The sequence below is a fragment of the Ornithorhynchus anatinus genome, chromosome 2, assembly GCF_004115215.2.
Source record: "Ornithorhynchus anatinus isolate Pmale09 chromosome 2, mOrnAna1.pri.v4, whole genome shotgun sequence".
In the NCBI taxonomy this organism is placed as follows: Eukaryota; Metazoa; Chordata; class Mammalia; order Monotremata; family Ornithorhynchidae; genus Ornithorhynchus; species Ornithorhynchus anatinus.
Window position 1 is genome coordinate 141,695,750 of NC_041729.1, and position 142,977 is coordinate 141,838,726.

Sequence of the window (142,977 nt, forward strand, 5' to 3'; positions counted from 1 at the left end):
CTCGGAGAAGAGGCAGGGACGAGGAGTGAGATGGGAAGACGCCCGCGCGGAGACCGACGGGGGCAGAGAGAGGAGCTCGCTGTGGGCCGCGGATGTGTCTCTGACCTCTCCCAACCGCTTAGTGCGGTGCTTCGCACACAGTAAGCGCTCAATAGATACGACTAAATGAGTAGTAACCGTGGCATTCACTATGTCCTAAGCACTGCTGGCGATACGAGATAATCAGGGTCCACCTGGGGCTCATGGGCTAAGTTGAGGGGAGAACGGGGATCGATCGATCGAGTCGGTAGACACGTTCCCTACCGGAATGAGCTTCCACTCAATCGGTGGTATTTACCGAGGGCTTACTGCGGGCAGAGCACCGTGCTAAGTGCTTGGGAGCGTACGGTACAAGAGAGTCGATGGACCTGTTCCCAGCCCTACTGGGCAGCTCTGTGTCCCGGGCCGACCATGGAAAGATGGAGCTGAGGGACCCGAAAGCGCAGGAGACAAGGAAGCAGCGTGGCCTAGTGGCTGGACCCCAGGCCTGGGAGCCAGAAGGACCCGGGTTCTAATCCCCCCTCCGCCTCTCATCCACTGCGTGACCTTGAGCAAGTCCACTTCCCTGGACCTCAGTTCCCTCAACTGCAAAATGGGGATTAAGTCTATGAGCCCCATGGTAGGGACAGTGTCCAGCCTGATTACCTTGTAATAATAATAATAATACTGTTGGTATTGGTTAAGCGCTTACTCTGTGCAGAGCACTGTTCTAAGCGCTGGGGTAGATAAAGGGTAATCAGATCGTCCCACTTGAGGCTCACAGTTAATCCCCATTTTACAGATGAGGGAACTGAGGCCCAGGGAAGTTAAGTGACTTGCCCACGGTCACACAGCTGACGAGTGGCAGAGCCAGGATTCGAACCCATGACCTCTGGCTCCCAAGCCCGGGCTCTTTCTAATGAGCCACGCTGCCACCTCAGTCAGCCGATCATATCTGTTGATGGCTTTGGAGAATACGCCATAACAAGACACACATTCCCTTCCTACACTGGGCTTACCCTAGCGTTTTGTACAGTGCCTGGCACTTAGTGAGCACTATACAAACACCATCCAACAAAGGGCAGGGATCTTGGAAAGGCAGACCCAAGTTGTCTCCTTGGCCTAGAATCTGTCAGGTTTCAGGAGACCTGAGTTAGTTGGAATGCAAGTCGGAGGTGGGGCATCTCAATTCCATTCATTCGATTCATTCGTATTTACCAAGCACTTACTGTGTGCAGGGCACTGTACTCAACGCTTAGCACTGCACTTCACAGATGTCACAACTTCTCCGATGTCAGAGCCGACCCTCCGCCGAGCCGGCATGGTCTAGTGGATAGAGCCTGGGCCTGGGAGCCGGAAGGACCTGGGTTCTAATCCCGGCTCTGCCACTTGTCTTCTCCATGACCTTGGGCCAGTCACTTCACTTTTCTGGGCCTCGTTCATTCATTCACTCAATTCAATCGTATTTATTGAGCACCTACTATGTGCAGAGCACTGCCTCAGTTCTCTCATCTGTAAAATGGGGGTGAAGAGTGAGAGCTCCAATGTAGGACAGGGACTGTTTCCAACCCGATTAGCTTGTTTCTACCCCAGCGCTCAGAACAGTGCTTGATACATAGTAAGCGTTTAACAAATACCATTATCACGATCTTTCGCTCAACCTCCAACACGCGTCTTTCCCTTAGTTTCCAGCACTCTTGGTCTCTTCTCCAGTAGTCTGTCTGTGAGGGTGGAAGAGGGAAGGGGGTGTTGGCATCTTCCCATCGGATACTCACAGTCATACATCTCCACCCCTAAGGATCAATCAATAATCAATCGACGATATTTACTGAGTGTTTACTGTGCATAGAGCACTTTATTAAGCGCTTGGGAGAGTAGGGTACAACAGAGTTTGGAAGACACGTCCCCTGCCCACAACAACTTTCCAGCCTAGAAGGGGAGATTCATTCGTTCATTTAATCGTGCTTATTGAGCGCTTACTGCGTGCAGAGCGCTGTACTGAGCACTTGGGAGAGTACAACGTGACGATCATCAGACACATTCTCTGCCCACAGTGAGCTTACCGTCTAGAGGGGGAGGCAGACAACATAAGTAGATAAATTACAGATATAGACATAAATGATGTGGGGCTGGGAGGGGGGAATGAATAAAAAGGGCAGACATCAATCTAAATAAATCATTTTTATACGCCATGGCATCAATCCGTCCAGTCTTGTCTTTCCTCATGTGGACCTCCTGACAGGGCTCCTCAACCTCTCAGCTGCCTTCGACACGGTGGACCACCCGCTTCTCCGGGAAATACTACCTAAAGTTGGCTGCCTTGACCCTGTCCTCTCCGGGTTCTCCCCATCTCTCTGGCCGCTCCTTCTCGCTCTCCTTCACCGGCTCTTCCTCTGCCTCCCACCCCTTAACTCTGGGGGGGGGGGGAGGCGGTCCCCGCTTAAGGTTCAGCATTGGGTCTCCTTCTATTCTCTTTCTACACCTGCTCCCTTGGAGAACTCATTCGCTCCCACGGCTTCAAATCTGCTTCTCCAGCTCCGACCTCTCTCCTTCTCCGCGTTTCCTCTTGCCTTCAGGACGTCACTACTTGGATGCCCCGCAGACACCTCAGATTTAACATGTCCAAAACAGAACTCCTCATTCTCCCACCCAAACCCTGTCCTCCCCTTGGCTGTTGAAAACACCACCATCCTCCCTGTCTCAGAACCCCATACTCTCGGCATGATCCTCGAAACATCTCTCTCACTCTGCCACCAAATCTGTCCGTTCTACCTTCACGACGTCTCTAAAATCCAACCCTTCCTCTCCATCCGAACTGCTACCGGGCTGATCCAAACATTTATCCCTCTCCACCTTGATTCCTTCATCAGTCTCCTTGCTAACCTCCCTCCTTCTTGTCTCAACCTACTGTGGTCCATACTTCACTCCGCTGCCCAGATCGGTTTTCTATCATTTCACGTCTTCCCACTCCTCAAAAACCTCTATAGCTTGTCCATCCACCTCTGAATCAAACAGAAACATCATTTGCTTTAAGGCACTTGATCAGTTCGTCCCCTTCCACCTTACCTCGCTGAGGTACTACATCTCAGCCCAAATGTTTCACTCCTCTAATGCCAACCTATTTAATGTACCTCAGTCTCATCTATCTCACCACCGACCCTTAGCCCACATCCTCCCTCTGGCCTGGAACTCCCTCCCCTCCATATCCGAAAAACCACACGTTTCCCGCCTTCAAAATCTCATTAAAATCAAATCTTCAGGAGGTCTTCCCGGATTAAGCCTTTAGTTCCCATATTTATGCACCCTTCTGCATCGACTATGAACTTGGGTCTGTATCCCTCAATCTATCAATCAACGGTATTTATTAAGCGTTTACTGTGTGCGCAGCACTGTACAAAGCATTAGGTAAAGTACAATATAACAGAGTTGGTAGACATGTTCTCCGCCCATAATGAGCTTACAGTCTAGAGATGGGAGCGCTTAAGCATTGTGATTTTCACCCTACAGCACTTTTGTACATATTCATGTGCAATTCATTTTTATGTCCGTCTCCCCTTCAATTCTACAAGCTCCTTGTGGGCTGAGGTCGTGCCTTCCTATTCTATTCTATTTGTAATCTCTCAAGTGCCTAGCACAATGCTCTGCACACAGTAAGCACTCGATGACTGACTGAAGGCAGGGATTGTGTCTACCTGCTCTGTCGTACTCTTCCAAGTGCTTAGCACAGCGCTCTGCGCACAGTAAGCGCTTCCTAAGTAGGATCGAATGAATGACTCAAAGTCAAGGCCACGCAAGGGAGCTGGGATTGACCCATTTCCCAGAGTTCCCCCGGACGAGGGAGGGTGCCGGGCGAGCCGACCGCGGCCGAACGACTGGACCACTCCCTATCCGCCCCTGGAAGCGTAGCGCTCCAAGGAGAACAGGGATCGTTTCCCCCATCTCTCATTTATTGTCATGTCTGTCTCCCTTCCTAGTAGTCAATCGGCCACTTGCATCGATTGAGCACTTACTGTGTGCAGAGCACTGGACTAAGCACTTGGAGAGTACAATAGAAGAGTTGGTAGAAACCAACCCCGTCCACGGAAACTCACAGTCTAGAGTGTCTACCGACTCTGGGGTATTGAACTTTCCCAAGAGTTTAGTCCAGTGCTCTGCACACAGTAAGCGCTCAATAAATACCACTGTTTGATCGATCGATTGATGGAGCGCTCTGGTCGGCAAAAAGTCGGGAGAGGTTTCTCAGTCCATTGTTTTCTTCCTCAGGCTCTTCCTACCTCCATCCTTGGCAGATTCATTCATTCAATCGTATTTATCGAGTGCTTACTATGTGCAGAGCACTGTACTAAGCGCTTGGAATGTACAATTCGGCAACAGCTAGAGACAATCCCTGCCCATCGACGGGCTTACAGTGTAATCGGGGGAGACAGATGGACAAAAACAAGACAACTTAATCACGATAAATAGAATCTGGGGCAGATGACACGCCAGACTCACTGCTTGGGAGCCCATTGTTAGGTAGGGATTGTCTCTGTTGACATATTGTACTTTCCAAGCGCTTAGTACAGTGCTTTGCACACAGTAAGCCCTCGATAAATATGACTGAATGAATGCCTGTTGAAGATCCCGTTGTCTCCTAGGCCTATTCTGGTGGCCCCGGGTTCTAAAATCCATCAGCATAGAGCTAACGCGCTCTTCACTGAGGGAAGGTTAGCTTTCGGTCAAGGATTTTAAGCAGGCTAAGGATTGTGTCTAATCACTCTGTTCTATTGTCCTCTCCCACGTTCTTAACCCAGGGCTCTGCACACAGTAAGCGCTTACAAATACTATTGATTATCGATCAGACTATCAATCCATCCCAAGGCAGACTGGAACCATAGAAAATGGGAATTAAATTGCAATGAGAAAGGTGGTAATAAACATGAAGAAGGATTTTCTGGTGCTGAGAATTAGGAGGCTCTAGAACAGCTTCCTGTAGAGTCTTGTGCTTGGAAATCATTAGCTGTTAGACAGAGGTTCACAATCTGATGTCCGAGGGGCAGGGGGATGGATGGCTGACCCATCGCCCTTGATGCACATATCTTTAAATTATATTATTTAAATTATTTACATTAATGTTGATCTCCCTCCTTAGACTGTAAGCTCACTGTAGGCAGGGAACACGGCTACCAACTCTGTTGTACTGTAGTCTCCAGGTTGCTTCCAATCCTTACGAGGTGGGAAGCGGCATGGTTTAGTGGATAAACTAGACTTCTGGGAGTCAGAAGGTCAAGGGTACTAATCGCAGCTCTGCCAGTTGTCTGCTGCGTGGCCTTGGACAAGCCACTTCCCTGGGCCGCGGTTCCCTCATCTGTAAAATGAGGATTAAGAGTATGAGCCGCTTGTGGGACAGGGAATGTGTCCAACCTGATCAACGTACCTATCCCGGCACTTACAGCAGCGTTCGGTACATAGTGAGGCCTTAACAAGTACCATCATTATTATTAAGACTGGCTTGGATGCCACTGTGAAGTCCATGAAAACAATCAAAATAACACACTTGTATTTATTCCACACTTACAGCGTGCCAAGCTCGGTTTTTAAGTGTTGGGGCAGATGCAATACAGTCAGATCAGACGGTCCCTGTCCCACATGGAGTTCACAGTGAGGGAGAACAGGTATTGAATCCCCATTTTACAGGTGAGGAAACTGATGCCTGAAGAAGTTAAGTGACTTGCCCAGACAAGTGGCGGAAGCGGAATTAGAACCCAGGCCTCCTGACTCCCAGGCCTGTGCTCTTTCCACTAAGCCACACTGCTTCCCTTGTTCCCGAATGGTTGGGTGGCCTCAAATAGTTGAGAGGAGGAGGTGGGAAATGTCCTCCTGTCCCTTTTGGATCTTGGGCACCGAACCGAGATTGACTCAGAGACAGAGAGGCAGAATCAGTTACTGAAAGTATCAAGAATGAAGGATTGGATTCTAGTTCTGCTTCTGTTACCGCATAAAAATAATAATAATAATAAGAGTGGCATTTCATTCATTCATTCATTCATATTTATTGAGCGTTTACTGTGTGCTAAGCACTTGGAAAGTACAATTCAGCAACAGACACAATCCCTACCAAGCGCTTACTACGGGCCAGGCACTGAATTAAATGCTGGGGTAGATACTAGCATCGGGTTGGACACGGTCCCTGTTCAACTTGATGCTCGCAATCTCGGTCCCCGTTTTCCAGATGAGGTCACTGAGGCACAGAGAAGTGAAGTGATTTGCTCAAGGTCACACAGCAGACAAGTGGTGGATCCGGAATTAGAACCCATGACCTTCTGACTCCCAGGCCTGGGCTCTGGCCACTAAGCCACGCTGCCTCTCACCTGTCCGTCGTGTGACCCAAGACAAAAGGCTTTATCGCTCTGAATTTCTTTTTCCATCTCATTCGTTCATTCATTCAATCGTATTTATCGAGCGCTTACTGTGTGCAGAGCGCTGTACTAAGCACTTGGAAAGCACAATTCAGCAGGAAAGAGAGACAATCCCTGCCCACACTGGGCTCACAGTCTAGAAGGGGGAAGACAGACATCGAAACGAGTAAGCAGGCATCAATATAAATAGAATTATAGATATATACACATATACATAAGTGCTGTGGGGTGGGGGGAGGGCAAATGGAGCCAGTCGAGGTGACGAGGAAGGGAGGGGGAGCTGAGGAAAAGGGAGGCTTAGTCTGGGAAGGCCTCTTGGAAGAGGTGAGCCCTCGGTAGGGCTCTGAAGGGGGGAAGAGTGCTTGTTTGGTGGATGTGAGGAGGGAGAGGCCAGAGGTAGGATGTGGGCCGGGATCGGTGTCGAGACAGTCGAGAGCGAGGCCCAGTGAGAAGATTAACACCAAAGGAGCGGAGTGTGCGGGCTGGGCTGGAGAAGGAGAGAAGGGAGCCGAGGTAGGAGGGGGCAAGGGGATGGACAGCTTTGAAGCCGAGTGGGGAGGTTTTTTTTTTTGACACAGAGGTTGATAAGCAGCCACTGGAGATTTTTGAGGAAGGGGGTGACATGCCCGGGGCATTTCTATAGAAAGATAATCTGGGCAGAGGAATGAAGTACAGACTGAAGTAGGGAGAGGCAGGAGATCAGAAAGGAGGCTGACGCAGTCATCCAGTCGGGACAGATTGAGTGATTGCAACAGCAAGGTAGCGGTTTGGATGGAGGGGAAAGGGCGGAGCTTGGTGATATTGTGAAGGGGAGACCGGCAGGTGCCGACGATGGATTGGATGTGTGGGGTGAATGAGAGAGCGGAGTCAAGGATGACACCGAAGTTGCCACCAGATCCCCCCCGTTCTGTCCCTTTCCCGGACCCCATGACAGCGGACGAACCCCGAGTTGCTGGAGTAAGACCTTATGGAATCTGGGAAAGCCATGAGACCGTTCCAAATGGACTCTGAAATACCTGAGAAGCAGCGTGGCCTAGTGAGAAGCAGTGTAGTGTAGTGGCTAGAGCACGGGCCTGAATGTCAGAAGGACCTGGGTTCTAATCCCGGCTCCACCCTTGACGGCTGGGTGACCACTTCACTTCTCTGTGCCTCAGTTTCCACAGCCGTAAAATGGGGATGAAGACTGTGGGACATTTTCTGTACCCAACCTGATTAGCTTATATCTTCCCCAGTGGTTAGTAGAGTGCCTGGCCCGTAGTAAGTGTTTAACAAATGTCTTAAATCAAAAATACCCCTGAGCTCAGTGTCTGATTCTTCCGGAAATCCTGCCCAGATTAGGCCAGGAAATGCTACCCTTTTCCTCTACCTTACCACTACTACGACTACTAATAATGGTAATTTTTAAGCGCTCCCTATATGCCAGGCACTGTACTAACCACTGGGGTGGGTAAAAGCAAATCGGGTTGGACACAGTCCCTGTCCCATGTGGGGCTCACAATCTCAATCCCTATTTTACAGATGAGGCAACTGAGATCCAGAGAATAATAATAATAATGATGGTATTTGTTAAGGTATCGTAAAGGTATTTGTCAAGGTATTCTAAGCGCTCGGCACAAGCTAATCAGCTAATACAAGCTAATCAGGTCGGGTACAGAAGATGTTCCACAGTCTCAGTACAGTGTTCTGCACACGGTAAGCGCTCGAAGCGCTTAGAACAGTGCCTGGCACATAGTAAGTGCTTAACAAATACCATAATTATTTTAATTATCATTTATTGTTTTGTCCTCTCCCAAGCACTTAGCACAGTGGACTGCACACGGTCAGCGCTCGAAGCGTTTAGCACAGCGCCTGGCACATAGTAAGGGCTTAACAAATACCACAATTATTATTATTATCGTTATAAATAAGATGGAAAGAATGCAGGAGGATCCGCCACTTGGCCTCAGTCCCCCATTTCCGAAGAGACGGCCCCGAATTCCCCTGTGGGTGATGGCTGTGGGCACCCGATCAATCCCTGACGGCATCCCTGAGAAATGAAAAGACGTGACGGGCTCTGCTTGGGGGGGGAAGAGGGGGGAAGGAGGTTTTGTCGTCCCCCAGCTGGCTCCCACTCAAATCCCAAGAGGTTTTCCCAGAAGGCGGGAGGGCAGAGAGGGACTCCGACAGCTGCCTGGCACCGGACGTCCCGGGACTTTCGGGACGGGAAGTCGGTAAACCCGAGCGACCTGGTGGTGGTTTCGGGGCGGCCCGGCGGGCTGGGTAAGGGAGAGGGGGCAGACTGGTTGGCTCAAAGGGGGACGGACGGGGACGGGCCACCCCACCCGGGGTCTCCAGAGCTTGGACAGAGAGGTGACGGACAATGCGTCTGTTTCTTGCTTTATTGAACTCTTCCAACCACTTAGTGCTCTGCACATGGTTCGATAATAACGATGATGGCGTTTGCTAAGTGCTTACTATGAGCCAAGCACTGTTCTCAGCGCTGGGGGAGATACAAGGTCATCAGGTTGTCTCACGTGGGGCTCACAGTCTTAATCCCCATTTTACAGATGAGGGAACTGAAGCAAAGAGCAGTTAAGTCACTTGCCCAAAGTCACACAGCAGACAACCGGTGGAGCCGGGACTGGAGCCCATGACCTCCGACTGGGCTCCGGGGCGCACATCATCGAGGAGCTCCAGGCGTTCCCGGAGCCCCAACCTGTGGAGAAGCAGCGTGGCTCCGTGGAAAAGAGCCCGGGCTTGGGAGTCAGAGTTCATGGGTTCGAATCCCGGCTCTGCCACTTGTCAACTGCGTGACTGTGGGCAAGTCACTTCACTTTTCTGGGCCTCAGTGGACCTCATCTGTAAAATGGGGATGAAGACCGTGAGCCTCACGTGGGACAACCTGATTCCCCTGTATCTACCCCAGCGCTTAGAACAGTGCTCTGCACATAATAAGCACTTAAACACCAACATTATTACTCCCAAGCCCGTGCTCTTTCCGCTAAGCCGCGCTGCTTCTCAATAAATACCGGTGAAGGAATGACGCCCAGCGACATTAACGGGAATGGCATAGTGGACACAGCACGGACCCGGGAGTCGGAAGGTTATGGGTTCCAATCCCAGCTCTGCCACTTTTCTGCTGTGTGACCTTGGGCAAGTCAGCTCATTTCTCTGGGCCTCAGTTCCCTCATCTGTAAAACGGGAATTAAGAGTGAGCCCCATGCAGGATAGGGACTGTGTCCAACTCAATTTGCTTGCATCCACCCCAGTGCTTAACACAGTGCCTGGCACATAGAAAGCACTTAACGAATACCATAATTATTATAATGATTATTATTATTCTTATCGAGGAAAGGAAAGCAAGACCCGGCCCTCCGGGAACAGTTCGGCCTCGTAGCCTCGTAGAGTCGGGGACCGGTGTACGACAGCACTTTCGTCCATATCTGTAATACTGAGCTCAGTATCTGCTTCCTCCAGGGAGCCTGCCCAGATTAGGCCAGGAAAATGTTACCCTCTACATCTCCTTCACTCTTTACATCTACTTCACCTGGTACTTACTCTCCCTCTGCAACCACGTTCCAGACCCAGAACTCAGCGGCTCCGGAGCCCCGAGATTGCAATAAGAATGATGGTACTTGTTAGACACTATGTGCCAAGCACTGTTCTAAATTCTGGGGGAGCCAGAAGCTCATCAGGTTGGACTCGGTCCCTGTCCCTCGTGGGGTTCACTCTCTTGATGCCCATTTTACAGATGAGGTAACCGAGGCCAGTCCCTCTCAGGGTGGCACCAGGAGAGTTTCCAGTCCCCTACCAGTCTCGGCTACGGGAGGGAGAGTCGAGCGGAGGAGGCCTGCCCGTTCCATTCCCGGCTCGGCCGGCGGCTAGCGAGCGGCGGGCCGTCGGCTACGAGCCGAAACTCCCCCGTGCTGGGCAGCGGCGGCCCGGGAGAGAGTCGAGGGCGGAGACTCGAGTCGACCGCGCGGAAGGAGGCGACGGTCAACCGCTTCCGGATTTTGACCAAGAAAACTCTGTGGATCCACTACCGGAACGATGGCAGATGGAGGCGGGGCCTTCTGGGAGAGATGTGGCCACGGCATCGCTATGGGTCAGAGATGACTCGATGGCATAAGACAAGACGACTGAGGCCCAGAGAATCGAAGTGACTTGCCCAGAGTCACACGGCAGACATGTGGTGGGGCCAGGATTAATAATAACAATAATAATGATGTTGGTATTTAAGCGCTTACTATGTGCAGAATACTGTTCTAAGTGCTGCGGTAGATACAGGGTCATCAGGTTGTCCCACGTGAGGCTCACAGTTAATCCCCATTTTACAGATGAGGTAAATGAGGCACAGAGGTGTCAAGTGACTCGCCCACAGTCACACAGCTGACAAGTGGCAGCGCCGGGAGTCGAACCCATGAACTCTGACTCCCAAGCCCGGGCTCTCTTCCACTGAGCCACGCTGCTTCCCGGTTCCTTCTGTCTCCCAGATGGGACAGGGATGGGATCCTGACCGGGAAGCAGCGTGACTTAGTTGATAAAGCCCGGGCCTGGGAATCAGAAGGACCAGAGTTCTAATCCCGGCTCCGCCTCGTGTCTGCTGTGCGACCTCAGGCGAGTCACTTCTCTCAGCCTCAGTTACCTCGTTTTGTAAAATGGGGCTGAAAGGTCCCGTTAGAATAATGGTGGAATTTAAGTGTCTGTTACGTTCTGAACACTGGGGTAGGTACAAGAACATCAGGTGGGACGCAGTCCTGTCCCACGTGAGGCATGTCGTCTAAGTCGGAGGGAGAAAAGGTAACCGAAGCCCCAAATTACAGATGAGGAAGCCGAGGCACAGAGCAATTAAGCAGCAGACAGGTGGCCGAGCCAGAAATAGAACTCAGGTCCTCTGACTCTTAGGCCCGTGTACTTTCCACTAGGCTGTGCTGATTCTGTTCACGGCTTTCTTATATTAACAGCATTTAGGTCCAGATCCATAATTTATCTGTTTCTATTATTGTCTGTCTCCCCCTCTGGACCGTAAGCTCCTTGTGAGAAGGGAATATGTCTGTTATATCGTACTCTCCCACACGCTTAGTACAGTCTTCGTCCCCAAGTTCAATCCCAAGTTAGGGCTTGGGAGTCAGAGGTCATGGGTTCTAATCCCAGCTCTGCCACTTGTCTGCTGTGGGACTGTGGGCAAGTCACTTCACTTCTCTGGGCCTCAGTTACCTCATCTGTAAAATGGGGATGAAGACTGTGAGCCCCACGAGGGACAACCTCATTCCCCTGTATCTCCCCCGGCGCTTAGAACGGTGCTCTGCGCATAGTAAGCGCTTAACAAACACCAACATTATTAACGTTATTACAGTGTTCTGCACAAAGTAAATGTTCGACAAATAGCACCGATTCTTTCTTCCCCAGAGAAGTGAAGGCCACTCTCTACTGAGATCCCTCTTGCAAACACCAGCAAAATAATCATAATTAATGGTGGTATTTATGTGCTTATTATGTGCCAGGCACTGTAGTAAGCGCTGGGGTGGATACGAACAAGCAAATCGGGTCGGAGCCAGTCCCTGTCCCTTGTGGGGCTCACAGTCTCTATCCCCATTTTACAGAGGAGAGAACTGAGGCCCAGAGAAGTGAAGTGGGGTTCATTAAGTGACTCAGTCACTGAGGACCGGGGTTCACTAAGGACCGGGGTTCTAATCCCGGCTCCGCCTCGTGACTGCCGTGTGACCTCAAGCGAGTCACTTCACTTCTCTCGGCCTCAGTTACTTCATCTGTAAAATGGGGCTGAAAGGGCCTGTAAGAATAATGGTGGAACAGCGTGGCTCAGTGGAAAGAGCCTGGGCTTCGGAGTCAGGGGTCATGGGTTCGACTCCCGGCTCTGCCACTTGTCAGCTGTGTGACCGTGGGCAAGTCACCTAACTTCTCTGTGCCTCAGTTACCTCATCTGTAAAATGGGGATTAACTGTGAGCCTCACGTGAGACAACCCGATTACCCTGTATCCACCCCAGCGCTGAGAACGGTGCTCTGCACATAGTAAGCGCTTAACAAATACCAACATTATTCTTATTATGTTCTAAGCACTTGGGGTAGTTACAAGATCATCAGATGGGACCCAGTCCCTGACCCAAGTGCTCAGCGCAGTGCGCTGCAGGCAGTAAGTGCTCAATAAATACCGTCAATGATGATGCTGAGGACGAAGAAGTGAAGAAGGGAGAAGTGAAGTGCGCTAAGCGCCGGGGTAGATAGGGGCAGATCGATCCGGACACAGTCCCTGTCCCACGTGGGGCTCACGGACTCGATCCCCATTTTACAAATGAGGGCACTGAGGCCCAGAAAAGCGAAATGACTTGCCCGAGGTCACCCGGACAACAAGTGGCCATGCTGCTTCTCGATATACATAGCCCCCCGCCCTCAATCCTTCACTCTGGGGCTGGTGGTCCCCCCCATCACACTTTCGAAGTTCTCACAGACCCGTGGCCGAGGGAGAGTTTGACTTCTAAATGAGCAAGGCTGCCGTCGTCAGACCTGGCCCCCTCTCCCGGATGGGCTACCTCGGCACTGGACCACTAGCACAGCTCTCTCTTCGTGCCACATCTTTTTTACGGTACGTGTTAAGTGCTGACTCCGCCACGGGTCTGCTGTGTGAGCTGGGGCAAGTCGCTTCACTTCTCTGGGCCTCGGTTCCCTCACCTGGAAAATGGAGATTGAGACTGCGAGCGCCACGTGGGACGGGGAATGGGTCCAACCCGATTCGCTCCTACCCACCCCAGTGGCCGGCACGTAGTAAGCGCTTAATAAATACCACAATTATTATTGTATTATTTCTTCAGTGGGACAACCATCTGTTAAACACGGAGGAGCGTTGTGGAAATCCTCTACGAGGACACCCGACTGTCGAGAAGGCAGTTGGAGTGAGAGAGGTGTCGTCCTCGGCAGCATCGCTGAGGGTATTTATCGAGCGCTTATTTATCGAGTGCGGCGCACTGCACTAAGCACTTGGAACAATAGACAGTTGACCGAAACATCCCCTTGCCCACAGTGAGCTCCCGGTCAAGGAGGCGGGTTTTGAGAAGAACTGGGCTTAATAATCATAATATTAATAATCGTGGAATTTGTTAAGCGCTTACTATGTACCGGGCACCGTACTAAGCGCTGGGGTAGATACAGGCAAATCAATTTGGACGGAGTCCCTGTCCCATATGGGGCTCACGGTCTTGATCCCCATTTTACAGATGAGGGAACTGAGGCCCGGAAAAGCGCAACGACTCGCCCAAGGTCACACGGCCGACAATAATAATAATAAAAATGTCGGTATTCGTTCAGCACTTACTATGTGCCGAGCACCGTTCTAAGCGCTAGGGTAGATACAGGGTCATCAGGTTGTCCCACGTGCAGCTCACGGTTAATCCCCATTTTACAGATGAGGGAACTGAGGCACCGAGAAGTGAAGTGACTCGCCCACCGTCACCCAGCTGACGAGTGGCAGAGCCGGGACTCGAGCCCATGACCTCTGACTCCCAAGCCCGGGCTCTTTCCGCCGAGCCACGCCGCTTCTCTAAGTGGCGAGACGGGCGGCGGAGCCGGGATTGGAACCCCGGTCCTTCCGACTCCCAGGCCTGGGCTCTATCCACCAGGCCACGCCGCTTCACCCCAGCCGGGAGCGAGTCTTCACCGAGCCGTTGACCTCCATCCCAAGGAGTTCAAGTTGAGCGAAGGCCATCTGGTCCCTGTTCTTTACCGGCTCCCTTTGGGACTGCAAAGAACTGGCAAGCTCCCCCCGTCCACCCGGGCCCGCCGAGCCATCTGGCAGGCCCCGATCGACGCATGTGGACGGCGTTTATGGCTCTGACGGGGTTGGCCCTAGGTGTCCTACTTCGGCGAAGATATTCTCAGCCAAATCCGAGGAGACTGGCGGGCCTGGCGAGGGGTCGGAGGGAGAAGCGGCGTGACCGAGTGGACGGAGCCCGGGCCTGGGAGTCACAAGGACCCGGCAGCGTGGCTCAGTGGAAAGAGCCCGGGCTTGGGAGTCAGGGGTCATGGGTTCGAAAACCGGCTCCGCCACTTGGCAGCTGGGTGACTGTGGGCGTGTCACTTCACTGGGCCTCAGTTACCTCATCTGGAAAATGGGGATGAAGACCGCGAGGCTCACGTGGGACAACCTGATCCCCCTGTATCTCCCCCAGCGCTTAGAACGGTACTCTGCACAAAGTAAGCGCTTAACAAATACCAACATTATTATTCTAACCCCGGCTCCGCCACGTGTCTGTTGTGTGAACTTGGGGGAGTCATTTCACTTCCCCGGGCCTCGGTTCCCTCATCTGTCAAATGGGGATCATTAAGCTGTGAGCCCCATGTGGGACAGGGACCGTGTACAACTCGATTCGCCTGTGTCCTCCCCAGGGCTTAATACGGTGCTTGGCGCATAATAAGCGCTTCTGTAGTGGATAGAGCATGGGCCTGGGAGTCAAAAAAAGTCACGGGTTCTAATCCCGGGCCCACCACTTGTCAGTCGTGTGACCTTTGGCAAGGCACTTCTCTGTGCCTCAGTTCCCTCTTCGGTAAAACGGAGATTGAGGCTCTGAGCCCCACGTGGGACAGGGACTGGGTCCAACCTGTTTAACTTGTACCTACCCCAGTGCTCAGGACAGTGGCTGGCACATAGTAAGCACTTAATACCATTACCATCATCATCATTACTATTATTATGCCCAAGCTGATTAGCTTGTATCTACCCCAGTGCTTAAAAAAGTGCTTGGAACAGACTTAGCGCTTTAACATGTACCCTAATTATTATTATTATTCATTTCTTTGCGCCTCACTTACCTCAAATGTAAAATGGGGGGTGAAGATTGTGAGCCTTAAGCGGGACAGGGACTGTGTCCAACCCGATTGGGTACCCCAGTACTTAGTACAGTGCCTGGCACATAGTAAGCGCTTAACAAATACCTCCACTATTATTGTTAATAATTGCCTAATGAGGGAGGCAAATGGGGCACAAAACAAGAAGGCTTCATCATTTTATTTTTATGGGCTGAGTGATGAGACCTCCCAGATGGGAATCTGCTTCCCTTAAGCAACTGACGGTATTTATTGAACGCTTAGTGTGTGCAGAGCACTGGATTAAGCACTACGGAAGGATGATTCCAACAGAGTTGGCAGACGCATTTCCTGCCCAGAGAAGACTACTGCACTGAGCCCTCTGCCATGCCCCCAGTATTCTCTTGTTCTCCGAACTTTCTCCACCTTTCCAAATTCTTCCTCCACACCCGCCCGACCAATCGATGGTATTTATGGAGCACGAAATGAGTGTGGACCCTCTCAGGGTGGCACCCGGAGAGTTTCCAGTCCGCAAACCAGTCTCGGCTACGGGAGGGAGAGTCGAGCGGAGGCCCGTCCGTTCCATTCCCGGCTCGGGCGGCGGCTAGCGAGCGGCGGGCCGTCGGCCACGGGCCGAAACTCCCCCGTGCCGGGCAGCGGCGGCCCGGGGGGCAGTCGAGGGCGGAGACTCGAGCTGACTACGCACAAGGAGGTAACGGTCGACCACTTCCCGATGTTGACCGAGAAAACCCCGTGGATCCACTACCGGCACGAATGCAGATGGAGGCGGGGCCTTCTGGGAGAGATGCGTCCGTGGAGTCGCAGTGGGCCAGAGACGACCCGACGGCATAAGACAAGGCAAGACAACTGAGTGTAGAGCACTGTAGTAAGCGCTTGGGAGAGCACAATGCAACAGAGTTAGTAGACACGTTTCCCCGCCCGCAAGGAACGAGACTGGGTCAGGGGCCCGGTCAGTGTTTCCAGATTCAACTCGGACGGGCAATTCCTCTCGCCGGGAAGAACTTGATCCAGCAGTACTCTCTGCTGCTGCTTTTTGTTTTAAAGAAAAAAACAGACAAGCCCAAACCGTCCACAGTGCGGCCTAGTGGAAAGAGCATGGGACTGAGAGTCGAAAGGACGTGGGTTCTGATCCCGGCTTCGCCACCTGTCCATCGGGTGACCTTGGGCAAGTCACTTCACTTCTCTGAGCCTCAGTTCCCTCATCTGAAAAATGGGGATTAAGACTGTGAGCCCAGTGTGGGACCGGGACTGTGTCCAACCTCATGACCTTTTATCTACCCCAGCATTTAGAAGAGTGCCTGGCTCTAATAGATTAGACCGTGAGCCCGTCAATGGGCAGGGACTGTCTCTATCTGTTGCCGATTTGTCCATTCCAAGCGCGTAGTCCAGTGCTCTGCACATAGTAAGCGCTCAACCAATACCATTTTCATCATCATCATCATTATGATCCAATCATGCCCATGTGCATCTCAAAAAACGGTCTGAATTCACAGGTTAATCAGTCAGTTACTGTGCTCAGAGCACGGTACTAAGCACAAGGGAGAGTACGATACAACAGAATTACCAGACACATTCCCTGCCCATAATTAGTTCACAGTCTGGACGGGGAGACAGACATTAATATCAATAAATGGCAGATATGTACATACATGCTGTGGGACGGGGACGGGATAGGGAAGCAGCGGGGCTCGGGTGGAAAGAGCCCGGGCTTCGGAGTCAGAGGTCATGGGTTCGACTCCCGGCACTGCCACTTGTCAGCTGTGTGACTGTGGGCGAGGCACCTCACTTCCCTGGGCCTCAGTTACCTCATCTGTAAAATGGGGATTAACCGTGAGCCTCACGTGGGACGACCTGATGACCCTGTATCTCCCCCAGCGCTTAGAACAGTGCTCTGCACATAGTAAGCGCTTAACAAATACCAATATTATCATTATTATGGGGGGATATATAAAGGGAGCAAGTCAGGGGGGCGCAGAAGGGAGCGGGAGAGGAGGAAAGGGGGGCTTAGTCGTGGAAGGCCTCTTGGAGGAGCTGGGCCGTCAATAAGGCTTTGAAGAAGGGGAGATGAATCGTCTGTCGGCTTTTGAGGAGGGAGGACGACCCAGGCCAGAGGTAGGAGATGGATGAGAGGTCGGCAGCGAGATAGAAGAGACGGAGGAACAGCGAGTAGGTTGGCTTTAGAGGAGCAGAGTGTGTGGGCTGAGTTGTAGTAGGAGAGTAGTGAGGGGAGGTGGGAGGGGGCCGGGTGACGGAGAGTTTTAAAGCCCATGGTGAGGAGTTTCTGCTTGATGTGGAGGTCAGGTAGGATACAAACCTGTTTGGTAGAGAGAAGCAGTGCGGCCCGGCGGAAAGAGCACGGCCCAGGAAGTCGGAAGACTTGGGTTCTAATCCCGGCTTCGCCACCGGCCCGTTGTGTGACTTGGGGCAAGTCGCTTTTCTGTGCCTCGGTTACCTCGTCTGTAAACTGGGGATGGAGGCTGTGAGTCCCACGGTAGAACGGGGACTGTGTCCAACCTGATTAGCTTCTATCTATCCCAGCACTCGATATGGTGTCCGGCACATAGTAAGCATCTGACGGGTACCATAAAACAGTCGCTTCACCTGCCTCAGTTTCCTCCTCTGTAAAATAGAAAAAGCATTCTCCCTCCTCGGGCTGTGAGCCCCACGTGGGACAGAGACTGTGTCCGACAGAGAAGCGGCGTGGCTCGGCGGAAAGGGCACGGGCTCTGGAGTCAGAGGTCATGGGTTCGGATCCCGGCTCGGCCACTCATCAGCTGTGTGACTTCGGGCAAGTCACTTCACTTCTCGGTGCCTCAGTTACCTCACCTGGAAAATGGGGATGAAGACCGTGGGCCCCACGTGGGACGACCTGATTCCCCTGTGTCTACCCCAGCGCTTGGAACAGCGCTCGGCACATAGTAAGCGCTTCACAAATTATTATTATTATTGATGAGCTTGTGACCTTGTCCCTACCCCAGCGCTTCGTATAGTGCTTGGAACTGAGTAAGTGCCTAACAAGTATCACAATTATTATCTCTTGTGGTTGCAGAGCAAGTAGGCGTAAGGCCGCAGGGTTGGAGACAGGAAACAGGAGAAAGAGGGAATGCTATTCTTGGGTTTCGCTAACTCAGGATCGAGCAGAAGATGAAGTTTCTCCCGGCATAAAAACGGCCGGGAGAAAAGAGCAGAAGAGCAGAAGGAGCATGGCCTAACGGAAAGAGTCCAGGCCTGGGAGTCGGAAGGACCTGGGTTCTAATCCCGACTCCGCCACTTGTCTGCTGTGTGGCCTTGGGCAAGTCAATCCACTTCTCTGGGCCTCAGTTCCCTCATCTGGAAAATGCGGATTAAGACCGTGAGCCCCATGTGGGACAGGGACCGTCCAACCGGATGAGCTCGTATGCACCTCGGCGCTCAGTACAGTGGGTGACCCGTAGTAAGCGCTTAACGAGAAACAAAGAATGTCTCCGCGCTTCGAGATCCCTTCATTGAGAGGCCCTTTAAAGCCTATGGAACCTCACGTGGGTCCCTTCTCCCTACCCTAAAGCAGAACCTTCTGGGAGGGAAGGTTTGATGTGGTTTTCAGTAGCGACGCAACTAGCATCGCAAGAGAAAGAGCAGGGAGACCGAGCGACCCTCCCCGTTGACGTCCTGGCAAAATACGGTGTATGTCCGGTATGCAAATCAGCAAATCAGCCAAAAGAATTTCAGCTAGGCCTCAAAAACAAAGGTCACGGGTTGGGATTTGACGAAAAAATGGAAAATACAACCTACAGCTGTACAGACCGCTCTCGATCACGCAGGAGGGAATTATCTACTTTGTGGATTAGCCACGGCGGATTTGAAAATTCTCACCAGCTGCAGACTCGCCTTCCCTCCGACCTTATCCGGCAACCGTGGTAGACACACTGGCTCTCTCCGGTCTCCCTACCACACCGCCGGACGAGGACAAGGACAGGGAGGAGGAGGCCTCCTGGGCCTGAACCTTTCTGGAAAGGACAGGACCCGAAGCAAGCTTGGGGGGGAGGTGGGGGATTCTCTGGCACCGTTTACATTCAGCGTGGATTTTGCCTTTGAGTGGGGGCAGCTATTGCGTGGCCTCCTCTTAAAGGGCAAGAGTGAGAGGAGGAGTTAAAGAGAGACGATACTTGGAGTGCTTTAGGCATGAGGAAAGGAAGTTACGGCAGGGATCCAAAGAGCGGGGAGACAGGCCCAGAACAGTGTGAAGGCCTGGCAAATCTGGACGTTTGTAAGGCGTCAATATGGAAAATTCAAGCCAAACGGCTCTGCCTGAGAACCCTGGATAATCGTTATGAAAGAACGAGGAAAGTCAGGCATTAGTAGAAGACGACAGAAATATGGTAGAACGGGGGCAAAAGTCTTTTACCAACTCGATTTTCTTTAGGGTATCTGTTAAACGCTCACTGTGTGTCCAACACGGTTCTAAGCACTGGGTTGGGTACAAATTAAATAGGTTGGACACAGTCCCTGTCCTGTGTGGGGCTCGTGGTCTGAGTAGGTGGGAGAATAGGTATTCCCATTTTACAGTTGAGGAAAGTGAGGCACAGAAAAGGCAAGTGACTTGGCCGAGGTCACCCAGCGAGCCATTGGCAGAGCTGGGATTAGAACCCAGGTCCTTCTGACTCCCGGCCTGTGCTCTCACCGCTAGGCCACAGCCTTATCGCCACAGCCATCTCCTCCAAGAGGCCTTCCCTGATTAAGCCTTCTTTTCCTTTTCTCCCACTCCCTTCTGCATCACCTTGACGTGCCTCCTTTACTCTTCCCCTTCCCAACCCCACCGCGCTTGTCTACCTATCTGTCATTTTACTTATTTATATCAATGTCCTTGTCTCCCTCTAGAGTGTGAGCTCATTGTGGGCAGAGAATGTGACTGTTTATTGTTGTACTGGACTCTCCCAAGCGCTCAGTACAGTGCTCTGCACACAGTAAGTGCTCAATAAATACGACTGAGTGACTGACTGCTGTACTGCACTCTCCCAAGGGATTAGTCTTGTGCTCTGCACACAGCAAGCACCCAATAAATACCGTTAATTGATGGAAAAGGCCAATCCTTGGGTGGTTACAATACAATTCTAAGGTCACGGTGTCAGCGGTTAACCACATAGCCAGGAGTCAATTAGCAGAAGCCTAATGGAAAGAGCATGGGCCTGGGAGTCAGAGAACCTGGGTTCTCATCTCAGCTCCGGCCCTTTCCTGCTGTGCGACCTTGGGCAAGCCACTCAATTTCACTGAGCCTCGGTTACCTCATCTGTAAAAAGGGGATTAAATCCTCCTCCCTCCAATTTGGACTGTGAACCTCACGTAGGACAGGGACTGTGTCCAAACTCGTGAACTCGTATCTACCCTCTTAGACCAGTGCTGGACACAGAGTGAGCACTTTGCAAAAACCATAAAAAAATACACCAAAAGAACATTCTAATCATCCTCACTTCCACCCAGCACGAGTCTTTGGTACGGTTTGGGGGGGCCAAACAGCTGCATCGCAAGCATAAAATCCCCTAACCTGAAAAAGGACAAGTTTAGCCGAACCAATACTGACCCCGAATACACTTCTGGCCAAATGCCTATTATTGTACTTATTTTGCATATCCCGGGGAGACTATCTGATTGCCTTATATGGCCTTTCTGTTCTCTACCCTCTCGGACCCTAAGTGAAATCCTGCTGGAGAATTGAAGACTTAAAGGGAGACATCCAAATGCCACACATTTTTGGGGGGCAGCACGTACCGCTGAGAACGGAGAGGCAATAACTGTTGACCAACCACCTAGAAAGCCAGACTATTTGACTGGTTACACTAGAGAAATTCAGCTGAACACGTTAATGGAAAAATCAATAAAAAAACACTGCAACCCTTCCACGCTGGTGGCTGGGATTAGCCAACCATATTTTCATAGGGAAACCATTGACTTAACCTCACTAAAACTTAATAAAGATAGATCACAACATGCGTGTGCATGTGCCCACGTACCCACCACACACCCGCACACACAAACACACACACAAACACACAAACAGAGCCCACCTCCAACCCATGGAACTAACAATCTGCCATTCAAAAATGGAAAAGTTTTCTCCACTTGCCACCGAGAAAGCAGTAATTATTCTCTTTTCGAAAGAGAAAAATGGGCTCCTCCACAAAAATTTCTCCTAAAAAACCCCCAAACCCAACAACCGGCCCCCAAAAATTAACCCTTCAACCAACTCGGAGATGGCTGGATGGTCTTGCTTCGGAACCACGCAGCTTCCAGCCAATTACGCAGGACGTACCGGCGCTAACACGTCTTGAGGGATCTAAAATGGTGTTAGCTGGAGTTAAGAGGCTTTCACTAAAGCTGCAAAAGTGAGAGAGGCAGGAAAGAGCTGGGCCCTGAGAACAGGAGGGGTACATTTTGAACATTTATGAGCCGAAAACAAGTTGGCCTCCCATTAAGAGTTTTAAATAGCCAACCACACCTACGTTGTCCTGTCAAGTTAAACAAACAGTAGACGACTGAACGAAAAACCAACGGGGTCAGGTGGATTGTCCCGACTCAGGCCCGTATCGTATCCTTCATTCTCTCGGTTGTATTTGTTGAGCACTCACTGTGTGCAGAGCACTGTACTTGTACTAAGCGCCTGGGAGAGTCCAATGCACCAATTGACGGACACATTCCCTTCCCAAAACGAGCATGTCGGATAGTTACAACACGAGGCGCAGTGAGAGATGTGATGTCCACCGTAACCGTTCTCCTGATTAAAGGTGACCTATCAAACATCCCCCATCTTCCCTCCCTAAAAAGCCTCTCCTCTTTGGATCTATTCAAATCTTTCTCAAACCTTTTGTCATCCTTAACTTTTACAGCCGATGACCCACGTATTTATCCAACTCTTGAACCTTGAATATTCTTAAATATTTTTTACGTGCACAACTTCCTGCAACTATACACCGTAAGCGCGTTATTACTATGCTGTTAACCTCCTACAATGTGTCAAGCACTGTTCTAAGCACTGGGATAGATACAAGGTTAATCAGGTCACTGAGGGTAGGGAATACTCTGCCGTGTTGTACTCTCTCAAGCACTTAGATCGGGCTCTGCGCACAGTGAGTGCTCAATAAATACCACTGATGGATTAATATTCAACATCCTTCCTGTGATGAAGTGTTTCTTTCGTGGCCTCGGACCTTGCTCTCTCCCAATGCTTTAGGGTTTGGGGAATCACTCTGACCTCCCTGTCTCCTGTCTCTCCCCACTCCAGTCCATATTTCACTCTGTCGCCTAGGTCGGATTATTCAAAAACACTCAGGCTACGTTTCCCCAATCCTCGAGAACCTCCGCATCAAATAAAACTCCTCACTGTCGGCTTTAAAGCGTTCGATCACGTCGCATCTTCCTACCTCGCCTCTCTCCTACTACAACCCGGCCCGAAACTTCACTCCTCTAATTCCAACCTACTCCCAGTGACTCGATCCCATCTATCTGGCCGCCGACCTCTCGCCCACGTCCTGCCTCCGGCCTGGGACGTCCCCTCTCCTCAAATCCGACAATGACTCTTCCTTGCTTCAAAGCCTTTTCGACAGCACATCTCCTCCAAGAAGCCTTCCCTGTCTAAGCCCGCTTTTCCTTTTCTTCCACTCTCTTAATAATAATGTAATAATAATGTTGGTATTTGTTAAGCGCTTACTATGTGCCGAGCACTGTTCTAAGCGCTGGGGTAGACACAGGGGAATCAGCTTGTCCCACGTGGGGCTCACAGTCTTAATCCCCATTTTACAGGTGAGGGAACTGAGGCACAGAGAAGTGAAGTGACTCGCCCACAGTCACACAGCCGACAAGTGGCAGAGCTGGGATTCGAACTCATGATCCCTGACTCCAAAGCCCGTGCTCTTTCCACTGAGCCACGCTGCTTCTCCACTCCACTCCACTCCACTCTCTTCTGACTTGCTCCCTTTATTCACCACCCCCAACCCCTTCCAGCCCCTCAGCATTTCTGTACATCTCTGTAATTTATTTATATTAATGTCGGTCTCCCCCTCTAGACAGTAAGCTCGTTGAGGGCAGGGAATGTGTCTAATATTTTGTTATATTGTACTCTTCCAAGTGCCTAGTACAGTGCTCTGCACATAAACGTTCAATAAATACAACTGATCGATGGATAAATTCCTGAATACTCCTTCATGTCAATATAAACTTCAACCTCATTTCCTCTGACTTAGTCTTCCCAGACTTTTCAGCTCAACCTCTTACCAAAGATACTTTATTCTCCGAGTCAGTTGGGTTACTTTTTCTCTGCATTTTTTTAAGGGCGTATATTTTTCCAGATAGGCAGTGGTTAGAGTTGGCCATAATATTCCAGAGGGAGATATAAAATGGGTTTTGTGCGGTCAAGCCATTTTTTTGTCCTGCTTTCTCTGACCTACCTGACACCTTGCGTGTAGACAGCCTCGGTCTCGATTGCCCATCCGCTGAATGATTTTACAAAAAAAGCCATCGACGACTTCCAGATCTTGAAATGTGATGGATGGATCACGATAATAATTGTAGCTCCTGTTAAGCGCTTACTGAAATAATAATAATAATAATGATGGCATTTGTTAAGCACTTACTATGTGCCAAGCACTGTACTAAGCTCTGGGGTAGATACAAGGTAATCAGGTCATCCCACGTGGTGCTCACAGTCTTCACCCCCATTTTACAGATCAGGGAACCGAGACAGAGAGAAGTAAAGCGGCTCGCCTAATGTCACACGGCAGACAAGTGGTGGAGCCAGGATTAGAACCCACATCCTCTGACTCCCAAGCCCGGGCTCTTTCCACAGTGTGTCAAGGACTTACTAGGCGCTGAGGTAGAGACGAGATAATCAGGTGAGTCCCAATCCCTGTCCCACATGGGGCTCAAGGTCTAAATGGGAAGGAGTACCGGTATTTCATCCCAATTTTACAGATGAGGAAACTGAGGCCCAGAGAGGTTAAATGGTCTCCCCGCAGGCATGGGGCAGATCTGGGATTAATAATTCATTCATTCAATAGTATTTATTGAGCGCTTACTATGTGTAGAGCACTGTACTAAGCGCTTGGGATGAACAAGTCGGCAACAGATAGAGACGGTCCCTGCCGTTTGACGGGCTTACAGTCTAATCGGGGGAGACGGACAGACGAGAACGATGGCACTAAACAGCGTCGAGGGGAAGAACATCTCGTAAAAACCGATGGCAACTAAATAGAATCGAGGCGATGTACAGTTCATTAACAAAATAAATAGGGTAACGAAAATATATACAGTCGAGCGGACGAGTACGGTGCTGTGGGGATGGGAAGGGAGAGGTGGAGGAGCGGAGGGAAAAGGGGAAAATGAGGCTTTAGCTGCGGAGAGGTAAAGGGGGGATGGCAGAGGGAGTAGAGGGGGAAGAGGAGCTCGGTCTGGGAAGGCCTCTTGGAGGAGGTGATTTTTAAGTAAGGTTTTGAAGAGGGAAAGAGAATCGGTTTGGCGGAGGTGAGGAGGGAGGGCGTTCCGGGGCCGCGGGAGGACGTGACCCAGGGGTCGACGGCGGGATAGGCGAGACCGAGGGACGGCGAGGAGGTGGGCGGCGGAGGAGCGGAGCGTGCGGGGTGGGCGGTAGAAAGAGAGAAGGGAGGAGAGGTGGGAAGGGGCAAGGGGATGGAGAGCCTCGAAGCCTAGAGTGAGGAGTTTTTGTTTGGAGCGGAGGTCGACGGGCAACCACTGGAGTTGTTTAAGAAGGGGAGTGACATGCCCAGATCGTTTCTGCAGGAAGATGAGCCGGGCAGCGGAGTGAAGAATAGACCGGAGCGGGGCGAGAGAGGAGGAAGGGAGGTCAGAGAGAAGGCTGACACGGTAGTCTAGCCGGGATATAACGAGAGCCCGTAATAGTAAGGTAGCCGTTTGGAGGAAAGGGCGGATCTTGGCGATATTGTAGAGGTGAAACCGGCAGGTCTCGGTAACGGATAGGATGCGTGGGGTGAACGAGAGGGACGAGTCAAGGATGACACCGAGATTGCGGGCCTGCGGGACGGGAAGGATGGTCGTGCCATCCACGGTGATGGAGAAGTCTGGGAGCGGACCGGGCTTGGGAGGGAAGATGAGGAGCTCAGTCTCGCTCACGTTGAGTTTTAGGTGGCGGGCCGACATCCAGGCGGAGACGTCCCGGAGGCGGGAGGAGATGCGAGCCCGAAGGGAGGGGGAGAGGACGGGGGCGGAGATGTAGATCCGCGTGTCATCTGCGTAGAGATGGTAGTCGAAGCCGTGAGAGCGGATGAGTTCACCGAGAGAGTGAGTGTAGATGGAGAACGGAAGAGGGCCGAGAACTGACCCTTGAGGAACTCCAACAGTTAAAGGATGGGAGGGGGAGGAGGCTCCGGGGTAGGAGACCGAGAATGATCGGCCAGAGAGGTAAGAGGAGAACCGGGAGAGGACAGAGTCCGTGAAGCCGAGGTGAGATAAGGTATGGAGGAGGAGGGGACGGTCGACAGTGTCAAAGGCAGCAGAGAGGTCGAGGAGGATCGGAATGGAGTAGGAGCCATCGGATTTGGCAAGAAGGAGGTCACGGGTGACCTTAGAGAGAGCAGTCTCGGTAGAGTGGAGGGGACGGAAGCCAGATCGGAGGGGGTCTAGGAGAGAATGGGAGTTAAGGAATTCTAGGCATCGATCGTAGACCACCCGTTCTAAGATTTTGGAAAGGAAGGGTAGTAGGGAGATAGGACGATAACTGGAGGGGGAAGTGGGGTCGAGAGCGGGTTTTTTTAGGATGGGGGAGACGTGGGCGTGTTTGAAGGCAGAGGGGAAGGAGCCCTTGGAGATCGAGTGGTTAAAAATAGACGTTAAGGAAGGGAGGAGGGCAGGGGCGACGGTTTTAAGAAGGTGAGAGGGAATGGGGTCCGAGGCGCAGGCGGAGGGGGTGGCACTTGCGAGGAGGGAGGAGATCTCCTCTGAGGATACTGCAGGGAAGGATGGGAAAGTAGGGGAGGGGGTCGTTGGGGGGGAGGGGAGAGGCGGAGGGGTGACTTTGGGGAGCTCAGACCTGATCGTGTTGATTTTCGTGAGGAAATAGGTGGCCAGATCATTAGGGGTGAGAGATGGGGGAGGGGGAGGAACAGGGGGCAATAATGTTGGTATTTGTTAAGCGCTTACTATGTGCAGAGCACTGTTCTAAGCGCTGGGCCCACATGGGGCTCAAGGTCTAAATGGGAAGGAGTACCGGTATTTCATCCCAATTTTACAGATGAGGAAACTGAGGCCCAGAGAGGTTAAATGGTCTCCCCGCAGGCATGGGGCGGATCCGGGATTAATAATAATAATGTTGGTATTTGTTAAGCGCTTACTATGTGCAGAGCACTGTTCTAAGCGCTGGGGTAGCTACAGGGTCATCAGGTTGTCCCACGCGGGGCTCACAGTTAATCCCTATTTTACAGATGAGGTAACCGAGGCACAGAGAAGTGAAATGACTTGCCCACAGTCACACAGCTGACAAGGGGCAGAGCCGGGATTCGAACCCACGATCCCTGACTCCCAGGCCCAGGCTCTTTCCACTGAGCCACGCTGCTTCTCTATTAGAATCCAGGCATCCCAACTCCCAGTCCGTCAATCTTTCCACTAAACCGCACAACTTCCCATCACAGAAGAATATTTTGAACTTCCCCGTTTTCAAGTTCGCCTGCCATCTCCCCCTCCATTTCCCGCTCTATCAGTTTTCTGAGCTCTTCCTGCGTTTCATCTCTCAGCCGGAAGGGCTTAATGCCACAAACCAATTCAGAGATGCCACCCCCTGCTTCTGAATTATTTCTGCAAATGTTAAACCAAACCAGTCCTAGGATGGAGGCTAGGATAACAGTACTTCCACTTTTCCAAAGTGAAAAGCAGCGTGGCTTAGTGGAAAGGGCTTGGGAGTCAGAGGTCGTGGGTTCTAATCCCGGCTCCACCACCTGTCTGCCGTGTGACCTCGAGCAACTCGCTTCACTTCTCTGTGCCTCAGTTATCTGGAAAATAGGGACTATGACTGTGAGCCCCATGTGGGACAGGGACTGTGTCCAACCTGATAACCTTGTATTCATTCACTTAATCATATTTATTGCGTGCTCACTGTGTGCAAAGCCCTATACTAAGTGCTTGGGAGAGGACAATGCAATAATAAACCAACACAGAGAGAAGCAGCGCGGCTCAGTGGAAAGAGCACCGGCTTGGGAGTCAAAGGTCATGGGTTCAAAACCCGGCTCTGCCACTTGTCAGCTGTGGGACTTTGGACAAGTCACTTCACTTCTCTGGGCCTCAGTTACCCCATCTGTAAAACGGGGATGAAGACTGAGCCCCACGTGGGACAACCTGATCGCCTTGTGTCCTCCCCAGCGCTTAGAATAGTGCTTTGCACATAGTAAGCGCTTAACAAATGCCATCATCATCATCTAATCCAGCGCTTAGAACATCGGCTAGTGGCGAGTGGCTAGTTTGGTTTAGTCCCACCACCTCCCTCCCAGCCCAGCTTTGATCTTCTCCTCCCCGGTTTACCTCCTTCCCCCCCGTTTCCTTAGCAAACGGAGCCCGGGGCTCCTCTGGCTTTTCTGCTTCCAACAAAATGGTGCTATGGTCCAGTGGATAGAGCACGGACTTGGGAGACGGAAGGACCAGAGTTCTAATCCTGGCTCCGCCACTTGTCTGCCGTGTGACCATGGGCAATTCGCTTCACTTCTCTGGGCCCCAGTAACCTCAGCTGTAAAAAAGGGATTAAGACCGTGGGCCCTATGTGGAACCGGACGGTGTCCAATCTGATTATGCTCTATCTACCCCAGTGCTTAGTACAGTGCTTGGCACACGAGGAGCAGCTTGGCTTAGTGGAAAGAGCCCGGGCATGGGAGCCAGAGGTCTCCACTTGTCAGCTGTGTGACTTTGGGCAAGTCACTCCACTTCTCTGTGCCTAGTTACCTCATCTGTAAAATGGGGATTAAGACTCTGAGCCCCACGTGGGACAACACTGCATCTACCCCAGTACTTCGAACAGTGCTTGGCACATAGTGAGCGTTTAAATACCATCATCATCATTACCGCATAAGAAGCGTTTAACAAATGCCATTTAAAAAACAGAAACAAAAAGATGGCCACCGCAGGCTGCCGGCCCTGAGCTGTCCGTGGGTGGCGTGGAGAACTTCACTCCTCTAATGCCAACTTACTCCTGTGACTCAATCTCATCCATCTCGCTGCCGACCTCTCGCCCACATCCTGCCTCGGGCCCCGAATGCCCTCCCTTCTCAAATCCCACAGACAACCGGCCCCCTCCACTTCAAAACCTTATTGAAGGCCCATCTCCTCCAAGACGCCTTCCCTGACTAAATCCTCCTTCCCCGCTCCCTTCTGCGTCATCCACTTACTCCCTTTATTCATCCCCCTCCCAGGCGCACAGCAATTATGTCCACATCCTGCCATTTACTTATTTCTGTGATTGTCCGTCTCCCCCTCTAGACTGTAAGCTCGCCGTGGGCAGGGAATGTGTCTGTTTTATTCTTCTCTCCCAAAGGTGTGCGAGGAGGGAAGAGGGTGGGGGCCAAAGAGGCAATGGCGGATGTCGCCCGGAGCTCCTGGGGGTGGTGGGGGATGAAGGGCAGCCTCGTGAGACGCTGGGGGTGAAGGGAGAGGTTGCTGCAGAGATCTCAGGGGCCAGAGGGGAGGTCGGAGCCGGCCTCGGCCGGACAGCAGTCCCAAGTGGGTAGAGACCAAGCTGAATTCCTGTTGCTGGGGGCAAGGAGACGGGGCGTGGTACCCTATCGATCGGGGGGCATCCTCTAGACTGTAAGCTGGCTGTGGGATGGGAATGCTACTGTTATGTGAGTATACTGTACTCTCCCAAGTGCTCAGTACAGCGCTCTGCACGTAAGCCCTCAATAAATACGATCGACTGATATTTATCAGGTACGGACTTTGGCTTTCCCTGAAGAGTTAACGACTTTTAAAAAATGAACCCGATACCCAATAATATATATAATAATATAAAAGATGATAATAATAATGTTGGTATTTGTTAAGCGCTTACTATGCGCAGAGCACTGTTCTAAGCACTGGGGGGAGATACAGGGGAATCACGTTGTCCCACGTGAGGCTCACGGTCTTAATCCCCATCTTACAGATGAGGTCACTGAGGCTCAGAAAAGTGAAGTGACTTGCCCACAGTCACACAGTCGACAAGTGGCAGAGCCGGAATTCGAACCCATGACCTCTGACTCCCCAGATCGGGCTCCTTCCACTGAGCCACGCTGCTTCAATTTATGTGTGTACAGTAATGTCTGTCTCCCCCTCTAGACTGTGAGCTCGCTGGGGGCAGGGAATGTCTGTCGTCGGAGCGTACCTTCCCGAGTGCTTAGTACAGTGCTTTGCACACAGTGAGCCTCAATATGACTGGACGTGCGTGGAGCACTTTACTAAGCATTTGGAAGAGGACGAGGGAGTTGGCGGACACATTCCCTGCCCACAAGGCACACGCCGTATGTGTGGCTAACCTTAAAAAGAAAGAAAAAGTTGGCCCACGGGATGGTGGGGGCGAAAGAGAAGCTGGGATCAGATGGGGGGGAAACTGCTGGGCGAAAAGGAAACCGGGACGGGAAGATGGGGAGAGGGAGGGGTGGGGAGGCAATCGACCTGCCCGCCGTGACTGGATGTACTCCAGGCTGAGGAGATTACGGATCGTGAGGGATGTCAACAAGGTGCAGCGTGTATTCCCGGGGGTGCGTATTTTTGTAGGGTGGCTGTAACCCAAGGCATACCTGTTCGGGATCAGCTTCATCGGTGACAGTGCAAAACACTCGATCTTTGAATGTGTGAAAAATATAATGTTTCAGGACAATTCAGGACAAACCTCCAGCGAGGTGAAGAAAATTCAACACGGTCCACATGCAAACGGGGTTCTTTTTCTTTTATGAGACAGAGATCACGTCGCTCGCCTTTTTTTGAAACATTTTCCAATGGATGCCAGTTTCCGCCAAATCAGACTCACGAACGTTCGCGCCTCACCCTTCCTCAATCGCCTCTGCTGACTTCCGTTCTCGAGCTCCATCTTACCTCCTCACGGCTGATCAGGCGGGAACACCACCAGCCCCCGGGCCGGACCCAATCTGACTGGGAATCTTGGGGGAGGGCAAAAACCGAAGCTCATCTCTGAACCGAGGGTGAGGTACGAGCCTAACTTTCACTAGTAGGCAGCTGATTTAACCATCGATCCTCCTAGGAAGCCAGAGCAGCAAATCGGACCGCCTCGGACGACGTCTGCTTCTGGAGACGTGCGAGACGGCCGCCGTGGACGGGACGGGTTGCTCAGCCCGCGGCCCGGCTTCCTTCCGGGGGTGAGGCGCGAAGACCGCGGCTACCGACAGGCCCGGCGGAATCGGTGTCCTCAATTTACCCCGTGGAGCGGGGTGTCTTCGACAATACAAATAAAGTGAGTTCAAAGGGCTGACCTTCACCTCTCACCTTTCACTTGACTTTGAGTGCCCTCTGCGTTCCCGGGGGGGCTACCAAAGGGTTAGCAATGAGGGCCGTGGAGCGCCACAGCCGCGTAACCTTGCCCCCCGGAGTACAGGCCTCCGCCCCCCGCCCTGGGAAGCTGCGCTTCCGAACCGACGGCTTTTCCGCCTTCGACACAAGAAAGCGTTCCTTTCCCGGTCTTCCCGGTTCCGGCTAATAATCGCCTTCAGAAATCTGCCTCACGCCAACCCATCCGCCCTGAGGGTCGACATTTACCTTCCCCCATCTGTGCTTCAACTGCCTCGTCACAGATTACGAGGGAAGATCTGGAAAACCTCCCTTCTGAACGGGACCGAGGACAGGAGCGTTCTTCTGTTCTGACAGGAGTCGCCGCGCGTGGTCGAGCAAAGGGGATCGGGACGCGGAGCGCAAAACCCGACGTGTCCTTTCCGAGGCGGCGATGAAGAAGAGGTGGGTGTGGAAGGCTTGCCAAGGCCGCGCGAGAGGACAGTGCTCAGCCGATGTGACCTCGCACCTCAACGTGGAATGGGGGGCTGTCAGAGGGTGGAGAGATCAGGAGGGGGCCCGCACGTACCACTAAATAGCTCTTTAATTCTAGAATTCCTGGCTGCTGTTGAAACAGGCTCTACTCTCAGGACAGTGGGAAAGTTTAAAAAACAAAATCAAATAAAAAAAGGTGTGCTCAGAAGATAACAGAATTGTTTGGTGTCCAGTTGTCTTCGCTTCCAGCTTCCACAGAACGGCATAAACCTCCCCACGCTGAAAGAACGGTCTCTGAAGGGAAAGAAAGGTCGAGGAGGCTGGGAACTTACTTACACAGTAAGTAAGAATTCCCAGCGGACTCCTTCTGCCGCCCCCTCGGATGCAGATGGATTTCAGAGCTCCTGTCGGTGGGGAAGAGCTCCAAGCCACCGGCCCAGCGAGACCGGCCCCCTCATTTCTTCTGGAAGAAGCCCATGATGGACGCCTGTCTGTTGGCCTTCCCCGGGGCGGTCGGCCCTTTCTTGACGTTCTTCCGTTCTTCCTTGGGCTCCTCCTTCACGGCCGCTGCGGGGGGTCTGGGCGTAACGGCTGCTTTGGGCTTACACGCTTCTCCTTCGCTATCCGTGCAGGATTCGCTCTCGTAAACCTTTTCCGTCACTGGGGATAAACGCAACAGACAGCGGAAAGGGGTCAGTACCTTTTTTTTTTTTAGGGTGTCTGTTAAGCGCCTACTATGTGCCAGGCACTTTAATAATAATAACAATGTTGGTATTATTGTTGTATGCAGAGCACCGTTCTAAGCGCTGGGGTAGACACAGGGGAATCAGGTCGTCCCACGTGGGGCTCACCGTCTTAATCCCCATTTTACAGATGAGGTAACCGAGGCCCAGAGAAGTGAAGTGACTTGCCCACAGTCACACAGCTAAGTGGCAGAGCTGGGATTCGAACTCACGACCTCTGACTCCAAAGCCCGGGCTCTTTCCACTGAGCCACGCGCTGCTTCTCTTTACTAAGCGCTGGGTTAAGTGCAAGCTAATCAGGTTGGACACAGTCCATGTGCCACATGGGGCTCACAGTCTTCATCCCCGTTTTACAGATGAGGTCACCGAGGCTCGGAGAAGTTGACTTGCCCGGGGTCACACCGCAGGCAGGTAGCAGAGCTGGGGTTAGGACCCGGGTCCTTCGGACTCCCGGGCCTGTGCTCGATCCACTAAGTCCAGCTGCTCCTCAGAAAAAAGAGGTAGAAACCCTGTCTGATAAGATAGTTCAGTTGAGTGAGCTATTTCAGTTCTCAGCTCGGGTCAAGATCGTCAACTCAACCAGTTCTCTCTCTCTACTGGTATCTGTAAAGCGCTTACTCCGTGCCGGACACCGAAAAACTCCTTGCGAGAGAGTGGACCTAGAGACAAATCTCTTTAGAAGTTTTTGGACAGTGAAGGAGAGAGAAAGACTACTTAAAGAGGGCAGGGGAAATGAAAAAGATACCGAATCCCCCTAAACTCCCTGATAGTCAAGGGCCTTAAGCGCTTAATACAGTAATAATAATGATGACAATAATTATATTGGTAATAATTGGAGCACCTAGTGGGTGCGATTGGAGAAGCAGCGTGGCTCAGTGGAAAGAGCACGGGCTTCGGAGTCGGGGCTCATGAGTTCGAATCCCAGCTCTGCCACTTGTCGGCTGTGTGACTGTGGGCGAGTCACTTCACTTCTCTGCGCCTCAGTTCCCTCATCTGTAAAATGGGGATTAAGACCGTGAGCCCCACGCGGGACAACCCGATTCCCCTATGTCTACCCCGGCGCTTAGAACAGTGCTCGGCACATAGTAAGCGCTTAACAAATACCAACATTATTTTTATTATTATTATCACTGTACTTAGCGTTTGGGAAAGAACAACAAAAGCAAATGACACGAGCTCTGTCCGTAAGGAGTTTCCACTCGGAAACAGGGAGAGAGGTCCAAAATTTGACAAATGCTGTATTGAGAATAAATATTTGAGCGTTCAACGAAATTATACACAGAGCCGAGAGTGGGCATAAATAAATAAAATACAGACGCGCTAGAGACGGCCAACGAATTGATAGAGGATATTCGACAGACGAGATGACGATCTTTCATTTAATCACTGTCAAAAACAATGGGTGCGTAGGAACTCTCCTTCGACAAGACTCCCTTCACGTGAACGGGGTCTTAAGAGAAAGAGGATTTGGGGGAATTTACATCACTTGTCTATAGGGCTTTCACTCCAAGTCACCGCAACTTTACAAAGACAGCCAGATGTCCCTTTAGACCGCAACAAAGATCACCAATTCCATCTCACTTCCGGGACCTCCCAGCGGAACACAAAGGGTGGGGTATCTTCGGTCTCCCACTCTTTTTTTTTTTTTTTATGGTGTTGGTTAAGCGCTTACTACAAGCCAGGCGCTGGACTGAGCGCTGGGATAGATACAAGCTAATCAGGTAGGACTCACAGTCTTAATCGCCATTTGACAGATGAGGTGACTGAGGCCCAGAGCAGTGAAGTGACTTGCCCAGGGTCACACAGCGGACGAGTGGCGGAGCCGGGATTAGAACCCAGGTCCTTCTGACCCCCAGGTCCGGGCTCTATCTGCTAGGCCACGCTGCTTCTCTCTTGCCCCAGGAGGGGTGACTTTATTATTCCTCAAAAATCAAAGCTATCATCTGCCCTGCCTGTACCTTACGCGCTTGGTTGTGAACCCCTTAAGCACTCTGATGCTCCCCGCAGCCCCACAGCGTTTAGGTACTTCTCCTTACCCTTGATTTCCCCCGTCTGTAATCAGCAGTGTGGCCTCGTAGAAAGAGCCTGGGCCTGGAAGCCGGAGGACCCGGGTTCTAATCCTGGCTCCACCACTTGTCTGCTCTGTGACCGTGGGCAAATCACTTAAATTCTCTGATGCCTCATTTCCCTCATCTGCAAAATCCTCCCTCCGAAAATTGGTAGTCCCACGTGGGACCTGATTTTCCTCTATCTACCCCAGCGCTTAGTTCAGTGCTTGGCATATAGCAAGCACTTAACAAAGCATGGCGTAGTGGTTAGAGCCCGGGCCTGGGATTCAGGTCACGGGTGCTAATCCTGGCTTCACCACCGACTGCCGTGTGGTCCTGGGCAAGTCACTTTACTTCCGTCTCAGCTGAAAAACGGGGATTAAGACTGTGAACCCTACGCGGGGCAGGGACCGTGTCCAACACGATTTGCTTGTATCCACTCCAGTGCTTAGTACGGTGGCTGGCACAGAGTAAACGCTTTACGTACACCATAATGATAATTATCATCGTTATCATGTTAACGTCCGTCTTCCCCTTTACACTGTACACTCCCCGTCTAGGAGATCGGACCCTCCCAAGAGCTCAGTACCGTGCACCGCGCCCAGCGGTGCTCAATAAATAGCAGGGACGGATCCCCCGACAGACCTTAACTGTACCTCGTTACTTCCGAACGGCTAAGGTGCGTCGCGGGCCTCTCCCTTCCAGCTGGCTTGGCGGCCGCCTGGCTCCCGCCGCTTTCTGTGTTCTTCCACCCCGGCCCCACGATTCCCCTTTCGACCTCGCCGCCGGGTGCCCGGGAAAAACGAGCCCCCGGAGGTGTGAGGCCGTCTGTTTGCGCGGAACGGCACTCGGTTTAAGGACCTGGAGGCCGCTTGGCCGGCCCCTGCCAACCACGGGGCCGGGAACCGGCTGCGAGTAAACAGGCATTCGCGGCTCTCCGAGGCAGGGTCCGGGAACGTCCGAGAGAAGCAGATCTCTGTGCTGAGCCAGCTGCCCCCCCCCCCCGAATCCCTCACCCCTCTGCTCCTGGAAAATGACTAGGAGTGATTTTTCCTAACTCGACACCAGATCGGGGAGGTCCCTCCGCACGTTCCACGGGGGAAGAAAAATGAAACCTTTTAGGAGCGGGCTCTGGGGTGTGGAGTTTTGATCTTCCATGAGGTTATGTGATTTTGGTAATCAAATGGAAACACTGCACAAATACTAATTACTCTTTAGAGCCAATTAGCTCATCAGCACTCGGCTTTTAAGACCTTGTTTATTTCTGGCTGCCTCCCGGGCCCACCTCCGCTGCGGGCCATCCGATGCTCCGCCTCGGTTCGGGCAAACCGGGGTCCGGCGACGGCGCTGACTTAACTTTCCTTTCCATCACAGCGACCTCATTCTCCATTAATACGTACCGAGAGGTCGGGCCTACCGCATTAGACGAGAACTATTTCAGAGACTGCTAAGGGGCGGCACCCCAGGGGACTCCGAAGGTTTTGATCCCCTGCCGCTTCCAGCAATAACAATAATTAATAATCGTTAGTATTACTACGGTACGGGCTAAGCACTTACCACGCGCCAAGCACTGGAGTAGATACGAGTTTCATCAGGCCGGACGCCGCCCCGTCCCACAGGGGGCTCGCGGTCTCAATCCCCATCTTACGGATGAGGTGACTGCGGCACAGAGAAGCGAAAATGCCCCGGCCGAGGTCACCCAGCAGACACGTGACGGAGCCGGGATTAGAACCAAGGCCCTTCTGACTCCCAGGCCCGGGCTCTACCCGCTAAACCGAACTGCTTCCAGTCACTCAGTCGATCGTATTTACCGAGCGCTTACTCCGTGCGGAATGTCCCAGACACATTCCCTGCTCGCAAAGAGCTTACAGTCTAGCGGGGGAGACGGACACTCCTAGAAATAAATAAAATGACAGATACGGACATAAGGGCTGTGGGGCTGGGAGGGGGGATGAATAAAGGGGGCAAGACAGGGGGACGCAGAAGGGAGTGGGAGAAGAGGAAAGTGGGGGGCTTAGTCAGGGAAGGCCTCTTGAAGGCTGTGAAAGTTGGGAGCGTGATTGTCTGTAGGATATAAAGAATGGGGGTATTCCAGACCACTGGCAGGACTTGGGCAAGAGGTGAGCGGTGAGATAGATGAGATGGAGGTAGAGTGAGAAGGTTGGCAATAGAGGAGTGAAGTGTGCGTGCCGGGTTGGAGTGGGAGAGTAGCAACGTGAGATAGGAAGGGGCGGGATGGGGGCAGGAGGCGGCAGCTCTCTCACTCACCCCACACATCCAATCCGTCTCACCTTTATAATATCGCCAAGATCCGCCCTTTCCCCTCCACCCAAACGGCTATCTTACTGGTATAGGCTCTCATAATATCCCGGCTGGATTATCGCGTCAGCCTTCTCTCTCATCTCCCTTCCTCCCGTCTCTCCCCGCTCCAGTCCGTTCTTCACTCCGCCGCCCGGCTCATCTTCCTGCAGAAACGCTCCGGGCCTGTCACTCCCCTCCTTAAAAACCTCTAGCGGTTGCCCATCGACCTCCGCACGAAACAAAAACTTCAAGGCTCTCCATCCCCTCGCCCCCTCCTTCCTCTCCTCCCTTCTCTCTTTCCACCGCCCACCCCGCACGCTCCGCTCCTCCGCCGCCCGCCTCCTCGCCGTCCCCCCTTCTCGCCTATCCCGTCGACCCCGGGGCCGCGTCCTCCCGCGGTCCCGGAACGCCCTCCCTCCTCACCTCCGCCAAACTGACTCTCTTCCCCCCTTCAAAACCCTACTGAGAGCTCACCTCCTCCAAGAGGCCTTCCCACACTGAGCTTCCCCTTTGCTCTCTGCCTCCCCCTTCACCTCCCCTCAGCTAAGCCTCCTTTCCCCCCTTTCCCTCTGCTCCTCCCCCTCTCCCTTCCCCTCCCCCCAGCACTGTGCTCATCTGTATATATTTTTATTACCCTATTTATTTTGTTAATGAGATGTACGTCCCCTTGATCTTATTTATTGCTACTGTTTTTGTCTGTCTCCCCCGATTAGACTGTGAGCCTGCCAATGGGCAGGGATTGTCTCTATCTGTTGCCGAATTGTACATTCCAAGCGCTTACTACAGTGCTCTGCACATAGTAAGCGCTCAATAGATACCAGTGAATGAATGAATCAATGAATTGAGGGCTTTAAAGCTACAAGCGTGCTAGGCTCCCTTGCCTTTTTAGAGTTGGTAACGAGTTGAGAGGAGGGGTGGTCCTTTCATTCATTTAATTTAATTTATTGAGCGCTTAGCGTGTGCAGAACACTGTACTAAGTAAGCGCTTGGAAAGTACAATAGAGCAATAAAGAGAGATAATCTCTGGCCACAACGGGCTTAGAGCGGATAGAGCCCGGGCCTGGGAGTCACAGGGCCCCGGTTTTAATCCCGGCTCTGCCGCTTGTCTGCTGTGACCCACGGCAAGTCACCTCACTTCTCTGGACCTCAGTTCCCTCATCTGGAAAATGGGGATCAAGACAGCGAGCCCCACGTCGGACAGGGACTGGGTTCAACCACAGGGACTGGGTTCAACCTGCTTTGCTTGTATCTACCCCGGCACTTACTATAGTAACCGGCACATAGTAAGCACTTAAAAACCACTGTAATTATGAGTATTACTGTTATTATGGTGGAGGCGTGAGTGTGACCTTCACGCCACATGAGGAGCCTCAAACCGCTTCTACATCCGAGGCTTTGCTGTCGGACATCCGCGCGGTCCTTACCTGACACGGGGCTTGTTGTAAAATTATCTGGCGCGGGAAGGGGAGGGAGGGGGCTTTCACCTCCCTGGCGGCTGGTGGAAAAGGAACGGGGTGCCATCTAAGAAGACGAGAACAATTCTGACTCCATCCGGGGAAGGGCCAGCCCCTCTGCCCCAGTACACTTGGAACCGACTGGACGGCAGAAAGCAAAGCACAGCTCCCCTCCGTCGGTCGCCAGAGCCAAGATTCATTAGGTTGAGCCCCAGCCCCAGACCTTTCGTAAAAAAAAAAATCCTCTATTTGAGGAACACAGTTTTCACCGTCGCGTCCAAGGCTCTTAACAATCCTGTCTGGAGACACGAGTGCAAGAGGCCCGGCCAAAATTCGAGAGCCGAATTTTGAACAAAGCAACGAACAATTAACTTCAAGCCCCCAGTGAATTCATTCTCTCAGACGTATTTTGCTTCTTTCTTTTTGGCACTACAGAGTAAAAGAGAATGTGGGGGGAAAACCGCAAAACTCGGTCTCGGTCCCCTCTCCCCTCAAATACCCAGGACCAGGAAGTCCTAAGGCAAAGTGTATACGTTTTTGCTGAAGGCCAAACCGAGAGACTTGTGAGAGGGGAGAGGGGCCCGTTAGAAGATTGAAATCACAATGGGGATTATCCTGAGTCCCGGCTTCAACAGAGCGAGATCATTAGAACACCAGATAATAATAACTTTGGCATTTAAGCGCTTACTGTGTGCCGAGCACTGTTCTGAGCACTGGGGTGGATACAAGGTAATCAGGTCGACCCACGTGAGGCTCACAGTCTTAATCCCCATTTTACAGATGCGGTAACTGAGGCACCGAGAAGTGAAGTAATAATAATAATAATAATAATGTTGGCATTTGTTAAGCGCTTACTATGTGCAGAGCACTGTTCTAAGCGCTGGGGTAGACACAGGGGAATCAGGTTGTCCCACGTGGGGCTCACAGTCTTCATCCCCATTTTACAGATGAGGTAACTGAGGCCCAGAGAAGTGAAGTGACTTGCCCAGAGTCACACAGCTGACAGGTGGCAGAGCTGGGATTAGAACCCATGCTCAAATGCCTCGACGCTTCTAACTGGGGACCTTTCCTTGGGAGAAATGTCTCTCTGTTACCGCTCCATTCTTGCCAAAACAGTTTAATTTCTAACTTAAGGATTCTGGTTTGTAGTAGTAAAATGAAGCAGGAAGTTTCTCAAATGGAGTCGTGTTGGGCTGAATGGTCAGTCCGTGGGTAGGGAACGGGTCACCAACTCTGTTGGATTGTATTCTCTCAAATGCCTAGTACAGTGCTTTGCACACAGTAAGCACTCAATAAATCCCACTGATCCATTACTAGAAAACATAGGCTGCTGGGTTCATAACCCAGAATCTTTACTGGGAGCTTGGACACAGAAACAAAGAGTTGCTTGGTGGTATGGGCATCTTCATCCAGATATTAATAATGACAATAATAATAATAACATTGGTTAAGTGTTTAGTATACTTCAGGCCCCGTTCTAAACACCAGGGTCGATATACAGGTCAATCAAGCGCTTAGTACAGTGCTCTGCACACAGTAAGTGCTCAGTAAATACGACTGAATCGGGTCGGACAGAATCCCTTGTCCTACATGGGGCTCGCGGTCTAAAAGAGGAGAGAAAACAGGTATTGAATCTCCATCCCCAAGACCAAACAGGCATAGAGAAGTGAAGCGACTTGCCCGAGGTCACCCGGCAGAGCCGGGATTAGAACCCAGGTCCCGCGCTTCCCAGGCATAGGCTCTTTCCACTTGGCCGCCCTGACCCTCAAGGAAGCTTCACCTCTTCAGGGCCCCAGGAAACAGAAGACCAACCGGTAGGAAGTTAGTTACAGAGAGAAGTGACAAAGAATAGGAGGATAATCATGGTATGAAGCCGGTGACAGGCATCCAACGCAAAAGGGGAACACGGTCTACTTGGGCCAATTCACTCTCGTGGCTTGAGTTCGAGAACCGGGGGGGGGGGGTGATGGGGGAAGAAGCCAGGTATCTACGGGAAACGTAGTCCATCGGACCATAATGTGCAAACTACGCCTTTGGAACTGATAGGGTGGAAAGTACTGGGTACAGCTAAGCCAGTTTTTTGTTTTTTTTAATGGTATTTATTAAGCATTAAATCAGTCTATCGATCAACTGCACATAACTGAGTGCTTACTGTGTGCAGAGCACTGTACTAAACACTGAGGAGAGTATAATAACCATATAGATGCTTTTCCTGCCCACAATGAGTTGTCTACTACGTATCAAGCAATGTTCTAAGCACTGGGGTAGATACAAATCAATCAGGTCAGACACAGTCCCCGTCCCAGATGGGGCTCCCGGGAGGGAGACGAGGTACTGAATCCCAATTTTTACAGTTGCGGAACTTGAGCCACAGAAGTTGAGCGACGTGCCCCAAGTCACACAGCAGGAAAGTGGTAGGCCGGGATTAGAACCCGGGTTTTCTGACTCCCAGGCCCGTGTTCTTTCACTTGGCAAACCTGCTGACTCGTTTAACTTCACAGTGAGAATAAGAACGTTTTAGTCATGAATCTCACGGTGGTTAGAGTGATCGGAAGGCAACTGTATTCGAGACGCAAAAGGAAGGGAGAAGAAAATCTGGCAAAGGAAAGAAAATTCACGTGAACACACCCGACAGTAAGTTTGAACACGCACTAGAACGTTAATAGGAAGGACGCAAAGAAAGGCTACAAAGCCATAGAATCTAAGACAGCTGATGAGTCTTCATTAAGACAGTTTTGCAGGTTCAAGAATAAACAATACCGGCGTACAGAAAGGTAAGCGTGAAACAAGAGACCCCCGATTCAAAATTCTACAAAGACCATGAAGGAAATACTCCTAATTGAAATTAGGCCAGATGTCTGACGAGGATTTATTTATATATATATATATATACGCCTGCCCCCACCACCAGATTGTAAACTCGTTGTGGGAAGGGAATGTGTCTGTTTATTGCTGCATTGTACCCTCCCAAGTGCTTAGTACAGTGCTCTGCACCCAGTAAGTGCTTAATACGACTGAAAGAATTATTCCAAGTAAATGACATGTGGCCGAATTGTACTTTCCAAGCGCTTAGTACAGTGCTCTGCACACAGTAAGCGCTCAATTAATACGATTGATTGAATGAATGAATGATGATTAAATGAGATGAGAAAAGCAAGACTCAGGTTGGAGACGTTATTAGCACTCTTGAAGTATATTAAGCAAAATAAATAAAAATAATAATAATAAAAACTGTTCCCTCCCAACTCCTGCCCCCACTGGGCAAGAGGAAAAGGCTGGGAATACATATCTCTGAAAAGGCAGACGCTTCTTAATCATAATTCTCTTTGTCTCCGCCAAAACAATCAAATACGAGCAGTTCACTAGCCAAGTCTCATTTGCAGTGGGAAGCTGTAACACTCAACTCAAAGAGGAAGGCTTTAAAGTGAAAAAAATCAAAGAAACAAGAATCCAAAATAACAACAAGGGCAGATGGCACGGACCACACCATTCGGAATAAACGCTATTCCAATAAATACTACCGACTGACGGATGTTGGGTCGGCTGTGGTGATTCTCCCGAGGACAGAAAGTTCTGCCTCAAGTGGGGAGATCCCAGGCCTTCCTCTCCAAACGACGATTCCCTGCTACTTTTTATTTTTACCGGTTCATCTGGAATGATGATCCCAGAGTTCCTACAGAATCGCTGGATGATTCTAAAACTCCTCTGTCTTTAATTTTAAGATCTTACGGAGGAGAGGTAGGGGAATTCTCTTGAAGAAGTGGAAGGGAGCCAATGTCCTTTTCCACTTTGGAAAGGAAAAAAAAAAAAGGATGGGTGTGATTGGAAACAGCAGGTCTATAGGCATGTGAGAATACAGAAGCTGCGTGGCTTAGAAGTCAGAGGTTGTGGGTTCTAATCCCGGCTCCGCCACTTGTCTGCTGTGTGACTTTGGGCCGGTCACTTAACTTCTCTGGGCCTCAGTGACCTCATCTGTAAAATGGGGATTAAGACCGTGAGCCTCACGTGGGACAACCTGATTACCCTGTATCTACCCCAGAGTTTAGAACAGTGCTCGGCACGTAGCAAGCACTTAACAAATACCAACATTGTTATTATTAACAACTCATCGAGTAATTCATTTTATAGCCACCTAAGAGACCACATGATAAGTAATCCACACAGTTTACTGAAGAGCCAATCTGCTTGACGATTTATTTCTGTCCCACGACAGTGGCTCGGCGCAAAGATCTTTCATCGACGAGCGAAGAGAGTACCGTCTTGACTAAATCATTGTAAAGTGAGGGAGTGATTGCTTCAAAGGTCTCACCCAAAGGAGACTCGCCAATGCAGAGGCAACTTTTATGTGGTTTCCTCAAGTGGATCAGTGGTAGGATGGGTTCTGTTCAAAACCTGAGTATTCAGACCCGAAGAAAGGCGATCTAAAGCTCACTCTTTTCAGTGGGGCCGTTAACACTGTACAAGGAAAGTTTCTGCGACCGACCCTGGAAGAAGAGTCCCAGAAAATTCAACAGAGATAAACTCAAAGAAGTACCCAGAGACCATCTCCCACCCACTCAAATAAAAGGAGGAGAAAGACTGGCTAGGAATAAACGGAGCAGAAAAAAAAAAGGATAAGGGACTTATTACCAATATGACCTAGTAATGTAGCGCCACTTTTAAAAGAATGGACTATCAATCACCAGAAGCAGTGTGGCCGAATGGAAAGAGCACGGGCTTAGGAGTCGCGGGCCCTGGGTTCTAATGCCGGTTCCGCTACCTCTCAGCGGTGCGATCTCCGCAAGTCGCTTCACTTCTCTATGCCTCAGTTCCCTCACCTGTAAAATGGGGATTAAGTCTGTGGGCCGCGAGTGGGACAGGGACTGTATGCCACATGCTTAGCTTGCACCTTTCTAAAGAACCGCTGAGGGCACGTCACCCCCTTCCTCAAAAACCCCCAGTGGTTGCCTATCAACCTGCGTAGCAAACAAAACCTCCTCACTCTTGGCTTCAGAACTCTCCATCCCCTCGCCCCCTCCTACCTCACCTCCCTTCTCTCCTCCTCCAGCTCAGCCCGCACACTCCGCTCCTCTGCCGCCGCTCACCTCCTCACCGGGCCTCCATCCCGCCTGTCCCGCCGTCGACCCCTGGCCCACGTCCTCCCTCTGGCCTGGAATGCCCTCCCTCCTCACATCCACCAAACAATCATTTTTCCCCCCTTCGAAGCCTACTGAAGGGCTCACCTCCTCCAAGAGGCCTTCCCAGACTAAGCCCCCTTTTCCTCAGCTCCCCCTCCCTTCTGGGTCACCTCAACTCGCTCCTTTTGCTCTCCGCTCCCTCTTCCTGCCCCACAGCACTTACGTATACATCTACAATTCTATTTATTTATATTGATGCCTGCTTGTTGGTTTTGATGTCGGTCTCCCCCCCCATCTAGACCGTAAGCCCATCTCTCATTACTGCTTTACTGTACTTTCCAAGTGCTTAGTATAGTACTCTGCACACAGTAAGTGCTCAATAAATACGCCGAATGAAAGAATGAATCTACCTCGGCACTCAGTTCAGTATCTGGCACACAGTAAACACTTAAATACTATTTTTTAAAAAATGATCGAGTCTTAACTGAGCATCTCTGAAGGCAGCGTCCTTGGGAGTGCGCAACAAAACGAAAAGACACAGTTCCTACCTTCAAGGGGTTTACAATGGACTGGACACTTCAAAATCCTCGAGTAATTTCTCCACTCTAACCTACACTGGTTAGACACTTATAGCTGTGTCCGTTTTGGAGCCCTGCACTTTAAAAAGGATGTTTAAAAAAAACAATTAAAAGGATTTAGAGAAGTGTGGCAAAATGATTCCAGAGATGGGAAATACAGTATAACGCAAGGCTAAAGGAATTGGAGTCGTTTAGAGCAGACAGAGAATCTTCAAAAGAGTCTCTGAGGATCTGATTGCTTTACAGGCAGGTTGCTGACCTCTAGAACTGGGAAGATCAAAGGAGGGGAACTTTGGTTAACATAAAACAGGTGAGTCTTTGAAAGAGGACAAGAAAAGGATTGCTTGACTTTCTGGGTGATAAAGCACTGAGATAAACCACCCAAGCAAGTTAGATGTCTTCAAGATAAGACTGGTGCTGGATAAGCCTGAGCTTCGGAGTCAGAGGTCATGGGTTCTAATCCCGGCTCTGCCACTTGTCAGCTGTGTGACCGTGGGCAAGTCACTTCACTTCCTCTGCGCCTCAGTGCCCTCATCTGTCAAATGGGGATCAACTGTGAGTCTCACGTGGGACAACCTGATTCCCCTGTATCTACCCCGGCGCTTAGAAAAGCGCTCTGCACATAGTAAGCGCTTAACAGATACCAACAAATAAGACTGGTGTTGGTCTAGTGGAATGAGCACGGAAGGCGCACGGCCCAGAGGAGAGAGCAGAGGAGTCGAGGACCCGGGTTGTCATCCTGGCTCTGCCGCTTCACTTCTCGATGCCTCGGTTTCCTCGTCTGTAAAACGGGGACCGACTATCCATTCTCCCTCCTACTTAGCCTGTGAGTCCCGTGTGGGACAGGGATCGGGTCCGACCTGATTCACTTGGATCTATGCCAGCGTTGTGCTCAGTGCCTGACGCTGTGGTGATTATCATCTAGGAGACGAGGGTCCCAGTTCCACTTCAACCCGTATCCTATCTCCTTTCTACTTCGCTAATGAAGACGTCCTTCCGCCATAACCCAGCCCATAAAACTGTTGTTTGAGAAGATTTAAAGCTACTCGGGAGTACAGACAGAGGCGGGAGAACAGAAAAAAGGACAATGTTTCCGTCTTCAGCGGCCCATCTTGGGACACCTTCCCCCTTCCATGTCGGCCACAGCGCCGCTCTCCCTCTGTTCAAAGCCCTCCGGAAATCCCAGCTCCTCACGAGAGGCATCGGATTTTCTGCTCCCGAGTTATATGCTTCCAACGTGCACTGATCTTAGCGCGTATACATTAACTACGGCAAGCATTTATGGAGACATCGATTTCCGCAGTCTATTTAAAGCACGGATATTTTCTTCTTCCCGTCCCTTCGCTCTATACCTGAAAGAATGGGATTTCGGTCTCCTTCGTCAGTCTGCAAACTCACTTGGAGGGCAAGGATTGGGTCTTTAACTCTACCGGAGTCACCCATGTGCAAAATAAAAGCTTGATAAATGGAGTTAGCCACCGGGAAAGTTTGGAGATGCACTCTGGAATTTACCCAACCCGACAGGGCAGATTATTTTGTGCAACGCCTTGTTTCTAAATTTTAGCGGAGGAGTGCGGCCTGGTGGACGGAGCACGGGCCTCTGGAGTCGGAAGGACCTGATTCTCAGAAGCAGCACGGCCAAGTGGGTAGAGCACAAACCTGGGAGTCAGGGGGTCATGGGTTCTAATCCTGACTCTGCCAGTTGTCTGCTGTGTGACTTCGGTCAAGTCGCTTCACTTCTCTGCGCCTCAGCTTCCTCATCTATAAAATGGGACAGGGACTGCGTCCAACCCAACTTGTTTGTATCCAGCCCAGGGCTTAGTAAAGCGCCTGCCGTACATTAAGCACGTAACAAATACCACCAAGGACCTGGCTTCGTGGTTCAGTGGAAGGAGCATGGGGGTTGGGACGCAGAGGTCGTGAGTTCTAACCCCGGCTCCGCCACTTGTCAGCTGTGTGACTTTGGGCAAGTCACTTAACTTCTCTGTGCCTCGGTTACCTCATCCGTAAAAAGGGGCTTAAGACTGTGAGCCCCATGTGGGACAATCTGATTACCCTGTAACACCCCCAGGGCTTAGAACAGCGCTTACCACAGTGCTTGGCACATAGTAAGCAAAGTCACCTCACTCCTCTGCGCCTCAGTTACCTCACCTGTCAAATGGGGATAAAGACTGGGAGCCCTATGTGGCACAGGGACTCTGACCAACACCTTGTATCTACTTTAGCGCTTAGTACAGTGTCTGGCGCCTTCTAAGTGCTAAACAGATGCCGCAGATATTTCTAAGACCCCCCCCAAACCTCACTTACCCATGCAGCCTTCCTCATCCGTAAACATTCTCGATTTCAGCACCCGCTTCCGTTTTCTTTTCTTCTCCCCACTCGAGATCTGGAGGACCACAAGAGACGGCAGTGAGGTATCCGATATGTCGGACCTCCTGCCGGCGGCACCTTCGGAGAAACGTGATCAGAGCGGAGCAGCGCGGCCCAAGTGGCAAAGACCCCCCGCCCGGGAGTCAGACGACCAGGGTCCTAACCCCGGCTCTGCTGCTTTTCCGCGGTGTGACCTTGGGCAAGTCCTTTCTCTGGGCCCCAGTGACCTCATCTGTAAAATGGGGATTGAACGCTCCTCCCTCCTACTTGGACAGCGAACCCCGTGTGGGTCGGGGACCGTATCTAACTTGTATCTGCCCCGGTGCTGAGAACGGTGCTCAGCACAGAGTGAATAAAGACCCAAACCGAGCTCGGCACCCCCTCCGTTTCGCTGCCTCGCTTTGCCATTCCCGAGGTGCTCCAATTCGACAGAACTCAGTTGACCGGAAACCATCTCGGAGGCCAAACACCTTGGTGTCGGTGACTTAGAAGGGGCCGAGGAGCTTTAAGGGGCTTTTAGAAGGGGCTTGCGAGGAGTCAAACATCCGAGTCACCTGAATCCACCTTTCTTGTCCCTTTAACCTTCAGTTATAGACAGCGCTGCCCTCGTTCAAAGATGACGCTACTAAAAAGTGATGATATTTTCCATGCGTGCAATGCGGTTGGAAAGACTGGGGCATGCCGGCGCTTTTTCCCACGAGGCCACACTCGTCGAGTCTGTCCTACGGCCACGGCGGCTGCTTTCGGAGCCTATCGCTCTCCCGCCTCTGACTCTTCCCCTCGGGCTGCGCGACACCTTCGCCGAGAAAGCGCGTCCCAACCGCCTGCCGGGCCGCGGTCAGCTCGAGCGTTTCTCCGGCCGGATCTGTCTGAGGTCTCCCCGCTTCGGCGTGAGAGGCAGCGGGGGCCTGGTGGATTCATTCGATCGTATTTCAGTCATATTTCCTGAGCGCTTACTATACGCAGAGCACTGCACTAAGCGCTTGGAACGCACAATTCGGCAACAGGTGGATAGTGGATGGAGCCCGGGGCTCGGAATCACGAGGACCTGGGTTCTGATCCCGGATCCGCCACCTGTCTGCTGTGTGACCTTGGGTTGCTTCTCTTCTCTGGACCTCAGATTCGTCCTTCGTAAAATGGGGATTAAGACCGTGGGCCCTACGTGGGACAGTGACTGTATCCCACCTGATTACCTTGTATCCGCTTCACTGGCTGGCGCGTAGTTTGCGCTTAACAAATCCCCTATTATTATCATTATTATCATTAATATTCAGACCGCCAATCAGCTGTCGCTTTAGTACTCCATGTCGCTGACGCCAATGCCAACTGTCTCGGGAGCTGAGTTAACCTTGAGCAGTTTCTGCATCTGCGAATGGTGGACGCGGCCTAGTGTGATTCGTTTTATCACTGGGAGGTGGGTCAAGTGGCGGGGAGGAAATTTAAAAACTATTTCCACTTGCCGGACTTTACGAACGATCCCAGAGTGCTTCTGGACCTTGGAAGATAGGCAAGAGTGGAGCGTGGCCTAACCGAAAGACCTCTGGGAGTGGGGAGAGCTGGAATCTCAATCCGGCTCTGCCACTTACCTGCGGCGTGGCCTCGGGCGAGTCACTTAACTTCACCGGGCCTCAGTTTCCTCACCTGTAAAATGGGGATCCAATACCCGTTCTCCCTCCCCGTTAGATTGCGAGTCTCATTTGGTCGGGGACTGTAGCTCATCTGAGTCTACTGTTATCTCCCCCTCCGGTGCTTTGGTAAGAAAAGCCACAGTTACGCTTATTCTGATTTTTACCTTGATGCAAAGAGGTTCCGGTTCGCTCTTCAGAGGCAGAGGAGGAGGGGGTGAAGGTGGTAACTCGGCTTCATGAGCCCCGGGAGAGTCTGGCACAGCTAAAGCATAAAACAAACTACAAATTAGCAAATAAAATTGTGACAGGGCAGGATCTCGTCCCGTCCCCCCCCCCCATCCTCACAAAAAGCTGCTATTTTAAAAGGAGCTTAACTCGCTGGCTTCCTCCAAAGCTGTGCTCTTCGTCTCCAAAAAAAATCCCCTCCGGGGCAGTTGATACTCCCCCGGCGGCTCACGACTGCCAGGGAAATAGCGGTTTTCTCTACCCCAAGTTAACGAAAAGAGCCGAAATGTCTTCCGGGCTCCCGACCGAGGGAATCAGTCGACAAGCCCGCCGCGTCGCGAGACGACCCCGGAGCCGACAACGGGAGGCCGGAGAGGAGCCGGTATCCGCGGCTCGCCCCCCCGCTCGGAGAACAGGTGGTCACGCCATCTCGACGCCGCTCTGGAGCTGGTGCCGGCCAAGGGAGGCCCGCAAAAGATCGGGACGGGCGGCAGTCGAAAAACTCTCGCGTGACCTATTGCTCGAGGGCTACGTCGAATCTGTCGGAGGAGGGACTGAGGCGCTTTTTACGTTCCCCCCGGTCCCCCCGTGGTCAGTTGGCTGGGCTCAGGCCGTTAGAGTAGATTCTGGCTGCGAAAACTACCCCCAGATGATTAGGTCACTGTTAAAAATAGGCCTGGACCGCACAGCCAAGCGACCTGCGGAGGTGAAGCGGAGGAGAAATCACGGCAGAACGACGGACGAGCCATTTCCAACACGGACAGAACCTCCGGTCTTCTAAAGCGCAGGGCCACCGACACAAGAGGAGGGATGCGTCCAGCCGCTCCGCCGGGCCCTGGACAGCTAATCCGTAACACGAAGCCCGAGTTGGAAAACCGAGCGGAGAGACCAGCCAACGCGTCCACTTTCTGGAAGGTCAAGGTGCTAAGCTAGGCAAACTACAGCGATGGACTGCGACTCTGAAGAGTGCTGAAACGTTACCAAGAGTGGGGAGGGGGGAGAAAAAGAAACAAAAAAGAGCCACGTCTGGAATTACTTAGTAACGAAAGCTACGATTTCTGGAGTCGTGCATTCTACTGCTGATTCTGGAACGTGTTTTCCTTAAATAGCCTGTGCCCGTCTCTCAACCGATCGCCACCCGCCCTCGCCGTCGGAAATCACCGCTCGATTGGTGCGCCGGAGTTAGACGCCGTACCCAAATTAAAGAGAACGTGGCCCTGCTCCGTTTGAGGCCTTTCGGTGTAAGATCGACTCTCCGCGGTGAATACCTAGAAGAAGGAGACGCCCAACTGGCCATCTACCGCATACATACACAGGACCGTGTGTAGTTCCCACCTCTAGTTTCTTTCCCAGGGCTTAGAGGAGCAGTGTGGCCCGGGGGGGACAGAGCCCGGGCTTGGGAGTCAGAAAGACCTGGGTTCTGATCCCGGCTCCTCCACTTGGCTGCTGTGTGACCCTGGGCAAGTCGCTTCACTTCTCTGGGCCTCGGTTCCCTCATCTGTAAAATGGGGATTAAGACCGTGAGCCCTGTGTGGGACAGGGACCGTGTCCAACCCGACTACCTCGGATCTACCCCAGCGCTTAGAACAATGCCCGGCACATGATAACAACCGTGGTATCTGTTAAGCACCTTCTGTGGGTCAGGCCTTGTCCTGGTGGATCCGAGGCAATCGGGTGGGATACGGTCCCTACGTGGGGCTCGGAGTCTCAATCCCCAATTTCCAGATGTGGTCGCTGAGGCCCAGAGAAGTGAAGTGACTTGCCCGAGGTCACACAGCAGACAATGGAAGAGCCGGGATCAGAACCCAGGTCCTTCCGACGCCCAGGCTTCTCCTCTACCCACTAGGCCGTGATACTGCTCATAGTAAGCGCTTAAAAGACACAATTATTATCATTATTACTATTACAAATACGGCGCTCTGTACGTAGCAAGCGTAATACTACTGAACACTACTGAGGAGCAGCATGACTCAGTGGAAAGAGCCCGGGCTTGGGAGTCCGAGGTCATGGGTTCTAATCCCGCCTCCGCCAGCGGTCGGCCGGGTGACCCTGGGCAAGTCACTTCACTTCTCTGCGCCTCAGTTCGCTCATCTGTAAATGGGCGTTGAGACTGTGAGCCCCACGTGGGACAACCTGATCACCTCGTATCCCCCCAGCGCTTAGAACAGGGCTTTGCACGTAGTAAGCACTTAACAAATACCATCGATATTATCATCATCATCGCTAAATCGAAAGAAAGCCTCTTGTGATCGAAAGGGTGAAGCAGCCACATTTCAGGACAGAGGGAGTTACAAGGCAGGGCACTGGGATACCGGCGAATCCTTCGTTTCGGTCGGGGCTTGAAAGCAGCTCCATCTGAAAGGCCGTTGGAATGTAGGAAGGGGGAGGGTTCGTGGAGTTCGGGGCAAGGATTTGGGGAAAAAAAGAAGGGTATTCTAAGAATACGCTGAGCCATGAAAGAAGGTCCTGAGGCAACATTTAGGCTACAAGGGCACTGAAATAATTTGCCAGGCAAATTGGAAATCCCTTTTAGGCATACGCCTAAATCTGCAGCCCCTGTGATCGTTTAAATCCTTAAACGGTAATGAGAATAGCGTAATTCATTAAGCCCTTACTGTGTGCTGAGCGCCGGAGTGGACGACAGAGTCAGATCAGACTCGTTCGCTGTCCCCCTCGGGGCTCAAAATACAAGGGGGAGGAAGAACGGGTATTTTAATCCCCATTTTTCAGACGAGGCAACCGGGGCAGAGAGAAATGACCGCCCCGGGGTCGCACGGCAGGCACGGGCAGATCCGTAATTTATTTATATTAACGTCCGTCTCCCGCTCTAGACCGTAAGCTCAGTGTGGGCGGGGGACGTGTCGCCCATTCATCTCCTCGGCACTTGGCACGGTGCTCCGCGCACGGAAACCGCTCAGTCGATTGGCCGAAGGGGTGGAGACGAAACTAAAACTTGGAGCTCCCGATTTCCAGGCCCCCGTGCTTTCACCTAGGCCGCTCTCCTTTGCCAAGGGCCTCTTCTGGGGGGCCACAAAATTTAAGCTTTTTTAAAAAAAATAAAATTAATTAAGCTTTTATGGGATCTCCATTCATTCATTCAATCGTATCTATTGAGCGCTTACTATAATAATAATAATTACTATCGTCATTATGGCGTTTAAGTGCTTACTATACGCCAGGCACCGTTCTAAGCGCCGGGGTAGGTACAAGATAATCGGGTTGGACACGGCCCCTGTCTCAGGTGGGGTTCCCGGTCTCAACCCCCATTTTACAGATGAGGGAACTGAGGCCCAGAGAAGAAAGGCGACTTGCCCGTGTCGGACAGCCGGGATTAGGACCCATTACCCTTTGACTCCCAGGCCCGTGCTCTATCCGCTGGGCCACGCTGCTTCTGGACTAAGCGCTGGGGAGAGGACCCTGGAACGGTAAAAGGATGAGTTCCCTGCCCACGACAAATCCTGTACTAATAAGTAGAGAAGACGAGCAGAGAAGCAGCGTGGCTTAGTGAAAAGAGCTCGGGCTTCGGAGTCAGAGGACGTGAGTTCTATTCCCGGCTTCGCCACTTGTCTGCGGGGTGACCCTGGGCAAGTCATTTCTCTGTGCCTCGGTTCCCTCATCTGTGAAACGGGGATTAAAAGTGTGAGCCCCACGTGGGACGACCTGAATGAGGTGTACGTCCCCTTGATTTTATCTGTCGTGATTACGTTGTCTTGTTTTTGTCCTCCTCTCTCCCCTCATTAGACTGTAAAGCCCGTCACTGGGCAGGGATGGTCTCTATCTTTTGCCGAATTGTACATTCCAAGCACTTAGTACAGTGTCCTGCACATAGTAAGCGCTCAGTAAATACTATTGAATAAATGAATGAGCTTGTATCTGCTCCAGCGCTTAGAACACAGTCAGATGAATGAGCTTGTATCTACCCCATAATAATAATGATAATGTTGGTATTTGTTAAGCGCTTACTATGTGCAGAGCACTGTTCTAAGCGCCGGGGTAGACACAGGGGAATCAGGTTTGTCCCACGTGGGGCTCACGGTCTTCATCCCCATTTTACAGATGAGGTCACTGCGGCACAGAGAAGCCAAGTGACTCGCCCACGGTCACACAGCCGACAAGCGGCAGAGCCGGGTTTCGAACTCATGACCTCTGACTCCAAAGCCCGCGCTCTTTCCACTGAGCCACGCTGCTTCTCTAGAATATAGTAAGCGCTTGATAAACAGCATGATTGTTATTATAATTATTATTATTAAACTCTTGTCCTCGCGTTGTATTGAGGCGTTTGTACCATGATGCCTTGCACCTGACATCCCTTGAGGTCAGACAGACGCCTTCGCGTATGAATGTTCATTCATTCGATAGTAGTTATTGAGCGCTTACTCCGTGCAGAGCACCGGACTAAGCGCTCGGAATGGACAAATCGGTAACAGATGGAGACGGTCCCTGCCCTTTGACGGGCTCACGGTCTACTCGGGGGAGACGGGCGGACGAGAACGATGGCAGTAAATAGAATCGTGGGGAAGAGCATCTCATTAAAACAACGGCAAATAAACAGAATCAGGGCGATGTACATCTCATTAACAAAATAAATAGGGTGATGAAGATATATGCAGTCGAGCGGACGAGGACGGTGCCGAGGGGGTGGGACGGGAGGGGGGGAGGAGCAGAGGGAAAGGGGGGAGAAGAGGGTTTAGCTGCGGAGAGGCGAAGGGGGGGTAGGGGGAGCAGAGGGAAAAGGGGGGAGCCCAGTGGGGGCAGGCCTCTCGGAGGAGGTGAGCTCTAAGTAGGGTTTCGAAGAGGGGAAGAGAACGAGTTTGGCGGAGGTGGGCGGGGGGGGGGGGGGGGGGGCGCGTTCCGGGACCGCGGGAGGACGCGGCCCGGGGGTCGACGGCGGGACGGGCGAGACCGGGGGACGGCGAGGAGGCGGGCGGCGGAGGAGCGGAGCGCGCGGTGGAAAGAGAGAAGGGAGGAGAGGTGGGAGGGGGCGAGGGGACGGAGACCCTCGAAGCCTAGAGCGAGAACGTCCCGGGCAGAAGCCAGCGGCCGCTGATCGCTTCGGCGGGGGGCGGGGAAACGCATACGAGGACAGGGAGGCAAGAGGGGAGAAAGAGACGAGCTGGGGAGGAAGAAAACGAGTGGGCGCGAACGGCGGAGATGGAAGAGAGACCCAGGTGAGGGCCCGATTTTGGCATCCGAAGATGGCAGGAAGGCGACTCCTGCAGAAAAGAACCCAGGCCTGAGAGTCGGAGGACCTGGGTTCTAATTCCGGCCCCGCCGCTCGCTCGCTGGGTGACCCTGAGCCGTCACTTCGCTTCTCTGGGCCTCGGCTTCTTCAACTGTAAAACGGGGATTCGATCCCTTGTCGTCTCTAACCCAGCACTTACAGTGAGTGGTTCTTGACGCAGAGCGGACGCTTAGCCAAAATGCCGTACTTATTATTCTCCTGAGCACGGGAAGTTGCCAGCGTGGCTCGGCGGCAAGAGCCCGGGCTTGGGCGTCAGAGGTCACGGGTTCTAATCCCGGCTCCGCCGCTAGTCAGCTGTGTGACCTTGGGCAAGTCGCTTCGCTTCTCTGGGGCTCAGCTACCTCGTCTGTAAAATGGGGATGAAGACTGTGAGCCCCACGTGGGACCACCTGATCACCCTGTATCCCCCAGCGCTTAGAACGGTGCTCTGCACATAGTAAGCGCTTAGCAGATACCACAGTCTATTTTATTTCATTTCATTCAATCACCACTTGACTTGGCTTTTTCGGCAGGGCCCCGTCCGCTGACGGTTACCGTCAGAGCTGTCGTCTCCGCCCGGTTCTCTGACCGCTCTACCGGCCTCTCGCTTGACTTCTCACCGCGCTCGGCAGCGGGTCCTGGACTCTGGCCGCCTTTTTCAAAGTCCTTCACCGGCCCGGCTCGGATTGCCTAAATTCCCTTTCCCTCCCAGAGGGCAGACGCTGAGGGATTCAGACGTACAGGGGGCTGCAGATTTAGTCAAATGCCAAAAAGGAAACTGGCCGTGAAATCCGGGGGAACAGTCCCTCTCGTCCATTCGATTAACGATCCCTGTCATCTGTAAAACGGGGACCGAGCCCGGGAGCCCCACGTGCGCCAGGGACTGCGTCCGACCCCATTTGCTTGCATTCATTCATTCATTCATTCATTCGATAGTATTTATTGAGCGCTCACTCTGTGCAGAGCACCGTACCGAGCGCTCGGAACGGACAGGTCGGCAACAGACAGAGGCGGTCCCCGCCCTCTGACGGGCTCACGGTCCGATCGGGGGAGACGGGCGGACGAGAACGACGGCGATAAACAGAGTCGAGGGGAAGAACGTCTCGTGAAAACAAGGGCAAACAGAATCGGGGTGATGTACATCTCATTAAGCAGAATAAACGAGGTGATGAAGATACCCACTCCAGCGCTCAGTACAGTGCCTGGCATAGAGTAAGCGCTTAACGGATACCACGATGATCATCAACTACCTCCGTCGTGTCTCCTCTCTCCCTCCTTTCTAGACTGAATAGCCTGCACTGCCCTTTAAAACACAGCACGGCACATGGCGGCAGCATAAGCCTGGTGGTTAGAGCTTGGGCCGGGAGTCGGGAGGCCACGGGTTCCAATCCTGGCTCCGGCACTTGCCTGCCGTGTGACCGTGGGCAAGTCGCATCGCGTCTCTGGGCCTCGGTTACCTCATCTGGGAAATGGGGATTAAGACGGTGAGCCCCACGTGGGACGGGGACCGCGTCCAACCCGACTGGCTTGTATCCAGTCCGGCGCTTAGTACGGTGTCTGACCCACAAAGAGCACTTTACAGATGCCATAATTACGACTCGTCATTGCCATTACTATTATCTGGCCACAGAGCGCTCAGGCTAATGAGACTGGGCTTGGATGTCTGGGTTTGGAGAGCAGCTGAGCCTCTGTCAGAGCACAGACGTGCACCTGTCTTTAAATTACGTACGATAAATCACTCATTTATTCATATTAATGTCTGTCTCCCCACTCCAGACTGGAAGTTTGTCAGGGGCAGGGAACCCGTCCGCTCATTCCGCGGCACTGACCTCTCCCAAGTGTTTAGTACAGTGCGCCGCACCGAATAAGTGCCCAATTCATACCACCGATCGGTCGACTGATAGAGCGCAAGAGTAAAATAAGTACAAATGGTGCTCGCCTCTGTCGCTGAAATTCGCAACCAGAACAGTAAGCACGGGCCCCACCAATAAACAACGCTATTTAGTGACATTTACTGGGTGCCCAACACCGCGCCAACCATTTGGGAGAGTACTAATAATACTAATATTGGCATCTGTTAAGCGCTTGTCATGTGCCGAGCACGGTTCTGAGCACTGGTATAGATCCCAGGTAATCAGGTTGTCCCACGTGGGGCTCCCAAGCAGCGTGGCTCAGAGGAGAGAGCCCGGGCTTGGGAGTCAGCGGTCACGGGTTCTAATCCCGGCTCTGCCGCGTGCCAGCTGTGTGACTTTGGGCAAGTCACTTCACTTCTCTGGGCCTCAGATACCTCATCTGTAAAGTGGGGATTGAAACTGTGAGCCTCACGTGGGACGATCCGATCACCGCGTATCCCCCCGAGAGCTCAGAACAGTGCTAGGCACGTAGTAAGTGCTTAACAAATACCACCACCATTATTATTACTGTTATTATTATTATCCCCATTTTACAGATGAGGTCGCGGAGGCGGGATTAGAACCCACGACCTTCTGACTCCCAGGTCCGGGCTCCATCCGCCACGCCAGGCAATATAATGGAGTTGGCAGCCACGTTCCCCTGCCCGCAAGGAGCCTCGAGCGGCGAGGACAGTACGTACCGAGGGGATCGCCGTGCTCGGAGGGCGGGCGCCAGAAGCCTCGGGAGGCCGACCACGCAACCCAGACGAAACCGGGCAACTTCCCGGACTTTGCGGACAATCAGCCGGTCGACCACCTTCACCGGGCACTCACCGTGTTCGACGAATGCTGGCGAGCACAGCTGAAGGGGTAGAGCACCGGCCTGGGAGTCGGAAGGCCCCGGGTTCTTATCCCGGCTTGGTCATTTCATTCCATCGTACCTATTGAGCGCTTACTGTGTGCACAGCGCTTTACTAAGCACTTTGCCCGCTGTGTGACCTTAGGCAAGTCACTTCTCTGGGCCTCAGTGACCTCATCTGGAAAATGGGGATTAAGACTGTGAGCCCTGTGTGGGACAGGGACTGTGTCCAACCTGGTTAACTTGCATTTACCTCAGCTGGTATGTACTTAAGCACCATTATTATTATTATTATTATTATTATCACTCAGAGCACCGTACTAAGCACTTGGGAGAGTACAATATAACAGAGTTGGGAGACAGGTGTCCTTGCCCACAAAGTGCTCACAGCCTAGAGGGAACTTAACCTTAGAGAAATGTCGGGCTCAGGAGGAAAACCTACGACCTTCCCTCAAATGTCTACATCACATCCAAGAAAAATCAATCATAAGTCATTGCGCGCTTACGATGTGCACGGCACATGGGTGAGCAGAATATAACGGACACATTCCCCGCCCACGACGAGCTTACGGTCACACAGAGAGGAAAGGTCAAACGAACTCTCCTCTTGTTAACTGTGAGACCTGGAGGCGAACTGTGATTAACAATCAGTGGTATTTAATTACTGCGTGCTGACTGTAAGTCGATTAGACCGTGAGCCCGTCAAAGGGCGGGGACCGTCTCTATCTGTTACCGATCTGTGCATTCCAAGCGCTTAGTACAGTGCTCTGCACATAGCAAGCGCTCAATAAATATTACCGAATGAAAGAATGACTGTGTCGAGCACTGTACTCAGCCCTCGGGAGAGCACGGTAATAATAACTGTGACACCCGTGAAGCGCTTATTACGTACCAGGCACCGTTCTACGCGCTGGGGGGAGATACAAGTTAATCGGATTGGATAGGGTGCCTGTCCCACGCAGGGCTCCCAGTCTCAATCCCCATTTGACAGATGAGGGAACTGAGGCACAGAGAGCTGAAGCGACTCGCCCGAGGTCACACAGCAGACAAGGGGAGGAGCCGGGATTAAAACCCATGACTTTCTGACTCCCAGGCCCGTGCTCTATCCACTAGGCCGTGCTGCGTCCGTGAACCCCACGGGCACAGGGAATGGGTCCGACCTGATTGATTCGTTTCTACCGCAGAGTTAAAAACAGTGCTTGGCAGATAGCAAGTGTTTAATAGATGCAATAATAATAATAATAATAGTAATAGAAACGGCTAGGGGTAGATGACACTCATTGACATTCAACAGAAAATCAGTGATTCTTACCCTCATCTTCGCTGCTGTCAGACTCGGGAAGTTTAATCCTCCGTCTCTTCTTCTTCTTGTTTTCATCTTCCTTAGCCTCCCCATCTGAAATCTGGGGCCGTTTCTCTCGAGTGCTACCCAGAAACAAAATTGGCATATTATCTACGGCGAGAAGGAATTCGAAACCAAATCAGTCGATCCTCCTCACTCGTTCCATCGTATTTATCGAGCGCTTCCTTTCGTTCGTTCGACTGTAGTTACCGAGCGCTCACTGGGTGCAGAGCACTGTACTAAGCGCTTGGGAAGTACGATTCGGCAACAGGTAGAGACAATCCCTGCCCATAACGGGCTCACGGTCTAACAATAATAATAATAATAATAATGTTGGTATTTGTTAAGCGCTTACTATGCGCAGAGCACTGTTCTAAGTGCTGGGGGAGATGCAGGGTCATCAGGTTGGCCCACGGGAGGCTCCCGGTCTTCATCCCCATTTTCCAGATGAGGGAACTGATGCACACAGACGTGAAGTGACTTGTCCACAGTAACACAGCTAAGTGGCAGAGCCGGGATTCGAACCCGTGACCTCCGACTCCCAAACCCGGGCTCTTTCCACTGAGCCAGGCTCAGCAGTCTAAAAGGGGGGAGACAGCAGAGCCCCGTACTAAGCGCTTGGGAGAGTATAATACAACGATAAAAAGATCCGTTCCCTGCCCACAATGAACTTCCATTCTTACTGAGCGTCTCCCGCGTACACGGCACTGCACTAAGCGCTCGGGAGAGTACGACGTTACAGAGTCGATAGACACGTTCCCTGCCCACAGTGAAGTTACTGATTCATTTTTATTTTTTTTTTATGGTACCCGTTAGGGTCAGAAGCAGAGATCAACGTGAGAGTTCAGGGGGTGGTCCTGGGCAGCCATTCGGTGGTATTCATTGAGCGCTCACTATGTGCAGAGCACTGTTCTAAGCGCTCGGGAGAGCACGCTACAGCAACATCAGCAGAACGTTTCCTGCCCACGACAGACGAGAGAGGGAGGCCGACGACAATGCGAAGAAAGGATTTAGGTGGACGGACACACCCTAAGTGATGGTCCACGGGATACCACCGTCTCGCCGGCCACGACCACGGGCACGCGGCTCGGCGTGGTTCCGACCCACCTGTCTCACCCCCTAGACCGCGAGCTCGCTGCGGGCAGGGAATGCGTCTCAACCGTCCTCCCCCCAGCGCTTAGTACAGGGCTCCGCACACAGTAAGCGCTCGATAAATAGGCCCCACTGACCCGCTCCCGCCTTGTGGCACAGAGAGGGCTCTCGGGCACTGCACCAGAGAAGCATCGTGGCCGAACGGACGGCGCACGGGCCCGGGAGTCGGAAGGACTTGGGTCCTAATCCCGGCTCCGCCGCTTGTGACCTTGGGCGAGTCACTTCAGTGGGCCTCGGTTCTCTCCTCTGTAAAACGGACAGTGAGAGCGTGAGCCTGATGAGGGACGGGGACCGGGTCCATCCCAATCGCCGCGTTATCCACCCCAGCGCACAGTACGGTGCCTGACGCTCAGTAAGCGCTCAACGAATACCACGGTTATTATGTCTACAATACAGTGTTTATATAGGCGGCAACGAATACCGCGATTACGATGATTACTGTCATTACTGTGGGACAGAGACCACGTCCGAGGTAATTACCTCGTCTCTACCTCGATGCTCAGCGGAGTTCCTACCACCTAGCAAGCGCTTAACAAATACTGCAATTATTATGAATTGGGACAGGGACCGAGTCCGACCAAATCACTCCGTTCCGTCCCGCCGCTCGGTACAGAGCCTCGCGTCCCCTCCACCCTCCGCTCTTCCCCCTTCCCCTCGGCACTGTGCTCATTTGTATGTATTATTTATCACCCTATTTATTTTGTTAATGAGGTGCCCGTCCCCTTGATTCTATTCATCTCGATGACGCTGTCTCGTTTCCGTCTCGTTCCGTCTGGCTCTGCTGTCCGCCTCCCCCGTTTAGACCGCGAGCCCGTCGTCGGGCGGGGATGGTCTCTCCCTGTCGCCCGACCGTCCGTTCCGAGCGCTCGGTACAGTGCCCTGCACGTGGCAGGCGGTCAACACATACTGCCGAACGGACGAAATGCCGCAATCGTCGTCATCATCATCATACGGGACGAGCACTCGGTACGGTGCCTGGCCCAAAGGAATCGAACGAACACCTCCGCTGCCGCTACCATCATGGGGGACAGAGTCCGCATCCAACCCGACTTACCTCGCGTCTACCCCAACGCCTAGTACAGCGCCCGGCGCGCGGTGAGCGCTTACCGAAGACCGCCATCCCCGTCATCGTCCACCTCACCGGCGCCCGGCCGGCGGCCCAGGGAGGGCCCAGGGCGCCGCGACCTGGCCGCCCCCCCGCCAAGCCGCCCCTCCCCCGGGGTCGGCCGGGACCCCGCGGGGAGTCTTTCCACAGACTTATTGCCACCGACTATGAGGTAGCGTCTCCGACTCCCGGAACTCGTTTTTCACAGCTTGCGGGGCCTCTGTTTTCTTTTCTAATTACATCTGACCACTTGAAAAATAAACTCATTGATAGAAAAAGTCAACACAGAGAGTCCTCTCTTAAGCCTGACTGAAAACGGTAAACGTGCGTAAACGCGGAGCTGGAGACTCTCGCTCCGAGTGGGGCAGGCGCGGGCCGGATCGACGCGGCCGGGGCGGGGTGGGGGGCCGGGCGATCGGCTGCGGATTTTTCGGAGGCGCCCGGCCCCGGGACGGATCTTCCTGCCCCCCGACGGTCTCGGGGAACCGGCGAGAGGGGCGGCTGTCTGCTCGGGGTTGGCGCTGTAAAAGGGGGCCCTCTGGCCCGAAGCGGGGCTGCTTCTCCGTTGACAACACGGAGAGGTAGCGTGGGCCGAGTCAGCCGGTCAGGCGTACTTCATGAGCGCTTACGGCGTGAGGAGCACCGTGCCGAGCGCTTGGGAGACGGCGACCGAACCACAGAACTCAAACGTTCCCCGTCCGCAACGAGCTAGCCCGGGCCCGGGGGGTCAGAAGGACCTGGGTCCCGATCCCGGCTCCGCCACTTTGCCGCGTGACCTTGGGCCACTCGCTTCGCTTCTCTGGATCTCGGTTTCCTCACCCGTCAAATGGGGATGAAGGCCGTGAGCCCCGTGGGGGACGGGGAGTGTGTCCGACCTGGTTAGCTCGGACTGTTATTATTATCATCGTGGGGTCCGTTAAGCGCTTACTGTGTGCCGGGCACTGTTCTAAGCGCCGGGGTAGACGCGAGATAATTAGGTCGGACACGGTCCCCGTCCCACGTGGGGCTCACAGTCTTGACCTCCGTTTTACCGCTCAGGGAACCGAGGCCCCGAGAAGCGAAGTCCGCAGTCGCCCTAGGTCACGCAGCAGACAAGCGGCAGAGTCGGAATCGGAACCCACGACCCTCCGTCTACTGCGCCACGCCGTTCCTCCGCTACTCGGATCCACCCCGGCGCTCAGAAAGCCGCCTGGCACAATAAGAAGCCCTTAAATACCATTATGAGAAACAAAAATAAATCAAACAGGTCATCGTCCCCGGGATCGCGCCTTAGCCACCTCCGGCAGAGAGACCCTCCCCGTCGGAAGCTCCGCGCCGCCGCCTTACCTCCTCTTCTCCTTCTGCTGCGTTTTAACGGGTTCCGTTTTCAAGCGGGGTTTCTCCGGGCCGGTAGCGGGAGGACGTCTGGCTTCGGTTTCGACGACCGGGGGCTGGGCTGTCGTCTTCTCCTCCTTGCCCTTCTGGTTTAAGTCGGCGTCGACCCTCAGCTTATCTGGAAACGTAGGAACGCGCACCGAACGATGGTAGCGGCTAATACGGCCGCCCTGGGGGAGGTTACTCTGCCATCGCCATTCGAGCGAGGGCACCTCTCAGGAAGCAGCGTGGCCTAATGGAGACGGCACCTGGGTCCCAATCCCGGCTCCGCCAGCTGTCCGCTGGGTGACCCCGGGCGAGTCGCTTCACTTCCCTGGGCCTCGGTTCCCTCGTCTGGAGAATGAGGCCGAAGCCCGGGAGCCCCACGAGGATTGTGTCCGACTCCATCTGCTTGTATCCGCCCCGGCGCTTAGAACGGCACGCGGGAAGCGCTTACCAAAGACCACGATTATTAGCAATTATTAAGGCATGAGTTTCAGAGCTGACGTGACGGGAGAGATCTCAGCAGTTGCTCTCTACATTTTAATCTTTCATTCATTCATTCATTCATCCATTCAGTAGTACTCATTGAGCGCCTACTATGCGCAGAGCAAATCTCCGCTCGATTACCCTTGAATCGACGTGACAGTCTACATTCCTAATCCCGCTGTCCAGCAACTCACTCACCTCCGCTCTCGGGAACCTCTCGGGCGGCAATTCATTCACTCGATCTATCTACTGAGCGCTTACTAGGTGCAGAGCAATAAAAGCAAACTTGGATTTACTTATTAATCCAGAGAAGCAGCGTGGCTCAGTGGAAAGAGCCCGGGCTTCGGAGTCAGAGGTCATGAGTTCGAATCCCAGCTCCGCCACTTTCATTCATTCAAAAGTATTTATTGAGCGCTTGCTATGTGCAGAGCACCGTACTGAGCCCTTGGGACGAACAAGTCGGCAACGGATAGAGACGGGCCCCGCCGTCTGACGGGCTCACGGTCCGATCGGGGGAGACGGACGGACGAGGACGATGGCGACGAACAGAGCCGAGGGGAAGAACGTCTCGTAAAAACCGATGGCGACTAGATAGAATCGAGGCGATGCACAATTCATCAACAAAATAAACAGGGTGACGAAAATGTATACAGTCGAGCGGACGAGTACGGTGCCGTGGGGATGGGAAGGGAGAGGGGGAGGAGCGGAGGGCAAAGGGGAAAAAGAGGGTTTAGCTGCGGAGAGGTGAAGGGGGGATGGCAGAGGGAGTAGAGGGGGAAGGGGAGCTCGGTCTGGGAAGGCCTCTCGGAGGAGGTGAGTTTTAAGTAGGGTTTTGAAGAGGGAAAGAGAATCAGCAGCGGTGTGACTGTGGCGAGTCACTCACTTCTCTGGGCCTCAGTTCCCTCATCTATAAAATGGGATGAAGACCGTGAGCCCCACGTGGGACAACCTGATTCCCCCCGTGTCTACCCCGGCGCTTAGAACGGTGCTCTGCACCTAGTAAGCGCTTAACAAATACCAACATTTTTATTATTTATTATTGGAGCATTATCTTCGTATGGTACCTGTTTAGTGCTTACTACGCAACACTCCTAGAAGTAACACTCTTCTGAGCACTGGGTAGGTGCAAGTTAATTAGGGTGGACACAAGTCCTGTCCCGCATTCTAGGGTTCACAATCTAAGTAGGAGGGAGAACCGGTATCCAGAGGAAACAGGCCAGAGAAGCGAAGTGACGGGCCAAGATCCCACAGCGGACACGTGGCGGAGCGGATTAGAACCGTGACCTTAAACTGCCGTCCTCGGAGGGGAGCCTCAGACCCCGTTGCTAGGACAATATTGTTATCATTACTGTACATCAGCAGAAGGATCTGAGAAGGCGGGGACCGGGTAGGCTTACCCATTTGCAGCTTTCCCAAAGAAGTTGCTCATCACGTTCCCTTTCCCCGGCGGCTTGCCGGTTGTCGACGACGTCTGAAAGCAGAGAAGGGAAAAAGAGGATGATAATTACGGTATCTGTTAAGCGCTGGCTATGTGCAGAGCGCCGTTCTAAGCCCTGGGGTAGACAGAGGGTCATCGGATCGTCCCCCGTGGGGCTCGCGTTTTCTTAATCCCCATTTCCGGCAGATGAGGTAACTGAGGCACAGAGAAGCGAAGCGACCCGCCCGAGGTCACGCAAGCAGACCAGCGGCGGAGCCGGGATTAGAACCCACGGCCTCTGACTCCCGAGCCCGGGCTCCTTCCGCTGAGCCACGCCGCTGTCTCGCGGCACGGTTCGTTCGCTACTTTTGTCTTGGGACAGCCTGATCTCCCGACGGTCCCAAAGCAGGCTCCTTTCACCGCAGCGGAGGGGAATCAGATCAGACCTCCGTGCAGCACGACCGGGACAGCAGAGACGGTAGGCTCGGTGAAGCTTTCACAGATGTTGTAAAGAGCATTAAGAAACGACAAAAAGCCCACCGAATCTCCGCTTTCCCTTTGAAAAAATCTCCACGCGCGAAGTAGAATTCAGAAAAGAAAATGATCCTCGGGAGCGGTGGGTTTCAGTTCTGAGATCTGATTCAACCTGCTAGATATTTCCTCAACTCGTTGCCATCACTTTTCACGTTTAAAAAAAAAAAAGAGAGAGAGAGAAGAGAGAGAGAGAGAGAGAGAGAGACTAAACAAACAGGGAGGTGGAAAGAGCAACCAGAGAGAATTTACGGACGGGCAGGAACAACGCGAGGAAGGGAAGAGCCCTTGTCTTAAATTTGGAAACTGGGCTTATAAGGCAAAGCCAAGAGAAACAAGACATATTTGGAGACACGGCGTCCAAAGGGCCTCGCGACCGCTAACCCCGAGGATGCGGGAAGAGAGAGACTGTAAAGAGAGATCGGTTTCTCCTATCAGGCGAAAGGAGAAAGTCAATTCCCGAGCTGGAGCGGACCGACCTCTCTCTCGCCCGAACGGCAACGTGCAAAATACGAGGAGAGGGAGGCCTCGGAAGCCGTCGGCAGGTCAGCCGGACGCGAGGAGACTCGGAGTCACGACGCCCTTGACGTCACCAGGACCAGCGGGAGGGATTCCAGAGGACCGTCTCGCCGGATGGACTTCCCTGCTAGCTGCTCCTCTCTCCGAGGTGCGAGGGCGAACCTCGACAGCCCCCCCCCCCGCCCCCCCGCCCCCCCGCCCCCCGCCCCGGGGGAGCTTACATTTGCCGCTTCCTTCGCTTCCGTTTTGGTCTCCTTAGTGGCGTCCTGGGGTTTGGAAACCGCTTTGGTGGCAAACATCCCCATGATCCCTTTAGGCGGGTGGGAGGCCGGCTTGGCGGTAGCCGGGCCGTGGCCGTTTGAGGGGAGCCCGTTGACAGGAGGCGCTTCGCTCGACGTGCGCGGGGGGGGCCCGTTCCGGCTTCTCGGGGGAATCCTCCGCCCGGACCCGGGGGACGGCAGCCGCGCACCGAATGGCGCTAAACCTGAGGGGAGAGGTTTTCGATTCAGTTCGAGTCGGCATCTCGGTGACTCTGGCTTTAAGGCCCGGCCCCACTTCCTCCCCAGATGCCCGCTTGGAAATTCCCATTTCCTCTGGTCTCTGGGGCGGATAAACGCACCCCAACTCCAAACAAGAGACCTCGGCCGGCAGGGCGACGACGTCAACCCGGGGGCACCACGACACAAACTCGGAGACACCGCAACGCGACGGTAAGAGTAACGTCGGTATCCGTTAAGCGCCTGCTATGCGCCGAGCACCGTTCTAAGCGCCGGGGTAGATACGGGGTAATCGGGTCGTTCCACGTGAGGCTCACGGTCTTCATCCCCATTTTACAGATGAGGTAACTGAGGCACCGAGGCGTCAAGTGGTACCACAAGGAGACTGCTTCCTCCTCGATCTTAGGTCCGGTCTTACCATCGGGCTTCCTAAACTCCCGGGGAACAAGTCTGCCAATTCCGCCCGCCGTACTCTCCCGAGGCTTAGCGCAGCATTCCACCCCAGCAGCACTCGGTAGATACCACCGACCCGATCGATACGCCGAGATTTCCGCGTGCCCTATTCTGAGCTCCCTCCGTGAGCGTGAGTTTCCCTCTCCGACTTCTACAGATCCCCTCTTCCGCGTCTCGATCCCCCACACGCGCACGGCGGTTCGCTCTACCCTTTTCGAGCGTTTGCTACGTCGGTTCGGATTACACCGTGAAGGTCCTCGAAGCCAGTCATCCGCTTCCTTCCGCCGGGCCTTCCAGAGGTGGAAATTGTTTCTCGAACCTCTCTGCATTCTGGGGATGCCTTCCAGCGAGAAGGGATCACTACACGCCAATACGGAGTACGGCGTCAAGAGAAAAATCCCCTCCCGGAACGTCAAGGATGGAGAACACAGGAGTAAACGCCACCGCAATGGGTCGGGACGGGTTTTCCCACAAGGCGGAGGTGTCGATTTCCGTTCTCGAGCACGGGGAGGAGGAGCGTGGGATTTTCAGGGAGATGAGGCCTGGGAGGGGACAGGCTAACAGGCCAGAAAGATATCATTTTGGGTCTTTTCGGCCCTGACGGGGAAACTCTCGTTCTGTCTGAGACCTGGGCCTATGGGGACCGTCCCCTCAAGCCCGCCCGCCCGCCCGCCCCCGTCACCCGTAGAGCGGGCACCGGCGGGAAGAGCCCGGGCTTGGGAGTCAGGGGTCATGGGTTCGAATCCCGGCTCTGCCACCTGTCGGCAGTTGTGGACCGTGGGCAAGTCACCTCACTTCTCGGTCCCTCACTCACCTCGTCTGTTAAAATGGGGATGAAGACCGTGGGCCCCACGTGGGACGACCCTGATGACCCTGTATCCACCCCAGCGCTTTGAACAGTCCTCTAAGCGCTTAACGAATACCAACGTCATTATTATTATATCGTTAGGTCAACTCAATCTCCTAAAATCAAACATCTACTCTGAAGTCTCTGCCGCCCACCTACGGTTCACAGTTGGTTGGTAGAGATGCCGCAGCGAAGATCCGTTGAAGACGAGTGTCTTCTCCGCAACGTACCGGCTTTCTCAAAAGCAGCGTGGCCTAGCGGAGACAGCACGGCCCCGGCGGAAGGACCGGGGTCCTAGTCCCGCTCCACCGCTTGTCTGCCGCGTGACCTGGGGCAATCGATTAGACCGTAGGCCCGTCAAACGGCAGGGACCGTCTCCGTCTGTTGCCGACTTGTTCATCCCAAGCGCTCAGTACAGTGCTCTGCACATAGTGGGCGCTCAATAAATACTACTGAATGAAATGCTATCGAATGAAATCGCTTCACTTCTCTGGGCCTCGGTTACCTCGGCTGTAAAATGAGGATTAAGAGTGTGAGCCCCATGTGGGACGGGAGCTGTGTCCAGCCCGATTTGCCTGCATCCACCCCAGTGCTTAGAACGGTGCCTGGCACACAGGAAGTGCTCAAGAAACGCCACAGTTATTATTATTATATTATTCGGGTGATTTGAGTTGGTGGGAGGATGCGTTTGCAAACGTGACTGTTATTCCTAGGTAGAAGAAGCTGCCATGCGAGAGTAATCTGGTAATTAACACACGCTCCAAACCGCAGCTGTTTTCGGAGAGGGCTGGCGGGAAAAGCAGATGTCCACAACACACACCCGAATCCGTGCAGACATGACCAAACCACCCTCGGCACAAGGTTTTGCTCTGGGACTGGGACTAGAGAGAGGGCTGAGAGACAGGAATCCTGCCTGAGTCTTGGGCTGGACCGAAAGCAGAGGAACAGAGACGCCATAATAATAAACAGTTTGCTGTGGAATTAAGCGCTTACTATGTGCCAGGCACCGTTCTGAGCACGGGCTCGGGCTCGGGCGGCAGAGGTTGTGGATTCTCATCCCGGCTCCGCCACCTGTCAGCTGTGTGACTCTGGGCGAGTCACTTCACTTCTCTGGGCCTCGGCGACCTCGTCTGGAAAACGGGGATTGAGACTGGGAGCCCCACGTGGGCCAACCTGTTCAGCTGGCATCTACCCCGGCGCTTGGAACAGTGCTTGGCATGTAGTCGGCGCTCCATAAATACCACCATTACTGTACAAGATCATCGGGCTAGACTCGAGCCAAGGGGCTCAAGGTCTTAACCCCCTTTTCACAGACGAGGGAACTGAGCCCTGAAAGGTGAAGTGACTTGCCCGGGGGCGCACAGCAGAGCCGGGATTAGAACCCAGGGCCTTCTGACTCCCAGGCCCGGGCTCTAACCCCTGGACCATGCCGATTCTCGAAGCAGGAGAGTTTGACGGAGTCCCAAGGAAGAGGGCAATCTAGGCTAACCGTCTGACCAGAGAGATAGCCTCCAGCAGAATGGGATGGGCTAGGTATTTTCTTTTTTTTAATTCATTCAACAGTATTTACTGAGCGCTTACTAGGCGCAGAGCACCGTACTAAACGCTTGGAACGTAGAAATCGGTAACAGATAGAGACAGTCCCTGCCCTTCGACGGGCTCGCCGTCTATCGGGGGAGACGGACTAGACCAGAACAGTGGCAATAAATGGAATCAAGATAGCAATAACGGCATCTGTTAAGCATTCACTATGTGCCAGGCACCGCGCTAAGCGCTGGAACAGCTGCACGATAATCGGGTCGGACAGTCCCTGTCCCACAGGGGGCTCGTAGTTTCAATCCCCATTTTACCGATGAGGTAACTGAGGCGCAGGGAAATTAAGTGACTTGCTCAGGGTCAGATAGAAGACAAGTGGCAAAACTGGGATTGGAAACAGGTCCTTTAACTCCCAGGCCGGTGCTCTTCCCCCTAAGCCACACTGGTTCCTCTTTCTAATCCTTGGTAACAACAACAACAACAACAATAATAATATAATAGCAGTAACGAACTAAGCGCTTACTCTGTACCAGGAACCACATTAAACGCGGGTGCGGATGCAGCATCGCACAGATGAGACGTGGTCCCCGTCCCACATGGGGCTCACCGTCTATTTGGAAACCCTAGAATTGTCTGGGGGAGGGAGAGCGTTCATTTTCTAACTGGGGTTTGATTTTACGCGATTTCGAGTACTTGGAAGAGTATTACTGTGCGGAAACCCCTCTAGAAAGGTTGCTACAGTTCAGCCACGGGGCTAAACTAGACCGACCGAATCCCGACTGTTGCCGGTGCTAGTTTGGGGGCCTGGGTCGTCTTCTCAGCTGTGTGACTGTGGGCAAGTCACTTAACTTCTCGGTGCCTCAGTGACCTCATCTGTAAAACGGGGATTAGGACAGCGAGCCTCACGAGGGACGACCTGATTACCCTGTATCTACCCCAGCGCCGATACCAACATTAGTATTATTATTCTTTATTCTCTACCCCCCATTCAAAGCCTCATCTCCTCCGCGGGGCCTTCCCCGACTACGTCCACACCTCCTCTCTTCCCCCTCCTTTCCGCGTCACCCCTTCTTCCTCACTCCCCACCTCGGCCTCCAGTCCCCCGTCACTCACGTCCGCGTCTGTAACTTATTTCTTTCTATCAGTGCCTGCTTCCCCCCCTAGACTGTAAGCTCGTGGCGGGCGGGGAACGGGTCTCTGCGATCAGTCTCTCCCGAGCGCTCAGTCCCGTGCTCCGCGCGCGGCTAAGCGCCCGCTAAGCCCGCTCGGCGGTGGGACGGTGGTCGGGGACCCCCGGGGAACCGGGCGATCCCTTTACGCCGGGAAACGCTCCGCCGATCTCGACGGAAGGCGCCGCGTCTCGCCGACGCCGGGCGAGCGAGGGACGGAGGGCGCGCGGGCTCGGCCCCGCCCCGCCCGCCACCCCACGACGGTCGGTCTCGCCGAGCGAGCGAACCCCCGGGGGCCGGCCGAACGGCCCCGACTCACTTGCTGCAGTCGTGCAGATTGCTTTTAAGGACGTCGTAGTCGGTGTTGAACAGAGGCCCACTGTCCTTGAGCGCTGCTCTCTGGATGCTGTAGACATGGATGCTGGCAGTCACGGCTAGCTTGGACTTCATCGCTACGAGTCAACAGGGACAGCCTTCTGTTAAAACACAGACTTCGCAGCGTGAAGACAGTTCCAACCTGTCAGACCGCTTGCAGTCGGTGGGGCCCGCCGCCTCGAAAGGATGAACGGCCGCTCATGTAATCCCACCCAAATCATCCGTCCGGAAAGACGGGTATTTGGAGAGAAATCGGCGGGGGGGTAGGGAGGGGGAGGGGGAGTCGGTGGGGTCAGCGCGCAGTAGGGGCCGCACCTCGGTGGACACCCGCTAATTACGGATTGATCGCGAGGAAGATTTGGGCAGCTGTCTTTTCCTCCGGCTCCCCGGGCGCGGGGCCGGGCCCGCCAGTCGGGGGGGATCCGGGTTCTGGTCCCGGCCGTGACCTCGGGCAGGTCGCTTTGCCTCTCTGCGCCTCGGTGACCTCACCTGTAAAGTGGGGGTGAAAACCGCGAGCCCCCCGCGGGACAGCCCGATCGCCTTGGCTCTCCCCAGCGCTCAGAACGGTGCTCGGCACGTAGCAGGCGCTTAACGGACGCCATGGTCACTGTTATTATTACTTCACTTCTCCGGGTCTCGGTTCCCTCATCCGGAAAACGGGGGTGACGCCTCCGAGCCCGGGGCGGGACACGGACCGCCTCGTACCCGCCCCGGCGCTCAGAACGGTGCCCGGCACACCGTTTAGCGCTTGAAAAATATCTCCCCCCTGAAAAATCCCCTTCCAGTGAATCTACAGACCTCTGCCGGGGCGGAGGGACCCGTCTAATTCTGAGAACGAGCAGGGAGATGGGCAGCCAGCCCGACCGTCGGCTCCAAGTGTTAAAATCCGTTCCACCCAGCCCATCCCGCTTCAGCTACCGGCGAGGGGCCGCGTACGACTGTTCCTCTAGGGAGACGAGCTGCCGTCGATCAATCGGCTGGTGTTTATCGAGCGTTTACCGTGCGCAGAGCCCCGCTAAGCGCTCGGAGAGTACAGAGGAACAGAGCTGACAGACACGTTCCCTGCCCCCAAGGAGCTTACGGTCTAGCCTAGACTACGTTTATAATAATAATAACAACGGCATCTGCTAAATAATAATGACGCTGGCATTTATCAAGCGCTTACTATGTGCAGAGCACTGAGCGCCGGGGGGGGAGATAACGGGTAACCGGGTTGTCCCACTTGAGGCTCACAGCCGTAATCCCCGTTTTCCAGATGAGGGAACCGAGGCCCAGAGAGGTGAAGGGACTTGCCCACGGTCACACACCTGACGCGGGGCGGAGCCGGCATTCGAACCCGTGACCTCCGACTCCCAGGCCCGGGCTCCTTCCACTGAGCCGCGCCGCCTCCCCAGATATTCGCTGTGGGCCGGGCGCCGTTCTACGCTCTGGGGCAGATACAGGCAGATCGGGTGGGACGCGGTCCCCGGCCCACGTGGGGCCCACGGTCCCGGTCCCCCGTTCACGGAGGGGGGAGCCGAGGCACCGAGGGGAGGCGACTTGCCCAAGGCCACGCAGCAGACGGGCGGCGGAGCCGGGATTAGAAGCCACGATCTTCCGACTCCCAGGCCCCCGCCCTTCCCACTGGGCCCACGCTGCTTCTCTAATGCCTGATGTCGGTCTTCCCCTCTAGGCTGTCAGCTCGTCGCGGGCAGGGAACGTGTCTGTCTGTCGTTGAACTGTTCTCTCCCAAGCGCTCGGTACAGTGCTCCGCAGCCAGGGAGTGCTCAGTTAATACCGTTCACTGACCGACTAGGAGGCAGACGTGGAACTCAATTACCGACGGGGGAAATAATAATAACGATGGGATTTGTTAAGCGCTTCCCGGGTGCCCGGCACCGCTCTAAGCGCTGGGGTAGACGCGAGGTGAGCAGGTTGTCCCCCGTGGGGCTCACGGTCTTCATCCCCGTTTTACAGATGAGGGAACCGAGGCGCAGAGAAGTGAAGTGACTTGCCCAAAGTCACACGGCCGACACGTGGCGGCGCCGGGAGCGGAACCCACACCCTGACTTTCAAGCCAATGCTCTTTCGTTCAGTTGTATTTACTGAGCACTCACTGGGTGCACAGCACTGTGCTAAGCCCTTGAGTACCATCGTTATTACTGCTACGATTATATATCATCGTATATATCATACGGTAATAGTATTATAATCAATTCCACTAAGCCACGCCGCTTCTCGGAGTAGAAGGGATCAGGTACATAACCGCTGTGGGGCTGGGGGTCGGGTGAGGGTCAAGGGCTTGAGGAGCAGCGTGGCGCGGTGGAAAGAGCACGGGCTTTGGAGTCGGGGCTCGTGCGTTCGAATCCCAGCTCTGCCGCCTGTCGGCTGCGTGACTGCGGGCGAGTCACTTCACTTCTCTGCGCCTCGGTTCCCTCATCTGTAAAATGGGGATGAAGACCGTGAGCCCCACGGGGGACGACCCGATTCCCCTGTGTCCGCCCCGGCGCTTAGAACGGTGCTCTGCGCATAGTAAGCGCTTCACGAATACCAACATTATTATTATTATTCTGTTGCATTATATTCTCCCAAGCGCTCAGCGCAGTGCTCTGCACGTAACACACGCTCGCTAAATACGACCGATTAAAGGGTACAGGCCCAAGTGCCCAGGCGAGGCGTTTATCACCCCAGAAAACTCCAGGAAGGGCAGTTGCCGTTGACAGTGATGGGAAATAACGACGTCACTTAGATCCGTGACTTCTGAACATCTGACGTTCACCCCATCCCCAACTCCACAGCGCTGACGTATACATACGCTCGATTTACTTACTTATACTAATGTCCGTCTTCCCGTCCCGTTGTGGGCAGGGGGCACGACCACCAACCTCGTCGGACTCTACCCTCCCAAGCGTTCAGCACAGGGCTCCGCACCTAAGTGCTCGGTAAACACCACGATCGACTGACTGACTGGAACCGCGCCACGGGAAACATCGCCAGCAGCGGCAGGTGTTTTTAAAGCCGAAGCGCAACCCGGCCGGCACGCTTTCTCGAGAAACACGGACGAGAACACCCTCGTCTATTCTAGGGAATGAAAAGGTGTCCCTGAATTTTCAGTCACTTGACCAACGGCCTTTGCGGAAAGGCCAATTTTTAAAAAAAGCACCATTACGATCGCACCTGAGCCGAGCACCGATCCAAGCGCCGAGGCAGTTGCGAGTCAATCGGGTGGGACACGGTCCCCGTCCCCGCGCGGGACTCGTGATCGAAGGTGGGAAGACAGGTACGGAATCCTCATTTTACAGCTGAGGAAACTGAGGCCCAGAAAACTCAAGTGACTGGCCCCAAGTCACACGGGCAGGCAAGAGGCAGAGCCGCGATTACAGCTCTGTCCCGTGACTCCCAAACCTTAGGCCCCGCCGCCCCTCTCATTTTCCACTCTACCTTTCGTTCCCCGATCCGGAACGTATCTTAACGCCCGTCTCCCCGGGGCAGTCGACCAACCGGTTGCGTCTATTGAGCGCTTGCTGCGTGCGGAGCTCCGTACTCACGCTCGGGAGGGCACGAGAGAACGGAGTCGGTAGACGTGCTCCCGGCCCGGGGGTCTGCATTCGAGGGGCGGGGGGGACGGGGGGGACGGGGACGGGGACGATTATAAATAAATAATGGATCTGGGGGGCTGAGGGAGGGGTGAAGAGAGGGAGATCGGGGCGATATGGACGGGAGGGGGAGAAGGGGAAAGGAGGGTCTAGTCCGGGAGGGCCTCCTGGAGGCTTCGAAGGCGGGGAGGGTAATCGTCTGTGGGATAGGAGGAGGGAGGGCGTTCCGGGCCGGAGGCGGGACGCGGGAGAGAAGTCAGAGGCGAGGGAGACGGGAGGGAGGCGGAGTGAGAAGGTGGGCACCAGAGGGGCGGAGCGCGCGGGCCGGGCTGGAGTAGGAGAGTGGCGAGGGGAGGCGGGAGGGGGCGAGGGGCCGGACGGCTTTAAAGCCAGCGGCGAGCAGTCTCCGTTTGACGCGGAGGTGGACGGGCCACCCCCGGAGGGTCTCGGGGAGTGGGGAAACGCGGGGCCCGGGCGGCAGAGTGACGTACGGACCGGAGTGGGGAGAGGCAGGAGGCGGGGAGAGAAAGCGGTGGCGGTGGAGAGAGCGGATTTTAGCCCCGTTGGGAAGGCTGGGCTTATCCCGTCACCTTGTCCTCTCCCAAGCGCTCGGTACGGTGCCCTGCACGTGATACACGCTCGATACATACCACCGATCGACCGACTGAAGGGTACGGGCCCGAGGGCCCGGGCCACGCGTTCGGCACTGCAGCAGAACGCTCCACTAGGCGCGGCTGCTGTCGACGGTGACGGGAAATAACGAGATAATTCAACGTAAGTCAACGCGTGGGTCGAACGGGAGAGATAAGCGAGCTCCTGGAGGGAGGAGATCGTGTCCGCCAACTGACTCTGTTGTAGGGAAGCAGCGTGGCTCGGTGGAAAGGGCCCGGGCTTGGGGAGTCGGAGGTCGCGGGTTCGGGTTCCGCCTCCGCCGCTCGTCAGCTGGGTGACTTTGGGCAGGTCACTTCACTACCCTGGGCATCAGCAACCTCATCTGGAAAACGCCCCCTTTCCCTCCGCTCCTCCGCCTCTCCCTTCCCCTCCCCTCAGCACCGTATTCGTCCGCTCGACTGTATATATCTTCATCCCCCTATTTATCTTGTTGACGAGACGTACATCACCTCGATTCCATTCATCTGCCACTGCTCTAATGGGACGTTCATCCCCCCGATTCCGTTTATCGCCACCGTCCTCGTCCGTCCGTCTCCCCCGATCGGACCGTGAGCCCGTCCGAGGGCGGGGACCGTCTCCACCCGTTACCGACCCGTCCGTTCCGAGCGCTTGGTCCAGTGCTCTGCACACAGTAAGCGCTCAATAAATACTACTGAATGAATGAAAATGGGGGTGAAGACTGTGAGCCCCACGTGGGACAACCTGAGCGCCCCCGTATCTCCCCCCGGCGCTTAGAACGGCGCTCGGCACACAGTAAGCGCTTCACGGATACCGTCGTCGTCGTCGTCGCCGTCGCCGTCGTCGTCGCCATCACCGGGACGGACTTAGTACGGGCCGTCCCGTACGCCGTAAGCCCTCGATCGGATACCTCTGATCGACCGATAGTTCCTCAACCCAGAGAACACACGGTCTTGACCCTTCCTCCCCGGATGCGCTATCCTTTCAACCCAGCCCCGGGTCAGAAGGCAGCCGTCTTCCCCCGCTTGGTCCAAACGGGGTCGGGGGCCAACGGTAGCCGGGGGGGGGGGGGGGGCAGATGCCACGTAATCGGGCCGTCCGGCCCCCCGTCCGGTCACACGGCTGTAAATCCGCGCCCGCGGCGGGGTCGGGGTCTGAAAAGGTCCGGGCGGGGCTCGTTGAAAGGAATCTGCCCCAGTTGGGGAGCCTCGGGGTCTTACCGCTGGAGGCAGCCACGTTTCAGTGCTTAAGAGGAAAAAGGCAACCTGCCGAGACGGAGATACTACCCTCCAGTTTCTCTTCTCTAACTACCGCGACCTTGTGGCACTGTAAAGAAATAGCGATTTATTTTCATCATGTCGTTCACCGACCGTATTTATTGAGCGCTGGGGGCACAGCACTGTACTAAGCGCTTGGGACGGCCAGTTCGGCAACGGACTGAGACCACCCCCCGCCCGACGGCGGTCTTAAGGAAACCGTCGGGGGCCGGGCGCGTTAGGACAAGCTTGGACACCCACAAAACACATCTGCGTACACGATGATAACGGTGGCGCTTGTTAAACGCTTACTATGCGTCGAGCGCCGCTCGAGCGCCGGGGCCGATACGGGGTCAGCAGGTTGTCCCCCGGGGCTCGCGGTCTAATCTCATTCCACAGAGGAGGTCACCGAGGCCCAGAGAAGCGAAGTGGCCTGCCCCGGGTCAACGGCGGACAGGTGCGGAGCCGCGGGATGAACAATAATAACGTCGGCGTCCGGCAAGCGCTTTACTACGTGCGGGCCTGTTCTCGGCGCAGGGCGATCGGGTCGTCCCACCGTGGGGCTTCAGGGTCTTCGTCCCCATTTTCCAGATGAGGGAACTGAGGCCCGAGAAGTGAAGTGACTCGCCCGCGGTCACCCAGCTGACAGGCGCAGGGCCGGCATTCGAACCCATGACCCCTGACTCCCAGCCCGGCCTCTTTTCCACTGAGCAGTGACTTGCCGCGGTCACACAGCAGAGAAGTGGCAGAGCCGGGAATCAGAACTCATGTCCTCTAGACTCCCAAGCCCGGGCTCTTTCCACTGAGCCAGGCTGCTTCTCCTATATACAGACAGAGCTATCCAGATATGGATATAAACATATAGAGATACGTAGAGAGAGAGAGAGAGCTATCTAGATATAGATATAAATGTAGAGACAGAGATGCAGAGATAGAAGGGTAGATAGAGATATCTAGATATAGATAGAAATACAGAGATAGACAGAAACATCTAGCTATAGAGAGAAATATCCAGATCTAGACAGAAGGAGATAGAGATAGATAGAGATATCTACATGTAGATAGCTATAGATATATCTGCATATAGAGAGAGATAAAGATATATCTATCGCAATCTCCGTACATAGATACGGATCTATCCGCATATCGACAGATCTACCTGCGCCCCTATATCTACCTATGCATACACGGTCACCTTCATTCGGTCATTCATTCGACGGTATTTACCGAGCGCTTACCGTGTGCAGAGCACTGCACCGAGCGCCTGGGAAAGTGCAGTACGACGGACGGCGGCCATTCCCCGCCCGCCGAGTTCACGGTCCCTTTAGCAGAAAGCTATATATAAAAACGACAGTACGACAAAACGTCACCTTCGTTCTGTAACTTCGAAACCGGCCAGGTCAGAGAAACTGGCCTCGCTGTCTCCGGAACCGACTACGGACGCCAACGTATTTTAACCGCGGGCGGGCAACGTCGTTTTTTAGCGTGTGCTTAAATACGGTAGGACTTTTCTTGGGTGATGCGTTCTGTCCAAAGACGCCCACGAAGACAACTCTACGACAGAGATTCACCTTGCTTCTGGCCAAGAGGTGACGCTGACCTGCCCTGGCAGATTGTCACACGACAGGCAGCCAGAAACCAAAACTTGCCGTCGGAGAGAGGTGTGGGGTCACCGAAAATTAGGCAGGTGAATTTGGCAGAACGAAGGCTTCTTCCAAAGGTCCTCGTGGGGAAAAAGACTCCGTCACCGTCTTCCTTTTCTCTGTTTTTAGGCATCTGTTAAAGCGCTTGGTGTCCGGCACACAGTCGGCGCTCAACAAGTACCGTTATTATTATTAATAAACGCGCTGGGCCACATACCCGTCAAGTAGGGGACACAGTCCCTGTCCCACGTGGGGTTCCCAGTCACATAAGAGGGAAAATGGGGAGTGGCTACGCTGAGGAGGCAGAGGCGCGGGGAAGCGAGGTAACCTGTCCGAGGTCACACAGCGGGGGCGGTTTAACCCGATCCCGACTAACCCGATTCCTACGGTGTTGTGAAGAAACAGCCCTCTTGGCTGGAACAAATCCAAACTTGCGACTCCTAAGTGGCTAAACCACGGGCCCGGGAGGCAGGAGGACCTGGGTTCCAATCCCGGCTCTGCCGCCCGTCTGCCGTGTGACCTTGGGCAAGTCACTTCAGTTCTCCGTGCCTCGGTGACCTCCCCTGCAGAATGGGGATGAAGACCGCGAGCCTCACGTGGGACGGCCCGACTCCCCCGCATCCACCCCAGCGCTGCGAAAAACGCTCGGCACGTAGTGAGCGCTCGACAGATACCGACGTTGATATAATTATCATCATTACCTCTCCCGGAAGGCCCCACCCCCACCCGCCACCGTTCCGGTAGCCGACCCGGGGGGGGGGGGTTTCCTACCTCCCGCAAACTCTCGCCGGTCCGCCGCGGTGACGGTCCGGAATCAGTTCGGCGGCATCTCCCGAAACGGGGGATCTGAATGGGTTTCCCGCCCCCGGCCCCCCAGGGACCCGACCTCGACCCCTGCCAGGTGGCGGAGACGAAGACTTACGGCGCTTCCGTTCTCAACGAGATTGCCGGACACCAAATACGTGACGTGCAGCCGGGCTCCGGAATTCTCCTTCCGCCTCCTTTCGACGTAATCGTACAGCATCCTGTTCCGAACGGGGAGACCGAGACGAGATCAGAGAGGGAGCGCGGCCCAGTGGACGGATCCGACGGGCCGGGGAGTCGGAAGGTAAATAACAACACGTTGGCGTCCGTTAAGCGCTTACCTACGTGCGGAGCACCGTTCTAAGCGCGGGGTGGGTACGGGGCAATCGGGTCGTCCCACGTGAGGCCCGCGGTCAACCCCCGTTTTACAGATGAGGTCACTGAGGCACCGAGAAGTGAAGTGACGCCGCCCACGGCCGCCCACAGCTGACGGGGGGCAGAGGCGGGATCCGAACCCGTGACCTTCTGACCCCCGACCCCACCACCGCCGTGGACCTCCTAGGCAGGTCACTTGAATGAATGAATGAATACAGCGAAGAGGGAAGAGGCCGGAGGCAGAGTCCCGCAGACCAAGAAGCCGCGTGGCCTGGGAGTCAGAAGGATCTGGGTTCTAATCCCGGCCCTGCCACTTTTCTTCTGTGTGTGACCTTGGGCGAGTCACTTCACCCTGTGCCCCAGTTCCCTCATCTGTCAAATGGCGACGAACACCGTGAGCCCCACGTGGGACGGGGACTGCGTCCAACCCGACCTGCTTGTGACCACCCCGGTGCCCGGTACCGTGCGCGGCACGTAGGAAGCGCTTAATAAACGCCATTTTAAAAAACAGACATTAAAAAGCATTCCCATCACCCACACTGGAGTCTACGCCAGACACCCTCCGACCCGTACGGGTGCCCTCGGTTAAATTCTGTTGTTAATAATTATGACGACAAGAGGAACGGTAGTATTCGTTAAGTGCTCGCTACGTGCCAGGCGCCGTACTGAGCGCCGGGGTGGATCCAAGCGCGTCGGGTCGGACGGTCCCCGACCCCTGCGGGGCTCCCGGTGTTCGTCCCCGTTTTACGGATGAGGCGACGGAGGCCCAGGGAAGCGAAGTGACTCGCAGAGGGCCGCACGGCAGACGGGTAGCGGGGCCGGCGTTCGAACCCACGACCTTCCGACTCCCAGGCCCGGGCTGTAGCCACTAAGCCTTTAGCCGTCACCCTCTTGCCCCACCCTGCCTTCGGCTCACCCACCCGCCGCCAGCACACTCTCGGTCACCCAAATCCACCCTAGTCCGCGGCTCGGCGCGGGGACCCCGGGCTTTGGAGCGAGGGGTCCCGGGTTCAAATCCCGGCTCTGCCGCTCGTCAGCTGGGTGACTGTGGGCGAGTCACTTCACTGGGCCTCGATGCCCTCATCTGTAAAATGGGGACTGACCGTGAGCCTCACGTGGGACGACCCGATTACCGAGTCTCCCCCAGCGCTTCGAACGGTGCTCGGCACGTAGGAAGCGCTCAACGGGCGCCGACGTTGTTATTATTGTTATTATTGGCCCACCCGGACAGAGGCAGTGGAAAATAGGGAAGTGTGGCTCAACCCCAGGCCCCGCTTAAAAAAGGGCACTCGGGTCGCCGGGGCCGCGAAAGGCGAGGGCAGCCTGCCGACTCCGTCCGATTCAGCCCGCGCTCCACTCCGCGGCCCGGACGATTTTTCGGCCGAACGCTCGGCCCCGGCCTCCCCGCTCGAGACCCTCCGGCGGTCGCCCGTCCGCGTCCGCGTCCGCCGGAGACCCCTCCCCACGTCCATCGCCTCGCCGCCCCTCCTCCTTCACCTCGCTACCCTCCCACTCCAACTCGGCTCGCGCCGGGTTCCCTCTCTGAATCCATCTCACCCGTCCCGCCGCCGACCCCCGGCCCGCCTCCGGCCCGGAACGCCCTCCCTCCTCAAATCCCCCGGACGGTTCCCCTCCTCCCGTTTCCGAAGCCTCATTTCGGGCCCACCTCCTCCGAGGGGCCTTCCCTGACCCAGTCCACCTTTCCTCTTCCCCCACCCCCTTCTGCTTCGCCCTGACTTGCTCCCGTTACTCGTCCCACACCGCTTATTCCATTACCTGTCACGTATTCATTTATATCGACGTCGATCTCCTCCCTCTAAACCGTAAGTCCGCTGCGGGCGGGGAACGCGCCCGCCTATCGTTATATTGTAACAGTTGGTATCCGTTAAGCGTTTACTGCGTCCCGAGCACTGTTCTGAGCGCTGGGGGAGATACGGGGTCATCAGACTATCCGGCGTGGGGCTCACGTTTTTTAAGCCCCATTTTACAGACGCGGGGACTGAGGCCCAGGGAAGTCAAGCGACCTACCCAAAGTCACACGGCAGACAAGTGGCGGAGCCGGGGTCGGAACCCACGTCCTCTGATTCCCGATGATGACGACGACGGTGGCATTTAAGCGCTCACTAGGTGCCGAGCGCCGTTCTAAGCGCTGGGGGAGATGCAGGGCCATCAGGTCGTCCCCCGTGAGGCTCACGGTTAATCCCCATTTTCCAGACGAGGGAACTGAGGCCCCGAGAAGTGACGTGCCTCGCCCACGGTCCCGCAGCTGACGAGCGGCAGGGCCGGGATTCGGACCCATGACCTCGGACTCAGAGGCCCGGGCTCTTTCCACTGAGCCGCGCTGCTTCTCTAGCCGCAGCCAGTGCATACTACATACGCAATACCCCGCTAAGACGCAGGTACACCTTTATTATTCTACTCATTTTATTAACGATGTGCTCATACGTATAATGCCATCTATTTATATTGACGCTACCGATGCCTGTTTCCTTGCTTCGTCTCGCTGTCCGTCTCCCTCTTCTAGACGGTGAGCCCGTCGTCGGGTAGGGATTGGATTGTCTCCACCTGTCGCCGGACCGTACTTTCCGAGCGCTCGGTACAGCGCTCTGCACACGGTAAGCGCTCAGTAAATACGACCGAATGAATGAAAGAACCAGGTTCTGAAGATCCGGGCAGCAGCTGGGGGGAAGGGGGAACAGAGCCCGCCCCCCCCCCCCCCCCAAGAAGCAGGGCGGCCTAGCGGATAGAGCGCAGGTCGGGGAGTCGGAGTCGGAAGCCGAATCCCGGCTCCGCCGCTCGTCCGCCGGGCGACCCCGGGCAAGTCACCTCACTCCTCTGGGCCTCCGGCACCTCATCTGTAGAATGGGGATCGAGACCGCGAGCCTCCGTCCGATCTCATCCGCTTGTATCCAGCCCGGTGCTCGGTACGGCGCCCGGCACGGAGCAAGGGCTGCAGCGTGGCTCAGTGGAAGAAGCCCGGGCCTGGGAGTCAGAGGTCATGGGTTCGACTCCCGGCTCCGCCGCCTGTCAGCCGTGCGACTGTGGACAAGTCACTTCGCTTCTCTGGGCCTCAGTGCCCTCATCTGTGAAATGGGGATTAAGACCGCGAGCCTCACGTGGGACAACCGGATTCCCCCGTATCTACCCCCGGTGCTTAGAAGAGTGGTCCGCACACGGTAGGCGCTTAACAGATACCGACATTACTATTATTCCTGATTTTATTTATTTGCTCCTGATTCTATTCATTTGCTACTGTTCTAATGAGCCGTTCGTCCCCTTGTTTCAATACTGCTACTGTTCCCGTCTGTCCGTCTCCCCCGATTAGACCGTGAGCCCGTCGGTGGGCGGGGACTGTCTCTATCGCTTACCGATCTGTCCATTCCCAGCGCTCAGTACGGGGCTCTGCACATAGTGAGCGCTCAATAAATACTACTGAACGAACGAACGAACGATTAGATCACAATGATTACTATGATGACGGTCGTTATCGCCACGGGGCAGGAGGGGGAGGCCCGGCTGACTTGGGAAAGAAGGTCCCGGGGGTGAAGGTGAGCAAGGAGGGGATGACAGGTCCGAAGTGGGGGGGGGCGGGGGGGACGCGGGGGAAGAGAAAGGATTCGGGGGGGTGAAGCGGTTCTTCCGTGACCAAGAATCAGTGTGGCCTAGAGGACGGCGAGCCCGGGGGTCAGAAGGATCTGGATTCTAATCCCGCCTCCGCCAACTGCACGCTGTGTGACCCTGGACTTGTTCACTCCAAGCGCTCAGTACCGTGCTCTGCACGTGGTAAGCGCTCAATAAATACTACTGAATGAAATACTAGTGAATGAATGACAAGTCACTTCCCTGCTCCGCCTCAGCTGTAAAACGGGGCTACCTGTTCTCCCGCCTACTCAAATTGTGAGGCAGGGACTGTGTCTGCCCTCAGTAAGCTGTACCCACTCCAGAGCTCAGAACGACGACTGACCCGTAGGAAGCACTTAACAGATGCCACGAAAATCAAACAGAAACAAAACCTCCTCCGGTCAGCTGTCATCAGGAACCGTCCGGTGGGAGCCGGGAGCTCATAATGATGAGAAATGAAGTATTTTTCGACGGTATTTGTATCTGTTAAGCACTTGCTGTGTGCCGAACACTGTTTTAAGCGCTGGGGTGTCTACAGCGAATCAAGTCGGATACAGTCCCTGTCCCACACGGGGCTCACGGTCTAAGGGGGGAGAAGAGGACAGCTGAGGCACAGGATAATTACGGTATCTGATAAGCGTTTACTAAGCGCCGAGACAGAGACGGCAAACCCGGTCCCCGTCCCACGGGAGGCTCGGCCTCGATCCCCATTTTCCGGATGAGGTAACCGAGGCCACACGGCAAGCATCCGGCAGGGCCAGGGTTAGAACCCAGATCCCCTGACGTCTAGACCCGTGCTCTTTGCGTTCGGCCAAGCTGTTTCTCTTAGAAAACGACAGAAGACATCTGCTGGAAAAGCCATTCGGACCCCGTCTCCCGGGCCAACGGAAAAGGACGGAACGGTGGCTAACGTCCTTCTTCACTCAGGCTACTGGGGGTTTCTACTAATGGGAACGGATGAATGGAGGATCTCAGAGGGAGCAAAAACTACGATGGAGACGATTACAGAATGAATCAGGACGTTGTCAAGATGCTCAGGAAGAAGAGGAGGAGAAATAAAGAAAATCACCTTGGGGAAAATCAATATTCACCGGCTTAGGCTACTGAGCGGTAAGAAAGACCCATTGGAAGGCAAGCTATTAAGAAACAAAGGAGTTCAACAGAAGTGACTTCTTCCAAAATCGCTGTTCTGTAAGCTCCTGAATAAATCACAGCCTGAAAACTCAAAAACACCACTATGTAAAATCCACAAAATCCTACAGAGACCCGAGGGGCAACCGAGAAGGCAAAAAAGTCACGGAAATGAAGTCGGACTTCTAGAGAAGGGCGCCCCCGATTCTCCTACAACACAAAGGTCGGGGCTTGTGAAATCTTCCATTACGGAAAGCTAATAATAATAATAATAATAATAATAATAATGACGACAACGGTTTTCGTTGAACATTTACTCTGTGTCGAGCACCGTTCTAAGCGCCGGACCCTAGTACTGAACTGTTCTGATATCAGAGGGATGAATGCATGCATGAAGAGAGTTTCTTCAGTACCGTGGAGCGCTAAATCCAGATTTCTAAATCGCACAATATTCACACTGTGTATTAGAGAACACGCGCTATGACAGAAATGGGCGTGCAAAAGAAACGGTACGATCGTGTGGGGTCAAAATTACAGAAGCAAGAGATAGGACAAGCACGAGCCATAAAAGATAACCAGAAAAATCTCAATTACGCCGGACCAAGGAGCGGGATCAGAGAAAAGAGCGCTCCGTTGATGGGCAGGTGCGATCAGGGTGGACGGAGAAAAGGCAAAAACGCTTAACACCTTTTCACATCCGTCTTCCCAGAGATTATAATGAACATAACAATAATAATAATGATGTTGGTATTTGCTAAGCGCTTACTATGCGCAGAGCACCGTTCTGAGCGCTGGGGGAGAGACAGGGGCATCAGGTTGTCCCACGTGAGGCTCACAGTCTTCACCCCCTTTTTACAGTTGAGGTGACTGAGGCCCAGAGAAGTGAAGTGACTCGCCCACGGTCACACAGCTGACAGGTGGCGGAGCCGGCATTCGAACCCATGACCTCCGACTCCCCAGCCGGGGCTCCTTCCACCGAGCCACGCTGCTTCTCCACATCTGACATGAGTGAGTGCCACCGGTGACTGGAGATTTCGACAGGAACAAACTACAGTAGGAAAGAGAACGACCTCGACATAAACAGAGTAGGAAGCTACTGGGTGAAGGATGGCCGATCACCCAAACGGGAATTTATTAAGGCACTGGACCATTTCGTCCCGGTATTTTTTACTCGCTTCTACGTGCCGGGCTCCGTACTAAGCGCCGAGGCGGATACAGCGTGGCCGGGCTTGGGAGTCAGAGGTCGTGGTTCTGATGCCTGCCTCCGCCACTTGTCCGTTGCGTGACCCGGGGCAAGTCACTTCACTTCTCTGTGCCTCGGTTCCCTCGTCTGCAAAAAACGGGGATTAAAAGAATGGGAGCCCCACGTGGGTGGCAACCTGATTATCCCGTATCCCACCCCGGCGTTTAGAACGGTGCTGCTGCACATAGTCAGCGCTTAACAAATACCATAATTTATCATCATATACGGGCTGATCGAGCAGGACGCAGTCCACGGCCCAAACGGGGCTCGCGGTCTTGATCCCCATTTGACAGGTGCGGGAACTGAGGGCCAGAGAAATTCATTCCTTCATCCGACAGTATTTACTGAGCACTCACTATGTGCAGTGCACTGTACTAAGCGCTTGGAACGGACAAGGAGAAGCAGAAAGAGCCTGGGCCTCGCGAAGTCACAGGCCCGTTCGGTTCGAATCCCGGCTCCGCCACTTTGGCAGCTGCGTGACCGTGGGCAAGTCACTTCACTTCTCTGCGCCTCGGCTCCCTCGTCTGCTAAAATGGGGATTAAGACCGTGAGCCCCACGTGGGACAACCGGATTCCCTGTGTCTAGCCCAGCGCTTAGAACGGTGCTCTGCACAGAGTAAGCGCCTTAACAAATACCAACACTATTAAATCGGTAACAGATAGAGTCCCTGCCTCCCGACGGCTCACAGTTAATCGGGGGAGACGGGCAGACGAACGGAAATGACTCGCCCCCCGGTCCATACAGCAGATAAGAGGTGGAGCTCCGTTAACACAGAAGCCGCGGGTTATCCTCTTCGAGGGATCCGAACCCGGAATCGAGTCCCGGGACGCTCGTCTTAAAACGGGGGCAGAGAAGGCCACTACCCGCGGCCAACACCTGACTATCGCTACCTTACAGACACGGAGGAATCCTCGATCCAGTTCCAGCCACCTAAATAAAACGTAACCCGGGTCGGGCTCCCCGTCGTCAGCTTGACGTCTGCCCGCCCCAACCCTAACTCTATTCTGTTTGCCATTTGTTCACTGAGACGCTCCTCCCTCGATTTCTATCTATCGCCACCGTCCTCGTCCGTCCGTCTCCCCCGATCGACCGCGAGCCCCGTCCGAGGGCGGGGACCGTCTCTAGCTGTTACCGATCTGTCCGCTCCGAGCGCTTGGTCCGCTGCTCTGCACAGAGTGAGCGCCCAATAAATACTATTGAATGAAGACTGCGGTCAGTCGGTCGATCGTATTTACTGAGCGCCCGCTGCGTGCGGGGCGCTGTACTGTGTAATAAGCGCTCCCTCCTGCGTCGCCCTGACTTGCTCCCTTTGTTCTTCCCCGCCCCCGGCCCACGGCACTTGGGTTCGCGTCTGTCGTCTTCTTTATCCGTACTGATCGTCTCCCCCCGGGGCTGGATTGGAAGCTGGTTGCGGGCCGGGAAATCCAACTGTTCATTCCTGCACCGAGACCGGGAGCCCCACGTGGACGGGGACCCGTGTCCAACCCCATTCGGTCGTATCCACCCCGTGGCTCAGGTCGCAATAATAATGATGTCGGTATCTGTTAAGCGCCTTACTGCGTGCCGAGGCACCGTTCTAAGCGGCTGGGGGTGGACACAGGGAATCAGGTCGGGGGCTCACGGTCTTAATCCCCATCTGACAGACGAGGTCACCGAGGCCCAGAGAAGTGAAGTGACTTGCCCACAGTCACCCAGCTGCCGAGTGGCAGATCCGGGATACAGTGCCCGGCACGTAGCGAGCGCTTAAGGAATACCACGGTGATTATTATTTACCAGGTACGCGTCCTCTGCACGCAATTAAGCACGCGATAAATACAACTGAATGAACGAAAAGTCAGGGAGAAGAAAGGGGTCGGGCGGGAAGATACGGAGTAACGTTGGTATCTGTTAAGCGCTTACTGCGTGCCGAGCACCGTTCTAAGCGCTGGGGGAGACACGGGGGAATCGGGTCGTCCCACGTGGGGCTCACGGTCTTCATCGCCACTTTACAGAGGAGGGAACTGAGGCAGCGGGAAGTGAGGTGACTTGCCCGAAGTCACACAGCTGACAAGCGGCCGGGGCCGGGATTCGAACCCGTGACCTCTGACCCCAAAGCCCTCGCTCCTTCCGCTGAGCCACGCTGCTTCTCTAAGCGCTAGGCTAAATGCACACTGAGCGGGTTGGGCGCCGTCTACGTCCCACAGGGGGCTCAGAGTCTTAATCTCCATTTTATCACGTGCCAATCGGTCCGTGGAAATTCTGGAGCGCTCACTACGAGCCGAGCGCCGTTCTAAGCCCTGGGGAGGATACGACCAGCAGTCTTCAGGTTGGACACAGTCCCCGTCCCCCGTGAGCCTCACGGTCTTAATCCCCATTTGAGAGAAGAGGGAACTGAGGGCCGGAGAAGCGAAGCGACTCGCCCAAGGTCGCGCGGCGAACGGCGGGGCCGGCGTTCGAACCCGGCTCCTCCCGATTCCCGGGGCTGCGCTCTGATGAAAAGCAAATCCCGCCACACAAAACTGCATTTCCTTTGGCAAAAGGCAAAGCCCGCGGTTAAAGCGTGCTCCACCTGAAATCCTCAACAGGAGAATTCTGGCGCGCGGACGTGCAGCTGGCAACGACTCTAGACCGGAAACTCACTGAGGGCAGGGAACACGTCCGTCTGTTGCTATGGCGTACGCTCCCAAGCGCTCGGTACAGCGCTCTGCCCGGGATAAGCGCTCGGTCGATACGATTTAGCCGCGAATGACTCGGAAAGCGACCGAGCCCGCGACTGGATCCATTCGATCCCCTCGCCGGTGACTGCGGTGAAGGGATCCAGATGACCGCACCGGGCAGGCCTGTCAACGCGCCGGAAGAGACGGATCAAATTCCAAGTGACCCGGCCCTCGCTAAATAATACGCGGGACCGAGCGAGACGAGATCCAGAAAGGACAGATGCAAGAGAGTGCATTTGGAGACACCCGCCCCCGGAAAAAATGTTAAAAATGCAGAGCGGAAAATGATCCGTCAGGCGCCAGTCCTCTAAACCATAAGCTCCTTACGGGCAGGGAACGTTGTATTCTTCTCTCCCAGGCTGAGCGCAGAGTGCTTGACACACAGTAAGCGCTCAAAAAATAAATACCGTTGATTGGGTACACTTAAAAAAGTGCCGGGATGTCCACCCTCCCTCTGCTCTTCCCCACGGCACTTTGCGTATTTGTATTTTTTAATTATTACTCCGTTTATCTTATTAACGACGTGTATACGTAGCTACGCTTCTCTTTCCCTTGACGGTACTGATGCCTGACTACTTGTTTTGCTGCCTGTCCCGACCGCGAGCCCGCGGTCGGGCAGGGCTCGTCCCTCTCTGTTGCCGAACCGTCCGTTCCGAGCGCTCGGGACGGCGCCCTGCGCACGGTAAGCGCTCAATAAATACGACTGAACGCACGAAGGTGAATACGAATGGCTACAACGCTATCGTTTTTTCAAAGGTGCCCATTTCGGGATGCACTGACAGGCCAGAATTCAGAAGTCACCTCTTATCGCCGTCGTCTGCTCTGGTCAGACGGCGACTAAACTCCCGTTCCGATCACTGCGTCTTTCAAGGGGAATAAAGAAACCGATCGAGTGAAAACCACCACCACAAAAAAGGGTCAGAGCTGATCGAGGAGAAGGACTGGGACGGAGGGCTAAAACATCGGGCTTAAAATAGGGGCTTATCACGGCCTCTATCTATCATTTATTTAGTCCGGACCGGCTGAACAATCACCTTCGGGAAAACGGGGCAGTACGGCCTAGCGGAAGGAGCGGGGGCCCGGGAGTCCGCGGACCCGGGTCCCGCCGACCGCCTGCCCTGCGACTCCGGGCGAGTTCCTTAGCGCCTCCGCGCCTCCGTTTCCCCACCCGCGAACCGTCCCACGTCAGCGTAGGGGCTCGGCGGGGTCGGACGCGGCCCCCGCCCCGCCTCGCCTCGGGCTCCCCGTCTTCGTCCCCGTTCTACGGAAGAGGGAACCGAGGCCCCGAGGAGCGCCGGGATCCGCCCGAGGCCACGCGGCGGCCGAGTGGCGGGGCCGGGACTCGGACCCCCGTCTTCCGACTCCCCGGCCCGCGCTTCCTCCCCACGGCCCGCCTCCCCCCAGAGCACTCGAGGACCCGCTCGGAACGAGGCGGTGAACGCGTCCGAGATATTCGTCGGCTTCCGCCGTCTCAGACGGAACCGAGGCGGCCCCCTTCGTCGGCCGGGTGTCCTCTGCCACTCGATCCCGATAAGCCGTCCTTCGCCCTGCGCCCAGAAAGGGCGTAGGGAGAAAGGGATTCGGGAGCTCGTTTCGGAGAAGCGGCCCGGCCCCGGGAGTAAGGCGGTCATGGGTTCGAATCCCGGCTCCTCCTCCTCCTCCTGTCATCCGCGCGCCTCTGGGCGAATCGCCGAACCCGGTGCCTCGGTTCCCTCGTCCGGAAAATGGGGATTAAGACCGCGAGCCTCACGGGGGACAATCCGATCGCCCCGCATCTCCCCCGGCGCTCTGCACGCCGGAAGCGCTTAACAAATACCGGCATCGAGCGGTCGATCCCGGCTCCGCCGCCCGTCTGCCGGGTGGCCCCGGGCTGGGCCCCTTCGTTCTCTGGGCCTCAGTTCCCCCTTCTGTAAAACGGGGATGAGGGCGGTCAGCCCCAGGCGGGACGGGGACCGTGTCCGACCCGACTGTCGTCTGTCCACCCCGACGCTTGGAACGGTGCACGTGGTGAGCGCTTGAGGACCACCAGAATCATCATCATCGTCATCGTGACTATGACTGTGATTATTATTAAAGAGTAAAGGAAATAGCGGGTTGGGGGGATTACTTACTGCTTGGCCTGGTTGACGTGCACCCCTAAGGTATAGCTCAGCCACTTGTACGTCACCTGTGGGGGAAGACAATTTTCAAAATCGCGTCGTTTGCGAACCTCGTGGGCGCGAGCCAAAGGGGGCCCTCCCGCAAACTCTGAACGCCGCCCTCTTCCCCAAGGGGCACAGCGATAATAACCATGACAATGACGTTGGTATTCGTGAAGCGCTCGCTACGTGCAGGGCACCGCTCTCGGCGCTGGGGGAGAGCCGGGGTCATCGGGTCGTCCCGCGTGGGGCTCCCGGTCCCCATCCCCGTTTTCCGGACGAGGGAACTGAGGCCCGGAGAAGCGAAGCGACTCGCCCACGGTCCCGCAGCCGACGCGGGGCGGAGCCGGGATTCGAACCCGTGACCTCTGACTCCCAGGCCCGGGCTCTCTCCACTGAGCCGCGCTGCTCCCTACTGAGCGTTCGTGGGCGCAGAGCGCTGCACCGAGCGCTTGGAAAGGTACGGTTCAGCAACGGACGGAGGCGGTCCCTGGCCGACCGCGGGCTCGCCGTCCAGCTGGCGATGGGCAGGGAAGGCGACAGTTCGCCGTAGCGGACTCTCCCCAAGCGCTCGCTACAGTGCTTTGCACACAGAGGAGCGGCGCGCCGGTGGGTAGAGCCCGGGCCTGGGAGTCAGAAGGAGCTGGGTTCCCATCCCGGCTCCGCCACCGGTCAGCCGGGTGACCTGGGCCAAAAGCCACTTCGCGTCTCTGTGCCTCAGTCACCTCATCTGTAAAATGGGGACGGAGACCGTGAGCCCCAAGCGGGACGCCCTGACCGCCTTGCGCTCCCCCCGGCTCCCCGCCACCGCTCAGAACGGTGCTCGGCACGCGGCGAGCGCGTCGCTTCGCTTCTCCGCGCCTCGGTTCCCTCCTCCGTAAAACAGGGCCCGTGCGCGCTCAGGACGGCGCTCGGCACAGAGCAGGCGCTCAACCAATACCCTCGGCATCATCGTCGCTACCGTTGACGATTCCGGATCCGCCGCCCGTCAGCTGTGCGGCCTCGGGCCTCGGTGACCTCGTCCGTAAAACGGGGATGAAGCCCGGGAGCCTCACGTGGGACGACCTGATCACCCCGTCCCCCCCCCCCAGCGCTCGGAACGGTGCTCTGCGCACAGCGAGCGCTCAGTAAGCGCTACGGAACGAACGCGGTAAGCGCTCGACCTCACTTCTCCGGGCCCCGGTGACCCCATCTGTCACGGGGGGGGGGAAGGCCGTGAGCCTCACGTGGGACGACCTTAGGACGGTGCTCGGCACACAGTCAGCGCTTCACCCCTCTGTGCCTCGGCGACCTCAACCGTCAAACGGGGAGGAAGACCGGGAGCCCCACGTGGGACCACCTGATCACCCGGCGCTTCGCACGCAGTAAGCACTTTAGAACGGCGCCTGGCACACGGTGAACGTTCCTTAGCACATCCCTCTCGGGGCCTCAGTCTCCCTCATCTGTCAAATGGGGATGAAGACCGGGAGCTCCGCGCGGGACAACCCGACCCCCTGGTGTTCCCCCGTCTCTCCCCCGGTGCTCAGAACGGTGCTTCGCACACCGTGAGCGCTCGGCCCGTGCCATCGTGGCTTTTCTCCCCTCTGTGCCTCAGCTCCCTCATCTGCAAAATGGGGATTTTAACCGATTAAAAGGAACATTTTAACAAATACCAACATCGTTGTTGTTGTTATTAAACCTGATTTCCCCCGTCTCTCCCCCAGCGCTCAGCGCGGTGTTCTGCACCTGGGAAGCGCTTAACCAATACCAGCCTCATCACTGCCCCGGCGCTTGGCACGCCGCAAGCACTTAAACCCCAACGTCATCATCGTTCTTCTCCGTGCCTCGGCGACCTCCTCTGTCAAATGGGGATGGGGACGGGGAGCCCCGCGGGGGTCCGCCCCGGCGCTTGGCACGGTGCTCTGCACGTAGTAGGCGCTTGGCAAACGCCATCGTTGTTTCGCGCCCCTCCGCGCCTCGGTTCCCTCATCTGTCAAATGGGGATGAAGACCGGGAGCCTCACGTGGGACCACCTGATTCCCCTGCGTCTCCCCCGGCGCTCAGAACGGTGCTCTGCACAGAGTAAGCGCTGAACAACAAATACCAACATTATTATTATTCTCTGTGCCTCGGTTGCCCTCATCTGCCAAATGGGGATGAAGCCTGGGGGCCCCACGTGGGGCCACCTGATTCCCCGGTATCCCCCCCAGCGCTTAGAACGGTGCTCTGCACGTAGTAAGCGCTGAACAAATGCCATCGTTGTTTTTCTCCCCTCTGTGCCTCGGTTTCCCTCATCTGTGAAATGGGGATGGAGACCGGGTGCTCTAGAACGGTGCACGAGAAGCAGCGTGGCGCAGTGGAAAGAGCCCGGGCTTTGGAGTCAGGGCTCAGGAGTTCGAATCCCGGCTCTGCCGCTTGTCGGCTGTGTGACTGTGGGCGAGTCGCTTCACTTCTCTGGGCCTCGGTTCCCTCATCTGTCAAATGGGGATGAAGACCGTGAGCCCCACGTGGGGCCACCTGATTCCCCTGTGTCTACCCCGGCGCTTAGAACGGTGCTCTGCACCTAGTGAGCGCTCAACAAATACCAACATTATTATTATTATTATTGCTCTGCACCTAGGAAGCGCTGAACAAATAGCAACATTATTATTCTAACTCAGTGCCTCAGTTTCCGCATCTGTCAAATGGGGATGGAGACCGGGAGCCCCGCGTGGGACCACCTGATTCCCTTGCATCTCTCCCCCAGCGCTTAGCCCAGTGCTCTGCACGTAGGAAGCGCTTAACAAATAGCATCATTTTTTTCCTCCCCTCCGTGCCTCAGTTGCCTCATCTGTGAAATGGGGCTGAAGACTGCGAGCCCCACGTGGGACCACCTGATTCCCTTGCATCTCTCCCCCAGCGCTTAGCCCAGTGCTCTGCACCCAGGAAGCGCCTGACACAGAGGCCGCTGGGCCGCGGTCTCCTCCCTCCCTCCCTCCTCCCTCCCTCCCTCCCTCGCGTCCCCGCCCGCGCCGCTCACGATCTTGTTCTGGTCCACGACGAACTCGTCGATGTTGTCGAGGTAGAGCTGGTCCGCCATGACGCCCCCGCCGCTCGCCCACCCGACCGCCCGCGCGCCGGCGGGAAGAAGCGGGAAACGCCCGCCCCCGCGCCCCGCGGCCAATCGGCGCCCGCCTCCGGGCTCCGCGGCCAATCGGCGGCCGCCTCCGCGCCCCGCTGACGATCACCGCCCGCCCCCGCGCGATCAGCCAACCAACGCCCGCCTCCGCGCCCCACAGCCAATCGGCGCCCTGCTCCGCGCCCCGCGGCCAATCAACGCCCGCCTCCGCGCCCCGCGGCCGATCACCGCCCGCCTCCACGCGATCAGCCAATCGCCGCCAGCCTTCACGTCTCCCAGCCAATCCACGCCCGTGACCGCGCCCTCCAGCCAATCAACGCCCGCTCCGCTGGGCCCCCGCCGCCCCAGGCCCCAGACGATCACCGCCCGCCCCCACGCCTCCGGCCAGTCAACCGCCCGCCCTCACGTGCCCTCCAGCCAATCACCGCCCGCTCCCGCGCCCCGAACTCGTCAACCTCCCGCCCTCACGGCCGCCAGCCAATCACCGCCCGCCCCCACGTCCCGCCAGCCAATCACCGCCCGCCCGGGCTCCGCCCACCCGCGCCGGAGTCGGAGGTCGGTTCCCCTAGCAACCGCGGGGACGCACTACGGCGGCCGCCGCGGGGACAAACTAGTGTCGACGGCGGCGGTTCGCGGCCTTTAGGCGCCATCTCGGGGCCCTCGGCCCGCAGGGCCCACATCGCCCCGGGGACCGACCGAAGATCAAGTCAATAAATCAAATAAATAAATAAATGTATAAATTAATAAATACATGCATACACTGTGGCAGTCCTTAAGTGACCGTCGTTGGGCAGGGACCGTCTCTATCTGTTACCCATTTGTCCATTCCAAGCGCTTAGTCCAGTGCTCCGCACGGAGTAGGCGCTCAATAAATACTATTGAATGAAAGAATATTTGTAGATTTTTATGGCTCTCTTCATTTTATGATTGTTGCAGAATCGTTTATTCCAAGCGCTTAGTACAGTGCTTAGTAAGCGCTCAATAAATGCGATTGATTGAATGAATGAATGTTGCCCAATTATTCATTCCGAGAGCTTGGTCCAGTGCTCCGCGCATAGTAAGCGCAGAATAAATACGGTGGAACGAAAGTGCCTACCCTGGGACACAGCAGAGAAGCAGGGTGGCGCAGCGGAAAGAGGCCGGGCTTGGGGGTCAGAGGTCGTGGGTTCTAATCCTGCTCCACCACTTGTCAGCTGGGTGACTTTGGGCAAGTCGCTTCACCACTCTGGGCCTCAGTGACCTCATCTGGAAAGTGGGGGTGAAGACTGTGAGCCCCACGGGGGACAATCCGATCACCTCGTATCTAGCCCGGGGCTTGGCACGTAGCAATGATAATAATGTTGGTATTTGTTAAGCACTTACTCTGTGCCGAGCACCGTTCTAAGCGCTGAGGTGGATAACGAGGTGATCAGGTTGTCCCCCGTGGGGCTCACGGTCTCCATCCCCATTTTACAGATGAGGTCACCGAGGCCCAGAGAAGCGAAATGACCTGCCCACAGTTACCCGGCTGAGTGGCAGAGGCGGAATTCGAACCCATGACCTCTGGCTCCCAAGCCCGGGCTCTTTCCACTGAGCCACGCTGCCCTGTTGGGCTGAGCCCCCAGAGACTGTGTTCAACCCGATTAGCTCGTATCTACCCCAGCACTTAGAACAGTGCTTAGCATATAGTGAGCGCTTAACAAATACCATCATAGACAGACACATTCCCTGCCCACAGTGAGTTTCCAGTCTAGAGGTGGGGAGACAGAAATTAAGATATATATAGATACATGACAGACGTGGACATAAGTGCTGCGGGGCTGAGAGGGGGCAAGAATAAAGGGAGCAAGTCAGGGCGACCAGAAGGGAGGGAGAGAGAAGGAAAGAGGGGTTTAGTCAGGGAAGGCTTCTTGGAGGAGACGGGTCTTCAATCAGGCTGTAGGGGGGAGAGTCATTGTCCATCAGATAAGAATAATAATAATGTTGGTATTTGTTAAGCGCTTGCTACGTGCAGAGCACTGTTCTAAGCGCTGGGGTAGAGCCAGGGTCGTCGGGTTGTCCCACGTGGGGCTCACGGGCTTCATCCCCATTTTGCAGATGAGGTAACTGAGGCCCGGAGAAGTGAAGTGACTTGTCCACAGTCACACAGCTGACAGGTGGCGGAGCCTGCATTCGAACCCATTATCTCTGACTCTCGAGTCCGGGCTCTTTCCACTGAGCCACGCCGCATGTCTGTGTACTCCGATCCGTGACCTTGGAACGTTTGATATTTGCCCCACTCCAACCCCATAGCATATTTTAGAATGATATATTACAAATAACTTATATCAATATTCATCCTGGTACAGTTACCCCACTTCCAGTTGCATCCTTGTCTTTCCCTGGGCGCCCACTATGGTTTCTGTAAATATTTTTTGTTTCTCTGTCTCCCCCATTCGATTATAAATTTTTTTTTAAACGTTATATCTATCTCCTCTAATAATCATAACAATCATGATGGTATTTGTTCATTCATTCATTCAATAGTATTTATCGAGCGCTTACTATGTGCAGAGCACCGTGCTAAGCGCTTGGAATGGACAAATCGGCAACGGATGGAGTCCCTGCCCTTTGATGGGCTTACACTCTAATCGGGGGAGAGCGCTTACTCTGTGCCAAGCACTGTTCTAAGCGCTGGGGGAGATCCAAGGTGATCAGGTTGTCTGTCGTGGGGCTCACAGTCTTCATCCCCATTTCACAGATGAGGCAACTGAGGCCCAGACTAGCTAAGTGACTTGCCCACAGTCACACAGCCGACAGGTGGCAGAGCCGGGATTATTATTAATAATCATAATAGTGGCATTTGTTAATAATGATGCCGGTATTTAAGCATTTACTATGTGCCAAGCCCCGTTCCAAGCACTGGGGTAGATACCAGAGAATCCGTTTGTCCCGTGTGGGGCTCCCAGTCTTCATCCCCATTTTACAGAGGAGGTCACTGAGGCCTAGAGAAGTGAAGTGACTTCCCCAAGATCACGCAGCTGACACGTGGGGGAGTTGGAATTAGAACCCGTGACCTTCTGACTCCCGGGGCCGGGCTCCTTCCACTGAGCCGCTTTCCCAGACTGTAAGCTCTTTATAAGCAGGGAACGTGCCTTCTAATTCGGTTTCACTGTACTCTCCCCAGTGCTTAGTACAGTGCTCTGCATACAGTAAGTAAGTACACTCAGTAAATTAAAGTGATCAAAAATAAGATTTTGATTAAGTGATCAAAAAAAGTGATTTTGAGTAAGTGATCGAAAATAAGATTGATTCATTCCTTCAACAGTATTTATTGAGTGCTTATTATGTGCAGAGCACTGTACTAAGCGCTTGGAATGGACAATTCGGCAACAGATGGAGACCAGCCCTGCCCAACGACGGGCTCACGGTCTCATCGGGGGAGACGGATGGACAAAAACAAGACGACATAATCACAATGAAGAGAATCAAGGGGATGGACCCCGCAGTTGATTAACTGATTGCTAAAATGCCAGTAATACTGTCAGTTAATTAATTGAATGCTAAAGTGCCAGTAATCCTGCCAGTTAATGTTTTCCTCCTTTGATGCATTACTTAAAAACCCCTTCCACCAGGGAGCCTTCCCAAATTCTCCCCACCTGGCTCCAGCTCAACAATCACTTCAGTTCTTTCACCCCTGCGGTCATTTTGTTTCGCCGTTAAAGCTGTTCATCTCTTAATTATCTGTTCATGAGCCATCACTTGCGTCTGCCCCTCAGGGCTTCCGGGCTAGGAAAGGTCTATTACTGTGGCATTCCTTAAGGGCTCACTATGTGCTGAGCACCGATGGAGATGCAAGATTATTACGTTGGTATTTGTTAAACGCTTACGCCCTGCAGAGCACTGTTCTAAGCGCTGGGGGAGATACGGGGTCATCAGGTTGTCCCACGTGAGGCTCACAGTCTGCATCCCCAGTTTACAGACGAGGTCACTGAGGCCCAGAGAAGTGAAGTGACTTGCCCGCGGTCACACAGCTGGCAAGTGGCGGAGACGGGATTCGAACCCATGACCTCTGATAATTAGGTTGGTTCCTATTACAAATGGGGCCCGTGTCACAAGAGCCAAAGGAAGGGCATGGATATGTTAGGTGTGCATTCATTCATTCATTTATTCATTCAATTGTATTTATTGAGTGCTTACTGCGTGCAGAGCACTGTACCAAGCGCTTGTGAGTGCTTGTGGAAGAAGAAGGCTGGCTGAGTTACGACTAAAATGGACAGGCCACTGTAGAAACCCATTAACCAACTCGATTGACTGAGCGCTTACTGTGTACAGAGCACTATAATAAGAATAATAATAATAGTGGTATTTGTTAAGCGCTTACTGTGTGCCAGGCACTGTTCTAAGCGCTGGGTGAATACGAGCAAATCAGATTGGACCCAGTCTCTGTCCCACGTGGGGCTCACAGCCTCCGTCCCCATTTTACAGATGAGCGAACTGAGACCCAGAGAAGTGAAATGACTTCCCCGAGGTCACGCAGCTGACATGGGGCAGAGCCGGAATTAGAACCCATAACCTTCTGACTCCCAGGCCCGTGCTATTTGCCGCTACGCCATGGTACTTCCCTATAATTACTGTATTTGTTAAGCGCTTACTATGTGTCTGGCACTGTACTAAGCACTGGGGTAGATACTAGCTAACCAGGTTGGACACAGTCCCTGTCCCACGTGGGGCTCACGGTCTCAATCCCCGTTTTACAGATGAGGTGACTGAGGCCCAGAGAAGTGAAGAGACTCGCCCACGGTGACGCAGCAGACAAGTGGCGGAGGCGGGATCAGAACCCATGACCTTCTGACTCCCGGGCCCGGGCTCTAGCCATTACGCCAAGCTGCTTAGCACCGCATTTAGCACGTGTCCAATGGATAGGTCTATACACGCCGACTATGAAATGGTTGTAGATACACACCCAAAAAAAGAGTTTCGCCAACTAAATAAGTCTTTTTTAAAAATGGGATTTGGGAGCCAGGCACTGTACTAAGCTCCGGGGTAGATACCAGCTAATCGTTCATTCATTCAATAGTATTTATTGAGCGCTTACTACGTGTAGAGCGCTGGACTAAGCGCTTGGAACGGACAAATCGGCAACAGATAGAGACGGTCCCTGCCCTTCGACGGGCTCACGGTCCGATCGGGGGGGGGGGGACGGACGGACGAGAACAGTGGCGATAAATAGAGTCGAGGGGATGAACATCTCATTAAAACGATGGCGAATAAATAGATCGAGGCGATGTACATCTCATTAACAAAATAAATAGGGTAATGAAAACAATCAGTTTGGACACAGTCCCTGTCCCACATGGGACTAACAGTCTCATCAATCACTTATATTTATTGAGCACCTAGCACCGTACTAAGCGCTTGGGAGAGTACATCACAACAATATAACAGACGCATTCCCCGCCCACAACGAGACATTAATATAAATGAATAAATTGCGGATCTGGACATATGTGCTGTGGGGCTGGAAGGGGGGGGAGGAATAAAGGGAGCAGGTCGGGGGACGCGGAAGGGAGCGGGAGAAGAGGAGAGGAGGGCTTAGTCAGGGAAGGCTTCTTGGAGGAGACGGGCCTTCGATAAGGCTTTGACGGTGGGGAGGATAATCATCCGTCAGACATGAAGAGGGAGGCCGTTCCAGGCCGGGGGCAGGACGTGGGCGAGGGGTCGGCGGTGCAACGGACGAGATGGAAGTACATCGAGCAGGTTGGCATTAGAGGAGCGAAGCCTGCAGGCTCATCTGTATGCATTATTTATTACCCTATTTATTTTGTTAACGAGGTGTACATCTCCATGTTTCTATTTATCTTGATGATGTTGTCTTGTTTGGTTTTGTTCTGTTCTGCTTTGCCGTCTGTCTCCCCCCATTTAGACTGAGCGTGGCTCAGTGGAAAGAGCCCGGGCTTCAGAGTCAGAGGCCATGAGTTCGACTCCCGGCTCTGCCACTTGGCAGCTGTGTGACTGTGGGCGAGTCGCTTCGCTTCTCTGGGCCTCGGTTCCCTCGTCTGTAAAACGGGGATGAAGACTGTGAACCTACACGTGGGACAACCAGATTATCCTCTATCTACCCCAGCACTTAGAACAGTGCTCTGCACATAGTAAGTGCTTAACAAATACCAATATTATGATTATTATTATTGTCTCTCTGTTGCCTAATTGTCCATTCCAAGCTCTGCACATAGTCAGCGCCCAATCAATACTATTGAAGTAGAATTGAATTAGAGAAGCAGCATGGCTCAGTGGAAAGAGCCCGGGCTTGGGAGTCAGAGGTCATGGGTTCAAATCCCGGCTCTGCCACTTGTCAGCCGTGGGACTGTGGGCGAGTCACTTCACTTCTCTGGGCCTCAGTTCCCTCATCTGTCAAATGGGGATTAAGACCGTGAGCCCCACGTGGGACGACCTGATTCCCCTGTGTCTACCCCGGCGCTTAGAACGGTGCTCGGCACATAGTCGGCGCTTAACAAATACCAACATTATTATTATTATTCTCTGTGCCTCAGTTCCCTCATCTGTAAAATGGAGATTAACTGTGAGCCTCACGTGGGCCGACCTGATGACCCTGTATCTCCCCCAAGCGCTTAGAACGGTGCTCTGCACATAGGAAGCGCTTAACGAATACCAACATTATTATTATTGAATCAGTGAATGAGTAGGAGGCAGTGAGGTGAGGTAGGAAGGGAAAGGCGATTGATTGCTTTAAAGCCAATGGCAAAATCCCCTTTTTACAGATGAGGTGATTTGAGGCCCAGCGAAGCGAAGTGACTTACCCAAGGTCATTCGATCGTGTTTATTGAGCCCTTACCCTGTGCAGAGCCCTGCAGTAAGTCCTTGGGAGAGTCCGATACAACAATAGACAGACACATTCCCTGTTCACGACAAGCTCACAGTCAAGAGGGGAGACAGACCTTAACAGAAATAAACAAACAGATACGGACCTAAGTGCTGTGGGGCCGGTGGGGGGGACGAGGATGAACAAAGGGAGCCCGTTATTGGGCTGGGATCGTCGCTATCTGTTGCCCGATTGTCCGTTCCAAGCGCTCAGTACGGTGCTCTGCACACGGTAAGCGCTCAATAAATATGATTGAATGATTGAATAAAGGGAGAGGGTGAGGGAGATGAAGAAGGGAGTGGGAGAAGAGGAAAAGAGGGCTTAGTCAGGGAAGGCTTCTAGGAGGAGATTAGGCTTTGAAGAGGGGAGAGTCATTGTCGGTGAGATTAGAGGAGGGAGGGACTTCCAGGCCAGAGGCAGGACGTCGCTGAGGTGGAGAAGGTTAGAGGCACCAGAGGTGTAAAATGCACAGAATGGGTTGTCGTAAGAATAGCAAGGTGAGGTAGGTTGGGGCAAGGCGGTGGGATGTTTTAATAATGTTGGTATTTGTTAAGCGCTTACTATGTGCAGAGCACTGTTCTAAGCGCTGGGGTAGATACAGGGGAATCAGGTCGTCCCACGGGAGGCTCGCAGTTAATCCCCATTTTCCAGATGAGGTGACTGAGGCCCGGAGAGGTGAAGTGACTCGCCCACAGTCCCACGGCTGCCAAGTGGCAGAGCCGGGAGTCGAACCCATGACCTCTGACTCCCAAGCCCGGGCTCTTTCCGCTGAGCCGCGCTGCTTCTCTTTAGATGGGCCACTACCGGAGTTTCTTGAGGAAAGGGAAAACACGTCCTGGACGTTTCTGTCGAAAAACGATGCGGGCGGCAGAGCGAGGGACGGTCTGCAGCGGGGAGAGACGGAAGGCGGGGAGGTCGGCGAGGAGGCCGATGCAGTCATCAAGGCGGGAGAGGAGAAGCGATCGGAGTCTGGATGGCGAGGACCGTGTCGAGAAGGTGGAACCGACAGGATTGAGCGATGGATTGAATATGGGGGTTGAATGAGAGAGAGGAGTCGAAGATGACGCCAAGCGTCTGGGCTTGCGAGACGGGAAGGAGGGTGGCGCCGTCTTTAGGGGTGGGAAAGTCAGGGGGAGGGCTTGGGAGGGAAGATGAGGAATTCGGTTTCAGACTTGTTCGGCTTGAGGTGACGGGAGGACGTCCAAGGAGGGATGTCTCGAAGGCAGGAGGAACTGCGAGACCGCAGAGAGGGAGAGAGACGGGGGCTGGAGACGGAGATTTAAGTTTCAACCGCCTAGAGGTATCAGTTCATTCCTTCAGTAGCATCTATTGAGCGCTTACTATGCGCAGAGCACCGTACTAGGCGCTCGGAACGGACAGGTCGGCAACAGATAGGGACGGTCCCTGCCGTCTGACGGGCTCACGGTCTAATCGCGGGGGAGACGGGCAGATGTGAACGATGGCAATAAATAGAGGCAAGGGGAAGAACGTCTCATAAAAACAATGGCAACTAAATAGAATCGGGGCGATGTACAACTCATTAAACAAAATAAACAAAATAAATAGGGCGACGAAGATATATACAGTTGAGCGGACGAGTACGGTGCATGAGTTGAAGCCACTGGAGCGAATGAATTCTTCAAGGGTGATGGAGAATAGAAGGGGACCCAGAACCAAACCTTGAGGGACCCCCAAAGATAGGGAGTGGGAGCGGGGGGGGAGGGGGATCCCGGGAAAGAAAATGAGGATGAGAGGCCAGGGAGATGAGAGGAGAACACGGAGAGGTCGGTGTCAAGTGAAGCCGAGGTTGGATAATGTTTCCAGGAGAAAGGAGCCGTCCACAGTGTCAGAGGCAGCTGAGAGGTCGAGGAGGATGAGGATGGAGTAGGAGCCGTTGCGTCCGGCAAGAAGGAGGTCATCGGTGACCTTCGAGAGGGCGGTTTCCGAGGAGGGAAGGAGACGCAGGCCAGATCGGAAGGGGGTCCAGGAGGGAGTTGGAGTTGAGGAATTCAAGGCAGCGAGCGTAGACGACTCGTTCTAGGAGTTTGGAAAGGAAGGGTAGGAGGGAGATGGGGCGATAACCGGAGGGAGCCGTGGGGTCAGGTCAAGAGAGGGTTTTTCTTAGGATAGGAGAGACGTGGTCGCCGTTTAGACCGTGAGACCGTTGTCGGGCAGGGATCGTCTCTACCCGTCGCTGAATTGTCCATTCCCAGAGCTTAGGACAGTGCTTTGCACATAGTGAGCGCTCGATAAATACGATTGAAGGAGTGAGTGTTGGACGGCAGTGGGGAAGAAGCCCAACGGTTGAAGATGGATGTCAGGGAGGGGAAAGAAAGGGGCCAGGTGAGGAGGCTGTGGTCAGAGAGGGGGATTTTAGAGTTGGTGAAGGGAGAGATTGCGCAGCCGGCGGAGAGGGTGAGACCGAGCGTGTGTCCACGTCGTTGAGTGGGTGAGGTGGGGCGGAGCAGGAGGTTAGCGGCGTGGCTCAGTGGAAAGAGCCCGGGCTTGGGAGTCAGGGGTCATGGGTTCGTATCCCGGCTCTGCCGCTTGGCAGCTGTGTGGCAAGTCACTTCACTTCTCTGGGCCTCAGTGACCTCACCTGTAAAATGGGGATTAAGACTGCGAGCCCCACATTGGATAACCTGATCACCTCGGATCCCCCAGCACTTAAAACAGTGCTCTGCACACAGTAAGCGCTTAACAAATACCATCGTTATTATTATTATTATTAGATCTGAGGAGTAACAGAAGGAGGGCAGCAGAAGGAATCGGAAGCAGCAGAGAGGCAACATGGCCTAGTGGCGAGAGCACCGGTTTAGGGGTCAAAGGACGTGGGTTCTAATCCTGCCCCCACCACATCTTCTAGGTGGTCTCGGGCAAGTCAGTTAACTTCTCTATGCCTCAGTTCCCTCATCTGTAAAATGGGGATTAAGACTGTGAGCCCCGCGTGGGACAACCTGATTACCCTGTATCTATCCCAGCGCTTAGAACAGGGCTTGGTACGTCGTAAGCCATTAACAAATACCATAATAATAATAATTGCTATTATTATTATTATTAAAGGTCATCAGAAACATCTAACTAGATATTGAAGCACTTAACAAATACCATTATTATTATTATTAGGATCTATGTAGGCACGGAGAGAAAAGGAATATGCCTGGTTTCTAATCCCGGCTCCACCACTTATCTGCAGCGTGACTTTGGACAAGTCCCTTAATTTCTCTGTGCCTCAGTTCCCTCATCTGCAAAATGGGGATTCAATACCTTTTCTCCCGCTTAACGTAGCCTGCAAACCCCAGGTGGGACCTGATTATCTCGTCTCTATCCCAACGTCCAAAACAGTGCTCGATTCATAGTGAGTGCTTAACAAATACCCCTATTATTGTTGTTATTATTACTCTACCTGTTTCCCCTCCAACTTGAACTTTGAGCCCCACGTGGGAACTGATGATCTGGTGTCTCACCCCAGCACTTCATGTGTCACTACTATGTGCCAAGCACTGCTCTAAGCACTGGGGTAGATCCACATTAATCAGGTTGGAGGTGCTTGGCACATAGTAAGTGCTTAACAAATATTACTTATTATTATTATTATTTTTATTATCCTACCCGGGGATCCTAGGGACGGGGTGGGCGGTAGACAAAATAGCAGCAGCATGACATGATGGATAGATCAAGGGCCTGGGAGTCAGAAGGTCATGGGTTCTAATCCTGGCCTTACCACTTGTCTGTCGCGGGACTTTGGGCAAATCACTTGGCTTCTCTGGGCCTCAGTGACCTCCTCTGTAAAATGGGGATGGAGACTGTGAGCCCCACGTGGGACAGGGATTGCGTCCAACCCAATTTGCTTGTATCCACCCCGGGGCTTAGTAAAGTGCCTGACACATAGTAAGCGCTTAACCAAATGTCCCAATTATTATTATTTATTATTAATAATAATAAAATAGAATTTACAGTCAATGAGTGGAGGCTCTCTTCCACCACGAGGTGGCAGCAGAATCTCCCTAGTTGGGGAGAGAAAATGACATTTTTCCATTTTCTGCTCTGTTCATGATCGTTCGTTCGTTCATTCATTCATTCATTCATTCATTCATTCATTCATTCATTCAATGGTATTTATTGAGCGCTTACTGTGTGCAGAGCACTGTACTAAGCGCTTGGAAAGTACAACTCAGCAGCAAAGAGAGACAATCCCTGCCCACAACGGGCTCACAGTCTAGAAGCGGGGAGACAGGCATCACAACAAGTCAACAGGCATCAAAAGCGTCGATATAAATAAATAGAACTGTAGATAGGGACACATCAAAACAAGTAAACAGGCAATAAGATAAATAAACAGAATTATAGATATGTACATATATACGTAAGTGTGGTGGGGAGGGGAAGGGGGAAGAGCAGAGGGAGGGAGTAAGGCGAATGGGGAGGAGGAGCAGAGGGAAAGGGGGGGCTCGGTCTGGGAAGGCCTCCTGGAGGAGGTGAGCTCTCGGTAGGGCTTTGAAGGGGGGAAGAGAGTTAGTTTGGCGGAGGTGAGGAGGGAGGGCGTTCCGGGCCGGAGGTAGGACGTGGGCCGGGGGTGGAGAACGAGGCCCAGTGAGGAGGTGAGCAGCGGCAGAGGAGCGGAGCGTGTGCTCTGGGCTGGAGAAGGAGAGAAGGGAGGTGAGGTAGAAGGGGGCGAGGGGATGGACGGCTTTGAAGCCCAAAGTGAGGAGTTTTTGCTGGATGCGGAGTCTGAAAGACAACCATTGGAGATTTGTGAGGAGGGGGGTGACATGCCCAGAACGCCAGTGGCATTTATTGAATGTTTACTGGGTGCAGAGTCCAAGTGCTAAGCACTTGGGAGAGTGAAATTCAACAGAGTGGCGGACACATCCGTCGCCCAGGGTATGTATGTCCCAGTTTATTTGTGCATACCTCTGGTCCTCCCTGTGTACATCTTCCCCCTCCAGTGCGTACGTCTATGCGTAAATGTGTTCCGTTTATCCCTCCATCGGTCGCTCACTCGCGTCCTCCCTCGGGCCTGGAACTCCCTCCTTCTTCTTATCTGATAGACCGACACCGTCCCCACCTTCAAAAATCTCCCTTAAATCACATCTCCTTCAAGAGGGCTACCTCGACTTCCCCCTCTATTTCCCCTATCCATTCTCCCCTCTGCATCGACGATGTACTTGGCTGTGTATCCCGCATCCACTGCTACTCACCCCAGCCCCACAACACTCATGCAGACATCTTTATTCTCTCTTTCCCCTACCGGTAATGAATTTTTATCAATGATAATAATAATAATAATAATAATGATGGTATTTGTTAGGCGCTTATTATGTGCCGAGCCCCGTTCTAAGCACTGGGGTAGGTACGAGGTAATCAGGTTGTCCCACGTGGGGCTCACAGTCTTCATCCCCCTTTTCCAGATGAGGTAACTGAGCTGCAGAGAAGTCAAGCGACTTGCCCAAGGTCACACAGCAGACAAGTGGCGGAGCCGGGATTAGAACCCACGTCCTCTAGGCCGTGGGTCTCTCTCCCCCCGCAGACTGTAAACTCCTTGTTGACAGGGGTTACATCATACCGTAGTGTTTTCCCAGGGTTTAGGACAGTTCTCTGCCAGCGGCAAGTGCTCAGTTAATACCTTGGATCGACTGCGTGATTGAGGTGTGATCAATTCACCCATTTTGCCGCCGTGGCGAGCCGAGCGCTCTACCAAGCCTGGGAGTCAGAGGACCTGGGTTCAAATCATCATTAATGATATTTATTGAGCGCTGACTATGTACAGAGCACTGCCCCAGCTCTAGATGGTACGTTTATCTCTAGACTGTTAGCCTGCTGTGGGCAGGGAACATATCTGCCAACTCTGTTGAATTATACTCTCCCCAGCACTTAGTACGGTGCCCTGTACGTGGTACGCACGCAGTAGTAATCACTGATGGATTCATTGATTACCTCCTTTGGGACCTTGGGCGAGTCACTTAACTTCTCTGGGCTTCAGTTCCCTCATCCGCACAATGGGGATTCAATCCCTGTTCTCCCTCCTACTTAGACAGTGAGCCCCACGTGGGACCCAATTATCTTGTATCTACCCTAGCACTTAGTACAGAGCTTGGCGTGTAGCGCTTAACAAATACTATTATTCCTACTATCCTCATCATCGATCAATCATATTTACTGAGTACTTACCATGTGCAGAGCACTGTACTAAATGCTTGGGAGAGCATACATAATACGACAACATTATTTTTATCAGAAAGATAGAAGACTCGATCCCTGCCCACAAGGAGCTGACACTCCATTAGTGAGACAGACATAACATCATTTACCAACCGAAAGAAGGGCTTAAATAGTTGGGTGAGTGATTTGAGCAGTAATAATAATGATAGTAATGACGATATCTGTTAAGCGCTTATATCTGCCAAGCACTGTTGTAAGCGCTGGGGTAGATACAAGGTCGTCAGGTTGTCCCACGTGGGGCTCCCAGTCTTAATCCCCATTTTACAGATGAGGTCACTGAGGCACAGAAAAGTTAAGTGACTTGCCAAGAATGGAATGAGCGGTTGTGAGCGTATCAACGCTGAGACAGGGCAAAAGTTCTGAGGTGAGAGTTGGGAGGCTGTAACCTGGAGAGGAAACTTTTACTGGGGAAAGCAGAATAATAATAATAATAATAATAGTAATAATAACAATTGTCAAGCACTGACTATATGCCAGACCTTGTACTAAGCGCTGGCTACAAGCAAATCAGGTTGGAGTCGATCCCTGTCCCCTGTGGGGCTGCTAATAATAATCATAACTGTGGTATTTGTTAAGCACTTACTATGTGCAGAGCACTGTTCTGTGTGCTGGGGTAGATACAGGGCAGTCGGACCGTCCCCCGTGGGGCTCGCATTTTTGAATCCTCATTTTTACAGAGGGGGCAACTGAGGCCCAGAGAAGTGAAGTGACTTGCCCAAGATCACACAGCAGAGAAGAAATGGAGGCGGGATCAGAACCCATGACCTCCCACTCCCACGCTCCACCCACTACACCACGCTGCTTCTCAGAAGGAGGTTGCAGGAGGAGTATGATTTCAACAGGACCGTGAGGACGGGGCGAGCTGCGGTCTGGCTGATTTGAAGGGGGAGAGCCGAAGGAAGTGGGCCTCAGAGGTCGGAGAATGAAGGACAGATGCAATGAGGCGACCGAAAATTCCTCTAATAATAATAATAACGGTATTTATTAGGTGCTTACTATGTGCCAAGCACTTTTCTAAGCACTGGGGGAGATACTTAAGCTCGTTAAGAGCAGGGAACGTGTCTGCTAATTCTGTCGTATGTACCCTCTTAAGGGGGAAAGAGCATGGCCTAGTGGATAGAGGAAGGACCCGGGTTCTAATCCCGACTCTACCACTTGTCTGCTGGGTGACCTTGGGCAAATCGCTTCGCTTCTCTGTGCCTCGGTTCCTCTGTAAAACAGGGATTAAGACTGTGAGCCCCAGGTGGGGCAGCGACCGTGTCCAACCTGATCAGCTTGTAAGCTCTTAACAAATAGCACCATGATGATTATTAAGTGCTAATACAGTGCTCTGCACGGAGTGAGCGCTCGATAAATACCACTGATTGATTGATTAGGTTGAGAGGAATGAGGTTGAGATTGATGAGGGTGAGTGCGAGCTGGGATGTGTGGGAGAAGAGAGTGGATAGGTCAAAGGGAAAGGGACGATGGAAGGTTTTTCACCGCAGGATTCACAGGACAGTGGCCAAGTCAGCCAGTCAGTCAATGGTATTTACTGAGCGCTTACTGTGTGCGGAGCACTGTGCTGAGCACTTGGAAGACTTCCGCTACGGCAACAAAGATAAATGCTTCTACATCCGTTCTGGGAATGAAAGGAAATGGATCATTCCTTCCTTATTGCTGACTCCTTCCCTTTCACCGACCAAGATAGGAGTGTATCCTAGGCACACATTTAAAAAATCTATTTTTAAATAGATTTTGTGACATCACACCAAAGGATCTAAAGCTGGGGTCAGGATATGATTCTGATTTCCTTTGAACAACAGTCCAGGGCACTGCGAGCACCTTTGAAAGTCCTTGAGTCACACACAGGAGGCTATAATAAAGGACCTTCCAGAAGTGGTTCAACAAACGGTGACGTACGACAGTAGGGCGGGCAAAAGGCCAAGATTACGACGAACGGTTTGCTTTAGGGAACCCTCCCCCAATTTTTCCTGACGGACTCCGAAGCGACTTGGGGCAAGTTTCTCAATTTACTACTTATTACTGTGCCTGGCACATAGTAACACCTAACAAATACCATTTACAAAAAAACCCACCATTCTGCTACCTGGGCAGTACTAGTCGTTATGCAGCGTGGCTTAGTGGGAAGAGCCCGGGCTTGGGAGTCGGAGGTCGTGGGTTCTAATCCCAGCTCCGCCACGTGTCTGCCGGGTGACCTTGGGCGAGTCACTTCACTTCTCTGTGCCTCAGTTACCTCATCTGGAAAAATGGGGGACAGGTTTTACACGTGGGACAATCTGATTCCCCTGTATCTCCCCCAGCGCTTAGAACAGTGCTCTGCACATAGTAAGCGCTTAACAAATGCCATAATTATTATTATTATTATTATTTGTTGGCTCTCCGGTAATAGTCGACACGAAGCAGTGTGGCTTAGTGGATAGAGCACGGGCCTCGGGAGTCAGAAGGACCTGGGCTCTAACCCCGGCTCCGCCCCGCGTCTGCCGTGTGACCTTGGATAAGTCACTTGGCTCCTCTAGGGTTCAGTGAATTCATCCGTAAAATGGGGGTTAAGCTTGTTGAGCCCTATGTGGGACAGGGACTCTGACCAACCCGATTAACGTGTCTCTACGCCAGTGCTCAATACAGTGCTTGACACCTAGTAAGCGCTTAATAAATATCATTACCAATCAATGAATCTTCTACCTTTCTATGGGAAGCAGCGTGGCTCAGTGGAAAGAGCCTGGGCTCCGGAGTCAGAGGTCATGGGTTCGACTCCCGGCTCTGCCGCTCGTCAGCTGCGTGACTGTGGGCGAGTCGCTTCACTTCTCTGGGCCTCAGTTACCTCATCTGGAAAATGGGGATTGACTGTGAGCCTCACGTGGGCCGACCTGATGACCCTGTATCTCCCCCAGCGCTTAGAACAGTGCTCGGCACACAGTAAGCAAGCGCTTAACAGATACCAACATTATTATTATTATCTCCCTCACAGGGACAGCAGATGCTTCAGCGGTTTTTCCAGAGCTTCCACCTGCTGGACCGCGGTTCCCGGCCCCTGGCCAGGACTGACGTTGTGCTCACGCTGGCTGTAAATGGATCCCTCCATCAGTGGTGTTTGTTGAGCACTTATTCTTTTTTTTAAAAAGCTTCCCGTAGGCAGAGAGCTTGTCTGTCGACTCTGTTGTATTCTCCCCAGCGCTTAGTGCAGGGTTCTATGCAGTAGAGAAGCAGCGTGGCTCAGCGGAAAGAGCACGGGCTGTGGAGTGGGAGGTCATGGGTTCGAATCCCGGCTCTGCCGCTCGTCGGCTGTGTGACTGTGGGCGAGGTCACTTCACTTCTCTGGGCCTCAGTTGCCTCATCTGTAAAATGGGGATGAAGACTACGAGCCCCACGCGGGACGACCTGATTCCCCTGTGTCTCCCCCAGCGCTTAGAACAGTGCTCTGCACATAGTAAGCGCTTCACAAATACCAACATTATTATTATTATTATTATTATTGTTAATAAGTACCGCTGATGGTTTGATTAAGGAACAAGATAGAATGAGCAGCAGCGAGGTCCTGAAATTTAGTCAGCTCCTCACCAATGAGCCGGGTTTCTTCGTAATCCCGCTCCACGGGGTGGGAGAGGGTGAGGATGAAGGAGAAGCAGCGTGGCTCAGTGGAAAGAGCACGGGCTTTGGAGTCAGAGGTCATGAGTTCAAATCCCAGCTCTGCCACTTGTCGGCTGTGTGACTGTGGGCAAGTCACTTCACTTCTCCGGGCCTCAGTGACCTCATCTGGAAAATGGGGATGAAGACCGTGAGCCCCACGTGGGACGACCTGATTCCCCTGTGTCTACCCCAGCGCTTAGAACGGTGCTCGGCACCTAGTAAGCGCTTAACAAATACCAACATTATTATAAGAGTAGGGGGGGTGGCCTATGTTCACAGGGAAAAACACGTGCCTCTAAATCACATCTTAAAAGAGGAAAGAGGGGTTCAGGCCGGCGGGCAAAGGAAATTCAATCATCCATTCATTCAGTCGTATTCATTGAGCGCTTACTGTGCGCAGAGCACTGGACTAAGCCCTTGAGAGACTACAGAAGCAGCGTGGCTCAGTGGAAAGAGCATGGGCCTGGGAGTCAGAGGTCATGGGTTCGAATCTCCGCTCCGCCACTTGTCAGCCGTGTGACCGTGGGCAAGTCACTTCACTTCTCTGGGCCTCAGTTCCCTCATCTGTCAAATGGGGATTAAGACTGTGAGCCTCTTGAGGGACAATCGGATTACGCCGCATCTCCCCCACCGCTTAGAACAGTGCTCTGCACGTAGTAAGCGCTTAACAAATACCGACATTATTATAAACGGACGTATTCCCTGTCCATATTGAGCTTACGGTCTAGAAGGGGGAGACAGACATTAGTAGAAATAAATAAAATAAAAGGCAGATATGGACCTAGGTGCTGTGGGGCTGGGAGGGGACGAATAAAGGGAACGAGTCAGGGCGACGCAGAAGGGAGAGGAGGAAGAGGAAAGGAGAGGAAAGGAGGTGCTCACTGTGGGCCGGGAATGTGTCTGTTTCTTGTTCTATTGTACACACCCAAGTGCTTAGTACAGTGCTCCGCACACAGTAAGTGCTCAGGAAATACAACCTCTAAAGCCTTATCCTCCAAGAGGCCTTCCCTAAACCCTCCTTTCCTCTTCTCCGGCTCCCTTCTGCATCGCCCTGCCTGGTTCCCTTTATTCATCCCCCTTCCCAGCCCCTCAGCACTTATATCCATGTCTGTCATTTTATTCATTTATATTCATGTCTGCCTCCCCATCTAAACTCTAAACTCATTGCGGGCAGGGAATGTGTCTACCCAAGCGCTTAGTACAGTGATCTGCACGCAGTAAATGCTCAATAAATACGATTGAATGAATAAAGGAATTCTAGACCCGCCCTCTGTGCCTCAGTTACCTCATCCGTAAAATGGGGATTTAGATTGCGAGCCCCACAGTTTGCTCGTATCCACTCCGGCGCTTGGGACAGTGCTCCGCACACAGTAAACGCTCAGTAAATACGACTGAATGAACGAATCTATTCTACACGCACACACACACACGCCCTCCGTGCCTCAGTTACCTCATCCGTAAAATGGGGATTAAGATTACGAGCCCCACAGTTTGCTCGTGTCCACTCCGGCGCTTGGGACAGTGCTCCGCACACAGTAAACGCTCAGTAAATACGACTGAATGAAGGAATGAATTCTACACGCACACACACACACACGCCCTCCGTGCCTCAGTTACCTCATCCGTAAAATGGGGATTAAGATTACGAGCCCCACAGGTTGCTCGTGTCCACCCCGGCGCTTGGGATAGTGCCTGGCACATAGTAAGCGCTTAACATAGACCACGATTAATATGATCATCTCCCCCGCCGCCGCCGTCGATCTCACATCCCAGGGCAGCACACTTTTGACCGGGGAATAAAATCCGGCCCATCCTCTCCTTGGATCTTTTTCCCTTTTGGGGACACTGCGGGTCCCTCCGGCTCCCAGAGGAAGGAGGCTGCTGGTGCTGGAGCCGAGGTCTCCGGGAGCGGAAGGAATTCTGAGGCCTGAACCCGCGCCTTGGCCCTTGAGGGGAAGGCCACTGAAGCCGACGTTTCATCTCTTGTTTTTTCCCGTCAGGGCTTCCCGCCTGGGTCCACCTGGAAGACCTCCGGGCTCTGACCACCGAGCCTCGGGCTCCCCTGGGAGGCAGTGTGGCCTAGTGGAAAGAGTCAATCGTATTTACCGAGCGCTTACTTTCATTCATTCATTCATTCAATCGTATTTATTGAGCGCTTACTATGTGCAGAGCACCGTACTAAGCACTGTACAGAGAGAGACCGTCCCCGCCCAGTGACGGGCTCACAGTCCGAGTAAGTGCTCGGGAGACTACAATATAAAAATCACAATAATGTTGGTATTTGTTAAGCGCTTCCTGTGTGCAGAGCACTGTTCTAAGCGCTTGGGAGAGTCTAATTGAAGAGATCCGTTGGCTGCCCACCACGAGCTTACAGTCGAGAGGGGGAAGCGGACATTGATAAAAAGAAATAAGTTACACATGCGGACGTAAGTGACGGGGGGCCGGGGGCCGAGGCGGGGTGACGCAGAAAGGAGGGGGAAGAGAGGAGGTGTGGACGTAGTCAGGGAAGGCCTCGCGGAGGAGATAAGGCTTTGAGTGGGGGGAGAGAATAATAATGATGTGGCTATCTGTTAAGCGCTTACTCTGTGCGGAGCGCCGTTCTAAGCGCTGGGGGAGATCCGGGGTCATCAGGTTGGCCCGCGTGAGGCTCCCGGTCTTCATCCCCATTTTACAGATGAGGTCACTGAGGCCCAGAGAAGCGAAGTGACTTGGCCCACGGTCGCACAGCTGACACGTGGCAGAGCCGGGATTCGAACCCATGACCTCTGACCCCCAAGCCCGGGCTCTTTCCGCTGAGCCGCGCCGCTGCTCTAAAAGACCTGCGCCCAAGGTGGGGCACGGACCCACGACCCCGAGATTAATAATAATAATAATAATAATAATGTTGGTATCTGTTAAGCGCTTACTATGTGCCGAGCACTGTTCTAAGCGCTGGGGGAGACACAGGGGAATCAGGTTGTCCCACGTGGGGCTCACAGTCTTAATCCCCATTTTACAGATGAGGTAACTGAGGCACCGAGAAGTTAAGTGACTTGCCCAGAGTCACACAGCTGACAAGTGGTAGAGCCGGGGTTCGAACCCATGACCTCTGACTCCAAAGCCCGTGCTCTTTCCAGTGAGCCACGCATCACTGAGATTAAGCCATGAGATTAAGAGTCTCACGCTCTACCGACTGAGCTGGCCGGTTCCCTGCCTACGAACTGAGCACAGGGATGGGAGTCGGGAGACTTGGGTTCTAATCCAGCGTGGGCCCTTCCTGCTGTGTGACCGTGGGCCAGTCACCTGACTTCCATCGATAATATTTACTGAGTGCTTCCTCGGAGTAGGGCGCTATATTAAGTGTTTGGGAGACTACGATAAAACAGGCCCGGTAGACATGATGCCAGCCCTCAAGGACGCTGGGAATCAGGAGGACCTGGGTTCTAATTCCGGATCCGCCACTCGCCGGCTGTGCGGCCTCGGGCAGGTCACTTCACCTCTCTGCGCCTCAGTTACCTCGTGGGTCAAAGGGGGGCGAAAACTGTGCGCTCCGTGTGGGACGGGGACCGTGTCCAATCTCATCGGCTCTACTCTACCCCAGTGCTTATTTCAGTGCCTCGCATCTAGCGAGCCGCTTTTCAAACAGCAGCGTGGCTCAGCGGAAAGTGCCCGGGCTTGGGAGTCAGCGGTCACGGGTTCGAATCCCGGCTCCGCCACCCGTCAGCTGTGGGACTTGGAGCGAGTCACTTCACTCCTCTGGGCCTCGGTTCCCTCATCGGTCAAATGGGGATCAACTGGGGGCCTCACGTGGGACAACCCGATTGCCCCGTATCCACCCCGGCGCTTAGAACAGTGCTCTGCACGTAGTAAGCGCTTACCAAATACCAACCCGAATGCCATTTTTAAAAAAAGAGTTTACGGCCCGGAGGGGGCTAGAGGCACGAAAGCAAATTTCAGAGAGGGGAAATTGCAGAGTACGGGTTTACGTACCCGAACGCCGAGGGGCCGAGGGTGGGGCGAATATCCAGTGCTGAGGGATACAGACCCAACTGCGTAGATGATAATGATCGTAATGGTATTCGATAAGCGCTTATTACGCGCCAGGCACTCTACTAAGCACTGGGGTGGATACAAGGTAATCAGATTGTCCCCCGCGGGGCTCCCAGTCTCAATCCCCATTTTCCAGATGAGGTTACTGAGGCCCGGTGGAAGTGACTGGCGCAAGGTCACACAGCTTCGAGTGGCAGAGCCGGGATTAGAACCCATGACCGACCGACTCCCAGGCCCCGGGCTCTATCCGCCCGGCCAAGCGGATGCGGAGGGAAGACAAAGGGGGGGGTTGGCCGGGGAAGACTCTGGGGGGAGATGTTGTTTTTTTACTAAGACTCTGAAGGAAAGGAGGGTCCCGGTGGACTGTCAGACGGGAAGGGGGAAAGAATTCCAGGGCAGAGGGAGGACGGGGAAAAGGGGCCGGTGGTGAGATGGACGAGATGGAGACACGGCGCGTAGGTTGGCGAGGGAGGACCCAAGTGCGGGCCGATTGTAGTAGGAGATCAACAAGGAAAATCGGACGGGGGGGCCGACGGAGTGACTTGAAGCCATTCGTTGGTTCATTCGATATTGAGCGCTTACTAACGTCGGTATCCGTTAAGCGCCTACTGGGTGCCGAGCACCGTTCTAAGCGCCGGGGGAGATACGGGGTCATCGGGTCGTCCCACGTGAGGCTCCCGGTCTTCATCCCCATTTGACAGATGAGGTCGCTGAGGCCCAGAGAAGCGACGTGACTCGCCCGCAGTCCCACAGCCGCCAAGCGGCAGAGCCGGGATGCGAACCCGGGACCTCTGACTCCCAAGCCCGGGCTCTTTCCGCTGAGCCGCGCTGCTTCTCTATGTGCAGAGCACTGTACCGGCCGCTGCCAGACGGCAGAGCCAAACAGAAAAAACAAAAACAAGACCACATTATCGTTCTCTGTGCCCCAGTTTGCTCATCTGTCAAATGGGGATAAAACCCGTCCTCCCTCCTATTTGTTCTATGGGACGGGGACTGTGTCCCACTTGCTTCTCTCGAATCTAGGCGGTGCTGAGTACAGTGCTGGGAACAAAGCGAACCCTAAACAGAAACCACGACTGGTATTATTATTATTATTATTATTATTTAGGTTACGTACGGATAAAAGAGTTCAGGCGTGACAGGAGCACCGTCATCGCTAAGTAGAACGTGGACAGCGGTGGGGTTTTTTCTAACGAAATAGGTTCCAGTCCCTTAGGCTGTGGGCCCGTCGTCGGGCAGGGACGGTCTCCATCTGTTGCCGAACTGTCCATCCCAAGCGCTTAGTACAGTGCTCCGCACAGAGGAAGCGCTCAATAAATACTATCGAACGAACGAGCATTTCCACTTGGGAGCGGAATCTGAAACTCTTTGCGGTTCTTTTTCGGTTCTCGCTGTCCCTAGGTCTCTAAGCTCGCTGTGGACAGGGAATGTGCCTATTATATTATTATATTGTACGCACCCAATCACCCAGAGCACAGGCCTGGGAGTCTAAAGGACCTGGGTTCCAATCCCGGCTCCGCCACGTGTCTGCCGTGTGACCCTGGGCCAGTCACTTCACTTCTCTGGGCCTCAGTTACCTCATCCATAAAACGGAGATTAAGAGGGCGAGCCCCATGCGGGACAGGGACCGTGTCCAACCTGATTGACTTGTATCTACCCCGTCGGTTGGCACGTAGTAAGCGCTTAACAAGAACCGTTATCACCATCATTATTATTATGAATTCGTTCATTTATTCAATAGCATTTATTGAGCGTTTACTATGTGCAGAGCACCGTACTAAGCGCTTGGAATGTTAACACCACTGATGAATTGACCGATGATACTATGTGCGGAGCACCGTGCTAAGCGCTTGGAATGTAAACACCATCGATTCACTGACCGATCGATACTGCGTGCGGAGCACCGCGCTAAGCGCTTGGAATGTAAACACCATCGATTGACTGATCGATACTACGTGCGGAGCACCGTACTAATCAACACCATCGATGAATCGACCGATCGACACTATGTGCAGAGACCGTACGAAGCGCTTGAAATGTAAACACCACTGATGAACTGACCGATCGAGACCGCGTGCAGAGCACCGCGCTCAGCGCCGGGAATGTAAACACCATCGATGAACTGACCGATCGATACTACGTGCAGAGCACCGCGCTGAGCGCTTGGAATGTTGGAACACCGTTGATTAACCGACCCATCGACACTATGTGCAGAGCACTGTACTAAGCGCTTGAAATGCAAACACCACTGATGAACTGACCGATCGAGACCGCGTGCAGAGCACCGCGCTGAGCGCCGGGAATGTAAACACCATCGATGAAATGATCGATACTATGTGCAGAGCACCGTCCTGAGCGCTTGGCATGTTCACCCCATTGATTAATTGACTGATCGACTGAGTGAGTGAATCCGGGCAAGAGCTCCAAGCTAGTGAGCACTTTCATATTTTTTAGGAAAGGGCACGGAAGCTTTCTTCCGGCATCCTGAATGTCCTGTCGGCCGGCTCCGCTCCGGCTTGATTTAGAATTGGGAGTCTTCTCCCCCGGCCAGACGTCTCAGAGTCACGCTTGACCTCGGACTTCCTTCTTCCCGTTGGGAACGGAGGCGGGACGGGGCCCAGCGGAGCAGTATTCCCGAAAGGCCTTCCTCTCCCTGGCCCGATGCGGCCAAATCTTACCCTCGGCCGAATCACGTCCGCTCGGATCCCCGCCCTTCGCTTCTCTGGCCCTTCCGAAGTCCATCCCGTCCGTCTCGGAAGCCCCAAACTCACCCTCTGACTTCAATCTTGGAGCTGCTAGAGGAACCTCCGTTGGCTGGGAATCGGAAGGATCCGAGTTCTAATCCCCACTCCGCCCCTTATCCGCCGTTCGACCTTGGGAGAGTCACTGGAGAAGCCGCGTGGCTCAGTGGAAAGAGCACGGGCTTTGGAGTCCCGGCTCGGCCATTTGTCAGCTGTGTGACTCTGGGCAAGCCGCTTCACTTCTCGGTGCCTCAGCTCCCTCATCTGTAAAATGGGGATGAAGTCTGTGAGCCCCCCGTGGGACCACCTGATTCCCTTGTGTCTCCCCCAGCGCTTAGAACAGTGCTCGGCACGTAGTGAGCGGCTTAACAGATACCAACATTATTATAAGAATGACGCGAGAAGCAGCGTGGCTCAGCGGAAAGAGGCCGGGCTTGGCAGTCAGAGGTCACGGGTTCGAACGCGGCTCCGCCACTTAGCAGCCGTGTGACCGTGGGAGAGTCGCTTCACTTCTCTGTGCCTCAGTTCCCTCATCTGTAAAATGGGGATGAGGACCGTGAGCCTCACGTGGGACAACCCTGTATCTACCCCAGCGCTCAGCGCTCAGAACGGCGCTCGGCACATAGTAAGCGCTTATTAACCGATACCAACATTATTATTTGTGAGCCCCACGTGGGACAACCTGATCGCCTTGTATCCCCCAGCGCTTAGAACACTGCTTTGCACAGAGTAAGCGCTTCACAAATACCACCATTTATTTTATTTTTTAAGCGTTTAATAATAATAATAATAATAATGATAATGTTGGTATCTGTGAAGCGCTTCCTCTGTGCGGAGCACCGTTCTAAGCGCCGGGGGAGATACAGGGTCATCGGGTTGTCCCACGTGAGGCTCACGGTCCTCATCCCCATTTTTACAGATGAGGTCACCGAGGGACAGAGAAGTGAAGCGACTCGCCCAAGGTCACACAGCAGACAAGTGGCGGTGCCGGGATTAGAACCCACGTCCTCTGCCTCCCCAGTGAAAGCCATTTCACTCCTCAGGGCCTCAGTGTCCTCATCCGTAAAATGGGGATCGAGACCGCGAGCCCCACGTGGGACAGGGACTGGGTCCGACCCGATTCGCTCGCATCCACCCCGGGGCTACGTACGGAGAGCACATAACGAGTGCTTATTATTGAATAATTATTATTATTATTATTATTAGCATTAGCTGAGGCCGAGAGAAGCAGCGTGGCTCAGCGGAAAGAGCCCGGGCTTGGGAGTCAGAGGTCACGGGCTCGAATCCCGGCTCCGCCACTTGTCAGCTGTGGGACTGTGGGCAAGTCATTGAACGTCTCCGGGCCTCAGTGGCCTCATCTGTGAAATGGGGATGAAGACCACGAGCCTCCCGTGGGACAACCTGATCACCTTGTATCTACCCAATGCTCGGAACAGTGCTTGGCACAGAGCAAGCGCTTAATACCAAAATCATTATTAATCCACCGCCTGTAGTGCGACCTGGGGCAAGTCACTTCACCCCTCTGCAAAATGGGGACTCATCATCCCTTCTCCTAATAATAATAGTAACGATGAAGGTATTTGTTCGGCGCTCACTAGGTGCCGAGCACCGTTCTCAGCGCTGGGGCAGACACGGGGGAATCCGGTCGTCCCACGTGGGGCTCACGGTCTTCATCCCCATTTTACAGATGAGGGAACTGAGGCCCCGAGAAGTGAAGTGACCCGCTTATCCTGTGTCTACCCCAGCGCTTAGTACAGTGCCTGGCACATAGTAAGCACTTAATAGTAATAATAATGTTGGCACTTAAGGGCTTTAATAATAATAATAATAATAATAATGTTGGTATTTGTTAAGCGCTTCCTAAGTAATAAAAGTCATGATTATAATAACAGTAATAATAATAATAATGTTGGTACTTAAGTGCTTTAATAATAATAATAATAATAATGTTGGTATTTGTTAAGCGCTTCCTATGTAATAATAGTCATGATTATAATAACAGTAATAATAATAATGATAATGTTGGTTCTTAAGTTCTTTAATAACAATAATAATCATAACAGTACTACTAATAATAAAGCTAATGTTGGTATTTGTTAAGCGCTTCCTATGTAATAACAGTAATAATATTGTAATGTTGGTATTTGTTAAAAGGGCTTCCTATGTAATAATAGTCATGATAATAATAGTAATAATAATAATGATGTCGGTACTTTAGTTCTTTAATAACAATAATAATAAAGACGATGTCGGTATCTGTTGAGCTTCCTATGTAATAATAGTAGTAATAATAATAACGTTGGTACTTAAGTGCTTTAATAATAACAATAATAATAAGAACAACGTTGGCATTGGTTAAACGCTTCCTATGTAATAATAGTCATGCTAACAATAGTAACAATAATAATAATAATGCTGGTCCTTAAGGGCTTTAATAATAATAATAATAATAAAGATGATGTTGGTATTTGCTAAGCGCTTCCTAAGTAATAACAGTAATAATAATGTTGGCGCTTAAGTGCTTTAATAAGAATAACAATGTCGGTATTTGCTAAGCGCTTCCTAAGTAACGATAGTAATAATGATAATAACGATGACGTCGGTACTCGAGCGCTTTCATAAGAAGAACAATGTCGGTATCTGTGAAGCGCTTCCTCGGTGCGCAGCGCCCTTCTGAGCGCTGGGGGGGCGGGGGGGGGAGACCCAGGGGAGGCTCCCGGTCTTCATCCCCATTTTCCAGCTGAGGGCACCGAGGCCCGGCGAAGGGAAGTGAGCGAGTCACCCAGCGGGATTCGAACCCGCCACCTCGGACTCCCAAGCCCGGGCGCTCTCCCCGGGGCCGCGCCGCTGCCCCCCGGCCCCGCCCCCCTCGCGCCCGGCCCCGCCCCCTCGCGCCCGGCCCCCCCCCCTCGCGCCCGGCCCCGCCCCCCCTCGCGCCAGGCCCCGCCCCCTCGCGCCAGGCCCCGCCCCCCCTCGGCCCCGGCCCCGCCCCCTTCCGGCCCGCGCCTCGCCCGCCCCGCTCGGTCCTCGGCCCCGCCCCCCCTCGCGCCCCCTCCCGGCCGCGGCGCGTCGGCGCAGGGCGTGCGGACGGCCGGTGGCCCCGGGGCGCCCGTCCGGTGCCCGTCCGGGGCGCCCGTGCGGCGGGGGCCATGGGCTCGTCCCCCGTCCCGGCGGTGCGGCTGGTGCGGATGGGGCTGGTGCCGTACGGGGAGGCGCTGGCGCTGCAGGAGCGCTGGGTGCGGGCCGTGCGGGCCGGGGCGGCGCCGGGGGCCGGGGCCGGGGCCGGGGCCGGGGCCCTGCTGGTGGGGGAGCCGTCGGGCCCGGTGTACACGGTGGGGCTGCGCGGCGGGCTGAGCCCCGAGGAGCGGGCGCGGCTGCGGGCGCTGGGCGCCGAGGTGCGGGCGACGGGCCGCGGCGGGCTGGCCACCTTCCACGGCCCGGGCCAGCTGCTGTGCCACCCGCTGCTCGACCTGCGGCGGCTGGGGCTGCGGCTCCGCCAGCACGTGGCCGCCCTGGAGGCCTGCGCCCTCCGCCTCTGCCGCCGCCTCGGCCTGCCGCACGCCCGGCCTCTGCCCCCGCCCTACACCGGCGTCTGGCTCCGGGACCGCAAGCTCTGCGCCGTCGGTGAGGCCCCCGCCGGCCCTGACCTGCGCGCTCCCCTCCCGCCGGCGCCCGGGCCGGGCCGGGCCCGCCCTCTCCCGCACCGCCCGGGCCTTGTCGGCCTTGTCCGGCGCGGGCCTTGTCGGTCCTCATCTCTCCGCTCCGGTCCCGCCCTCTCCCGCACGGGCCGGGCCTCGTCCGTCCTGACCTCCCCGGTCCGGTCCGGTCCTCGTCGGTCCCGTCCGGTCCGGTCCCGTCCCGCCCTCTCCCGCACGGGCCGGGCCTCGTCCGTCCTGACCTCCCCGGTCCGGTCCGGTCCTCGTCGGTCCCGTCCGGTCCGGTCCGGTCCCGCCCTCTCCCGCACGGGCCGGGCCTCGTCCGTCCTGACCTCTCCGGTCCGGTCCTCGTCGGTCCCGTCCGGTCCGGTCCCGTCCCGCCCTCTCCCGCACGGGCCGGGCCTCGTCCGTCCTGATCTCTCCGGTCCGGTCCTCGTCGGTCCCGTCCGGTCCGGTCCCGTCCCGCCCTCTCCCGCCCCGTCCGGTCCTCGTCGGTCTCGTCCGGTCCGGTCCCACCCTCTCCGGCACGGTCCGGTCCTCGTCCGTCCTGACCTCTCCGCTCCGGTCCTCGTCGGTCCCGTCCGGTCCGGTCCGATCCTCTCCTCTCCCGCACCGTCCGGTCCTCGTCGGTCCCGTCCGGTCCCGTCCCGCCCTCTCCCGCCCCGTCCGGTCCTCGTCGGTCTCGTCCGGTCCGGTCCCACCCTCTCCGGCACGGTCCGGTCCTCGTCCGTCCTGACCTCTCCGCTCCGGTCCTCGTCGGTCCCGTCCGGTCCGGTCCGATCCTCTCCTCTCCCGCACCGTCCGGTCCTCGTCGGTCCCGTCCGGTCCGGTCCTCGTCCGTCCTGACCTCTCCGCTCCGGTCCTCGTCGGTCCCGTCCTGTCCGGTCGGGTCCTATCCTCTCCCGCCCCGTCCGGTCCTCGTCGGTCCGGTCCGGTCCGGTCCCGCCCTCTCCCGCCCCGTCCGGTCCTCGTCCGTCCTGACCTCTCCGCTCCGGTCCTTGTCCATCCCCCGTCTATCCCAGTGCTCAGAACGGTGCTCGGCACCTAGTAAGCGCCTAACGGATACCGACATCCTTAAGCGCCTGCCGCGGGCCCCCGCGCTCTTCTAAGCGCTGGGGGAGATACGAGGTCGTCGGGGTGCCCCGGCTGGGGTTCGCGGTCTCGATCCCCATTTTGATAATAACGTGGGCCGGGCCCCGTTTCAATCATGATTAATAATCTCGTAGCTCTTACTACGGGCTCTGCCCCAGCCCTGTTCTGAATGCTCGGGGCGGATCCGAGGTGATCCGGTTGTCCCGGGTGGGGCCCCCGGTCTTAATCCCCATTTTACGGATGAGGGAACCGAGGCCCGGAGAAGTGGAGTGACCTGCCCAAAGTCACCCGGCCGACAGGTGGCGGAGTCCACCGGAGCCGCGCTGCTCTGTGACCTTGGGCGAGTCGCTCCGCGGGGCCTCGGTCACCTCCTCCGGAAAGCGGGACTGAGACCGAGGCCGCTGTGGGACGGGGATTGGGTCCAATCTGACGACCCCGTGTCGACCCCGGCATTTGGGACCGTGCTTGGCGCGTAATGAGCGCTAAACGGATACTGCCATCTTCATTGTTATTATAGGAAGATCCTAACAAATATCATTATTATTATTATTATAGGAAGACCTTAACAGATGGCGTCATTCTTATGGGGAACCCGCTCGGTCTCTGGATGGCGATCCGTCCATCGATCGTATCCATCGAGCACGTACCGCGTGCGCGGCGTTGTGACTGAGCGCTCGGGAGAGTACCGTGGGTCATATGTATTGAGCGCTTACCGTGTGCGGGGCGCCGTACTGAGCGTTTGGTTGAGTGCAGCCGGTCGTATGTATCGAGCTCTTACTGTGTGCTGAGCACTGAACCGAGAACTTGGGCGAGCACTGAGGATCATCAGTTGAGTTCCTACTGTGTGCAGGGCGTTCATTCGCTCGTTCGTATTTATTGAGCGCTTACCGTGTGCGGGGCGCCGTACTGAGCGCTCGGAATGGACAGTTGGGCAACAGATGGAGACGATCCCTGCCCGGTGACGGGCTCACCCACGGCGGACGGGTGACGGAGCCGGGATTAGAACCCAGGCCCTTCTGCCTCCCAGGCCCGGGCTCCGTACATTAGGCCACACCGCTTCTCCCGCGCTCTCCCAAGCGCTCGGTACAGTAAATACCGCTGCCGGACTGGTCGATCGGGCCTTAAGTTCATTCCGTAGTATCTGTTGAGCGCTCACTCTGTGCAGAGCGCCGTACTGAGCGCTTAGAATGTAGTCGGATCTCCTCAGATCCGCCTGGCCTGAATCATCTGACCGGAGCGGGTACGTGGAGCCGGTTTAGGAGATGGCGATTGAGGTCATTAAGCTGTGCCGAGCGCCGTACCCCGAGCGCGGGGCTGGGTGCGGGATAATCAAGTCGGACCCGTTCGTCCCATAGTATCTATCGAGCGCCCGCTATGTGCAGAGCACCGGACTGAGCGCTGGGAATGGACAATTCGGCAAGAGACGGATAGAGACGGCCCCCGCCCACCGACGGGCTCACGGTCTGACCGGGGGAGACGGACGGACGAAAACAAGAGCGATAAAAATAGAAGGCCGCTAGGCGACCGCTGGAGGTTTCCGAGGAGAGGAGCGAGGTGGCCCGGAGCCCTTCTGTAGGAAGATGATCCGGGCAGCGGAATGAAGAGCGGACGTAGTCCCTGTCCCACACGGGACTCGCGGAGTAAGTAGGACGGGGTAGGATTTAATCCCCATTTGGCAGCCGAGGCGCAGAGGAGCAGCGTGGCTCAGTGGAAAGAGCACGGGCTTTGGAGTCGCGGGTCATGAGTTCGAATCCCAGCTCCGCCACCCGTCGGCTGTGCGACTGTGGGCGAGTCACTTCGCTTCTCTGCGCCTCAGTTCCCTCATCTGTAAAATGGGGATGAAGACTGTGAGCCCCACGCGGGACAGCCCGATTCCCCTGTGTCCACCCCGGCGCTTAGAACGGTGCTCGGCACATAGTAGGCGCCCAACGAATACCAACGTTATTATTATCATTAGAGAAGCTGAGCGACGCGCCCCGGGTCACGCGGCAGAGCCGGGGTTGGAATCCGGGCCGCCCGGCGCTCGGGCCCGTGCTCCTTCCGCTAGGCCCCTCTCCGCTTCGTTCCGGGTAGCCGTAGCTTTCGACCGTTGCCGGAGGCGGAGGGACCGAGGCCGTGGTGGTGATGACGATGGTATTTTTTAGGCTCCTGTTCTGTGCCGAGCACCGGGGTAGATGCGAGGTGACCAGGTTGTATCGCGTGGGGCCCACGATCCCCGGCCCCATTTGACAGATCGAGGTAACCGAGGCGCAGAAGTTAAATGCCTTGTCCGAGGTCACCCGGCAGACGGGCGGCGGAGGCGGGGTTAGAACCCGTGAGCTCCGACTCCCGAGCCCCTGCCCTTGCCACTAGGCCGTGCTGCCGCTCTTGATGATGACGGCGACCCGGTCGGCGGTACGTAAGCGAGGGCTTACGGTGCGCCGGGCACCGTTCCGAGCGCTTGGGAGGGTACAGTACAGCAGAGTCGGGAGACGCGTTCCCTGCCCACGGCGAGCTCACGGTCTAGGGTGGAAGAGGAACGCAGAGAGGCAACGTGGGCTAGTGGATAGAGCGCGGGCCCGGGAGTCAGAAGGACCCGGGTTCCAATCCCAGCTCCGCCAGCTCTCTGTCGGGTGACCTTGGGTCAGTCGCTTCCCGGCTCTGTGCCTCAGTGACCTCATCTGTACGATGGGGATGAAGCCCGTGAGCCCCAAGCGGGCCAGGACCTGTCCGGCTCTGCTCCCCCTCCCCGTCGCCTCCACTCCCTCCCTGTGCTCTACCCCCCTTCCCCACCCCACGGCACTCGTGTGTAGATGTGGACGTGTTTATAATTCTACTTATTGTATTAATGATGCGAACGCATCTGTGATTCTCCGTCTTCACGGGGATGCCTCTTTACCTGTTTTGGTGTCGATTAGACCGTGAGCCCGTCGTAGGGCCGGGACCGTCTCTATCTGTTACCGATTTGTCCGTTCCAAGCGCTTAGTACAGTGCTCTGCACAGAGTGAGCGCTCGATAAATACTGTTGAACCGATGGCCCTTTCCCCCCTTCTGGACTGTGAGCCCCCTGTGGGCAGGGAGAGAAGCAGCGCGGCCCGGCGGAAGGAGCCCGGGCTTGGGAGTCAGAGGTCAGGGGTTCGGATCCCGGCTCTGCCACTTGTCGGCCGCGTGACCGTGGGCGGCTCACTTCACTTCTCTGGGCCTCGGCGACCTCGTCCGTAAAACGGGGATCAACCGCGAGCCTCCCTGTGGGACGACCTGATGACCCCGGATCTACCCCAGCGCTTAGAACAGGGCTCTGCACGTAGTAAGCGCTTAACGAATGCCGACGTTATCGTTACCGTCTCTGTTGCCGAATCGTACTTTCCAGACGCTTAGTGAAGTAAATGGTGGTGTCCGTTAGGCGGCTCACCGTGCGCAAAGCACTGTCCTGAGCACTGGGGGGAAACGAGGTGATCAGGTTGTCCCACGTGGGGCTCACGGTTTTCATCCCCATTTTACGGACCAGGGAACCGAGGCACAGAGAGGTTAAGTGACTTGCCCAGAGTCGCGCAGCCGGCAAGCGGCGGAGTCGGGATTCGAACCCATGAACTCTGACTCCCGAGCCCGGGCTCTCTCCGCTGTACCACGCTGCTTGTCTAGTACAGCTCTCGGCACGCAGTGAGCGCTCACTAAATACGACCGAATGCACGAGTTTAGCTCGTATCTTCCCCAGATGCTCAGTTCGGCGCCTGGCACAGAGTAGGCCCCGAAGAAATACCTTCTTTTATAAAAAACAGAGGAGATGGCCATCGAAGCCTGAACGGCTCCCCGTCTGCTTTCAGGAGTCCGGTGCGGAAGGCACGTCACGTCTCACGGGCTGGCTCTGAACTGCTGCACGGACCTGTCCTGGTTTAAGCACATCGTGCCCTGTGGACTGGTGGGCCGGGGCGTCACCTCCCTCAGCGAAGAGCTCCAGAGACACGTCACAGTGGAGGAAGTCATGGAGTCTTTCCTGGAGGCCTTTGAAGAGACTTACAGATGCACCTTAACCTCCGAGGAAAGCGCGGGCGAAGGGGATGTGGGGGACGGGTGATGATGCTGTGATCTGGGCCCCGTTCGGAATCTTCCTCCGAACTCGCCACGTCCCTGTTTGTTTTCCGAAACTCATTCGGGTGCACTCGCATCGTTTCTCGTTTGATTGGGGATCGTCACCGGTCGCGTCCGAGCGGTGGCCAGATCTACTTTCGTTTCCAGAGTGGTCCGCGGGTCCAGCTTGGAAAGCGTTACCCTCTTCACTCGCATGATCGCCCCACTCTTTGGCCTGACTTTGGCGAGCCCGAAACAGGCGGGAGGCTCTCATGAGGGGAATTAAGTCAAACGGTAAGGGGAGCAGGAGAGAAAAGGAAAGGGGGAGGAAAGGAGGAAAGGAGAGGAGAAAGAAGAGATGAGAGCACTCGAGACTGCTCGTTTTCCCAAGGCCTCTCCCAAGGGTTCGTTCCGAAGGCGCTCCCCGAATTAGCTCACTGTGAGCGGGGAATGTGTCCGCTGATTCTGTTGTACTCTCCCCGGCGCTAGTGCAGCGTTGTGCACGTAGTAAACGCTCAATAAATACTCTCGGTTGGGTGATTGAGTGATGGTAATCCCTTTCTTCCCTCTCTTCCCACCCAAGCCTCGGTGTCCTACCCCCCATTCCTCTTTCTACCCTGGCGAACCCCCACATTTCAGTCGGTCGTATTTTTCGAGCGCTTACGGTGTGCAGGGCGCTTGGGAGAGTACAGTATAACAGAGCTGTTCCCTGCCCACGGCGAGCTCACAGTCTAGAGGGGGGGAATCTCCTCCCCGAGCTGAGCCTGTCCCTGCAGGCCTCGTCACCTTACTTCTCCTCTTCCTCCCCTGAGCGCGCATGGCCGTCACTGCTTTCCTCAGGATATCGATGCTAGCCGGAAGGGATCGACTCCTTTGAGTGATCTCTGAGGGGGGAAGAATCGGCTTCAGCCGTAGGAAGAGGGGCTGAGATTAGCTTTCAGGAAGAACTTCCTGATCTGCCCATTGCATCCGACTGATCTGTCAACGAGTGGTATTTATTGGGCGCTTACTGGGTGCAGAGCACTGTGCTAAGTGCCTGGGAGAGTACAATACAATAGAGTTGGAAGACAGGTTCCCCACCCACCGGGGGCTTACAGTCTCCAGGGGGAGACGATTTATCTGTCAAGCAGCGGTGTTTATTTGAGCGCTTACTGTGTGCAAAGCACTGTTCTAAGTGCTTGGGAGAATATGGTACTTGTTAAGCGCGTATTATGTGCCAAGCGCTGTTCGAAGTACCGGGGTAGATACAAGTCAGTCAGGTTGGGCGCGGAACCTGTCCCACATGGGGGTCACACTCTTAATCCCCGTTTTACAGATGAAGGAATTTTAGGCCCAGAGAAGTGAAGTGACTTGAAGACGTGTGACGGAGCCGGGATTAGAACCCAGGTCCTTGCGACTCCCAGGCCCGTGCTCTGTCCGCTTAGCCCCGCCGCTTCTCCGAAGACACAAAGTTGGTAGACTCTAAAGTCGCTGTCTCCGAAGTCGGTGGACACGTTCCCTGCCTACAGGGAGCTTATAGTTGTCAGGGGGAGACAGACATGATTAGAATTAAATGAATCCCAGATAGGTCCCCAAGTACCGTGTGGGGGCTGAATGCCGCGTTCTTAAAGGGAACAGATCCGAATGCATAAGTGATGCAGAATGGAAGGGGGGTGGGAGGAAGGCCTCTCGGAGGAGGCGTGACCTTAATAAGTCCTTGAAGGTGGGAAGGGTGGTGGACTGCCAGACGTGGAGGAGGAAGGAATTCCAGGTTGGAGAGAAGATGGGGGCAAGGGATCGTTGGTGAGATAGTTGTGATCGCGGTACCGTGAGTAAGTTGGCGATAGAGGACCAGAGTGTGCAGACAGGGTTGTAGTAGGAAATCGGAGAAGTAAGGGAGAAGGGGGTGAGGTGATTGAGTGCCTTAAAGCCATCGATAAGGAGTTTGATGTGGAGGTGGATGGGCAACAACTGGAGGTTCTTGAGAAGTGGAGAGATGTGGGCTGAACGTTTTTGTAGAAAAATCATCTGGGCAGTAGAGTGAAGAATGGTCTAGAGTGAGGGAGAGACAGAGAGACTGCTGTGTGGGGCTTTGCAGAATCCAGGCTGGAAGACCCCCCCCCCCTCCCTTCCCAAGGCTGAATCCCAGCTGGAAGACCCCCTTCCCTGAGCTGGCAGACCTCCCTTCCCAGGGCAGAATCCCTGCTGAAAGACCCCCCCCCCCCCCCCCACCTTCCCTGGACAGAATCCCACCTGCAAGACCCTCCCCCCCTTCTCAAGGCTGAATCCCAGCTGGAAGACCCCCTTCCCAGTGCAGAATCCCGGCTGGAAGACCCCCCCATCCCAAGGCTGAATCCCAGCTGGAAGACCCCCTTCCTGAGCGGAATCCCAGCTAGAAGACCAGGGCAGAATCCGAGCTGGAAGACCTCCTTCCCAGGGCAGAATTCAGGCTGACACACTCCCTTCCCAGGGCAGAGTCCTGGCTGGAAGACCCCGCCCCCCCCCCCCCCGCCCTTCCCAAGAGTGAATCCCAGCTGGAAGACCCCCCTTCCCTGAGCAGAATCCAAGCTGGAAGACCCCCTTCCCTGGGCAGAATCCCAGCTGACACACCCCCTTCCCAGGACAGAATCCTGGCTGGAAGACACCCCCACCTTCCCAAGGCCCAATCCCAGCTGACAGACCCCCTTCCCTGGGCAGAATCCAAGCTGGAAAAGCCCCCTTCCCAAGGCAGAATCCCAGCTGAAAGGCCCCCTTCCCTGGGCAGAATCCCACCTGGAAGACCCCCCCCCCTTCCCAAGGCTGAGTCCTGTATGCAGGACCCCCTTCCCTGGGCAGAATCCAAGCTGGAAGACCCCCCCCTTCCCAGGGCAGAATCTCAGCTGGAAGACCACCCCCCTTCCAAGGGTAGAATCCCAGCCGGAAGGCCCCTTTGCCTGGGTAGAATCCCACCTGGAAGACCCCCTTCCCAGGGTAGAATCCCAGCCGGAAGGCCCCTTTGCCTGGGTAGAATCCCAGCTGGAAGACCCCTTTCCCGGGGCAGAATCCTGGTTGGAAGACCACTTTCCACGAGTGAAAGTGGAGCACGCAAAGGGAAGCTTTTACCGCCCTGCCCATCTTTTTTTAAAGTTTATTCAGTGGATTTATTTTCCCCTTTGGTGAACAGAGGAGCGAAATCCCCATTTACATTGCGAAAAAGAAATACGTAATGCCCACCGTCCCTCGCTGACTCTACCAGATGGCACCGCCTCTCCCCGAAATCTGTCGGAAAGCAGTGTTAATCTCCTCTCGCTCGCACAAGACCGAGCCCAGTAGAAAAGTGAAGTTTGTGAGGTAATGATGGATGGATAGCCCTACAGTTCAACTCTCTTGTCAGGCAATGACCGTAATTTCATATTTGTTCTGGGAGGGGAATTGAGGGAGTTGGAAGCCGGGCGTATGTTCACATATCCCCCAAAGGGAGTGTTTTTAGCACTCGAGTTCGTATCTGAAGTGTCCGCCGCAGTGTCACGTGCAAGTCGCGGAGCTCGGAGAGCTGAGGGGTTTGTGTCATGTGGAACATCTGGTTCAGAAGGGTGAAGCGACAGCTTTTTGAACCCCAGAGGGCCCGAAATGCCAAGTCCTTAATGAACCGAACCGGCGTTTATAGAGCCCAGCAAACACAAAATAGTAGAACGTTAATAATCGCCAAGGCACTGAACTAAGCACTGAGGTGCCTTCAAGCTGAAGCTGATGTCCGTGTCCCACTTTGATTCAGTCGTGTTTATTCCGCGTTTACCGTGTTCAGAGCACTGTACTAAGCGCTTGGGTGAGTACAATAGAACAATAGACCCATTTCCAGCCCACGACGGGTTTACAGTCTGTGAAGCCCCCTTCCTCCTAAATAGTGACGAGGTCAAAACCGTATTTTCCCAATTTGTCGTAAGGATGTTCTGTGGAACAAACAAGAGCCTTCCAGTCAAAAGATCGCTCGATCGTACTGAGCGCCCACTGTGTGCGGAGCACTGCTTGGGAGAGCACAGTGTAACAGAGTTGGTGGTTACGTTGCCTGCCCTCGGCGAGTTTATAGTCTAAAGGATGAGTTTACTTCTGCGTAGTCTAGAGAGATTACATCTACTATTTCGCTCTCATCCCCATTACCTGTCCTCGAAGGGATTAAATCTATCTGAACAATTTGCTCTGTACAAAGCCAAGTGGATTTCCTTCTCGTTCGCTCTGGCTTTTCAACTGCAACATTATCCCATCATTTGCCTTAGGATATTTCCCAGATTGATGTTAAATTACTGGTCTCTCTAGGCCTTTCTTCTCCTCTCTCTTTAAGGTGGATTAGAGATAAGGAAAAGAGACGGATTGTTTGGGAGACAATCCGTGGTATTTATTGAGGGCTTACTATAATAATAATGCTGGTATTTGTTAAGCGCTTACTAGGTGCCAAGCAGTGTCCTAAGCACTGGCGTAGATACGGGGTCATCGGGTTGTCCCACGTGGGCCTCACGGTCCCCATCCCCATTTTACAGATGAGGTCACTGAGGCGCAGAAAAGTGAAGTGACTTGCCCCAGGTCACACAGGCAAGCGGCCGAGTCGGGATTAGAACCCACGTCCTCTGAATCTCAAGCCCGGGCTCTCTCTCTATGTGCGGGGCACCGTACTGAACGCTTGGGAGAGTTCAGTGCAACAGAATTGGTAGGCACGTTCCCTGTCCGCAACCAGCTAATAGTTTAGAGAAAGGTTAAACCCGGAAGGTTTATGGATTCTCGTTGTCGGGAGGATCTTTAAAATTTTGCAAGATTCACCATCTGCTGAGGCCCTGATTAAGAGATTGAAGGTCTCAATCCATAGTATTTACTGGATACCTACCCTGTGCAGGACACTGTACTAAGCCCTTGGGCAAGCACACTAGAAATAGTCGACTAGATCTTGGCCCTCAAGGAGGTTACATCACGTGGGGAAAGTAGGGACTAAAATTAAATATTAAAACAGACAGGGGAAGGAACCGAATAATAATGATGCCACTTGTCAGCTGTGTGACTGTGGGCAAGTCACTTCACTTCTCCGGGCCTCAGTGACCTCGTCTGTAAAATGGGGATGAACTGTGAGCCTCACTTGGGACAACCTGATGACCCTGTATCTCCCCCAGCGCTTAGAACGGTGCTCTGCACAGAGTAAGCGCTTAACAAATGCCAACATTATTATTATTGTTATATTTGTTAAGCGCTTACTATGTGCCAAGCACTGTTCATAATGGATACGTGCATAAATGCTAGAGGGGAGGATAGGAGGAGAAGCAGCATGGTATGGTGGACAGAGCCCGGGTCTGGGACTCCGAAGGCCATGGGTTCTAATCCTTGTCTGCTGGGTGATGTTGGGCAAGTCGCTTCACTTCTCTGGGCCTCAGTTCCCCCATCTGTAAAACGGGGATCGAGACCGTGAGCTCCACGTGGGACAGGGACTGGGTCCAACCCGATTTGCTCGTATCCACCCCAGCGCTTAGTACAGTGTGTGGCACGTAGGAAGCGCTTAACCAACCCCATGAAACAAACAGAAAAAAAGAGATGCAATATGGCCTAGTGGAATGAGCACGGGCCTGGCAGTCAGAGGACCTACGTTCTAATCCTGGCCCCGCCCCTTGCCTGTCGCATGACCTTGGACAAGTCACTTCGCTCTCTGTGCCTCGGTTTCCTCACCCGAACGACGGAGATTCGCTACCCGATCTCACTCCTTACTTAGCCAGGGAGCCCCGTGTGGTTCGGGGACCGTGTCTGACCTGATGATCTTGTCTCTGCCGCAGAGCTCGGCACAGAGTAAGCGCTTACCAAATGCCGTTATCATCACCAAGGAAAGCCGCCTGTGCCCGTTGTAGATGACGGCGGCGAAACTGCCTTCCCGCGGGAGTGGAAAGAGGAAGGGTTTAATTATTACTCCGCAGGTCATTCTGTCCACAAGGCCTCGTGGGAACATAGTTGGGAAGAATTCTCCTTCTCTGACTTTCCCTCCCTGTGCCTGTCTCACGCCCTCACTGCCTCCTCTGGGTCGGAGTGACGCAGTGTGCGGAAGAGGAATCTGAGGGAGCGACTACGCCAATCAGTCAGTGGTATTTTAGTGCTTGCTGTGTGTGCTGTGTGTAGAGAAGCAGCGCGGCTCAGTGGAAAGAGCCCGGGCTTGGGAGTCAGAGGTCATGGGTTCGAATCCCGGCTCTGCCACTCGGCAGCTGTGGGACTGTGGGCGAGTCGCTTCCCTTCTCTGGGCCTCAGTGACCTCATCTGTCAAATAGGGATTAAGACTGTGAGCCTCACGTGGGACGACCTGATTCCCCTGTGTCTACCCCAGCGCTTAGAACAGTGCTCTGCACATAGTAAGCGCTTAACAAATACCAACATTATTATTATTACTGAGCGCCCGGGAGAGTACCGTACAACAGAATTAGCAGAGATAAGCTGACGGTCTAGAGGACGTGTCCGAATAAGTGTATCCCACGTGAGAGCGGACCCCAAATGGTATCAGGGGTGATTGACCTCCAGGCCGAGAAGGGAATGGGGCTTACTGCTCATAACATGGAGGGATGCTTTCAGTTTGATTTATTCTTATTGTTAACAATAATAATAATAATAATGGAAATTGTTAAGTGCTTACTGTATGCCAGGTGCTGTTCTAAGCACTGGGGTAGATACAAGAAAGTAAGGTTGGACACATTCCCTGACCCCCATAGGGCTCACAGTCTTCAGAGCAGCGTGGCTCAGTGGAAAGAGCGGGGGCTTGAGAGTCGGAGGTCAAGGGTTCGAATCCCGGCTCTGCCGCTTGCCAGCTGTGTGACTTTGGGCGAGTCACTTCACTTCTCTGTGCCTCAGTGACCTCATCTGTAAAACGGGGATTAAAACTGTGAGCCCCATGTGGGACAACCTGATGACCCTCTATCTCCCCCAGCGCTTAGAACAGTGCTTTGAACATAGTAAGCGCTTAACAAATGCCATCATTATTATTATTATTTTACAGATGAGAGAACCGAGGCCCAGAGAAGTGAAGTGACTTGCCCAAAGTCACACGGCAAACGGTGGAGTCGTGATTAGAATCCAGGCCCTTCTGACTCCCAGACCTGTGCGCTATCCACTAGCCCGCACTGCTTCTCTATTTGATTTGTAGCCAATTTCAGGGACCTTAATGACTTCAGAGTCTTTACTGATATACCGCCAGCAAATCTGCACGTCACTTCCATAGAACACATTCAGCTAAGCCTATGAAATTTACTGTCTCGTAAAGTTTGGCAACTCGTACTTTTGTTTGTTAAGCACTTATTATGTTCCATTCATTCAGTCGTGTTTACTGAGCACTTACTGTGTGCAGAGCACTGTACTAAGCGCTTGGAATGGACAAATCGGCAACAGATAGAGACGATCCCTGCCCAATAACGGGCTCACGGGGCCTCAGGGGTAGATGCAAGGTAATTGGATCGGACACAGTCCCTGTCCCACGTAGGGCTCGCGGTCTGAATCCCCATTTTACGGAGGAGGTGACTGAAGCACCGAGAATTAAAGCGACTCGCCCAAGGTCACAACGCAGGCACGTGGCGGAGCCGAGATTAGAACCCAGGCCCACGTTCTGGGCCCCGCTGCTTCCCTGTGAGGACAGAACCAGCACCCGGGATTTATTTCAGCCGCCGATCGTCGTGTCTCGCGGCAAGAATCCTACGCTTCTGTGGTATGAACCCCACCGAAGCCTAGAGCGCTAGTCTCCGGGTTTCCAAGCTTCCGTCTAGGGAAGCCGACCACTCTTCTTCATCCTCCCTGAGGAAAGAGCCAGAGGAAACGGGTTTAAACTGACGAAAGAGCGGATTCGGTTCAGAGAGGAAGAGCTTCTGTAACGCTGGAACAGGCTTTTCCAGGACAACGTTGCTTGTGGTAGGATACGGGGGGCCGGCTGGAGGCAGGGGCCTGGACAGGATGACCTCTCTCACCCCTTGGATCCCAGGAACTTCTGGATTCAGTTCTCCTGCCTGGTCAAGAATCAATTCTCTTGCCTGTTCGACTGGGGAGACTCTAGCTACGATGATTATGGTATTTGTTAAGCGCTTACTATGTGTCAAGCTCTGTTCTAAGCGCTGGGGTGGATACGAGTTTATCAGGTCGGGCGCAGTGCCCTGTCCCACATGGAGCTCCCAGTGTAAGTGGGAGGGAGAACAGTGTTAAATTCCCCTTTTACAGCCGAGGAGACCGAAGCCCAGAGAAGCTAAGCTCTTCTCGCCCCCCTCACGTTCTCTGACTGCCGAATTTCCTTGCATTCCAGATAAAAGCACAGACCTGGGAGCCAGAGGACTTCCCTGCTCCGTGACCCTCGGAAGGTCAGTTAACTTCTTCCTGTCTCAGTTTCCTCAACTGCAGAAAGGGGATTTAATACCTCTTCGCCCTCCTATTTAGAACGTGAACCCTTATGTGGGACGGGACTGTATCCGGCCTAACTCGTACCTACCCCAATGCTTAGAAGGGTGCCTGACACATAGTAAGTGCTTAAAAATGCCTTTTTTTTTTTAAAAAATAAAAGGTCTCATACTTTGCTGCCGCTGGTCTGCTCTGTGACCTTGGGCAAGTTACTTAGCTTCTCTGTGTCTCAGTTCCCTCATCTGTAAAATGGGGATTGAGACTGTGAGCCTCATACGGGACAGGGACTACAAACCTGATTCGCTTGTATCCACCCCATCGCTTAGTACAGTGCGTGGCACATAGTAAATGCTTAACGAATATATACATATGTAAATAAAAAGGTTTCTATGGGGTGGAAGGTGGGTATCTCCCAGAGTGAATTGCACAATCCAACCTGATTCGCTTGTATCCACCCCATTGCTTAGTACAGTGCCTGGCACATAGTAAATGCTTAACAAATATATAATATACATATATATGTATATAAAAAGGTTGCTATGGGGTGGAAGGTGGGTATCTCCCAGAGTGAATTGCACAATCTTCAGAACCTGACCCAGTAAGAGTAGTGACATTTGTTAAGCATTTACTGGACAGAAATCAATCAGGTCAGGCAGAGTTCCTGTCCCACACGGGGCTCACAGTCTAAGTGGAAAGGAGAGAGAATCAGCATAGCCTAATAATAATAATAATAATAATAATAACGTTGGCATTTAAGTGCTTACTATGTGCCAAGCACTGTTCTAAGCGCTGGGGTAGATACAGGGTAATCAGGTTGTCCCACATGAGGCTCACTGTCTTCATCCCCATTTTACGGATGAGGTCACGGAGGCCCCGAGAAGTGAAGCGACTTGCCCAAAGTCACCCAGCTGACGGTTGGCGGAGCCGGGATTGGAACCCATGACCCTTGACTCCTAAACCCGGGCTCTTTCCACTGAGCCACGCTGCTTCTTCTTCCCCTCGACTCTATTTATCGCCACCGTTCTCGTCCGTCCGTCTCCCCCGATCAGACCGTAAGCCCGTCAAACGGCAGGGACCGTCTCTATCTGTTGCCGACTCGTTCATTCCAAGCGCTTAGTACAGTGCTCTGCACATAGTAAGCGCTCGATAGATACTATTGAATGAGTATTGAATGAATAGTGGGTAGAGCCCAGGCCTGGGAGTCAGAAGGACTTGGGTTCTAATCCCAGCTCTGCCGCTTGTCTGCTGTGTGACCTCAGGCAAGCCGCATCATTATTATTAGTATTAGAGGAGGGCAGGGCTGAGATTGCTGTGCCTGAGGTGGTGGGGATGGGGGACCAGGGGCGGCAGGGAGCTTTGGAGAGGGATGTCAGTCCCAGAATGGGTGGCCCGCTTGGGTGACGGCGGGCACTGCCATCCTATCCAGGCTAAAGTTCCTCGTGGGCAGGGAACGTATCTACCGACCCTGGTATACCGTCGTAATAATAACGATGGCATTTGTTAAGTGATTACTATGTGTCAAGCGCTGTTCTAAGCGCTGGGGCAGATAGAAAGTTGTCCCACGTGGGGCTCACAGTCTTCATCTCCATTTTACAGATGAGGTAACCGAGGCACAGAGAAGCTAAGTGATTAGCCCAAAGTCACCCAGCTGATAAGTGGCAGGGCTAGGATTAGAACCCACCACCTCTGACTCCCAAGCCTGTGCTTTTTCCACTAAGCCACGCTGCTTCCCAGTCTCTCTCCCGTACTCTCCCAACCGCTTAGTACAGTGCTCTCCCCCTTCCAGACTGTGAGCCCGTCGTTGGGCGGGGACTGTCTCTATCTTTGCCGAATTGTACCTTCCAAGCACATAGTACGGTGCTCTGCACAGAGTAAGCGCTCGATAAATACGATTGAATGAATGAATGAATGTTCTGCCCACAGTAAGCGCTCAGTAAATACCACTGACTGATTGATTCCCAGTCAATCGTATTACTGTGTGCAGAGCGGTATACTAAGCGCTTTGGAGAGTACAATAAAAACAACAATAATGGACGCACTCCCTGCCCATGAGGACCTTACTGTGTGCAGAGCACTGTACTAGACACTTGGGAGTGGGCAATATAACGATACAGCAGACCCGCTCCCCGACCACAACGAGCTCACTGTGTGCAGAGCGCTGTACCGAGCGCTCGGGAGAGTGCAATATGATGATACAGCGGACTCGTCCCCGGACCATAAGGAGCTCACGGCGTGCAGAACACTGTACTCTAACTCTGACTTGGGACACAGCTGTGTGACTTTGGGCAAGTCACTTCACTTCTCCGGGCCTCAGTTACCTCATCTGTAAAATGGGGACGGAGACCGTGAGCCCCACGTGGGACAACTCGATGACCTCGTATCGACCCTGGCGCTTAGAACGGTGCTCGACACATAGCGAGCGCTTGCCGTCATCATCGTTACCACCAAGCGCTTGGGACAGTACAATGTAACGACGGCACAGACGCGTTCCCTGACCACGAGGAGCTGACCGTGTGCAGAGCGCTGTACTAAGCGCTTGGGAGAGTACAACACAGAGTCACGTTCCCTGCCCTCAAGGAGCTTACGGTCTAGAGGATTCCCGGTTGGGCCCGGCCGCGTCCGGGGTCTCCGGTGTCGACAGGCGCTCTCTTGCCCCCGGAACGATGTGCCGGGGAGAAGGTTTGACACCGGGGGCGGTTGGCATCCCCGGTGGGTGCCCCCTCCCCCCCGACCCCAGGCCTACAAGGACCCTCTCCGTCCTCGCCCCGTTGGCGGAGGAGGGAAGGGTGATGGGGGCTGCCGGCCGGGTTCCCTGACCCCTCAGGGGGACCCCGCTCCCCCCTCGGACCGTGGCTGCCTCGGTTCTCTCTCCTCTCAGGGCATCAGCCGAGGTGGTACCGACTCTGGGACCGGGTTACCCTCGCGTGTGCCCGGCGGGCTGGGAGCCGGCCAGTGGCACTGGTGCCCGCGGGCTCTCTGACCCAAGACGGCCTACTTGGGGCTGGGGCAGGGGGAGGGGGCAGACGGGGGCAGAGGAAGGGGCTGGCGGAGGGACAGGGGCAGGGAGAGGGGAAGAGACAGGGGCTGAGGGAAGAGACGGGCAGGGGGAGGGACAAGGACAGAGACGGGGGCGGGGATGGGCAAGGGGAGAGACAGGGGTAGGGACAGGAACGGGGCACGGGCAGAGACGGGGGTTAGGGACAGGGGCAGGGAAAAGGGCAGAGATGAGGGCAGAGACGGGGGAGGGACAGAAACAGGGGCAGGGGGAGGCAGAGACAGGAGCGGGGACGGGGCAGGGGGAGAGACAGGGGTAGGGACAGGAACGGGGGGAAGGGCAGAGGCGAAGACGGGCAGGGGCAGAGACAGGGACGGGACAGAGGCAGGGGAGGGGCAGGAACAGGGGCGGGGGGGACAAGGGCAGGAGGGGGGAGGGGGCGGAGGAGGGACGAGAGACTTGATTCTATTTACCGCCGTCGTTCTCGTCCGTCCGTCCCCCCCGATTAGACCGTAAGCCCGGCAAAGGGCAGGGACCGTCTCCATCTGTTACCCGTTTGTCCCTTCCAAGCGCTCGGTACAGTGCTCCGCACGGAGTAAGCGCTCAATCAATACTATCGAATGAACAAGAGTAGGGGCGGGATCAGGGGCAGAGGCAGGGGCAGGGATGGGGCAGGGCCAGGGGACGGGCAGGGACAAGGGCAGAGACAGGGTAGGGACAGGAACAGGGGGGAGGGGCAGGGGGAGGCGGAGACAGCGGTGGGGAGAGGAAAGGGGACGGGGAGAGACGGGCCAGACAGAAGGGGAGGGGCGGGAACAGGGGCAGGGACGGGGCAGGAACAGGGGCAGGGACGGGGCAGAGACAGGGACGGGAATGGGACGGGGCGGGGACGAGGGCAGGGGTAGGGATAGGAGCAGGGGCAGAGACAGGGACAGGGATGGGACGGGGCAGGGGGATGGGCAGGGGCAGGGGGAGGCACAGACGGGGGTAGGGACAGGAACGGGGCAGGGACGGAGCAGGGGCAGAGAGAAGGGTAGGGACAGGAACAGACAGGGGCAGGGACGGGGCAGAGACAGGGGCAGGGATGGGACGGGGCGGGGAGAAGGGCCGAGGCAGGGCTGGGGACAAGATCAGGGGCAGGGGGAGAGACAGGGGCAGAGAGAAGGGCAGGGGCAGGGGCAGGGTCAAGGTCCGAGGCAGGGGTAGGGGCAGGAACAGGGGCAGGGGGAGAGACAGGGGCAGAGAGAAGGGCAGGGGCAGGGATGGGGCAGGGATGGGGCAGGGGCAGGGGCAAGGGCCGAGGCAGGGGTAGGGACAGGAACAGGGGCAGGGGGAGAGACAGGGGCAGAGAGAAGGGCAGGGGCAGGGGCAGGGATGGGACGGGGCAGGGGCAAGGGGAGAGGCAGGGGTAGGGACAGGAACAGGGGCAGGGGGAGAGACAGGGGCAGGGGCAGGGGGAGGGCAGGGAGAAGGGGGGCCCTGGGCAGGAGGCTGGGTCCCCAGCCCGGGCGGGCGGATGGAGGGGGCGGGGCTGAGCAGGGGACGGGGGGAGGGGACGGGGGGAGGGGACAGGGGGAGGGGGCAGGGGGAGGGGGCAGGGGGAGGGGACAGGGGCAGGGGGCTGCCCCGGCTTCGTCCATTCCTCCGGAGGCGGCTCCTGAGCGCGTCCCGCCCGGTGCGGAGCCCCGTGCGGAGGGCCGGGCCGCAGGGAGCCCGGCCGCCAGCTTCAGGTCGGTGGGTCCGGGGTCCCGGGGTCCCGGGGGTCCGGGCGGGGGGCACCGGGACTGGCAGTGTGCCCCCAGAGCCGGGCTCCGCGGGGACAACCTTCGGCGTCTCGGGGTAGAAGAAGAAGTTGATAGAATACGTTAACAATGATAATATAAGAAGAAGAAGAAGAATTGTGGCATTTGGTTAAGCGCTCACCAGGTGCCTGGCACTGTGCTGAGAGTCGGGTGGGACCCAGTCCCCGTCCCACGAGGGGCTCACGCTCTCCATCCCCGTTTTCCAGATGAGGGAACTGAGGCCCAGAGAAGCCAAGCGACCTGTCCAAGGTCACACGGCGGACAAGTGGCGGAGACGGGATTAGAACCCACGACCTCCTGACTCCCAGGCCCGGGCTCCCTTCACTCCGCCGGGCTGCTTCTCCGCACTCGTCCTCGCCCCCAGACACACACAAACACACACACACGCACACAGTCGCACACACTGTGTTGTACAAGGGCACCCAGACTCACACACATGCAGACACACACTGCCGAACCGGGATCTGTCAGTTGTATTTACTGAGCGCTTAACCACTACCACTACTACTACTACTAAAAATGGTGTTTGTTAAGCCCTTACTGTGTACCGGGCACCGTACTAAACACGGGGGTGGATACAAGCAAATCGGGTTGGACACGGTCCCTGTCCCACTTGAGGCTCCCAGTCTCCATCCCCATTTTCCAGATGAGGGAACTGAGGCCCAGAGAGATGAAGTGACTTGCCCAAGGCCACGCGGCCCACGCGTGGCGGAGCTGGGATTAGAACCCACGACCTTCTGACTCCCGGGTCTGTGGTCTGTCCACGAGGCCGTGCTGCTTTTACGTGCCGAGCGCTCAGTACGGTGCTCGAGCGCTTAGTACGCTGCTCTGCACGCGGTAAGCGCTCAATAAATACTAGTGAAGGAATGCTGCTTACCAGGTACAGAGCACCGTACTAAGCACTTGGAAGAATACAGCACTATACACATTCCGGCCCTCAAAGAGCTTACGGTCCACAGGAGAAGAGAGATGTTAATATAAATAAATTCTCCCCCTTTTAGACTGTGAGTCCGTGGTTGGGTGGGGATCGTCTCTATCGCTTGCCGAATCGTCCGTCCCGAGCGTTTAGTACGGTGCTCTGCACTCAGTAAGCGCTCGGTAAATACGATTGAATGACTGAATGAATATGACAGACGTGAACAGAAGGGCTGTGAAGCAGGGGGTGACGGGGGGGCCTGGATAAAGGGGGCGAGTCAGGGTGATGCAGAAGGGAGAGGGAGAAGAGGAAAGGAGGACTTAATCGGGGAAGGCCTCTTGGAGGGGATGGGCCTTCGATAAGGCTTTGAAGCAAGGGGGGGGAATTGTCTGTGGGATTTGAGGAGGGAGGGCGTCCAGGCCAGAGGCAGGATGTGGACCGGGGGTCGGCGGCGTGATAGACGAGATGGAGGTGCGGCGATTAGGTGGGCGTTGGAGGGGCAAAGTGGGTGGGCTGGGTTGTAGCAGGAGGGTAGCGAGGTGAGGTAGGAGGGGGACGAGGTGATTGAGGACTTTAAAGCCCACGCTGAGGGGTTTCCGTTTGACGCGGAGGTGGATGGACAACCGCCGGAGGGTCTTGAGGAAGGGGGAAACGCCATCCGAACGTTTCGGTAGAAAAATGATCCGGGCGGCAGAGTGAAGTATGGACTGGAGAGGGGAGAGACAGGAGGCAGGGAGGTCGGCAAGGAGGCTGGTGCGGTGATCAAGGTGGGAGAGGAGAAGTGACTGGATTACTGTGGGTACACGGTCTCACACAGACGAAGCTGCGCAAACACACAAACTCGTACGCAGACACACATCCGCACACTCACACATTGTTGCACACGGGCACCCAAACTCGTACGGAATGCTCCCGCGGCCAGGACCCCACGGGCCCAGAAAATCAATCGATCGATCGTTCGTATTTATTGAGCACTTACTCTTTTCGGGGCACTGTGTTAAGCGTCCGGGAGAGTACAACGCGAGGGAGTCGATAGGCGCGTTCCTTGCCCGCAGCGAGCTCGGAGTCTAGAGGGGGAAATAGGCATTGATATGAATAAATAAATCACTGATATGGACCTCGTGCTGTGGGGCTGAGGGAGGGGTGAATAAGGGGTGCGAATCCAAGGACCAAATATATTTCTCCTTTAGGGGCTTCCGTAAGACCTGTTCATCTTCTGCGGGTGCTTCCCCCGGTCACTCCCGCTGCCTGGGACCCCGAGCTGGATTCGAGTCTAGAGAGCTGGATTCGAGTCTCGACTCCTGCCTGACCTGCTGTGGGACCTCAGGCAAGTCCTTTTCCCTCCCTGAGATGTTTTCCTGGGATGATGTGGGGGAACGAAGACCGTAAAACCCTTCCGGTTGCCCTGGGGACCCTGACTCTGATGGCCATGGGCAGGATCGAGTCACCTGATTAGAAAGGACCGTTTCATTCATTCGGTCGTATTTACTGAGCGCAGACGCGTTAAACAGACACCGTCTAGATGGGGGGAGACGGGCATTAATAGAAATAAATAGATGACGGACATGGACATAAGGGCTGTGGGGCGGGGAGGGGGGATGAATAGAGGGAAGGAGCCAGGGCGATGCAGCAGGGAGGGGGAGAAGAGGAAAGTGGGGCTTAGTCAGGGAAGGCTTCTTGGAGGAGATGGGCCTTCGATAAGGCTTTGAAAAAGGGGAGAATCATTGTCCATAGGATAGTAACTGTCTGCCTGTCTGGCCACTTCCCTTTAGGGCATCTCTCTGAGCTCTCCTTGGTTCCCCTGGGGGCTCAGCGTTGGTAGATATTGGGGACGGGAATCGCGGGAGAAGCAGCGTGGCTCAATGGATAGACCACGGGCCTGGGAGTCAGAAGGACCTGGGTTCTGATCCCGGCTCCGTCGCTTGTCTGCTGTGGGACCGTGAGCAAGTCACTTCACTGCTCTGGGCCTCAGTTCCCTCATCTGTAAAATGGGGATCGAGGCTGTGAGCCCCATGTGGGACAGGGACCGTGTCCAGCCCGATTTGCTTGTAACCGGACTTAAAAAGTACCACAGCTATTATTCATACTAATCAGTCATATTTAGTGAGGGGCTTACTGTGTGCAGAGCACTGTACTAAGCACTTGGGAGAGGACAGTACAACCGAGTCGGTAGTCACGTTCCCTGCCCACAGCGAGTTTCATGAGTGAAGTAACAGCCTAGAGGAAAGAGCTAGGGTCGGGGGATCGGAGGATCTGGGTTCTAACCCGGCTCTGCCGCTTGCCTGCTGGGTGACCTCGGGGTCATTTAATGTCCCTGTGCCTCGGTTTCCTCATCTGTAAAATGGGGATAGAATATCTGTTCTTCCTCAGAGACAGGGAGGCCTGTGTGGGAGCGGGCCGTGTCTCCCCTGAGGAGCCCTCCCTCCTACCTTACCTCGCTGCTCTCCTACTACATCTCTCACCTACTGGCCGGCTATGTGACTTCGGGCAAGTCACTTCTCTGTGCCTCAGTTCCCTCATCTGTAAAATGGGGATGAAGCCTGTGAGCCCCACGTGGGACAACGTGATCACCTTGTATCCCCCAGCGCTTAGAACAGTGCTTTGCACATAGTAAGTGCTTAACAGATATCACCATTTATTATTTTTACTTCAGGCCTGGAACTCCCCCTGGCTTTTATGGTATTTGTTAAGCGCTGACTATGTGCCAGGCGCTGTACTAAGTGTTGGGGTATGTTGGGTAGGGATCGTCTCTATCTGTTGCCGAATTGTACTTTCCAAGTGCTTAGTACAGTGCTCTGCGCACGGTAAGCGATCCATAAATGCCACTGAATGAATGAATAATCGGGTTGGACACAGCCCACGTCCCATTTGGAGTTTTCACCGTCTTAATCCCCATTTTCCCGATGTGGTGACTGAGGCCCAGAGAAGTGAAGTGACTGGCCCAGGGTCACACAAAAGTGGCTGAGCTGGCATTAGAACCCAAGTCCTCTGACTCCCGGGCCCATGCTCTATCCGCTAGGCCATGCTGCTTCTCATTCCGGGTGGCTTTAGTAAAGAGCCTGGGCTTGGGAGTCAGAGGACGTGGGTTCTAATCCTGGCTCCACCACTTGTCTACTGTGTGACCTTGGGCAAGTCACTAAATGTCTCTGAACCTCAGTTACCTCATCTGGAAGTGGGGATTAAGACTGGGAGCCTCATGTGAGACGACCTGATTACCTTGTATCTCCCCCAGCGCTTAGAACAGTGCTTGGCACATTGTAAGTGCTTAACACATACCATCATTATTATTATTAATAAGTTTATTGATTGAATGATAGATATCTACCCCAGCCCTTAGTATTTGGCACGTGAGAAGCAGCCTGGCCTAGTGGAAAGAACACTGGCCTGGGACTCAGAGGACCTGGGTTCTAATCCCACTCTGCCATTTGTCTGCTGTGTGATCTTGGGCCGGTCGCTTAATTTCTCTAAGCCTCGGTTGCCTCATCTGTAAAATGGGGACTCAGACTGCGAGCCTCATGTGGGACGGGCACTCAGTCCCATCCGATTATCTTGCATCTACCCCAGGACTCTGTACAGAGCCAGCCACTTAGTAAGCACTTATGAATACCACCATTATTATTATTATTATTATTATTACAGGAAGCACTTCATAAATACCACAGTGGTTAACGAAGACCCCCGAGGAAAGGATGGCAGGGGCTTGCGATTTGAGTTTCTGGAGAAACGAGGCAGACTTGGAAGGCAGAAGTTTAAAACTTTGGGTTCTGATCCTGGCCCCACCACTTGCCTGCTCTGTGACTCTATCCTCAGTTCCCTCGTCTGTAAAATGGGGATGAAGACCGTGAGCCCTTTGTGGGACAGGGATTGGGCACAACCCGATTTGCTCGTGTCTACCCCAGCACTTAATACGGTTCCTGGCACATACAGAGTGCTTAACAAACACCATAAAAAAACCCCAAAAAAACCCTGAAAGCTGAAGGGTTCCCAAAACATCGGACGCCAAAGATGATCTGTACAAAATTACAATACCTGTGACTCTGGGGTGTGTAGTCCGAGGGTGTGGACAGCCACACCCTCACTAACTCCTCACAGAGGTGTGTAAATATTATTTGTGTCTCTTTATGGAGAAGCGGCAAGGTGTAGTGATCGAGCCCGGGTCTGGGAGTCAAAAGGTCGTGGGTTCTAATCCCGGCTCCGCCGCTTGTCTGCTGTGTGACCTTGGGCAAGTCACTTCACTTCTCTGCGTCTCAGTGACCTCATCTGGAAAATGAGGTTTGAGACTGCGAGCCCCACGTGGGACAAGGAATCTGTATAACCTGATTTGCTTGTATGCGCCCCAGAGCTTAGTACGGTGCTTGGCACCTAGTACACACTTCAGAAATACCATAATTATTATTATTTATAAACCACAGAGGTCATGGGTTCTAATTCCCATTCTGCCACTTGTCTGCTGGGTGACCTTAGGGAAGTCCTTCCCAGATTGAGCTCCCCTTTTCCCTCTGCTCCCTCTAGCCCCCCCTTCACCTCCCCTCAGCTAAGCCCTCTTTTCCCCCCTTTCCCTCTGCTCCTCCTCCTCTCCCTTCCCATCCCCTCGGCACTGTACTCATCCGCTCAACTGTATATATTTTCGTTACCCTATTTATTTTGTTAATGAGATGTACATCACCCTGATTCTATTTATTTGCTATTGTTTTAATGAGATGTTCATCCCCTCGATTCTATTTATTGTCATTGTTCTCATCCGTCCGTCTCCCCCGATTAGACCGTGAGCCCGTCAAACGGCAGGGACCGTCTCTATCCGTTACCGATTTGTCCATTCCAAGCGCTTAGTACGGTGCTCTGCACATAGTAAGCGCTCAATAAATACTATTGAATGAATGAATGAAAAGTCACTTCACTTCTCTAGGCCTCAATCTACCTCATCTGTGAGCCTGTCACTGGGCAGGGATTGTCTCTATCTGTTGCCGAATTGTACGTTCCCAGCGCTTAGTACGGTGCTCTGCACATAGTAAGCGCTCCATAAATATGATTGAATGAATGAATCTGGAAAATGGGGATGGAGACTGTGAGCCCCATTTGGGACAGGGACTGTGTCCCACCCGTTTATCTTGTGTCTACTTCCAGAGCTTAGTACAGTGCCTGGCACAGAGTAAGTGCTTAACAAATGCCATTATTAGTATTATTATTGTTGTTATTATTATTATTATTATTAAAGGAGCCTTTGAATTAAATGGGGAGAAAGGCGAAGATTCACAGTCAAAGTCTGCTACGCTCCTCCTTGTGGTCAACAAGGGAATCACCTGACAGCTTGCCCTAAAACAGCTAGGCAGGATAATAATAATAACAGTAATAATAATAATGATATTTGTTAAGCGTTTATTATGTGCCAAGCACTGTTCTAAGCGCTAGAGTAGATACAAGGTGATCAGGTTGTCCCACGTGGGGCTCCCAGTCTTAATCTCCATTTTACAGACGAGGTAACTGAGGCCCAGAGAAGTGAAGTGACTTCCCCAAAGTCACACAGCTGATAAGTGGCGGAGCCGGGATTAGAACCCACGACCTCTGACTCCCAAGCCTGGGCTCTTTCCGCTAGGCCATGCTGCTCCTACACTGCAGGATCAGCTGCAGCTGTAAGGATTTGATGATTCTTTCGTTCAATCGTATTTATTAAGAATGAATCGTATTTATTAATAATGATGGTATTTGTTAAGCGCTTACTATGTGCCGAGCACTGTTCTAAGCTCTGGGGGGATACAAGGTAATCAGGTTGTCCCACATGGGGCTCACGGTCTTAATCCCCATTTGACAGATGAGGGAACTGGGGCACGGAGAAGTTAACTGACTTGCCCAAAGTCACACAGCTGACGAGTGGCAGAGCCGTTGATTAGAACCCATGACCTCTGACTCCCAAGCCCGGGCTTTTTCCACTGAGCCACGCTGCTTCTCCCAGACAGTGAGCCCAAGGTGGGACAGGGACTGTGTCCAACTTGATTACAGTGTACATCTACCCCAGTGCTTAGCACAGTGCCCAGCATATAGTAAGC

At 54.4% G+C, this 142,977-nt stretch overlaps 3 protein-coding genes across 4 annotated transcripts in view; 2 read left to right on the top strand and 1 right to left on the bottom strand.

The window, feature by feature from the left end:
• Positions 1–30,121: 30,121 nt before the first annotated feature.
• On the bottom strand, positions 30,122–90,620 carry POLD3 (DNA polymerase delta 3, accessory subunit). Its single transcript, XM_029057535.2, is given in 13 exon segments — positions 30,122–31,845; positions 45,734–45,812; positions 47,589–47,686; positions 56,934–57,046; positions 60,547–60,707; positions 62,456–62,533; positions 63,751–63,936; positions 63,938–64,013; positions 68,351–68,483; positions 73,898–73,937; positions 76,433–76,535; positions 87,493–87,548; positions 90,518–90,620. Coding segments are annotated over 13 exon segments (1,389 nt in total). The 5' UTR covers positions 90,578–90,620; the 3' UTR covers positions 30,122–31,639.
• Positions 90,621–117,138: 26,518 nt separating this feature from the next.
• LIPT2 (lipoyl(octanoyl) transferase 2) lies at positions 117,139–123,419 on the top strand. Its single transcript, XM_029058649.2, has 2 exons — positions 117,139–117,703; positions 122,631–123,419. Exons 1-2 carry the CDS (start codon positions 117,229–117,231, stop codon positions 122,879–122,881), a joined length of 726 nt encoding a protein of 241 aa, XP_028914482.1. The 5' UTR covers positions 117,139–117,228; the 3' UTR covers positions 122,882–123,419.
• Positions 123,420–131,009: 7,590 nt separating this feature from the next.
• Positions 131,010–142,977, top strand: part of KCNE3 (potassium voltage-gated channel subfamily E regulatory subunit 3) — a 14,864-nt gene continuing 2,896 nt past the window's right edge. The window contains exons 1-2 of one of the 2 annotated variants that reach the window (XM_029058129.2): positions 131,010–131,183; positions 138,124–138,260. The gene's annotated coding sequence lies outside the window, so the exon portion shown is untranslated. Of the gene's footprint in view, positions 131,184–135,907; positions 135,946–138,123; positions 138,261–142,977 lie in introns of those variants that run through there. The other variant, XM_029058130.1, reaches the window with a different exon arrangement.

Coding starts and splice junctions, on each gene's coding strand:
- LIPT2 (XM_029058649.2), top strand. CDS start 117,229: ATGGGCTCGTCCCCCGTCCCGGCGGTGCGGCTGGTGCGGATGGGGCTG. Junction 117,704..122,630: donor CCGCAAGCTCTGCGCCGTCG/GTGAGGCCCCCG, acceptor GTCTGCTTTCAG/GAGTCCGGTGCGGAAGGCAC.